The sequence below is a fragment of the Arachis hypogaea genome, chromosome 1 (assembly GCF_003086295.3).
Source record: "Arachis hypogaea cultivar Tifrunner chromosome 1, arahy.Tifrunner.gnm2.J5K5, whole genome shotgun sequence".
In the NCBI taxonomy this organism is placed as follows: Eukaryota; Viridiplantae; Streptophyta; class Magnoliopsida; order Fabales; family Fabaceae; genus Arachis; species Arachis hypogaea.
In genome coordinates, this window is record NC_092036.1 from 97,739,943 (window position 1) to 97,877,562 (window position 137,620).

At 34.0% G+C, this 137,620-nt stretch overlaps 22 protein-coding genes, 2 long non-coding RNA genes and 1 pseudogene across 34 annotated transcripts; 15 read left to right on the forward strand and 10 right to left on the reverse strand.

Annotated features, from left to right (window-relative positions):
- The first annotated feature begins 8,936 nt into the window (after positions 1-8,936).
- On the forward strand, positions 8,937-10,725 carry LOC112700580 (uncharacterized). Its single transcript, XM_025751788.3, has one exon. It carries the CDS (start codon positions 9,361-9,363, stop codon positions 10,495-10,497), a length of 1,137 nt encoding a protein of 378 aa, XP_025607573.1. The 5' UTR covers positions 8,937-9,360; the 3' UTR covers positions 10,498-10,725.
- Positions 10,726-11,279: 554 nt separating this feature from the next.
- Positions 11,280-14,156, reverse strand: LOC112700544 (uncharacterized). 4 transcript variants are annotated; one of them, XM_025751786.3, is made up of 3 exons: positions 14,014-14,156; positions 12,176-13,433; positions 11,280-12,070 (listed from the first exon to the last, which is right to left on the reverse strand). In XM_025751786.3, exons 2-3 carry the CDS (start codon positions 13,390-13,392, stop codon positions 11,611-11,613), a joined length of 1,677 nt encoding a protein of 558 aa, XP_025607571.1. In that variant the 5' UTR covers positions 13,393-13,433; positions 14,014-14,156; the 3' UTR covers positions 11,280-11,610. The 4 variants fall into 4 exon arrangements, with proteins under 4 accessions (XP_025607571.1, XP_025607570.1, XP_025607572.1 ...); XM_025751785.3 differs by having other exon boundaries at positions 12,176-13,554; positions 14,014-14,130; XM_025751787.3 differs by having other exon boundaries at positions 12,176-13,472; positions 14,014-14,105.
- A 145-nt stretch (positions 14,157-14,301) lies between these two features.
- Positions 14,302-18,771, forward strand: LOC112700596 (uncharacterized). Its single transcript, XR_003153505.3, has 3 exons — positions 14,302-16,149; positions 17,147-17,274; positions 18,206-18,771. It is a non-coding gene; the product is annotated as an uncharacterized lncRNA (long non-coding RNA).
- Positions 18,772-27,524: 8,753 nt separating this feature from the next.
- Positions 27,525-32,300, forward strand: LOC112700645 (uncharacterized). 2 transcript variants are annotated; one of them, XR_011862914.1, is made up of 5 exons: positions 27,525-27,656; positions 28,506-29,444; positions 29,569-30,047; positions 30,164-31,594; positions 31,708-32,300. It is a non-coding gene; the product is annotated as an uncharacterized lncRNA (long non-coding RNA). The 2 variants fall into 2 exon arrangements; XR_003153553.3 differs by having other exon boundaries at positions 29,569-30,028.
- LOC112700617 (glycerophosphodiester phosphodiesterase GDPDL7) lies at positions 27,825-32,580 on the reverse strand. Its single transcript, XM_025751789.3, has 10 exons — positions 32,423-32,580; positions 32,063-32,177; positions 31,678-31,959; positions 31,459-31,571; positions 30,864-31,359; positions 30,735-30,770; positions 30,361-30,642; positions 30,141-30,277; positions 29,551-30,040; positions 27,825-29,427 (listed from the first exon to the last, which is right to left on the reverse strand). Exons 1-10 carry the CDS (start codon positions 32,438-32,440, stop codon positions 29,129-29,131), a joined length of 2,268 nt encoding a protein of 755 aa, XP_025607574.1. The 5' UTR covers positions 32,441-32,580; the 3' UTR covers positions 27,825-29,128.
- A 1,219-nt stretch (positions 32,581-33,799) lies between these two features.
- LOC112700656 (VAMP-like protein YKT61) lies at positions 33,800-35,498 on the forward strand. The gene is made up of 6 exons (XM_025751790.3): positions 33,800-34,382; positions 34,466-34,563; positions 34,657-34,761; positions 34,869-34,934; positions 35,034-35,120; positions 35,232-35,498. The coding sequence occupies exons 1-6, from the start codon at positions 34,178-34,180 to the stop codon at positions 35,280-35,282; spliced, it is 612 nt and encodes a 203-aa protein (XP_025607575.1). The 5' UTR covers positions 33,800-34,177; the 3' UTR covers positions 35,283-35,498.
- LOC112700688 (temperature-induced lipocalin-1) lies at positions 35,432-37,385 on the reverse strand. Of its 2 annotated transcripts, XM_025751794.3 has the most exons (3): positions 36,416-37,264; positions 36,154-36,236; positions 35,432-35,918 (listed from the first exon to the last, which is right to left on the reverse strand). In XM_025751794.3, the coding sequence occupies exons 1-3, from the start codon at positions 36,770-36,772 to the stop codon at positions 35,894-35,896; spliced, it is 465 nt and encodes a 154-aa protein (XP_025607579.1). In that variant the 5' UTR covers positions 36,773-37,264; the 3' UTR covers positions 35,432-35,893. The 2 variants fall into 2 exon arrangements, with proteins under 2 accessions (XP_025607579.1, XP_025607578.1); XM_025751793.3 differs by lacking the exon at positions 36,154-36,236 and having other exon boundaries at positions 36,416-37,385.
- Positions 37,386-37,685: 300 nt separating this feature from the next.
- Positions 37,686-39,442, reverse strand: LOC112700672 (temperature-induced lipocalin-1). The gene is made up of 2 exons (XM_025751791.2): positions 38,341-39,442; positions 37,686-38,108 (listed from the first exon to the last, which is right to left on the reverse strand). Exons 1-2 carry the CDS (start codon positions 38,710-38,712, stop codon positions 37,923-37,925), a joined length of 558 nt encoding a protein of 185 aa, XP_025607576.1. The 5' UTR covers positions 38,713-39,442; the 3' UTR covers positions 37,686-37,922.
- Positions 39,443-39,998: 556 nt separating this feature from the next.
- Positions 39,999-41,608, reverse strand: LOC112700730 (temperature-induced lipocalin-1). Its single transcript, XM_025751796.2, has 2 exons — positions 40,951-41,608; positions 39,999-40,397 (listed from the first exon to the last, which is right to left on the reverse strand). Exons 1-2 carry the CDS (start codon positions 41,383-41,385, stop codon positions 40,254-40,256), a joined length of 579 nt encoding a protein of 192 aa, XP_025607581.1. The 5' UTR covers positions 41,386-41,608; the 3' UTR covers positions 39,999-40,253.
- Positions 41,609-44,083: 2,475 nt separating this feature from the next.
- LOC112700714 (temperature-induced lipocalin-1) lies at positions 44,084-45,542 on the reverse strand. Its single transcript, XM_025751795.3, has 2 exons — positions 44,544-45,542; positions 44,084-44,371 (listed from the first exon to the last, which is right to left on the reverse strand). The coding sequence occupies exons 1-2, from the start codon at positions 45,012-45,014 to the stop codon at positions 44,189-44,191; spliced, it is 654 nt and encodes a 217-aa protein (XP_025607580.1). The 5' UTR covers positions 45,015-45,542; the 3' UTR covers positions 44,084-44,188.
- A 1,835-nt stretch (positions 45,543-47,377) lies between these two features.
- Positions 47,378-49,258, forward strand: LOC112700746 (large ribosomal subunit protein uL10c). 2 transcript variants are annotated; one of them, XM_029287574.2, is made up of 2 exons: positions 47,378-48,524; positions 48,652-49,258. In XM_029287574.2, the coding sequence occupies exon 1, from the start codon at positions 47,789-47,791 to the stop codon at positions 48,509-48,511; it is 723 nt and encodes a 240-aa protein (XP_029143407.1). In that variant the 5' UTR covers positions 47,378-47,788; the 3' UTR covers positions 48,512-48,524; positions 48,652-49,258. The 2 variants fall into 2 exon arrangements, with proteins under 2 accessions (XP_029143407.1, XP_025607582.1); XM_025751797.3 differs by having other exon boundaries at positions 48,771-49,258.
- Positions 49,259-55,991: 6,733 nt separating this feature from the next.
- LOC112700762 (uncharacterized) lies at positions 55,992-59,477 on the reverse strand. Its single transcript, XM_072200281.1, has 5 exons — positions 58,414-59,477; positions 58,300-58,336; positions 57,972-58,208; positions 57,808-57,855; positions 55,992-56,576 (listed from the first exon to the last, which is right to left on the reverse strand). Exons 1-5 carry the CDS (start codon positions 58,710-58,712, stop codon positions 56,316-56,318), a joined length of 882 nt encoding a protein of 293 aa, XP_072056382.1. The 5' UTR covers positions 58,713-59,477; the 3' UTR covers positions 55,992-56,315.
- Positions 59,478-63,173: 3,696 nt separating this feature from the next.
- On the reverse strand, positions 63,174-66,593 carry LOC112700788 (uncharacterized). Of its 4 annotated transcripts, none has more exons than XM_025751805.3 (10): positions 66,509-66,593; positions 66,206-66,394; positions 66,036-66,086; positions 65,579-65,758; positions 65,210-65,324; positions 65,050-65,082; positions 64,459-64,584; positions 64,188-64,294; positions 64,014-64,088; positions 63,174-63,778 (listed from the first exon to the last, which is right to left on the reverse strand). In XM_025751805.3, the coding sequence occupies exons 4-10, from the start codon at positions 65,607-65,609 to the stop codon at positions 63,405-63,407; spliced, it is 861 nt and encodes a 286-aa protein (XP_025607590.1). In that variant the 5' UTR covers positions 65,610-65,758; positions 66,036-66,086; positions 66,206-66,394; positions 66,509-66,593; the 3' UTR covers positions 63,174-63,404. The 4 variants fall into 4 exon arrangements, with proteins under 4 accessions (XP_025607590.1, XP_072054637.1, XP_025607585.1 ...); XM_072198536.1 differs by lacking the exon at positions 65,579-65,758 and adding an exon at positions 65,778-65,799 and having other exon boundaries at positions 66,509-66,524; XM_025751800.3 differs by lacking the exons at positions 65,579-65,758; positions 66,509-66,593 and adding an exon at positions 65,778-65,799 and having other exon boundaries at positions 66,206-66,438.
- Positions 66,594-66,722: 129 nt separating this feature from the next.
- LOC112700888 (class V chitinase) lies at positions 66,723-68,239 on the forward strand. The gene is made up of 2 exons (XM_025751808.3): positions 66,723-67,839; positions 67,936-68,239. The coding sequence occupies exons 1-2, from the start codon at positions 66,771-66,773 to the stop codon at positions 67,956-67,958; spliced, it is 1,092 nt and encodes a 363-aa protein (XP_025607593.1). The 5' UTR covers positions 66,723-66,770; the 3' UTR covers positions 67,959-68,239.
- A 219-nt stretch (positions 68,240-68,458) lies between these two features.
- LOC112700872 (class V chitinase-like) lies at positions 68,459-69,895 on the forward strand (annotated as a pseudogene).
- Positions 69,896-69,964: 69 nt separating this feature from the next.
- Positions 69,965-71,916, forward strand: LOC112700856 (class V chitinase). Its single transcript, XM_025751807.3, has 2 exons — positions 69,965-71,464; positions 71,588-71,916. Exons 1-2 carry the CDS (start codon positions 70,309-70,311, stop codon positions 71,608-71,610), a joined length of 1,179 nt encoding a protein of 392 aa, XP_025607592.1. The 5' UTR covers positions 69,965-70,308; the 3' UTR covers positions 71,611-71,916.
- An 11,818-nt stretch (positions 71,917-83,734) lies between these two features.
- LOC112700904 (class V chitinase) lies at positions 83,735-85,391 on the forward strand. Of its 2 annotated transcripts, none has more exons than XM_025751809.2 (2): positions 83,735-85,039; positions 85,201-85,391. In XM_025751809.2, exons 1-2 carry the CDS (start codon positions 83,950-83,952, stop codon positions 85,272-85,274), a joined length of 1,164 nt encoding a protein of 387 aa, XP_025607594.1. In that variant the 5' UTR covers positions 83,735-83,949; the 3' UTR covers positions 85,275-85,391. The 2 variants fall into 2 exon arrangements, with proteins under 2 accessions (XP_025607594.1, XP_025607595.1); XM_025751810.3 differs by having other exon boundaries at positions 83,735-84,999.
- Positions 85,392-101,276: 15,885 nt separating this feature from the next.
- Positions 101,277-104,689, forward strand: LOC112700946 (uncharacterized). The gene is made up of 7 exons (XM_025751812.3): positions 101,277-102,559; positions 102,801-102,935; positions 103,028-103,176; positions 103,264-103,474; positions 103,641-103,878; positions 103,981-104,128; positions 104,236-104,689. The coding sequence occupies exons 1-7, from the start codon at positions 101,449-101,451 to the stop codon at positions 104,539-104,541; spliced, it is 2,298 nt and encodes a 765-aa protein (XP_025607597.1). The 5' UTR covers positions 101,277-101,448; the 3' UTR covers positions 104,542-104,689.
- On the reverse strand, positions 104,672-107,915 carry LOC112700979 (uncharacterized). The gene is made up of 8 exons (XM_025751815.3): positions 107,130-107,915; positions 106,933-106,998; positions 106,588-106,630; positions 106,024-106,078; positions 105,795-105,843; positions 105,493-105,560; positions 105,239-105,347; positions 104,672-105,048 (listed from the first exon to the last, which is right to left on the reverse strand). Exons 1-8 carry the CDS (start codon positions 107,334-107,336, stop codon positions 104,935-104,937), a joined length of 711 nt encoding a protein of 236 aa, XP_025607600.1. The 5' UTR covers positions 107,337-107,915; the 3' UTR covers positions 104,672-104,934.
- A 1,370-nt stretch (positions 107,916-109,285) lies between these two features.
- Positions 109,286-112,594, forward strand: LOC112700930 (uncharacterized). Its single transcript, XM_025751811.3, has 7 exons — positions 109,286-110,538; positions 110,701-110,811; positions 110,913-111,100; positions 111,250-111,460; positions 111,626-111,863; positions 111,942-112,092; positions 112,184-112,594. The coding sequence occupies exons 1-7, from the start codon at positions 109,425-109,427 to the stop codon at positions 112,484-112,486; spliced, it is 2,316 nt and encodes a 771-aa protein (XP_025607596.1). The 5' UTR covers positions 109,286-109,424; the 3' UTR covers positions 112,487-112,594.
- A 106-nt stretch (positions 112,595-112,700) lies between these two features.
- On the forward strand, positions 112,701-114,819 carry LOC112700963 (nod factor hydrolase protein 1-like). Its single transcript, XM_025751813.3, has 2 exons — positions 112,701-114,247; positions 114,453-114,819. Exons 1-2 carry the CDS (start codon positions 113,158-113,160, stop codon positions 114,476-114,478), a joined length of 1,116 nt encoding a protein of 371 aa, XP_025607598.1. The 5' UTR covers positions 112,701-113,157; the 3' UTR covers positions 114,479-114,819.
- On the reverse strand, positions 114,801-118,743 carry LOC112701013 (uncharacterized). The gene is made up of 9 exons (XM_025751820.3): positions 118,419-118,743; positions 117,557-117,641; positions 117,129-117,203; positions 117,008-117,044; positions 116,375-116,458; positions 116,191-116,251; positions 115,956-116,062; positions 115,502-115,567; positions 114,801-115,114 (listed from the first exon to the last, which is right to left on the reverse strand). The coding sequence occupies exons 1-9, from the start codon at positions 118,486-118,488 to the stop codon at positions 115,016-115,018; spliced, it is 684 nt and encodes a 227-aa protein (XP_025607605.1). The 5' UTR covers positions 118,489-118,743; the 3' UTR covers positions 114,801-115,015.
- A 1,023-nt stretch (positions 118,744-119,766) lies between these two features.
- LOC112701032 (large ribosomal subunit protein eL39) lies at positions 119,767-120,458 on the forward strand. The gene is made up of 3 exons (XM_025751836.3): positions 119,767-119,903; positions 120,006-120,109; positions 120,201-120,458. Exons 1-3 carry the CDS (start codon positions 119,901-119,903, stop codon positions 120,247-120,249), a joined length of 156 nt encoding a protein of 51 aa, XP_025607621.1. The 5' UTR covers positions 119,767-119,900; the 3' UTR covers positions 120,250-120,458.
- A 3,463-nt stretch (positions 120,459-123,921) lies between these two features.
- On the forward strand, positions 123,922-128,624 carry LOC112701021 (ATPase 8, plasma membrane-type). Its single transcript, XM_025751828.3, has 10 exons — positions 123,922-124,832; positions 124,935-125,153; positions 125,239-125,691; positions 125,779-126,105; positions 126,201-126,320; positions 126,416-126,538; positions 126,628-126,732; positions 126,821-127,645; positions 127,727-127,900; positions 127,999-128,624. Exons 1-10 carry the CDS (start codon positions 124,779-124,781, stop codon positions 128,443-128,445), a joined length of 2,847 nt encoding a protein of 948 aa, XP_025607613.1. The 5' UTR covers positions 123,922-124,778; the 3' UTR covers positions 128,446-128,624.
- A 1,092-nt stretch (positions 128,625-129,716) lies between these two features.
- On the forward strand, positions 129,717-132,372 carry LOC112701039 (uncharacterized). The gene is made up of 5 exons (XM_025751843.2): positions 129,717-130,069; positions 130,180-130,738; positions 131,016-131,422; positions 131,645-131,743; positions 131,926-132,372. Exons 1-5 carry the CDS (start codon positions 129,945-129,947, stop codon positions 132,137-132,139), a joined length of 1,404 nt encoding a protein of 467 aa, XP_025607628.1. The 5' UTR covers positions 129,717-129,944; the 3' UTR covers positions 132,140-132,372.
- The last annotated feature ends 5,248 nt before the right edge of the window (positions 132,373-137,620 follow it).

Below are 137,620 nucleotides of genomic sequence, written 5' to 3' on the forward strand. Positions count from 1 at the left end.
ATGAAACTAATTTTCCTGATGGTTCTTTTAATAATAGAACTGGGTTTTCAATAGCTTTATATTTTGGTATTTCTATTTTTACAATTTTCTGAAATAATTCATCAACATAAATTCTTTCTCTGTTTTTAAATATTATACTATGATGGCTATTTGTTAAAGCATAATTTATTGCATATGTAATTGAAAATGGTTCGTCATCTTGTTCCATTAGATTCTTTCTGTGAAATTTATAAGCCAAACTTATAGATCTTCCAAGATTTTCAGTTGATAAAGGTATAGCGTATCCAAGATGGGCATTGAATTTAACATTTACGTTTGCCAAGTTTCCATGAACAATTCCAATTATTTGATCTATTGGGTCATCAGTAATTCTTTTGTCACAGATTGCTAAGCTTATTGGTGAATTAATTCCTTTCATATATGTAGATTTGATTAAGACTTGTATAGTACTAATATGAATCCATCCAATTTTAGATATTTTTTGTTGATCCTTAATTTTCTCAATCTGTTTACTCAATTCTTCATCATTTATCAAAGCTATTTCAAGTTCTCCATTGGCGAATTTTATCTTTATAGGGGCTTCAAGTTGAATTTTTCCATAATATATTATATTTTTTCTATTAAAAACTTCTTTAAAAAGATTTTGTTTATTAAAATTTTCATTTGATTTGAGATTTAATTCTGTTTTTAGAACAGCCTGCTTTTCATTATCTAATAAGGCAGATAATCTATAATAATCAGATTCTTCCGTTAATTCTAAGCTTTCTAAATAATTCATAACTAAGAGATTAGGATAAAGGCATACCTTTCTGGAGAAAAACTTCCTTTATTTAGTATATTTTACATAAGATGTTTTTATCTCCAGAGAGGAGATTATAGATATTAACTCCAGAGGGGAGTTTAAAACTATTTTTTCCTAAGGGAATTCTTTTTTCAGACTACAAAATCGCCTCGGCAACTTCCTCCTTGCTCTCCTAGCATATGAGTACTCTTAGTCTTCTGCTTTCTGTTTTCTGATGATTTCTACAATTGCCTAAGCATCCTATTTATAATAGTTGGGTTTGATGGACAATTCTCATCCTTACCCTTCTTATGACGTCATTGCTTATGTCATTGTTTATTTTCTTGCACCAGCTACATTGTTGGTGCTCTATGACCTATGTGCTTACGTCACTATGCAATAATGTTAAGAGATGCTTCAGATGTACTGTCCTCCTCTTTTATCATGTGACCCTCAGATGCATTGTCTTCTTCCTTCATCATGTGAGTTGATTTCGTTTCATTATTGCTTTCTTCATATATCTCTGAGGCACATAGCTGGCACTTGTGGTCTTCTCTGTCTTTTATCAAATAGCAGAGATTCCTCTTTATCCCTTCAGAAAGCTTTTCTAAAAGTCCAGATAAGTTGTAGAATGCTGATTCAAATTCTACCAAGAGTCTCATCTCTCTTTCTTCAATTTCATTTCTTTCACTGGACACAAGCAGAGTATTTCTACTTTTATAATTAATCCTTGTGTGAGATTCCTTCGTTATTTTTTGAGTTCTTTCAAAGACCCTTGCTAATGTGCTGGCCAGCCTTCCTTCATGACTGTAAATTGTTAAATCTTGAATCTGATCAATTTGTTGAAAATTTTTTGGGAAGACGGACATGAATATTACTTGGTGTGCTAGAACCAAGCATTCTTCTTCTTTATTAAAAATAGGTTGACTGTAAATTTTAGGGATATATCCCTTGGATTTACATTGTCAATCATATTTTTAAATCTCTTTACTGCATCAACGAATCCTGCAGGAAACTCACTAATAATTTTTAGATCATTAAAAATTAAAATTGTATCAATTAATCCATACTGGAAAAACTGATAGGTGTCAGACGGGGAAGCATCTGGAAATATAACCAGCTTTGTTAGCTGTTCTTTGGCAATAGGATAATATCCCAAAATTGCCCTTTTTTCTTCAGTCCAATTCAGGACTATGTTAAGAGTTTCTCTGAGATTTGTTCTACAGACCCTTTTCTTTTCCTTGATTTCAGCCCTTGTAGGAATGTTTCTTATTATCCCTGTTCTCTGGATTTGAATTGGAGCTTTATCTGCTCTTTTTAGGGTTTGCTCTGGATGGAGAGCTTCATATTCCCTGAAGGATTCTTTTGTCTCTTTCTTTATGAATTATCCTTGATTGATGTGTGAATGGTGCTGCTTTTTCCCAGGCATCATATACTCCTTTCATGGGGCCATTATAAATTACATAATATTTTTTATCTTGGGTAGATTTTTTAATAATTTCAGCAATTGTTTTATTTTCTGAAATTTTTTCTTCACCTGATTTGTCCACCATGCTTAGCTGGCTGAACTCAGATGGTTTTGCTTGTTGTGTTGATTTCATTGTTTCAATGGCCTTCTTGAGAGATTGGATCTGTTCCTTATTTGCTGGCAATGCCTGCATTTTTCGAGTTCTTGTTCATATTTTTGAATTTCTTGATCTAATGCGTTGTAGACGAACTCCATTCTCTTGTTAATGTATCTGCAATAACATTTTTGTCACCCTTAATATATTCAATTTTTATTGGATATTGTAACAAAAATAATTGCCATCTTACCAATCGTCCATGATTATAATCAACTTTTAAATTATATCGTATGAAACCTGTTAGGTAACTTGAATCTGTTCTTAATGTAAATTCTCTGGGTAATAAATCAATTTTCCATTTCTTAAGAGATTTAATTGCTGCTAGAGTTTCCTTTTCATGAGTGGTATATCTCTGTTCTGTTGGAGTAAAAGTCCCTGAAATATACCTGCAAAGTAATTCCTTTGGGGAATATTTAGAATCTAGTGATTCTTTTTCTTGTTCCAAACTTTTTATAGCTTTCTTAGCTTTTAGACAACCTGACCAGGTTATGTCTGAAGCATCTATTTCTACTATTAAATAGTCATTTTCTTCTGGAATATAAAGTTATGGAAGTTTTTCGCATAATTCTTTAATTCTTTGAATTTGCATACTATCTTTTTCATCCCATTTCCATTCTTTTTTAGTACTTGTTTTTGGAAATAAGCTTTTAGTGTATTCTGTTATATTCTTTAAAAATCCTTGATCAGAAATATAATTTATACATCCTAAAAATCTTTGTAATTGTTTTCTATCTTCTATTTTATTAGGAAATAAATTTACCTTTTCTAGAACATTTGGTTGAAGTTTTAGCTTTCCTTGGGTGGATAGAATTAATCCAATAAACTCTATTTCTTGTTTTGCTATTCTTGCTTTCTTTTTGCTAAGAACTAATCCTTTTTCTTTACATCTTTCTAAAACTATTAATAATTTTTGAAGATGATCTTCTTTATCCTGTTTTGAAAAAATTAGTATATCATCAATGTACACTAAAACAAATTCATTTAACTCTTTTAGATTTTCTTCCATAAATCTTTGATAAATATCTGGGGCTTGTCTTAATCCGAATGGTGATACATTCCATTCATAAAATAACACACTTGTTGATTCTTTTGTTGGGCAAGTAAAAGCAGTTAATTTCTTTGTTTCTTCATCTAAACGAAGTTGCCAATATCCTGATTTTGCATCAAGAGATGAAAATCAAGTTGCTCCTTTGATTTTTTCTAAAATAGAATCTTTTCTTGGAAGTTTATGAGCATCACCAATAGTTGCTTCATTCATCTTCTTATAGTTAATAACCATTCTTCGTTTTCCCCTTTTAATTTCATTAGTGTTTTCGACATAAAAGACTGGAGTCGCATGAGGACTTTTACTTAATCTTATAATTCCTTTTTCCAAAAGATCTCTACATTCTAATGAGAACTCTTCTCTATCTCTTGCGGAATAAGGAATTTTATTTGGAACATTTATCTTTTTTGTAGGATCTTTTAATTTAATGCTTACTAATTCGTTTTTTGTATTTTTAATGTCTAAAGGATTTTTAGCACAAATTTCATCCGAAAGTTCTTCTATCTTTATTTCAAGATTATTTTTTGGAATATTTATCTGAAAGTATAAATTTAAATAACATGTCTCTAATATAGAAAATATTTTAAATTTTAGAATCTTATCTATAGTAGTAGTTGGTATTTTTATACGTTTTGATTTTTGATTTATTGAAGAATCGTGTGGAGCTTTTAAAACTATATATGTTAATTATTGAATGAATGGATGATATAGCTTTAAAAAGTTATTTCCTATGATAAAATCCATTCCAGAATCTAACATATATATAGATGGAACAATGAACCTATAATTTTGAATAAAAATTTCAGTCATCTCTGCTTTTTGGTCAATTTTATGTATTGATTTGTCAGCTATTCTAACTCTTAATAGTTTCTTTAATTTTTTTCCAATCAAGTTTTATATTTGAACTAGCAAAGCATTGTGTTGCTCCAGAATCTATGAAAGCATTTATAAACTTTTCTGTTATTTTTATAGTAATAAATGTGGCATTATTACTCAATCTCTGAGTCTGTTTCTGAGACATATTCAAAAATATAGTCTAAGTTATCATCAGATTCCTCTAATGGTTCCATGAAACAAGACTTAGCAATTTCTATTTGTTTAGTAAGATCCTTTTTATCCTTCTCTTTCGGACATTCATTTGCATAGTATCCTTCTTCTTGGCAATACCAACACTTGCAATTTTCTTTTTTATTCGGGTAAGAGTCATTTTTTTGTCTTTTGTTTTTATTGTTATTTCTTTTTCTAAAGTACCTCTTTTTTCTCCAGTTTGGATAGTATTTTCTTTTTCTAAATTGATATTTTCTTTTTCTTTGAAGGTTTTTATTAAGAACATATTTTTTAGGTATCTCTTCATTATCCTGACAGCAAATTCTAATTATATTTGCAAATCTTTTTTGAGTCGCTTCTTGCATACAACGTTCTTTTATTTCCTCTCTTATTGCAGAGGTTGCTCCACCAAAATTATTTTCAATTGTCCCTCTATTTATTTCTCTTATAAATCTTCCCATTATAAATTCATTAGCAGGATATGGAAGTTTTGTTATATACATACTAAGATAATGATTTTTATCTTCTTCTTTTAATTTGTAATAATGTATTCTATATTCACATATATAAGACTCCACATTACATAAATCATATATCTAAATATTAGCTAAATGGTTTTTTGCTTCTTGATATTCTTTATTATAGACTTCTTGTCTATGATCTATAATATTTTTCCCAAAAAATTCTTTATATAGAATCATCATTATATATAATATCTTATCATAAGCTTTTGTTTTTACTGCTAATTCTTCTATTATTTGGTTTTCTATTGATATCATATAATCTCTTATAGTTCCTTTAGTATGAAACCCTATGTAATTCCAAATGTCTCTTCCAGATAATTCACTAAGTTTAGGATTGGTAAAAGCTTCTAATAAGAAGGAATTTAACCAGTTTTCAAAAATTTCTTTTTCATTCTTTTTACAGTCTAGATCGAGCATTCTATCTCCTTCCATTTCCTGGATTTTAGTAACATATTTTGATGATATTTTTGTATATTTTGAATCTTTATTTATAAACCTTTTTTTAAAAACATAATTATCAAAACCTGTTTCCATTTAAATTGAGATTGATTATCCTTAGATGTTCCAACTTCATTTTTTACTTGTATTGAAATTGCTGGTTCTTCGTCACTAGAATAATCTAGGATGTGTTCTTCATTTTCTATATTTTCAGAATTTACTAATTCTTCTTCTATTTGAAATCCCTGTTCCATAATATTATTTTCTTGAGCCATTTTTAATTGTTTAAAAAGCATTGTAACTTCTTCTAATTTTTCTTCAATATTCATAATTTTAGTGGTGGTTTTACTTTTAAATCTGTTATGTTGATTATATTTTGAAATTTTTCTTCTTTGGAATTCTCTTTTTCCTTATTTCTTTGAAATTTTATGGATACTAATATTTCTTCAAGCATGTCTACTATAGAATTTAATTGTGGGTTAAAGGTATGATAAAGATGTGGTGAATCATCTCCATGGTAACATTTTTTAGAAATTCCGTGTGAAAAATAAGTTTTTTCGGGTTTTTGAAGTCCTTCAATAAAACTTATAGTAAAATAAAGATTTTGAGAAAAATCATTTTGTATTGATTTTAAGAATTCGGTGTCATTACAGTTAACACTAGTTAAAATCATTAATTTTGATAACTTAATTATTTCTTTTCTTAAATCTTCTAATTTACTTTTTTCTATTAGGTGACGTTTTTCTTTGTAAAGAGTTACAGTTTTAAGTAAAAAGTGTGGCTTTAAAATGTGTGGTTTGGGTTTTGTCATGTAAGCACATCTTTAAAATTTGTTCCGTACCCTATATTTCTCTAATAAATAAATACCATCCTCAAAATGAAAGGTCATTTTTCAAGTGTTATTTTAAACGTATAGATAGACTTGGCTCATATATCGTCGATTAGTGATTTTCTAATGGATTTAATTTATATGCATCACTAAAAGTATTTGACTTAATAAGAATCATATAAACACAAAAAGACCTAATTGAAGAATAATTTAAAACTCTTTCCCACTATTAAGAGTTAAGACATATATTAATGAAAGTATTATGTTTGGTATTGAAAAAAGAATAAGTAATCAACCCAACCTATGTCCATTTTAAAACAGAATAAAATAATTTTTGTCGAAAAAATAAATTCGTTTCGCTCTTTATTTGTTTCTATTATGAGTTATAGCGATTTTTTTATCATTTCTTTTTATTAGACTTAAACAGAAAAGATCTATGTGACACTTAATATTATTGATGTAGACGTTGTGTCTCTGTTAAATAATATGCTCGCAAATGAATAATGGTAAGAGGTTAATTTATCTCTCTATAAACGATGATTATGGGTTAATTTATCTCCCTATGACCAATAGTCAAGAGTCAATTTGTCATCGTTTATCCATTAAAAACGACATTGTTTCACATGATGAACTAAACCAAAACCTATTTTATTTAAGGTCAGGGTGATTCATCTCAGCTAAGATACCTCAGTCTTTTTTCAAATCACACAGTTGAGAGCTCATGACTCACCAAACCCACCAAATGGGCCAGTAATTATTACAACAAATTCAACGACTAGATGGTGTAATATCAACAGAGACAATAATTGTTGCAAGCTCAGGGATTAGTCATCAAAGCTTCTCAAATTTGTGCCCACTCCAGGTTTAAGGCCTCCAAGACTTAGATCACCTTAAAAGAATTCGTATTGGACGATTTTAACTTTACTAGTGTGGATATTAATTATAGGATTTAAAAACGTATATTTTGTTATTTTAACTATCTATTTCGCTTGTTTAAAATCTCTCCATGATATAATGTTTTTGGTTTAGGGACAAATGATCTTATTCTTTTTGTCTTAGGATTATGTTGCTGCCCATTAAAATCGATCTTTGACTATTTTTTATTCGCCAACATGTCACTTAATGGACACCTAGCGTCCACATCAGTAATGTTAAGTGTCACATATGTTTCATACGTTAAATTTGGTGAAGGGAGATGACGGAGGGACCGCCATGAATAAGGGTGGAAAATGGGTTAATCCAACCCCCCTACTTAGTGAGGTGGTTCCAAATTTCTACTATGCCCTGCCTAATAGTTTAAACCATTAAATATTAAAAAATATATAACTCTACAAACATTTTAATAAATTTAAAATTTTTAAAGACAAAAAAATTTATAATTTCTAAATTCACAAACATTAAAGTCTTTATAATTTTAAGAGTAAAGTATCATTTTTGTTTCCAATGTTTGGGGTAAGTTTCAAGTTGTTCCTAACGTTTCAATCATCATATTTAAGTCCCTAACGTTTTAAAACTGACTTAATGTTGTCTTGTCGTTAGGGATCTGTTAACAGAATTGACAGTGGGACAAAATTGAAATGTTTTTGAAACGTTAGGGACTTAAATAGGATGAAAACGTTGGGGAAAAAAATGATACATAGAAATAAATTTTAATTTTATCCTTAAATAATATCAATTTTTTACTATACGTAGTATTCAATTATTTTTTAATCACATCTAAGTAAATTATACTTAATCATATTACTTTTATTTTAAATAAATTAGTTTTTTTATAATTTTACTCTTAAAGAATTTTAGTTATCATGAAATGTTTGTAGAATGACTAGTATATAAACTTGAAGAAAAGAAAAAAATATATACAATAAAATATAAATTATACTTTTTGTCTCTAATGTATCAAAATTCTTTAAAATTATAAGAGAATAAATTTATTTAAAATGAAAGTAATGTGATTAAGTATAATTTATTTAGATGTAATTAAAAAATAATTGAGTACTCTGTACAGTAAAAAATTAATATTATTGAAAGATAAAATTAAATTAAAATTTATTTTTATGTATCTTTTTTGTCCCTAACGTTTTCGTCCTATTTAAGTCTCTAACGTTTCAAAATCGTCTCAATTTTGTCCCGCCGTCAATTCTGTTAACGGATCCTTAACGGCAGGACAACATTGAGTCAATTTTAAAACGTTAGGAACATAAATAGGACGATTGAAACGTTAAGGACAACTTTAGGACTTACCCAAACGTTGGGGACAAAAACGATACTTTATTCTAATTTTAAATATCTAATAAATATAATTATTACCCAAATTTTTGAAGCAAAATAATAGAATGGTGAGTCTGTCATGTCCCGCCGAAACTCGCCAAAACCCATAAGTTAGACAGTGCAAGTTAAGCTGATTTTTTTTATTATGGCGGTCTCCAATTTCTAACCCAACCTGCCTATTTCAGTGAGTTATGCAATCTGACCGAGTGAATTTTGGTCTGTTTGCCACTCTTAGTCATGACTCACGAAATCTAGATGAGTCTATTTTTTTCGGATTTGGATCCTCTAAAGTTTGAATTTTACTTTAGAGAATAAAGTATGATTTTATACTCTTGAATAGTTTCTCTTTTATATTTATTCTTGTTTCACCTATGAAATAAATAGTGAGAGATCACACTTTATTCTCTAAAAAAATTTAAACTTTACAGAATACAAATCTATTTTTTTTTTCACAGTGATCGCCTTCTCCTATTTTAAAATGGATCGGGTGGGGTGTTTCTTGTGAATAAAAACAAGGGTTGATCTTTGGGCCTCTCCCTCTTCATACTACGGGCTTGATAAATATTCTGGGCCTCAAACTAAATTTTTGTCCAAAACAAAAGACTACACCTATAATTACCAACTTACCCCGAGATCCAACGAAGTCATGGTGTTCGTGAGATCATAGCAAAGTCGGTTAACTCACCAGCGATCATATATCCGCGGAAGTTAGGGTTAGGGTTCCGATCATCTCCACAACAATACAATTCAAAGCAACAAAAACTACTTCAATCCCCAAATTTGTAAAAAGAAACCTCCCAAAAATGCATCCCAAATCGCACCAATTCTTCGTCCAATTGCCGGAGCTCCAAATCCCCTCCCAATCCGTAACGGTGTCCTCCGCCGCCACCCATAACGAAATCCACTCTCTTTCCCATCTCAAACGCTCTCTTCTCCCCAAATCACAATACTCATCCTTCTTCTACTTCACCCTCAATGGCAAAACTCTCCCCGACGAAACCCTTCTCTCCAGCTCCCAAATCCCCCCATTCTCAAACCTCCTCCTCCGATCTCGCCTCCTCGGCGGCGGAGGGGATGGCGGAGCCACTGGCGCAGAGTCCCGCGATTGCTACCTGAATATGTACGCCGTCAAGAAGCCCGACAAGGTTGACCCGAACGAGCAGAGGCTGTCCAAGTGGCTCAATTGCGCTCTCTCGAACGAGCCTCTGACAGAGCCCTGCGTCATCGACAAGCTTGGAAACATCTTCAACAAGGAATCACTGGTCGAGGCCTTGATCGGGAAGAAGCTCCCCAAAGAATTCGGCCACATAAAGGGCTTGAAGGACATGATCAAGGTTCATCTCTCTGTGATTCCTGGTGTTGGTAATATGGGTAGTGGTGCTAGGTTTCAGTGCCCGGTTGCTGGGCTTGAATTCAATGGAAAGTATAAATTTTTCGCCTTGAGGAATTGTGGGCATGTTCTGAGTGCCAAGGCGTTGAAGGAGGTAAAGTCGTCGACCTGTTTGGTTTGTCATTCAGAGTTTCGGGAAGGGGATAAGATTCCGATCAATGGGAGCGAAGAGGAGGTGGCGGTTTTGAGGGAGAAGATGGAGGAGGAGAAGGCAAAGACGACGAAGGAGAAGAAGACCAAGAAGGTAAAAAATGGTGGTGGTGTTAATGGCGATGATTTGGAAGGGTCGAGGTTGAGTGGTACCAAGCATGGCATTGATGTTAAGGCTGTCGAAAAGGCTTCTGCTAAAGTTGAAGCTAATAATAATGGTAAAGTTAGTTTGAAGGGAGTGAATGATGCTTCTGCCGCTGCTGCAAAGCGTTTCAAGGCTTCTGATTTGGCACCCGCCAATGCCACAAAGGAGGTGTATGCCTCCATTTTCACTTCGTCCAAGAAGTCTGATTTCAAAGAAACTTATACCTGTAGATCTCTCCCCCTTGGTAGAAACTAGAAACTGATTATCTGGTATTAGTGGTGTACAATTATCTCCACTGTTCTGATTTTGGTGTTCTTAATTCTGCTTTGAGGTTACAGAAAATGTTGGCTTTTGATATCTCACATCATATGAACAGAGGCAGCAGATATTCATTGATCATTGAAGTTACTTTTTTTTTTCTAAGTCTGACTGTAAAAAATAATGTTTATGGAATGGAAATGTTCTGCTGTGTATTATTAGTTATCTTCATTCTCTGTTGTTAAGTTGAGCAAAATTAAACAGGTTCCATCCCTCCATTTTTGCTGTCTACATGCTATAGTAAACCTTTAATATTGATCTGAGAGCATGACACATATCAAAGTTCTGTTTACTTTCTCTACTCCACAAAATATGTGCTGGTACTACCATTTTTATCCCTTGTTAATGATCAATATAATTCTTATCATTTGTGCTTGTCAGTACAATGAACGACAATGTTTAAGATCCTGTATTTGGATATTTCCATTGGTATTATCATTAGTTCATCACTGAGGGAGGTACTTTGACAGTTTGACTGCTAATAACCATGTTTGTTTATTTACTTTTTAGTAAACAACCAAACGTTTGTGTGCAAATATGAAGGAACATCTGTTTCTTTCAAGAAGTCGAAATCATATGTTGACTTCGTTTTACGATATTTAACTAGCATTCACTCCTTTTGTTGCTGAAATAAGAGTTGTTGACTTGTTGATATAGAATCTTAGAAGTTGTAAAATGCATCAACACGTCTGAGTAATACAAGCGGAATTAAAATTGAATTTTGAAGAAACAATAGTATGTATATATCATCTAGAGCTTCCTTCAAATAGATCAACTTTTTACAGAACTGTGCTAGCAATGACCATTGATCAATCAAATTTTGAATTTGGGACAAAAAAGGGGGTCATATTTAAACATCCCCTCCCAAAAAATAAAAAAGAAAAATATAAAACAACAGAATAAATGTAACAAACATACTTTTCATTTTAATGAACTAAGCAACAGTATTCTAAATGATAGCAAGCGAGGTGTGCTAGGCAAATAAATGTTCACTCCAAAGTAGTAAATCAATTTGAAAGTAGAGTTATATTAAAGGGCTGGTTATTCGGTTCACTCAGTCGCAACTTCTGTTTCAGCTTGCTTGTTATCAACTTCTATTTTAGTTCTCTTGTCATCATCTACTTCTATTTCAGCTCTCGTGTCAGCAACTTCTGATTCAATTTTATTAGCTCGCTCATCACCTATTTCGGTTTTCTCAGTTCTCTTGTCCTCAACCTTTATTTCTGTCTTCCCATTATCAGTGATCGCTTCCTCATCAACAAGACGCAGATCAGGATAATTTCTATGGTTCAATGAATGCAACCAGAGAGCCACAGTTCCATCCTTCTGTTCCGTAGAAGCAATATGAGAATATATGTACTTCATTTTGAAATCCTCAGCTTCTTTCTCGTATGCCTTCATTGACAATTCCTCATGGCTATCTTTCCATTTCTGGTTGTATGAAGCAAAGAAGCACTCATCCAAATATAGTCCTACCTCAGGGGCAGTAGGCACATTAATGTTAACATCCCTGCATTTTTTTGTTTGGAGGTCAAAAAAATAAAGTTAGATGAGCATCACCCTGTATATCAAATCAAATTTGAATATAACACAAACTACAAAGGTAATTACTCACTTCTGCAAAGCTTTATTGATAAGAGATTCTGGTGCACAATTTCTCATGATTGCCACTGCAAGCCCAACCATCTTCCGTATTTGATGAAGCATGAAGCTCTGTCCAACAATCTCACACTTTACAAATTCCATGCCCTCAACGACAACAGTAGTCTTTGCCTCAAATGAAATAATGAAACGTCGGGCAGCAGGGTCCTCAGCTTTTGTTCTAGTGGTGAAGTTGTGGAAGTTGTGAGTACCTACATAGTACTTCAAGATCCTATTAAATCTCTCTTTCTCCTCCTCACCGTAATTGAATCCGCTTCCTTTGGTAGGCCTATCCTCTCCATTAACTTTCTCTTCCTCCACTATGGCTGTGTTCACTGATCCACCATTCACAGGGGTATCCGCATCTTGAACAGGAACCATAGTTTCAAGATCGGTTTTGGAGTTCACATTGTCAACTAAAACCTTAACCTCATTACTGGATTCCTCAGTTTTAGAGTTCAAATTGTCAACTACAACCTTATCCTCATGACCAGATTCTTCATTTAAACATTTACCTTCACCTTTGCTCAAAGATACATCAATATCCTCTGTCAGTCCAGCATTAACCTTATCATCTTTTCTGAATGAATCCACATCCATAGCTTCTTGTGTTAGATTGTGCTTTGCATTACCAACAAGCCCTACCACCTTACGACCTCTCTCAGAACACTCCAAACATTTAACAAGCTCATTTCCGGATCCCAAACTAGCTAGGACGGTCTCTCTATCCCGATGACAAGATGGATCAAGAGCAAACACAGGAATGAGATAGACATACCTCCTGCGGTCACAGAACTTCTTGGCATTAAAAGATGCTGTTACACGCTTGTAACCAAAGATCCGTATCTGATCTGGAAGATTTGAATTAAGGCGATCAACAAGACCAGGGGGATCAATATAGAACCTGCCTGAAACAACCTGACCAACAGCACTGACTCCCTTATCTGTTCTAGCTGAGCGAGCCCAGTCATACCGTTTAGCAATTCCACGATCCTGTTCAGGGACAGCTCCAGACACATACAAGGCTTCTTCCATGTCACCTTCAATGGTCTTGGCCCCGGGGTTTTTCTGCATACCCTGATAGCCAACGCCACAATAAGCAAAGAATATAGCAATCTTTCGACGCTTGTACCTTTTCTTGGTGCCTGTGGCAGTTATGCATTCTTCATCATCAGAAGTACTGGTGGACATCTTCTGCTTCTTCGGCTCTGGCTCTTCCGTAACAACTAGTGCTGGAGGTGGTGGCAGGGATGAACTTGTTAGAGATGTATCTGAGTTTTCCATTTTTTTTTTAGAACTGATAAGAATTTGGGCAGCAGAAGGCAATGTTTAAAACCCAAAATGTTCAACAACCTGGAAAAGAGTTGGCAGGCCGGTGAACATCTATGGCCAAACCAATGACATCCTCATGATGCCACAAACCTATATACAGCAGTTATAGCCAATACATACAGAAATGAACAAAACCTAAGCTACATTAGCATTCTTTCACAACATTTCCAGTTTTTCGTGGTTCCTCATGAGCTCTTAAGTTCAAAGAAAAAACAAAAATTGAGTCACCAAGCAGAAGCACCTACTATTTGCCTTATTTTATCGATTTGTTTTAGCATGTTCATTTTAACGTCAGTTTGAATTGACGATTAACACCCAGAAAAACAGCACAGAGCAGCCATTTGAAGCTAATCTAAAAAGGCAAAATAGTTCACCATTCATGGGACACACACAGTCACAAACACAAATCAAATAATCAAATAACCTAAATGAAATTTCTGCTAATACTCCAAAAACAAAACTACCGAGAAGAAGCATTACCAGAAAAGAAGCAAGAGGGGAAACAGCGAAAACAGAGGCCACGATGCACGCTGAGAGAACGTTAAACCCTGATTTTGAGCATACAGACAGACAGTTACAGCCTCAGGAACCAGCGCGCTTCTACTTCTCTTTCAATTTGGGCTGGGCCCATTCTATTTTTCTGTGTACTAGTTTGGGTTTTTGTTTTGTTTGGAAGAATTTGTCATCTTGGGCTCAAAAGGCCCAAATAATAAAATGAAACTCGCATTAGGGGTATATTTGGAAAAGAAGTAAAAAAGCCTCCTATTTATGTTTTAGGGTTACAGCATGTGAGGCAGAGTTAGGGTTTTTCGATCCGCACTCCATTTCAGAAGGAGATTGCTTTAATCTCTTTGATGCTCTCCAAGAACTCTAATCTCTCTCAGTTTATCATACCCAAAATAAGAAAGAAATAAAAAGAAAAAAAGGAAAATGTTTCTTCGTCTCTCTCTATCTCTCTCTCTCACTCTCGGTCGGTCGCTGAGTTGATTAGTTTCCCTTTCAGTTCCAATTTCAATTCAATTCAATGATCCATTTCCATTCATTCATTCTTTCGCTTTCTGGCTCTCTCTTAACTCAAAGAGGCAGTGACGATGGTAGCGGAGTGCGGAACTAAAGGCTCCATCGTCGTGAAGCAATGCTCGCCGGTGGCGGGGCAACCCCACCGCGGTGGATCCTGTTGCAGCCATCCATGGCTGCGTTGGTTTGCGACGGCCTGGCCTCGTGTTGTATCAAATCTGAGCCTCCACAACCGAAACCCTAACCGGTTCTGTTTCTATTTGGCGGCGTGCTGTTAATGCTGTGTTTGGTAGATACATGTGGAGGAAGAGATGTGAAGTGTGTTTTCCACCGAATTCCTGCACTCTCACTCTCTTACTCCACATGTCATCTAACAAACACAACGTTAATCTGATCGATTCTTTTTGCTTCAATTTTCAGCCCTAAGATTATGCCTTTTCAAGTTTTCCCCATTTTTTTGTCCCCGAAAGATGGTATTTTTTATTTACATTCCAGTTTTGCCAAGTTGTGTTGTGTTAAATGATTGGGGTTTTGTTAATTTGTGTTATTTGCTTCTCTGTCTACTTATTTATTATTAAAGGCTTCAGCTTAGGTGGCTTTACTCAAAGGTTTGTATCAAAACATCACTTGATTTATATATAGTGTTATAGTTCTAGATGATGTTCATTCATTTTTGTATTATTGCACAAGACATGAAACGGGTGTTTTTATATTGTTGCCATAGATGTATCTTTTGATAAATAAGATTCTACTGTCTTGTGATACTGCTGCTATCGTTTATGAGTTTACGAGGATGATCACTTTTGTTGATATGCTTTGTCCCTTGTTTACAGGATATTGCTTCAATTTCTGTTTTACTTCACCTTTTTTTGTGAGAGATGTTATTACTTATACCTATATGCTATTATTAAAAGCTGTTAGCCTTGGCTGTTATAGTCGCTCATTCTTGATCAAGACTATCAGTTACAATAAGAGCTTCATATTGACTCTAGCTTCTATATGTTATGGTTCAGAATATTAAACACTGTTCAGTTTTCTCTCAATTTCTATTTTATTACTTTCACATGGTATCAAGAGCTTCAATGATCCATGGCTGACAACACAAAGTCTGCAAGTTTTGCTGATAGCACAGCAATGGTTCTGCAAACTTCGCCTACCATCATCAACGCTTCTGAAGGAATTTTTTCTTTTATAAAATATTAAAAAATGTAATTTCCAAAACAATTAAAAAGACATTATTTTCAGGATTAACTTTTTTTTTGTTTTGTTTTGGGAATTACATTTTTTTGTTTTTATAAAAGAAAAAGTTCCTTCACATTTTTTAACATGAAGACACCTTGCTACCTCCTCACAATTTTTTTTCTCTCTCCAGATTTACCAGGATAAGTTCGTTATTGAGTTGCTTATGTTCTGGCCAACGCCATTCCGATGAAGATGTGGAAATTATACACGGGATGGAATAAACGGAACATCAAAACATGGGAACGAACAAAAAGCATTGGGCTTTGGTTGGACAATTTTAATGAAGCTTACTAAGTTCAGAGTGAAAATTGCAATCCATTTGGGTAAAGCATCAAGAGAGTCATGTTTTCTTCTAGGGTATGAACTATGAATAGAGTTTGGCATCTGTTGAAACTTTGGATGAGCAGAGCCCCTCCTTGTATAAAACAAATGCAAGATGTCTGTTGATTTATTTAATATATAGATATGTCGAACTTTTCCCCCCTCATAATAGGAAAGAATGAACAATTATGTTGAGATTTATCTTTCCTTTATGAGTAAGAAAATGGATTTATATATACTTGTTTGTTATTCAGTTGGATTAATTGTGCAACTTCCCAAGTAATATGAAGGATAGTTCTTTACCCTACTTAACTGAATTCCATCTTTACCTGATAACTTATGCATGTGTCGGTCATTTATGCATGAAATTTTCATTCAACACTCCTATGATAGTTAGGTTCACGAAATCAGTTAAAACAAGGCTGGTTCTACTATGGGGAAAGAATAATGTGGTCCTCTAAGGACCTGCGAGGTTTTATAAAATAAAAAAATTGTAGGGGTTGATTTATTGATTTATAAATATTAATTTAGTTTAAAAGCTTTGTTTTAGGAAAGTGTTTAGAAATAAATTTGCTGATGATTTAGATGATCACTCTTTTCTTTCTTTCATTGGAGGAAACAGACGGGTCCGGTTTTAGTGGATTGTAAAGTGAATTTTGCGAGTAAGTTAATGATGAAAAGGGTAAGAAGAAAGGGATTGTGCTTTCTGTTATAAGTGAAAATTTCTCTAGGAGTATATGAAGAAATTTTGTCCTAACTTAATTTTGTATTTTTGTTTGCCAAAGTTTTGAAAATAATAATTCTAAAGATGTTTTAGGTTCATAATAATGATGAGGTAAGGGCATTGCTCATGCTGCTCTCCAACTAAAGCAATTGGTACACTCATATTTTATCAATATCCATCTTTTGTTTCTCTCTAATTTTTATAAATTCAGTTTGAATTCTTCTTTTTATGATGTTAGATACCCTCAGAGCTGGCACCTTTTTCCTTTTTGCATTTTGCTCACTGTTTGTAATTTTGTTTCTTTGTTAGTGTGTTCATATAGTGAAGGAGACATGGGGGGTTGAAGTGGGAGACATGCAATGCACTATACCCGTTACACTTGGGCTCTCGGGACAAAGTGTTGAGGCATCACATTTGGTTCATAAGAAGTCTTCATGGTACAAACTTCTTGCCTCCATTGATTTTCATGAAAAATTTTCAATTGAGGTAATCTCATACAGAAGTTATAAAAACTCTCAACTATATAAGTTTAGGTTCAAAATCGATCAAATTTATGATTCTACAAATAAAATTTTACAAGTTTGAGTTTTATTATTGAAGTTTAGGCATGAAACATGTATAATTTGGTCATAGAATCATTAGTAGAGTAATTAGCTATAAGTTGAAATAATTTAAATAGTAGTTAGAAGAGTTATGATGGATTATGATGAGAAATGAAATTTAAGTCTCACTTTCTTAAATTCTCTTTCAAATGCTTGTAATTTGCATTGGCTTTTTGTTTACCCTATTTTAGCTAAAGCTTTTGAGTATTTTTTTGGCATTCGACAAAATCATGAGTTTCTAAAGGTGCATACTTTATGAATGCAGATAACTCATATTCTATGCCTTGAATTTCTTCATGTTTTTGCTTACGTATTTCTGATTGCACTGCTAGCGACAGTTTAAGCATAGTCAGAATTTTGTAGTAGTCTTCTATTCTTATTCTTTTTTATATTTCCTTTTGAAATCAATTAAGATATATGTGACCCCTCTTGCATATGCCATTTTATTGAAAGATTTGCCTTTATAGGTTGTAAATTTTTAAGGAAGTATGCCAATTCTCCAATAACAAGAAATACATATATGCCTTTAAAGTAATTACTCCCTTCATATATTAAGCTTATATGTGTAATCTGCATTGATTTGCTTTTATTTCTTCCATATTGCTTATGGTAAGATTGTCACTTACTTATTTGATTAGAATACATAGTTCCTTAAGTTTTATTGAAAATGAAAAGAGTTCATTTTTGGTTATACACTCATTGTAGATGTTAACATTGCTTTTTATTGGCATTACCATCTTTATTCATGCAAGTTTTTGTCTGCCAGATAACGGATCAAAGAACTGACATGAACAATTCACTTGGGCTTGATTGAGGTTCAGCTGCACATCAAAGAAGCTGTTTCAGCTGCACTAAGTGAACCTGGTAAAGTAAATAGAAGGACACATTTAAGGTTTCTTGTATCCACATTAAATTGGGACACATGGCCTTATTGTGACATCATTGACATGAGTTACTACATCAGGATTATGTTTGTCAAGACTGGATGATGTTTATCTGAATGTATATGTAAAAATATTTTTATACTGATAATAAATTAAAATTATATTATTTTTATGCTGACAAAAAAAAAATTGATAATTGTTTGCTTTGCTTTATTTTATTAGCACAAGAAAATATATAATTATTACGATGTGTAACCGGAGATTAATGGATTGGGCTTGTAAGCCTGACCCAAACGTCAAGAGAAGATGGTCTCCGATTTGGTTTGTGATTGGGAGCTGCCATCTGACTTGTGTGTATAATGAAATTGGGGGTGGTACTTGCAAACATATTTTGATGCCTAAATCAGCAAGGGGTTAAGCAGGTTTTGAATGTATTGGAACTTAAAGATACATGAGGGGTGTCAGTGTATTTATAGTGGTGAATCAATAATCATCGTTAGAGTAGTTTCACTTTTTAAGGTGAATAATCGTCTCTTTATCTTAGTATAGTTGAGATATGGTTCTTGGAAGTAGGTTGAGAAATTTTAGGGGCACTTACATATTTAAATAAGTGTTATCTGCCAACTATCTTTCGAATCCGATTTCTTGGGAGTGAGGTCTGTGTTGAATCCGACCTCTTCTAAGGAGGTCGGTTGGTAGCGAAGGCCTATCTTGGGATTGGGATGTTTTGGTTTATTTGAACTTGGACCCTAGTGTTGAGTTAGGGTATGAACAATAATTAATTTAAATTTTTTGACAAAATTATTAACAAAAGGAAATATCAAATTTAAAACTATTATGTACGAACAATGTAGTTTATATATATTGATAAGTCACAAATAGTGCACAAATTTTAGTAACTACATATGCCATAATTAAAACAAATAATAAAAATATAGTATTATTATTTAATTGATTTAATTATTATTGGTACAATTCTATTAATTAAGTAAATATAGTCTAGCATTTAAATTTTTAATATATGTAAAAATGAAAAAATTAAACCTTTTGATTTTATAAGAAATGTTTGTAGAATGATTAGTACATAAATTTTATTGTATATATATAATTTTTTTTGCAAGTTTATGTATTAGTTATTATACAAAAATTTTGTAATAACTAAAAATTTTTAAGAGTAAAATTATAAAAAAATTAATTTACTTAGCATGAAAGTAATATGATTAAGTATAATTTACTTAGATATGATTAAAAAATAATTGAATACTATGTACAGTAAAAAATTGATATTATTGAAAGATAAAATTAAAATTTATTTTTATATATCGTTTTTGTATCTAACATTTCGTCCTATTTAAGTCTCTAACGTTTCAAAATTGTCTCAATTTTGTCCTGTGTCAATTTTGAAACGTTAGGGACAATTTTAAAATTTAGCTCAAACGTTGAGAAAAAAAGCGATGCTTTACTCTATTTTAAACATAATAAATTCTAAAACGTACCCCTTAAATAATTGTTATATGTTTTAGCTGAAATTAATGCTTTGCTGAAATAATGTGTATAATAAAAGATTATTATTATTATTATTATTATTATTATTATTATTATTATTATTATTATTATTATAATAGATGACACTTTGTTGATGATTTTTTTTTTCTTGTTTAAGCTTTGCTTTGTGACAAATAAAGTATTAACGTAACAAAATTTTTTTTACGGGTTCTAATATAGTTTTATATATAGAGCTGAAAATGTAGTTCTCTATATGGAGCTTCATTAAAAGTCCAAATTGCGAAAAGTCCATACACCTAATCCCTCACTAATTACATCCAAATAAAAAAGCTTTTATTAATGATTCAGGCCTCTTTTTGTAATTATTATAAATTTTGGATGAGAATATAAGTTCACATACTCACTTGTATCGATTGCACCACAGCCACACATTTAGAATCATCATAAAGTGTTTTTTAAAGACCATTTTATATTTTTATCATCATAGCCAAATCCTTAAAACAATTTAAAAGATTTTAAGTATTAGGTAGTTTTTGTATTTACAATATTTGACAAAGGAAAAGTATAAGTAACTAATAACATTCTTGAACAATGTGTGAACAATGTGAATTAATATGGTTAAAAGAGTAAATTTAATGAATAGCATTAAATTAAGGTGTAGTATACTTGTATTTGATTGGTGATTGTTCATGTTGTTCAAGATAATCATTATTCCTCTAGCACTCCCCTTTGACAAATTAGCAGGATTAAGATGATTTAGTCATTATTCGAAGTCAAGAATCAATTTGGAGCAGTCTATTTGATATCACTAGAAGATCATGCTTATTGAAAACATATTAACATGATTCATTTATTAATAGGGGCAGTGCTACGGTGATGAAATGAAGAATTTTCTTTTCATGCTGAAACAAGGTGGAATGGATGGATATTGGACGCGTGTAAACATGTTTTCCAGGACAAAACATATATGACGGAAGCAGAGAGACAACAAGCTTTAAGTTGTCAAAGTGATTAATAAGTTAGGTAGTAGATTATGTTAATTAGTGTGGTTAAATGTTTGGGCCAATTTGATTTGAAACCCAAAATTTTTTTTGAAGGTGTGTTATTCGTTAAAGAAAAATAGATTCGGATGCTATATTGCTCTCTGGGCTTAGTCCCAACAACAACAACAACAACAACAATAATAATAATAATAATAATATTCTTAAATAAAGAAATACTAAAAATATTAAAAAAATTATACAATATTTTTTTTGTTTGACATTCTAAAATTTATTATTATAATTCATGTTCATCGTTTATTATTATAATTTGTTATATTATGTATTATTGTTTCTATTGAAATTGATAAATCAATTAAGAAATTAATCCTAAACAAAAATAAAAACATAATTAGTAAAAAGCTAGAATCCAAAACAGTAAACAAGTTAGGATTATTGAGAGTATTCATAGAAACTGAAAAAATACATTATTTTATATGTTATTTTCAATTTAATAAATAAATATTAGCTTTTAATCAAAAAATTATAACAAACTAATATATAGTTTTATAAGAAATATTATATAAAAAATATACTAAAAAAAGTATAAAAAAAGATTAAATATACTTAAAAATAATATTATATTTTTTTAGTAATTAACTAATTATTTATCTAAAAGTGATATTAACCAATATTATCCAAACAATTTCATTTTATCAAAATCAATTTTAATATAGAATTGCCAAACATAATTATGTTGGCACAAACTCACTTCTATTCAAAATCAATTTTACAAAATCACTTTTTTTTCAAATTTCAGTTTAACCAACTCTAACCCAAACACACACTTTGTCGTTCAATTTATTCGCAATGTATGAGCATATTTTAATATCCCTTTTATACAAGGTTGCAAAAATCGAACCACTAAATGAACCGATAGAGTGAGCAGTTCTACGATTTATTAGTCTATCCATACTTTAATTGGGATTCAAACAGTTTATTTATATATTACATACAATTATAAAAAATGAAGAAGTCCTTTTTAAATTTGTACATTTAATAAATTTTCAACTAAATAAACTATCTAAAAATTACTTCTAAAAAATTATAACTTCGGTCATCAAAAATTCAAGTTTAAATCCTTTAAAAAATCTTATCTGGTACATATTGTCAAATAAATTAAATTTCGTGTCATACTTATTGGCGTTATTGTATAGTGTAATCTCTTAAAATCAACTTTATAATTCTAAGAAATTCAACACCGTACCAGCAACCATTAAGAAAAATACTCCAACATTAACCAAAAAATCAGGAAAAACAAATGTAGCAGCACCATATTTTCTATGGCGACGGAGTTTAACGGCGAAAATTCTACGGCGGCAGATAGTAACGCTCAAACTGTGCTTTGAGGGATACTAGGAAGCCAAGAACGTGACACTAATGTTGGAGAATAGTGGGCTCGACTCCTTTTTCATGGGCCAATCGTCTGAACGAGAAAGACTCTTAGTTTGGAGAATATTGAAACTTAGAGACACCTGAGTAAATATTGCAACTATTGTGAAATCAAAATATAATTATCTTAACACACATAATTGATCACTGCAAGTAAATACAAATTAGACAGAAGTAAACCGTATATTAGAATTGAAGGTTACATAAAGGTAATTCTTACACAACACGTCTAACCAAATTAACTGGCGTAACTTCTTTGCACCAAAAAATGTCTGCTCCGTCCAGAAGACCGGCATAAGGTGTTTTCGGACAGGCTCTCTTAGCCGGCCAACCTTCTCCACCATCATGTACTTTGTCCGTCGTTCTTGTACTGCGTACACGGAGGTCAGCTGCCCCTTCGACATGGCTTACGAGAACACACTTCTCTTAATCCATCAGCTACTTCCTATGATGGTAACCTCCGTAGGTCCGATTAAAGTGTGCCTGTCGGTCGTTCTGCCTCCCATCCTCTTCGGACTTTCCATCTGGAGCTTCTTCAGCCTCTATTTGTCACTCCAGTACAATCTCTAGCTGCACCAAGCATCCCTCCTGTTTGTGCTCAGTTTGACGGCGTCAAGCACAACGAAGAGTGTGAAGCACCACATGCAGTCTCATGCATAATTAGCCCGGAAAGGAGAACGGCGTACGTGCGGAGTTTATCAATACGCGTCTACTAGAAGATGCTGCTAGCTCAATTTATCGCCTGCTGAAATATAATGGCTACAGCACGGTAGAAACGGCCTTTGCGGAATATGATCACAAATCACTTTTGAGGTGTGTCTCGTGTTCATCATTACATTTTGCTTAATCAAATGCATATCCTAAGGGATTTTTTTTTAAATAAAAAAAGGGTATAATTTTTCCCAGCATGATTTATGAACTTTAGTTCTCTAAATACGATTTTCTTTTTTCTTGGCATTTAAGCAACTTCGCCGAACCGCCAACAAACTCTATAAAATTTGGCAACTTCGCCATATCTCCGGCAAACTCTATAAATTTTATATAGTTCGCCTAACTCCGCGGCAAACTCGGTTATAAGTTTTTTCAATTCCGCTTTTTAATACATTATCACCATCTCCAGATAATATATAAATATATAAACAGTATATAAGAATACACAAAAATACACCGACAACAACCATGACTTCTTCAAGAATTTTTTAATTATAAATTAGAAAAATATTAACTCATACTTAACAATGACAACTATTGTTATCGTCTCTAAAAATACGTAGCTACTTTTTTATCATTCCTAGTTGGTTTAATAAACATCTACTTATATTTTAATTGAAACAATTCTTTCTTCAAACAAAAGTTCTCATTTTCTAATTTTTTCAATCCTTAAATCTTATCAATTTTCAAATTATCATAATTACACTGACTCTGAACAATATTCTAAATTCTAATCATAATTTTTCTAACTAAGTTTTTTTTGTTACATATTTTCTTTTTTATTTTACTTTTTCGAGTTTGCTTATATATTTTTCTTTCTAAATTAACCAATTACTAACAACTACCATTGTATTTTTGTTTTCTACTTTTATAATTATTGGGCTTTTTTACCAAAACTTTTCTTTTCCATCGAACTCGCAAAAATTTTAACTCATAATTTTAACTACCGAAAAATCGAACCAAAAAACCCATCCCACATCATAACAAAATTCATATGCTGGACCTACAGCCTATGTTTCCATTGATTGCTGGGACGGGATAGCATGTAATATGCTAATATTGTTAGTCATGCGTATTTGATTATCAAAAAAAATTTTCCTTTATTAAATTGGTGAATATTAAGGTTATATTGAAAATATTGACTATAAATTAAATTATTTAAAATTTAATACTGTAAAAAAATTGATTTTGTGATTTAAAAATAAAATAAATTAGTTCCTATTTGATTAAATGATTGACAATGTTACTATTTGGTTAACTGAAATAAATCATTGTTAACAGATTAATATTTTGAAGAATAAATTATTTAATTTATTTCAATGTAATGCAACCACTGATTATTAAACCATAATTTATCAACTAAGTCGTTTTTTTCCTCTACAATTTATGAGCTAACTTTTTCTCTTTTTTTTTTTTTTTTTTTTTTTCCGAACAGCTAAGTTATTTATTATATATATGACTATGGGTTAATTTGGATCATTCCCATACAATATCAGTCCAATTTATGGATTTAGCAAAAAAAGCCTAACTGCATAAATAAATACCAACCTAACTCTTTCCAAAATTAAGAGAATGATTAAGCAGTTAATTTAAACATAGTTTTTCATCTAATTGCTTCATAACACTGGACAAATTTCTGCGTCCTATTAATGCCAGTCAGTCCGTGTCTCCTTCTATCATATCAACACGACTACGCGTCCTTCATAAGAGGTATCCACCTCATTTCAATACATGTTGAAATTTTTTCACTTCAGCATGGTAGCATTGGCCTTATTGATAGTGTATTACACCCGTGTTACAATTTTTAATTTTCTTGACAGACATGTTTTAAAATTAAACTCATTAAAATTAGTGAAAATATAAAATCTTTTCACTAAACAATTAAAAAAGTTGTTGAAGAGCTTTAGTTTAGGTGGCGTTTCACCCCCTCTTTATCGGCCACCACTAAAGTCTAGAGTTCAAACTCTAGAGGATGTATTTAAGGGAAAAAATATGATAAATATGTGAGGAATATGTCGGTATATTGTGTACTTAAAATTGGGAGTTGTCTAATCCACCGAAAAAAAAAACAATCAAAGAAGTTAACTTGGAGGATGCTATTGATGATTTGATTCCCTGACTAATCCGCCTGTGTTTAGCTACTACATAGTCGCGCATTACATAGTTACAAATGCGAATGATTCCCCTCTATTATTTTTGGACAAAGTCCAGGTTAGGAAGCCCAACCCGAACCAAACAAGCTCCAGGCCCCTTCTAGGAACACAACGGGACAGCAGCACTACGTTCCGCAATCTTCTTCTTCTTTATCAAGGTTCCAACATCTTATTCAAATAGACTCCCAACTAATGTCCAAAAACAAAGAAAAAAACATACTCCCAACTTCCAATGGATCTTATTCAAGGTGCAGCTCCAGCTCAATAGCTCATTTTATCTAGCTTTTTTTTTGGATTATGACTTCTTTGGATCACTCTTACCCAAACACAACCACCTCCTATATTAGTTGGACTTTTAGCCTGGTAGTCAATAATAAAAAAGCCGACATACACGAATAGGTTTGAGAAGTTTTTGTCAGAACTCAGAAGTAGTTTTGGTTAAGTGGAACACATTTACTTGACAACAAAAACAGAAGTACGATGAAGTGGTGTGACTCCCAAAAGTCCCAAGGCCCAAGGGCATAATTGGAATATAACTTGTTGAATCCCCTATATATTCTTTAGGTTTGGGATATGATGAGCAGGATTAGGGTTTTTTGCCTACCGCACTCCACCTCTGAATTGGCCCTGTCTAGTTGATGCTCTCAAAAAACCCTAACTTCTCAAACCTTCCAAAATGGAGTACATAAGGAATGAAATAAAATAAATAAATAAATTAATTACTGTCTTTCTTTCTCTCTCTCTCTCTCTCAATCCGGTTATCGATATCTATCTATATATCTATCTATGTACCTTTGATTATGAGCGCTACGCTTTTCTGTTTCCTTACTTTCACTCTCTCTAGTCTCCGATCTCAAAGAGGCCGTGACGATGGTTGCGGAGTGTGGAATCGAAGGATCGGTCGCCGTTAAGCAACGTTCGCCGGTGGCGTGGTAACCTAATCAGTTGCAGCCATCCATGGATGACGTTGCTTTTCTAAGGTCGATCCTTTTGTTGAGCCAAATCTGAGCCTCACCGAAACCCTAGATCCATGCTCTCTGTTGGCGCGCTGTTTGGTAGAGATGTATGGAACGAGAGATGGGAACGGTGGGTGGTGGTTTTTTCCACCGAGTTCCTTTACTTCCCTCCCTCGTTCCATACATCATCTAACAAACACGGTGTTAATTAATAAGTTATATGGGGTCCAGTTTTCTTTATTTTTCGCCTGATCTATACTCCATGAAATCCCTAATTTTGTGATTCCTTTTTTTCCACTTGGTAACTGTAAGCTTTAATTGTAACAACTGGGATTTTGCTACTGTCTCTTATTGATTATGATTATTAACTTGTTTTACTAGGTTGTTCAGGTTAGGTGGCTTCGCACGTGGTTTGAGCAAAGAGTAGATTGGCCCCTTAAAAGATTTCAACTTGCTTGTTTAGACTATGAAGGCCTGAAGTTTCTTGGATCCATATTCTGTCATGTATATTATAGGCATAGACGTTTATCCTACATTTTATGGGCCTAGTTTAGCCTGATAATTAGATGAAATAACTAGTCCGATAATTGTATTATTCAATTTTAAGTTACTGCTTACGGAGTATTTTGTAGAATTTTTTATTTTTAATATTGGAGTGGTAGTGGTGTTTTTTTAAATGTAGATTGTTGGGGGGTGTTATACTCAAATGTGAAATATTTAACAAGAAAAATCGGAGTCTTGATTTTTAGAGTTACAGAAATTCAGAGTCACCGTCCGAATTCTCCAATTTGTGGTATTTTTACATTTTTAAAAAACACAAAAAATTATAATATTAAAATATATCACCACTTTTACTTTCATAATAAAAAAAATTACAATATTAATAAGTGAAAATTTCACTTGCAGCTTTCTTTTACTTGAGAAGGATTAGATATTTTGTTATTATTCCAGAACTTCACATGGGTGTTCACCTGCTAATAATCTTTTGATACCTTTTCCAGTTTTCAGTGTATATGTTTGTTGAGGCTTATGTGATGCATTAATGCAGTACAAAGACAATTTCTTTCAAAACTTTCTTTTCGGTAAAATTGGTGCCGTTTTATTCAATTTAAAATTTAAAGAAATGCGGTGATTTTCTGCGTTCATAAACTAGAAATATAGGAAATTTCCCTATCAACGGAGGTATCCAACATATTTTTTCGCAGGAAAATAATGCGTGTTGTTATAAATGGATTCATTAATTAATTATTCTACAAATGAAGAGAAAAATGATTAAGTATAATTTATTAGTTATACAAAAAATAGCAGGACAGAAATTGTGTATGTTTTCATAAGGATTTCCAATGTTAATGACAAATTTGAAGGATAGTGCTAGATAATTTTGGATTTAAAATTTTGATCTCGTATACATTTGAATTATTGGGTTTGAGAGTCTGAGTTATACTTTGGACTTACCAAAGTGGGAGAAACTGAGATGGATCTAATTTATTCAGAGTAGGATTGAATGAAAATCTTAATCAAATTATTGCACACATTATATTTATCGTGATCTAAACATTTTTGACGGGCAAGTAGGTGAGAAGATTTGAGCCTTTCTAGAACTAGTTATCACACCAGGGGCATAATTGAGAAAACAATGGCCTTCCTTAGGCCTATATAACTGTTGGAGTTACACCCGTGCAAAAGCAGGGTTAGGGTTCTTGAGCCACACTCTGATACTGAAAGTGCTATCTATCTATGATGTTACAAAATCCCTAATCTCTCACTCTGATCCAAAAAAAAAAAAAAAAAACAAAGGGAAACATTCATGGAAGCTATGAACTGCTTCTGTCTCTCTCTCTCTCTCTCTCTCTCTCTCTCTCTCAGACGCAGTTTCAGTTTAGCATAAGCCTTGTGATTTCTTGGATCTTTCTTATCTTTTGCTCTCTTTCTCTCTGATCCCGATGAGGCTGTGACGATGGTTGCAGAGTGTGGAATCGAAGGACCGGGCGCCGTCAAGCAATGCTCGCCGGTGGCGAGGCAATTCCATTGCAGCCATCCATGGCGACCTTGCTTTTCGATGGCCGGTCCCTTGCTAGTACCAAATCTGAGCCTCCACTGGAACCCTAACCCTAACCCTATTCATTTGTATTTTGGCGGCATGTTGTGAGTACTATGTTTGGTAGAGGTGTATGGAATGAAAAATGGGAAGGGCGTTTTCGGTTGAGTTCATGAACTTCCTCTTTTTCATTCCATACATCATCTATCTAACATTGTCTTAATAGATTCAATCCTATTAAAGTAGTTATAGACTTTAGTTTAGCTTCATGAGCTTGGTTGAGCTACTTGTCTGAAACTAATTTAATTTTGGAATGGCTTCTTTTTATCATAACGTTCATTTTAGGTAGGTTTGTTGGTTCTCACTAAAATGTTATGCCATTGCAGAGAAGTTGGCAGCTACTGGAAATGCTCAATGACTTATAGTTCTTGAAGGCAGCAACTCAAGACCATGCCTGCAATGTCTTAAGGGATCTGGAAGAAGATTGTCCAATTGAAAGATTACAATGTACCAGAAGATTGCTTGCATTGAATCTTCCCCAAGTGGTTGCTGCTTGCTACGCGAAGTATATTGTTGCTGTATAGTGTAGACATGAATATGTAACTTTTGGTTTTGCACAAGTCCTAAGACTCTAGTGATAATTATTCTTTCAATTCAAAGATATTTGATCTTGTGGTTCAATGTAAGTTAGGCAGTTTAATATTAGTATGACAGCTGGATTCGTTGATTTACGATTGATGGTATATGTATATATAATATATGCGTGATTCTGTTTAAAATTTGCCACATAATATTTTTTGTGCTTACCAAATGTAATTGGGAGATTACCTTTTGAAACAGCTCTGTGCGGATATATATTGGTTAACGAAGTTAAGGAAATGGCGAGTATGTATAAGCTGATTAATCGAACTAATATCATAGGCATTCTATATATAGTACAGTTTGAGATGGCACACATGATGTTGGAATAAAAATGAAGGCCAAAATGTTCATCTCAATTAGAATTGCATTAATGGCCAGTGAAGAGAAGAGCAAACACCAGGTATACCACCAGGGAGAGACCAATGTTGACCTTATTTGCCCGGAAACTTGAAGAGGATGCAGGTTTGGTGGGTGGAGGATGAGCACTTGGTTCATCTTTAGAATTAGAGACTGCAGGAAGCGGTGGATCGACAACGTTGTCAACCTCGAGAGGTGGAAGTGGTGATTCTGCTGGTGGTAGAGTCTGAGGATCAACAGTGCTCATCAGGTCACCAGGTTGAGCTGGTAAAATGGTAGGCACATGGTTTGGATCGCTACATGGGCTTCCTGCAACCAAGAAAAAGGTAACATGTAAGAACTTATAGTTTCTAGGAAAATTTTGTTTCATGTTTATCTCATTAGAATGAATGAAACTAAGAAAGTTGAAAGAGCTAGATTGTGATTACTTACTCATATATCTACTTGCAGTGGCAGGAAAATCGGTCACAATGCCATCGACCTTAGCATTTTGGATAAAAGTAGCCATGGCTATATTAGGATCAGACCAGAAGTCAAATGCCAAGGTTATGAATTCGTTTTTGAGATTATGAACGAATACTGTGAGGTTTGCATCTTTCAATTCCCGGACAACGTTAGTCATTCCTTCTAACAATGAACCTCCTCCCTCAACACTAAAAACAGCGCTTTTCACAAGATTCACCGCATCAGCGTACTTCTTAATTTCATCGGCTGTTGGCCTTGGAATGTCACCTATTCTGTCATCAACTAACAACACTCTTTTGTAGGATGGGATATCCTTAAACTTGGTTAACACTTGGCTGTCATCTGATTGGATCAACACTTGCTTTGTGGATTCCTTATCAAAGCTAGCGTTACTCAAAGCACTGCTGACGGCTCCCACAATGTCAAGGCTTCTATTTGATGCAAGGTAGGCGGCGTTCTGTGAGGTAAACAGAGAGATTTAGTTGCAATTGTAGTAGCAGCAACAGATATTAACCATTGAGAAGCACTATATCATGTTTCTCTTGCTGCTAACTTACCTGTATGTTTATCAAAATGCCAGGAACTGCCTTTGTCTTGGCCAATTCCAAAAATTCAGCCAGGGTGACGAATTTACCGCTGTTCTTCTCTGCTGGGTTTCTTGGGAAATCTGGGCCTTCAGCGTTATAGATTTGAGCTGAAATGATAAATTTATACTTTAAGTTCTTCATTGTTCAGATCTTGTGGAAAGTTATTATCAAGTTTAGCAAAGGAATTTACGTTTTAAGGTCTGAATCTCGCTCCATGTAAGGTCAAAGGAGAAAATTCCACTTTTTGCTTGAACTTCTGGGACGGTGGAAGTTCGAGGCATAAACTTTGTCACTGCAGTTGTTTCTTGTATCAGGTCTGCAGCACCGGAGCAGAAGGCTGTTCCATCTTTTGACATTTGAACCGAGCAATCTATAATGTCAGAACCGTCATCTATTGCTTGTTGATATGCAAGATCAGTGCTACCCGGATAAACACTGCTTGCTCCGTTGTTGCTTATGATCAGAGTTGGTCCTGCAGAAGCAAATGTGTAAGTTTACAGATTTGTGATTGAGGGCATCTCATCTATGGATTCGAAAATTGCAGTTTCAAGCTTAGCAACATACCTTTTTTGGGCAAGCTTTGGTTGTTTGCAAAGCATGCTGCGAAAACAACAATTGTCAGTTAAGGTTAAAGGAGTGTTTGGTATTTGCAAAATGACTCTGAATTGAAGGTAGAAGGATTTGTCATCTCACCGATGGCATTCGATGCTGTTGTTGGGAAATCAGTGACAACACCGTCAACAGAATCCCCCTTGTCTGTGAATTGCATGTACTCAGCAGTAGGATCGTAACTGTAATTATAACTTAAGGTGAAGTCATTAGCAAAACCAGAAGCATATACTTCTAGTCCTAATTTATGTGCATCAGATACAAGTTTTGTGGGAAGCCCAAGATAATTGTCTGGCTTAACCGGCCATATGTACTCCTTTGGAACCATTATGGCTGAGGCATATGACTTAATTGCCAAAAGATCCTTCACAATGGTACCATATGGCTGCTTTGTTGTGGGTTCAACCTCATTTGCACCCAGAAGCTGAAATATGATCTTAGTTGTCTTGCTCACTTTTCCGTTGATGCTCTTTAAGAAACCAATCTCTGGAGAAGAAACATAGTTTATCTGATACTGGGTCACCAATTCAACAACCCTATCCACAAACTTCACACCTTTCTGAGTGTAAAACGCTTCATACTGCAGCAACAGAACATTCCATCAATTATAACATTCAAGAAAAGCAAAGCTCAAGGATTTTCAGCTTTTCACATTTGCTACTAAGAAATGGTTAAGAACCTGAGCATTCAACCAAAACTTGGGTGGGGACTGGTCGCCTAGGACAGCATCAACATTAAGAACTGGGAGGGATTGGTCATAAAAATCAGGTCTAGTATAAATGGACTGAACCACTGTGGCAACACATAGCAAAAAGGTAACATCAGTTCCAAACCTACAATCTTGTTACATTAATTAATGAGAAAAAGAAAGAAATTGTAGATTGACTGAAAGACTCACTAAACACATTCTCGTCAATATCTTTTGCAGTGTAATCGACAGCAAAGTATCCTTCCACATTCTTGCCATTGATATTGTAGGTTCTTGTCTTATTCGGATCGAAAACATTTATATTTGTTGATTTGTCAAGCGTGGTGCCGGTGACACAAAAGGCACCACCATCTTTCGTCAGTTGAAGATTGCACAAGATGGTGGTATCCTTTGCAAATGCCAATGCATTTGGTGTGCCTTCTGGGAACAGACCTGAGAACCCTCCGCGGGATACTACAAGAGGTTCATTCCCTGCATAATTCACCAATCACCATTATATACATTGCATCTCCTAGAACCATTATATGATCAAAAGCATCCTAGTATCAGAAACAAAAGTGCAGAGATTACAAACCGCTTAAGGTTGTCCACTTTCTCAAAGGTGGTCTTGGAAGTGGAACTTGTTGGGCAACCGTTGCATGCACCAACAAGGAATAAAGAAACAAGCTTGTGATCATTTTGTTCATTCCCTGTCAGAGTTTAACCTCAATTTCAATCAAACCTACCCATTGAATCACATTACAAAGAACAAACAATGATGGTAATAATAATAATAACAATCATTCGTATATCAATTCATTCATTCAATCTCATTTACGGTAAAGTCCTCTCTTCGCTAATCTAAAGAATATAGATCAGAAGGAATTAATTTAATTAAATTTGATGACACTATAAAGTAAACAAAAGTTAATTGTATGAAACAGTAGGTGCGTACCCCAAAATGTATACTCATATCTTGATTTATTTGACGAAGGAAACTGGCATTCCCCAGAGTTTTTGATGAGTAAAACCCTCAAGGGAATGTGATTAGGAAAGTATAAGAGGAACAAATAAATTGGTGTCTAAGATCAATGCAAAAATGAGATTCTATTTTTCACAATTTAAATCCACACATTTTTTCACGCATAAATAGCTGGTTAGTATTTGCTTTCTAGGGACAACCAATTCAATGTCATTTTTGGAATATGATTTTTCATTATTTGCTGATTTTGGTTACTCTTGTTCAATGTTAGTTTGGTCAAACTGAAACTTTGTTGCTAACTAACCAAAAACTGAAACTCGTTGCAAGTTGCAACTGACACTTTTGGATTTCAATACATTAAACTACCATGCTTCCTTTTCATCCAACTCATTATTATTATATTCCACATATAAGTATATAACTGACTGTTAATTCGTTTGTCATACTCATCTTGTTTGCAAATTTATGTGCTAAAACTACGGTCGAAATTTACATCCATCATATCTAGTGTCTAACTTTGTTTATTTTGTTCACTTCATTAACAGCATCAGAAAATTGCAAAGCATTATATTGTTTTGATTCATCGAGAAATATTCATCAGTATAATGTAAATTAAAATTGATATACTTTGATAGAGCGGACCATTGATTAACAAAGTTTTAAGAGTAATTTAGCTTGTTAAGATTGACATATATCTTTTACCGAATCCTTCTTAATCTTGAATTATATTATTATAATAATATTATGAGATATTATATATTATTTATGTGTTGTATCTTTAACAATATATTTTTTCTCATTAATGAGATTTTAAAATTTAAAAAGATCTCAGTTTCATACTTTCTCTTTTAATATAGATATCTCAGTCTATTTAAAGCCCTCAAAGTTCTCTTCCATAAAATTGAATATTGTCAAAAGAAAAATAGTGAAAAACACTACTCACACTTCAATGACTTCTCCTTTTCTCTCAGTTTTTTACATTCTTCTTCCAAGCATTCAACAAACACACCTCATTGATGATGATGATGATTCTATAAGCGTTGACCGAAGCATCTTCAGTTTACCAGAGAACAAGTGTTATGAATGAAAGAACATGTTAAAGGGTCATGTTGAAGCATGGTGTGTTGGTTCTTCCTATGGTTAGATTGTGCTTTTGGATCAGAATGGAATTTCATTCTTGCACCTTGTCACGTATTCTTACTTTGCTGAATACTTAAGAAAAATCTTCATAGTCAAAGCAGTTTTGATGTGTTAATTGTTCCTCTCTTTCAAATCACATTCCTGCCATCATATATGGTTCTAACTATAAGATTGCTCATTACAATTCTACAACTTGGGTTGAGCTCTATAATGATAAACAATTTTATTGTGACATTGTGTTCAGCAACAACTAATAATCAATTAATAATAATAATAATAATCAATCATGTTACATATACATAAAAAAATTAACAACTAAATCCATAATTTATAAAAAAGTATATTAAATACAAAATATGCACGTGACATTTTCTATAATGAATAAATAACATGAACCCACCCCATTGAACGTACTGCTTGATTTGATTTTATTTTATTGGGACAAAAATAAATAGTAATAATAAATCAAATAAAATAAAAGTAGTAGCGTTAGGCCGTTAGCTTGCTTTCTGTTATGGAGTGGTAGTTATTGGTTAACGAATAACGGTTAGTTTCCCATTCCCAAGACCAAGATCCAAAGGAAAGAGAATGAAGATCACAGCTCTGTTCGTTTTGAAATGCAACGCCACTACCACCACTGATGGATCGGATCCACTCATTCTCGCTAACGCCACCGACGTAAGCCAGTTCGGTTATTTTCAGCGTTCCTCCGTCCGAGAATTCATCGTCTTCATCGCTCGCACCGTCGCCAAACGCACTCCTCAAGGCCAACGCCAATCCGTCCAACACGAAGGTACGTCCATAAATTCTGATTTCTGAATTTCTTGATGCCATTATTTTCATGTCTGTCAATGTTTATTGGCTTGTTGATTGCAGAGTATAAGGTTCATGCTTACAACCGTAATGGCCTTTGTGCTTTGGGGGTTATGGATGATCACTATCCAGTTCGGAGTGCATTCTCTCTTCTCAACAAGGTTCGCACCTCTCTCTGATCTGTAATTTTTTTTTTCCTTTCGGTTGGTTCATGTCTTTTGATTTTTTAGGTCATAGTAAATTGAATGTTTCAGGTGATGGATGAGTATCAAAAAAGTTTTGGCGAGTCATGGAGAACTGTTGACAAAGATAGCACTCAATCATGGCCCTTTCTGGATGAAGCTTTGATCAAATTCCAGGCAAGCAATCTTCTCCAATCCAATCCGATCCGATCTGATACTCGTTATATATTATAATCAAGTATATATTGCTTTCAATTTGCTTGTTGCTATGGTCCGATTTTCAGGACCCTCATGAAGCTGACAAGTTATTGAAAATTCAGAAGGATTTAGATGAAACAAAAATCATTCTTGTAAGTATTACATAATCATGCAACAATTAATGCTCTCATACATATACTAGTATTGTAAAAGATGGTTATGTATGTATTCCTTTGTTACTTTGTAAACAGCACCAGACTATTGAGAGTGTTCTTGCAAGAGGGGAGAAGCTAGATAGCTTAGTTGAGAAGAGTTCTGATCTAAGTGCAGCATCACAGGTACATTAGGATTGCATTTAATGGGTGTGACTTTTGTAGGTAGACATTATATGCATCATTGAACATTGTTGCTGAAACAAGTAACCGATGCTGGTGTGAATTTTGAAACAGATGTTCTACAAGCAGGCAAAACAAACCAACCAGTGTTGTACGGTTTTGTAGACTCAAGTTTTAATATCATGATCCACTCATTCCACCTGATCTTGACGACGAGGTGGTTAATTGTTTAGGACAAAAGAGCTGCTTCTTTTTCTTTATCATTCTCAAGTGTTTGGTTTGCTTGGTCAAATTCTGGATTTCAGACACGGAACTGAATATTGAAAGAACTTGCAATATATTTTTAGTATGATATTAACATTGTCTTTTCAACTTTGTTCATCATCAGCGTATTCATAATGTGATGATTTTCCACATCTCTCTTACAAATCACTGTAAAGAAACTTCTATAACAACCAAAGCATTCAACCATCAACTGTAACGTTTGGGCTTATATAGTCTATTTTACAAAACACAAGCGATACTGAAACCATTCAAGTACTTAACACAGCCAAAACAACCAATACCTAAGATTCAGACATAATTGCAGCATGAGATATTTCTTCAATCTAATACCTATTTCCCAAAAAGGGATTTGATCCACCAAATGCCTTTGGTGTCTTTGGGGCCTTCTTCTCCCTCAGGTGGTGTCTCACTCTGTGGAGTCTTATGGAGTTTGCTCACATCATACCCCACATCCTTAGCTTCCTGAACAAGCGCATTGAAGACCTCCTCATCTATTCGGTTCTTCCTTGACAATATCTAAAGCAAAATACCAGATGAGAAGAATTGAGCACATCATAATCAATTCCCACTATTTCACAACCTTTGATTCACCTTATTCAACATTCCAACATATTTTCAAATGACAACCCCAATTGAGAAATCCAAATGTTTCACCTTTGATCTTCCCATTCCAAACCAACACACCCATTTGTGATTGTGAAAAGATAACTTTGACATGGAAAAGTGAAAAAAGAGAGAGAAATTCACTTACCCAAAGATATTTCCTACTGGGTTGGCCAATGAGAGCATACTGATAATCATCATATCTAGCTTATCAAGTTGTTTGGTTCTAGTCTGTTTTGATATTATAAAGAAATTGTACTAGTGACTTATTATTTACTTCCTACTCAAAATTCTAAAATCAAAACATGATGAAAATCATGGGAATACTTTTTCATTGATTAATTCATTTTTCTCCAAGTAACAAGGTGAGAGATAAACTGAAATAAATTCAAACAGAAAATTTTGTTTACCCAAAGATATTTGGTGGTTGGCCCTCCAATCACAGCATATTGATAATCATCATCGATGTACAAAACCCAGTAGTCTCCAACAACAGGGATGATAGGTAAGAATGGAGGGACATAGAACTTGACCTTGAGCTTTGCCTCGTCGCTTTTTGGATCGGCCTTGTATGCAGTTCCTTCAATGGAGACCTTCTTGCCATTAGCATAAGTCTCATTGAGCACATGCACAGTTCCATCATCATTGAGTGTGTATGTGGCTCTTGTGTTCTCACCATTCTTTGGCTGAAAGAATGAAGGGAAACTCGCTATCTCATACCATCTACCCATGTACCTCTCCACATCAAGGCCCTTCACCACCTTCATCTCTTACTCTTAGGCACAACAGAAAACAGTTTTGTACCTGCGGTAGGTTTAGTTTCTTTGTGCTGGTGATGGTTTTTGACAAGGGTTAGATAATGGATTCAGATTCTTTTGATGAGAGTACTTGGAAGTGTGTCAATGAAGCACGTTGCCTTGGAGAATTATAGGCCTTACTCGTGTACATACATGTGCTGATGTGCCCATGGTTCATATGTATGGTAGTGGAGTTTCTAGGACCCTCTCACAAACAGAACGAGACTCTGATGTTCATATTTTCTTTCCCTCCTTTATCTTTGATAGAAAAAGCTAATAGAACTGATTGGAATATGACAAAACTACGTCTATTCAAGTGTGAACACAACAACATGGGCCACTGTCATCTCAAAACTCTAACAGATGCGTGCACCTCAACCCACACTTTGCTTCAGAGACTACTCCTTACCTATTTTTCTTTTCTTTGTTTGGTTCCCACCTCATATTACTAATAACAACAGCAACAAACAGAATAATACTACATGAGTACTGGGTAGCGGGCTTTAGCACTTAACCCTCATGAGTTGGACTCATTTTCAACCATACAAAACGTGAAATTTCACAATGAAATGCAAAATAGAATTGCCAAAGCACACATGATGATGATTCTCTTTTCTTTGGGACATACTGTTACACTGGTATCACTACTGAATTACAAGGCCAAGCTCGTAAGGTTTATAATCACCCTTATGATATCTATCTGAATCTGCCATGAAATTTGTGTGCGCTTGCTATTAGATCTTATATTCTTATTACATCATTGATGCGTGGTTCTATCTCAAGTTTTCGTATAGTTTAGGTGGCAAGTAGTTTTGTTCATGGACGAATTCATAAGTCTCTATGCAACATATATTTCACAACCCTGATTCAGCATATACAAGCATTTTTAAGTTCCAATTACTTCATTGATACCCTAAAGCTTTCAACAAAAACAATAAGAACATACACAAGCAAAGCATCAAATTTCAACTTCAACCTATCAGCTTAGTCTATATACAGGACAAACCAATACATTCATAACCAAGATCCAAACATACTACTACAATTCAGACTTCTTGACCCCTTTATTTATAACATGGAATAACTCTCGAACCTCATCATCATATATAGCACATCATATCTATCTCCCCAGAATGGATTTGATCCACCAAATGCCTTTGGTGTCTTTGGGGCCTTCTTCTCCCTCTGGTGGTGTCTCACTATGTGGAGTCTTGTGGAGTTTGCTCACATCATACCCCACATCCTTAGCTTTCTGAACAAGCTCATTGAAGATCTCCTCATCTAATCGGTTCTGCCTTGACAATATCTAAAGCAAAATACCAGATGAGAAGAAATGAGCACATCATAATCAATTCCCACTATTTCACTACCTTTGATTCACCTTATTCAAAATTCCAACATATTTTCACATGACAACCCCAATTGAGAAATCCAAATGTTTCACCTTTGATCTTCCCATTCCAAACCAACACACCCATTTGTGAAAAGATAACAACTTTGACATGGAAAAGTTAAAAAAGAGAGAGAAATTAACTTACCCAAAGATATCTCCTACTGGGTTGGCCAATGAGAGCATACTGATAATCATCATCAATGAAGAGAACCCAATAGTCACCAGTAACAGGGATGATAGGCAAGAATGGAGGAACATAGAACTTGACCTTGAGCTTAGCTTCATCGCTATTGGGATCAGCCTTGTACGCAGTACCTTCAATGAAGCCTCTTTTGCCATCACTCCAAGTCTCATTGAGCACGTGCACGGTTCCATCCTCGTTGAGAGTGTAGGTGGCTCTCGTGTCAACACCATTTTTGGGTTGGAACCTTGATGGGAAGGACGCTATCTCGTACCACCGACCCATGTAGCGTTTCACGTCCAGGTTCCTTACCACAGACATCTCTTTCTCCGCCATTGAAAGAACAGAATAGAAGAGGGGTTTTGTCGTTGTAAGAGGGTTTACGGTTTATGATTATGAGTTCATGAGATTGATAAGGTTCTCTTTATTTAATAAAGTTGTTGAATTTGGATAATGAATTTCAGATTCTCTCACCGATATTTGGGTAAGGGGTGTTGTCGTGGCCAATTTCAGGCCTTCCACGTGTACCTTTTCATATGGTACTTTCTAGTATCTTCTACCAAAATACCTCTCATTTTAAAAGATTTAAGAAAAACAATTATATCATTTAAGTATTTTATATTTTATATTTGTATTATTTTAAAAATTAAGTATTTATCTATTATGAATTTATTATTTTATTAATTAATTATTTAATTAAAAGATATATAAATAATTATATGCATTAAAAATAATTTATTCGATAATTGATTTTTAATATATATAAAATATTTTTGTTTTTATATACCTTGTTAATCCAATCTCCTTTTTACTATTTGAAGCGAGTATTTGTTTAAAAATACAAAAAAAAATATTTTAAAATAATATATAAAATTAAATTATACTAAAATATGGTACAAGTATTATTTTCAAATCATTGATCAGAGAACATACATCGTGTAACCGATGGAGAATAAGAAATAAATCAAATAATCAATCTATGCAAGACACACATCTAGAGAATGAGACTGGGGGTGTGAAAATTGTCATTTTCTCCTCTGCATTAAAATTAATTGGCTTGATTGATGGTATGTTCCAAAATTATGTCTATTCATTCAAGTGTGAAGCCTTGAAGACCAAGTGTAAATGCGTACTGTCCAAGTAAGATAATAGACTATACTAGACTCGTCTCATTTTAATGCTTGCACCCCAAGTCATCACGGTTGGCTTCAAAGAAACTGTTACAACTTACAACCATAATATACGCTAGAAAGGAGGAGCAGCTATAGTGGAAACTTATGGTATGAATCATTCACATATTCACATACATACTTTTGTATACTTCCAGAAGATTTATTTGATTTGATGAAATTATAAAAAAAAAAATTTAAGAATTTGCATTCTCTAAATTTTAAATTTTTATTTTAAAGAATAAAATATGATTTCTCATTTTTAAATTATTTTTTTCTCAAATTTTTTTTTATCAAATTTATGAAATAAATAATAAAATATCACAGTTTATCCTTTAAAATAAAATTTAAAATTTAGAGAATCTAAATCTTATCCCAAAGCTTTCAACAAATTATTATTATTATTTAGAGTGGTATGAATAATTAATAAAGAAGGAATAAAGCTGGTAGGAATTGGTGTGAAATATCAAAGTATTGGATTCTCACTAAGACAATATTACAATAAGACTAGACAACCAAATTAAAGTACAATAAACTTCAACTTCAACACCTTTCAGCTAGAGTTCTTGCATTGGCCCCTTTTATTCATAACATAAATATATTTAACATGGAATAGTTACTTGTTCTTGAACATGATCATATATTTCCCATACAACATAATACTTGTTTCAGTTCCACAGAACTACAGAAGGGATTTGATCATCCAAATTAAACGCCTTCTTCCGCTGCTGGTGGTGGTTTCTCACTCTGTGGAGTCTTACGGAGTTTGCTCACGTCATAACCCTCATTCTTTGCTTTCTCAACGAGCTCCTTGTACGTTGCATCATCTATATGGCTCTTCCTTGATAATATCTAGACCCCAAAGCCACATTAATAAAAAGAAATTAGCATATTAACAGTGTGAATAATCATTTAAAACAATAAATATAATTAAATAAAAAATATTCAAAAATTATACATTAATACAACAAAATTAATCTATTTTTTATAGTGCATTCTATCTAAATCTTTCTAAAATAACATGTAAGTTAACGGAAATTCATCAACTTCGTTAAAGGATGGTGCATTGAAAAAAGACAAATTGCATGAGAGAGCATGGCGACAACCAAAGCAGAAAGAACGGAGGAGTGGAAAGATGCTTCAATTAACAGAAATGGAATTTGATATTGCAAGAAATTATATAATTACCCATCTCAAATAATAAATTACAAAATAATCTAACTATGGTTAAAATAATGACTAATTATAAAGAATAACTTCTATGTTATTTTAAAGGGAATTGGGTAGAATTTACCATTCTTTTTTCATGTTATTTTAAAGGAAATTGAGTAAAATTCACAGTTCTTTGTATGTTTGAAAGAAGATAAGAAATTGAGATGGAAAAATAATAAAAAGAAAGGCTTACCCAAAGAAATATCTTAGTTGGTCCACCAACGACAGCATTCTGATAATCCTGATCGATATAGAGAACCCAATAATCGCCAATAACAGGGAATATGGGAACAGAGGGAGGCACATAGAACTTGACCTTAAGCTTGGCTTCATCGCTTTTGGGATCAGCCTTGTATGCAATTCCTTCAACATAACTCCTCTTGCCATCAACAAAGTCTTCATTGAGAACATGAACGGTTCCATTATCATTGAGTGTGTACGTGGCCCTTGTGTCCACAGCATTACTCTTCTCAAAGAATGTAGGGAAACGCGCTATCTCATACCATCTACCCATGTACCTCTTTAGGTCTAGGTTCTTCACCACTGTTGTGGCGTTGCTAGTAGCCACCGTGGTGAGCAGTAGTGAAGCTAGAAGAAATAAACAGTGACGCATGGGTCTTTCAGCCATTGCAGTTGCAGGGTTTGTTAGTATAGTACTTCTTGCAGGAGATCTTAATACATATATAGATACTCGATTAGAACGTATGTACCTCAAATCGCTGTCATTAAGGAGATATCGGGAGTCTAACGTTTCATGATCTGTTTAAATGACATTCCTTATCAGAATCGTCGTTATCAAGGTGTATTAATATATTAATTATTAAGGATTGTTATCTTCATACATTTTTTTTACGTCTTTTGAATTTAAAAGATTGAAAAGTATAAAACATTTATTTTTTATATCATAAAAAAAAATATGCATAGGAGGTAATAACAAAATTATGTATGCTATGTGTTAAATTATTAGTATAAAATATATATTAAAATATAAAATATATATTAAATAATTTAAATAATTAATTTTAATATATAGATAATATTTTTATAAAAAATAGTATAAGTATTTTTTTTAACATATTTGGGTCAAGGTGTTGGTGTGAACAAATTTTTGTACTATTTGACTCCGTCTTGTTATTATATGTGAATAGTAAAAGATTTACACTCAAACTTATTTAGTAGAGTATTCACCTAGGGGTAAAAGTGGGTGGCTCAGCTCATTTTTAGGGTTGTTTAAATTTGGTTTATTTTATTAAATATGTCAGGTTTTAATTTTTTTTAAATTTATTAGGGTTAAAAAAGTCAGATTTATTGAATTGTTTGTCAAAATATTTTTTAAATAAATTATTATTAGTTTAAACTTTTAATTATTTATTTATATTAAACGCAAAACAAAATTAAAAAAAATTCATAATCAAAATTAGTTAAAACAGTAACTTTTTGTTCAAAATTTTTTTTATAAATTTTAAATATGGTTATGATGTACATATATAAATGAATTATGTTTTATAAATGATGAATTATATATTTAAAATAATTTTAAGTTTATTATTTTGGGTTATAATTCATAAAATATATTTTTCAAATAGGTTCATAGTTTGTCAAATTTTAAATAGGCTGGACTCAAGTCTGAAATAAAAATCTATAAAAAATAATAAATCTAGATTTGGACTATTTATTTATAATATGAATTAGACCCGTCAAAATTAAAATTCAACTCAACTTTGCCCATTTCCACCCTATAATAATTCACCACTCCAAAATTATAATAATTTCTTATGTTTAATTTTAGGGTAATTTAAAAAAAAATATTTTAACTATTTTTAATATTATTTTATATATTTTTTATATTATATGTTTAAATAAATTTGTAAAAATAATAATATTATCAAAATAAAAATGATAATATTTATTTTTATTTTTATATACATCTTAGTTTATATATATTCACAGATACAATTTTATCTTGATATTATAATCTTATATCCTTACCTAAGCTTAATAGAGGAGTTAAAGACCTGCAAATACATATTATAAATTTTTTTTAAAGGTTTTAAAAGTATTAATGTTTTAATAATGTTAACTATTAATTTTAATTTTATATATATTATAACAAAAATTAACAATTAAAATTACGAAAACAACTAATATTCCTAGTCCATATTATATATTGTCATCGCTTGTCGGCCAGGAGAATTTAAGGCCTTGCACGTGTATCAATTGATACAGTAATTTGCAACAACTTTGGAAAATTCTTATATTCTCAGTCAATGAATTCACACAAAAGAATATTGAATTATTGTCGACGTGAACAAAAATTGGAGCTCAAATGTGAAACAAGATACTTTTCTTTTTTATAGAAGAAAACTAGAAAAGAGAATAATCTTACCGTTACAATGTTTTTTTCAATAATGTGAAAATTAATCTGGACCACTTAAATAAGAAAAGGAAAATTTTTCTTTTGGGACTTTTTCCTTTATATTATTATTTCTCTTAACCTTATGGCAAGTGCCAACTCGCAAAGTGAAGTGAATGTTTTCGATCTTCCTCAAGAGGCATGCATATACACACTTAAATTAGTAAGTTACAAGGCAAAAGATCGGAGAAGTATATAATCTCATCTATCGGATCTGGTTTTGTCCAATTTCTTTTCTCACCTTTGCCAGGAACACATTCAATTTCCTCCTGAGTAGTAGAATTGGGAAAATAATGCATTATTTTTCACTAAAGCATGAGCGAATATTAATATGTTATATATAGGGCTAATTTTTTTATATTGATTAAATATATGTGTAATATATTGTTATTGAAAGATTAAGTGTTTTTTTAATATGGTGTTTTTTTTAATTGGTATTATTTAAATCGGATGGTCCGATTTGTTTAAAGAAAAAAATAAATTAAAAATTGGAGGGTCTGATTTGTATTTTTTATTTTTTTTATTTTTAAAAATAAAAATCGTACAATTTAATTTGTGTAAGTCATAGCAATGTAAAACACTTCTCTTCTTACATCATTCTGAGGTACACGCTGCTCTCTCACACACGAAAAAGAATAAGCGTATATATACGTACTAAAAATACACCCTAATGTTTTAACACTATTATTATCATCCACCATAGCCAAATAGTCAAATAAAGGTAAGAGAGGTGTATATTGGTGCCATATGCACTTGCAAGAATATAAGAAATTTCCATGACCTAACTCCTTATTTATGCCCATGATGGCTTATTAGACTTGTTCAAGTAAAGTAGGACTGTTCAAGAAGATAATAAGTATCAAAATCAGCCAGAGCTAGGTCTATATATCTAAAGAACAAACTAATACATTAATTACTAAGATCCAAACGTAAGAGACCTTTCATTATTGACCACTTTATTTATTCATAAGATAGTTCTGAACATGATCGTATATTTGCCAATACAACAACATAATGTTTATTTCAGTTCCCCAGAAAGGATTTGATCATCCAAACTAAAAACGCCTTCATCCACTGGTGGTGGTGGTGTCTCACTCTGTGGAGTCTTATGGAGTTTGCTCACATCATAACCTTCATCCTTTGCTTTCTCAACAAGCTCATTGTAGGTTGCATCATCTATATGGCTCTTCCTTGATAATATCTAACCCCCCAAAAACAGAGAACGGAAAATGAGCATGCATGTTCATAGCATAGCAAAATTTTTTACCCTTTTTTTTTGAGAAAATTAAAACTTTCTTTCACCCCATTTTTTATATCAGAAAAAAGATAACAACTTGACATGGAAATTAGAAAAGTAATTAAGAAAGGCTTACCCAAAGAAATATCTTAGTTGGTCCACCAATGACAGCATATTGATAATCCTGGTCGATATAGAGAACCCAGTAATCTCCAATAACAGGGAATATGGGAAAGGAGGGAGGCACATAGAACTTGACCTTAAGCTTGGCCTCATCGCTATTTGGATCAGCCTTGTATGCAATTCCTTCAATATAGTTCCTCTTGCCATCAATCCAATTCTCATTGAGCACATGAATTGTTCCATTATCATTGAGTGTGTATGTGGCCCTAGTGTCCACAGCATCGCTCTTCTCAAAGAATGAAGGGAAACTCGCTATTTCGTACCATCTACCCATGAACCTCTTTAGGTCTAGGTTCTTCACCACCGTTGTGGCGTTGCTAGTAGCCACCGCGGTAAACAGCAGTAGTGAAGCTAGAAGAAATAAACAGTGAAACATAGGTTTTTCTGCCATTGCAAGGTTTCTTAGTTCTTTCTGAGGTTTCATAAGCTAAGGTTGTTTTGGGCAATGAATTCATGAGATTTTCTTTAAGTATTTACTTTGCAGCGAGGGTGTTGGCGTGGAGAATTTGAGGCCTTGCACTTGTATCATTTGGTACCATAATTTGCAGCAACTTTGGATAATTACTATATTCTCTATTTTTCTTCAATTAATTTTCGATGAAATCGCACAATTCTTTTATGGCTAGTCCTAGGATGGCAACCATTATGATGCGATAGAGCTACAAGTTGACAGTTGGCACGTGAAAAGTTCGGTAAGATAACGGAATTTATTAATATATTGTGAATGTTGATTTAGTTCAGTCTTAACAATAATACGAGAGTAAAGTCGTCATATACAAGCTTGTGACAGAGGAGCTCAAGTTGCAAGAGAAGTGCGTATCAAAAAGAATGACATACGAGTGACATAGTGAAGCAGAGAAATGCGTTGCTGCAACTCAAACATGTCACATGTGACCATGAAAGACAGTTTGCTGAGGCCATAATGTCCTCACAATAAATAACCCCAGTCCCCATACCATAGATTATTCATATATCATATGTTAAGTCTAAATTTTTATGTTCCACTTCTATTTTTTTTTAATTATTTTCTGACACTGTGTTTAGATGAGTGGAATTTAGAAGGAAAGAAAATGTAAGAGGTGAAAATGGATGAAAAACTCAATTTTCTTTTGTTTGGATCACAAAAGAAATTGAAAGAAAAATAAAAAAGATATATGGGGCTCATATAAAAGTTTTTTCCTCAACTTTGTCAAGAAAATTGGTGAAAAAAGAGAAACATAATTAAAATTCGAGTAAACTACAATTTTTACCTATAAAAACTGAAAACGCCGACATATCTACTCATAAAAAAGGAAATTATCATTTGTACCCATAAAACATGAGTTTTATATAATAAAATTATCCAAACACTAAAAAATCACATAAAACTTCAAATTACCCTTATCATCATCTGCATCATCTTTTCCCCACCACCACTAACTCTAACCCCATCCTCTCTCTCTCTCTCTCCTTTCTCTCTCTTTCTCTCTCTTTCCTTCTATATTTTGCTCTTCTCTCTCTTCTACTTCTTCGAATGGTTGCGTGATGTAGGTTCAGTGGTCTCTGGATTTGTAAACTGGGAAAGAACGGGTGGAACCGCGGACTGGACAAGGGCTGGAGCTCTGTGTCAGTGAGAGATGGAGAGCTAGCTGGAATGGGTTGGGGCAGCAGTAGCGATCAGTCAGTGGCAGCGGCTCTAGGATTGTAAAAGGCGGCGAAAACAGAATGCGACGGTGGTCTTAGGCTCGCAGAGGTGAGGCAAGAAGAAGAAGAAGAAGAAAGAGAGAGGGAAAGGGTGGAGGAGGAAAGTTGCGACGGTGGTCCTGGGCTCGCGGAGGTGAGGCAAGAGGAAGAAGAAGAAAAAGAGAGGAAAAGGGTGGAGGAGGAAAGAAAGGGGGAAAGGACGCGGCGGCGGCGAGTAGAGGTTGGGTGGGACTTGACGGCGCCAGCGACTGTTGAATGCCGTAGCGGTGGTTACGCAGAGGAGCTAAGAAGGGGCGAGAGAGAGAGGAAGAAGAGTGGAAATCGAGTGAGGGGGGACAGCTTGGTGTTCGCCGGTGGTAGTGCCGTGGTCTCAGACAATTTGCTTTTTCTATTATTGTTGTTGTTGTTGTTGTTGTTGCTTTATGTGAAGAAGATGATAATGGAGATATAATGGTGATGGTGGTGATGGTAATAATGAAGGAAATGAGGTGGTGGTGCCTTTGAATTGAGTGATGGTGGTAATTAGGGTTTAGGATGGTGGTGAAGAAGAATTTCGGTGGTGGCTTTGGAATTGGAAAAGTGGTGGCCATGGTGTGGAGTAAGTGGTGGTGGTGGGGTAATTTGGAAATTTTAAATAAATAATTTGGATTTGAATAGTTTTGTTAACAAAAATTTATATTTCATAGGTATAAATGATAATTTTCTTTTTCTATGAATAAATATGTTAGCGTTTTCAACTTTTGTGAGTACAAATGGTAGTTTATTCTTAAAATTCTATATTTATCCTTTTGATTTTAATAATTTTAATATATTATTATAATAGAAATTTATATTTAAATATTATATATATTAAATAAATAATTTAAATTAAATATATAAAATTATAATATTTTATAATATTTAAAAAATATTAAAATATAAATATATAAAAATATTTATATTTTATTTTGTTATAAAAATATTAATATAATTTTATACCATTATAATTTTTTTCTCATTTTTTTATTCAAATAATATAAATTTTTTTTTTATTTTTTTTCATTCATTTTTTCTTAATCTAAACTATACACAAATAACTCTACTTTTTTATTTATTTTTTTCTTATTTTTTTTATTTTCTTTCTTTTTGTTTTCTTCTCTATATCGAAACAAAGCCTAACAGTAAATGTGACTGAAAATAAAAGTATTGATACATGAATGTCAAGGTATTAAAATGTGATTGAATAATGGTATTGGTATAAATAATTTATGAGAAAATTTTAGTGACTAGTAATTTTTAGTATTTTTTATTATTTATTTATTGTATCAAAATTTAATTTAAAATAAAATTACAAAAGGTTGCAATTTTGATTGGTGAAAATTACAAAATAAAAAGGACACCGTAGTATAGCCAAGCACCACAACTGAGAGTGAGACATTAGAAGTAACGATAAGATAAGAGAGCCTCCCAATTTTTCTTTTTCTTCCCCTTCTTCTTCTTCTTCTTCTTCCTAATCTCCGTTATCAACACCACCCGATGGAAGCCACAGCCACCGCCGTAATGAGCTTTGCCCTTCCCTCCACCAATTCCAAGACACAAACTTGCCACCTCCTCACACGACCCATTAATCCATTCAGCCTTCCCCCATCCTCCAAAACCCATCTCCGCCTCCCCCGCCCCCACAACCACCGCCTACCCACCATAACCGCCGCCATTTCCCGCACCAAGAAGGAAGCCACCGTCGAAACCGTAAAACAGCAGCTCGAGAATTGCTACCTCCTCGCTGGCATCAACTATAAGGGATTCACCGTGAAGCAGTTCCAGGAGCTCCGAAAATCCCTCCCCGAAACCACGAAGCTCCTCGTCGCGAAGAACACGCTCGTGTACAAGGCGGTGGAGGGCACGCGCTGGGAGACCCTGAAACCCTGCATGAAGGGCATGAACGTGTGGCTCTTCGTCCACACGGAGGAGATCCCTGCTGCCATTAAACCCTACAGAGACTTCCAGAAAGAGAAGAAGCTCGAAGAGAACGATTTCACCGGTGGAGTCTTCGAAGGCAAGTTCTACGGCCCCGATGAGTTCAAAAAGCTTGAGACTTTGCCCACGCGCGCTGAGATTTATGCCAATTTATTGGGATCATTGAAGAGCCCCGCCTCTGCTCTCGTCAGCACTCTTCAGGCTCCGGCCAGGGACGTTGTAATGGTTCTCAAGGCCTATGTCAAGAAGCTCGAAGAAGAGGCTGGTGCCGCCCAATCATAGCATAGGTTAAAGTGTATGTTGATCTTGTTTTGATATTTGATTGTTTAATTGCATTTGAGTTTGAACGTGCTCTATTTATATATATAATATATATATGTAAATTGATTGGTTAATGTATTTTTTTGGTGAACAACTAACAGAAAAAACAAAAGAGCAGAAAAAAAAAAGAAAAAAAATTAGCGTCTTAACAATAAGAGAGGATAAACCATCTCTGGTGGTTGGTGCCAAAGGTGAATCTCATCAGTTCTGCTATCTCCAGGTCCTATCTTTGCCAACTGATCTGCCACGACATTAGCTTCTCTCGGGATAAGCTCAAAACGAATATCCCAATCCCTTCTTAGCTTCAAGTCAAGATCAGTTGGAACTTACCAACCAGTCACTAGCTCAAAAGCTGCTGCGCAATCTGTCTCACAGACAACAAGCTTAAGACCCGCCTCCCAAGCCCAAGCCAAACTTTTCCATATACTCCACAACTCCATCTTGATGACACTAGATCCAAAGGAATTTCCTGAGCATCCCATTACCCATTGACTGGAGCTATCGCGAATTACCCACCCAAAACCAGCACAATCATCCCCCAAGTTCACACTCCCATCACAATTTAACTTCCAAGCACCAGGTTCTGGTGGAGACCAAGACAGAGGTTTTAATCCCTAGATGCAACACACTCGATTGTATTTTGATTAATGTATTTTGATTGTAATTGAATTAAGGATTCAGAAAGGGAAAATCTTTTGGAATGGATAAGATGTAGAATGATGCAAAGTTGGCCTTTTTAATTTTTAGGGCAGAGATAGTACAAAAAGATTTTCCTTTGAATGATGTAATTTCTCACTAGCTAATTGTTATTAGGTGCGAGAGAATGGTTCTTTTCCACCTATAAGAAGAGGAAGAACGAGAGTGTGGAGAAGGGGAGGCCGTTGCTATTCTTCTTGGCAAGCCGTATTTGTACCCAGATACTGATGAGTAGGTTGCTCCCTATTCCTTATCATCATAAATATCCTATGCTTCTTGATGAAGATGAGGAACAGTTAAAAGGATGGTCTTGAAAATGTGATTAAGAATTATGAGAAATGTGTGATATCATCAAATGGTAGTTTGGAACAAGGGATTGTGAAGAATGATGAGTCACGTTCAGCAGATGCTCGACTTAATGTCTCTAAGAAAGATGATCAAGAAATAGACGAGGAGAATTCGGCAGGCAGAATGCTTAATGATGATGAGGTTATAGGAGATGAAATTGACTATGGAATTGTGATGGAAGAAGAGTTGAGTGGGAAAAGTAATGGGGAGCAAGCAATGACAGTGGGAGACATGGATAGATAAGTAAATTTATAATTTACAAACGTTTTTTTAGACATTTAATGTTAATAGAGACAAAATTTAAAAAAAATATGATATAGGAATTTAATAATTGAAAATTGGGTAAAATTATAGGTAATTGCCCAGAACATTTGAACCTATACTTTTTTAGTTTTTACTTACAAAAGAGAATAAAGCAAATAGTTCAAACATTTCAAATCTGATTCAAACAATATCAAGGTATACTACTATTTTTGTTTTCTTTGTTTAACTTCTATCACATTTACCCATGGATTATTGTGAACCTTATTGATTGCTTCTTATGTTATCGTATTCTTGTTCTATTTTTTTGTTCATTGGTACTTTTTTTTTTTTTGGTTCCTTTGCCTCTCTCAAGATGTGCACTTTTTCCCTCATCTTCTAGATTCAAAGAAATTTTAAACAATGTTGTATCCTGTCCAGATGAAATTTTATTCATTGTTTTGAAATCCAATAATTTTTCTTATCTTTGACCTCATCATACACTTGATTGGGATTTTTGTTTTCTTTTGTTGTCTGGAGTTTTATCTAAAATTGGAATTTTTGGACACAATCATTCTTTCTCTTGTTTTCTTGAGTTTTATCTAAAATTTTGGAATTTTTATTTTAGTTTTCATATTTTTTGTTTAATAAATTTTTATTTTTTTTAGATTGTTTGTTACAAGCTCGACTCTAAAAGATGAGACAATTTATAAAAAAAACTAGTATCCGACACGAGTTTATTCTCTTTGGCATTGCCATCAAAGATAAATAAAACTACAATGACTAATTCACAAAACAACCAAAGTCTCACCTATCACTACCTGTTTCAAAGTATTTTAATATCAAAATGCCAACTAAATGGGCACAGGATTTGGTGGTCCAGGAACCTTTGGACCACTTAGTGGTCCAAGTAGAAAATATGTTTTCAGAATTTTTTTATTAATTGCTACGTAGTCCTTGAACTAATTTTAATTACAAATCAACCCCATATATTTTATTTAATTATAAAAATAGTTTTTATTTTATAAATTATTATTTTATCAATTATCTATTATATTTATTAACAATCAAATACAAAAATAACAACCAATTATATCCTCCATTCATCCTAATAATTCCAATTGATTAAAAAATTAACTTTCATCTCGTTACGTTCGTCTATGGCTTCCAAATCGTGTTTTCTTGAAATTCAATCGATTGGTTTTTCAAAACAATCGATTGAATGATAACTCAATCGATTGGTTCACACTATATCACAAAACAATCGATTGAAAGTTGTAAGGTAGAATGGTAAAAAGCTTACCAATCGATTGTTTAAACTTTCCAATCGAATGAATATCTCAAAACAATCGATTGAATTCACGAAAACAACATGGATTTGCCAAATACAATCGATTGGAAAGTGATGACATTGAAGTTTTAGCCAAATTCAATCGATTGGTAATGTAATCCAATCGATTGGAAGGTGATGAAGTTGAATGTCTTGCCAATTTCAATCGATTGGTAATGGTACATAAAATTAATTTATAGATTTGTAATTTATAAAATTAATTTTGCCGATCAATAGTATCTTTTGCTTTTATTCAAGTAAGGCAGAGTAAAAAATACAAAAAGTATATAATATTGATAAGGTAGCAGCATATCAAGTAGTAAATATGCTTAATTTATTTATTTGTGTTATGCACAAATTTAGTTTCATTAAAATATTAGTAACCAGTGCTCTAATTTTTGTAAATATGTTTTGGGATAAGTGTTTGCAATTAGTTAAATGTTAGAATATATTGAGTAAATTCTTTTAATATATTTAGAGTTAATATAAAACCGAGGGTAAAAAACGTATTTAAGCCAAGAAGAGAAATTTATTAGGCATATAAGCCAAACAAGAATCTGATACAAGAATTCACCAAAGCACACTTTAATGTAATTCGAAACAACTTTATTCGAATTACATTCCTTAATAATTCGAATCATTACAGCTCTAATTATTCCCAACCATTGCATACAAGTAATTGGAATCAACTTAGAACGAATTATAAAAGCATAATTCAAATTGTATCAATTCGAATTAGTAGGAACACGTGAGTAGGAGAAAGTTCGAATCAAATTGATTCGAATTACTCACATTTCGAATCAAATGGTAATTCGAATTACACATTGTACAATAAGATACTAAAAAAAATACTATATAATATAAAAAAAATATACTAAAAGAAGTATAAAACAAAATTATAGTAAATTAATTTTAGTATAAAATTATTAAATATAAATTAATTTTAACTCCTATTAGTATATTGAATTAAAAATAACATATAAAAATGTACTTGTATTTATTAAATTTTAATAACATATAAAAATTTAATGACTTTTTAAATATTTTTTTATAATAGGAGTACATTTTTATATACTTTAAATACTTTATATAAAAATGTACTTATATTTATCATACAAAAATAAAGTGTTGTGCCAATATAATAACATTATAATATTTTAAATCAATTTTTTTCTAGGATTTTAGATTAAAAGCAGCACATGAAAAAGTATTATTGGTATTTTAAAGCTAACTTAATTAAAAATGATAGAACTATATTTTTTAGGATTTTATGTACATAATTAGGCTAATTTTTTTTAATATTAATTAAAGATGTGTGTTACACTATGTTATTTGGTTTCAGCTAAGTTTTACTCTACTATAATTTTTTTTTTACTTTTCATAAGATACAAATCTAAAAAATTTTATAAATTAATTTAAAAGAAAATATCATTGACGTTTTATAAATTTTATGTACCATTACTAATCGATTGAAATTGGCAAAACATTCAACTTCATCACCTTCCAATCGATTGGATTACATTACCAATCGATTAAATTTGGCTAAAACTTCAATGTCATCACTTTCCAATCGATTGTATTTGGCAAATCCATATTGTTTTCGTGAATTCAATCGATTGTTTTGAGGCATTCATTCGATTGGAAAGTATAAACAATCGATTGGTATAAGCTTTTTACCATTCTACCTTACAACTTTCAATCGATTGTTTTGTGATATAGTGTAAACCAATCGATTGAGTTACCATTCAATCGATTGAATTTCAAGAAAACACGATTTGGAAGCTATAGACGAACGTAACGAGATGAAAGTTAATTTTTTAATCAATTGGAATTATTAGGATGAATGGAGGATATAATTGGTTGTTATTTTTGTATTTGATTGTTAATAAATATAATAGATAATTGATAAAATAATAATTTATAAAATAAAAACTATTTTTATAATTAAATAAAATATATGGGGTTGATTTGTAATTAAAATTAGTTCAAGAACTACGTAGCAATTAATAAAAAAATTCTAAAAACATGTTTTCTACTTGGACCACTAAGTGGTCCAAAGGTTCCTGGACCACCAAATCCTGTGCCAACTAAATGAACCTCACTTACTGCAAACCGAAACACATAACATTGAGATGCCCACACCTACAGTAGCATTCATGTTCTCACTTCCTCTACCATGATCATGTCAATCGTGATGCCCATCCACCTTATAACATTACTATTTATTGTCACATTTCTTTTAAGGAGCTTTCTTCAGTGGGAAAAGTATTTTTTAGACCAAGTAATAAATGCAATTAACAAAAAATATAGGGATGATTCACAAATAATAAAAATTTACAAATAAATTTTCATTAATATGTGGGCCAAATTTAAATGTAGGGTTTCAATGGCCTCCCCAAAAAATCGTCGACCAAGAAGATCTTCGGCATGAAGAACTTGCATCGGTAAGTTAAAAAGAAAAACTTCAATTCTATTAGGTTAACTTGCAATCCAGCAATTGTAGAATCTCTCATATTAGGTTACCTGCTAATCACCACAATAATATTTCTTCAAAATGCTGTTTTAGGAACTTGGGCTCGGTCTTTCTATCCCTGTTCATGTGGTTCTTCATGACTGGATACATTACATGGTGTGTCTAGTAGCAGTCTTGCAAAAGTTCAGGAAAAAAGATTGAAATCAAAGCCATTTGAATATATTGAATTTTCTATATGCTGATTTGTGGGACGGTTCAATCAAATCAAACAAATTATATTTGAGCTTGTATCAAAGTGTGCTGCAAAAAAATATACAAATTTGCAATTCCTGGAATGGCTCAATCAATCAAATCATATTTAAATCTGTGGCACATGCTCTTAAGAGAACAACCCCACTACAGTTAATGATTCTTTTGAAGGTGCTGAAATTGTAAAATAGTACAGTTTACCAGATCAATAAGTTAAGATATGCATTGTAGAGTTTAAATTAGCTTTGCTTCAGTGAGTGGTAATAATGACCATCTTATCAATTCAATGAAAATTATCTTGATGAAAGCTTTTGGTGCATGTCATCAGCAAGAGCTTGTCTCAAGCTCTCCCCAAAGAAGTACAATGACTTCTCACTGTCCATCACCCTCGGCTGCTGTGATCCCTCCATTCTCATCCGGCTCCTTCCACAGCTCTGGTTCTGGCTCCCTCGCAATCTGGCACAGGTTATACAGCATGCAGCAGGCCATGATAGTCTGCAGAGCGTGATAAATCCCGACATTCAAATCCTGCAAGATTCTCCACCTCTCTTTCGGCAACCCAATGACCTCCCGTTCATAAGCATTCCATCGAACAGGTTATAATGACCTCCCGTTCATAAGCATTCCATCGAACAGGTTATGTGCAGCCGTCCCCATTCCATTCGGCGAAAACGGCGTCAAAAGAAATAGCAACAAAGGGAAACACCAGTCCCCAACAAAGTGAGGCCTCACCTTCATTTTCATCTCCATCTTCATCTTCCCTACAAAGCCACCACTCTCTCTCTCACGGAACCAGTCATTATGCCATTGGTCTAACCAGACCACAATATACCGGTTCATAATTAGAGTAAGTATTGGGCACATGTAATATACCGGTTCATAATTAGAGTTAATCTGAACCACACGTTTGGAATATTTTTACTTGGTTCATCAAGGTCTAGAAGATACTTTCCCCACCTTAGACATTCCCTTCTTTTAAATTGGATAGCCACATTTTGAAACATGGTGAATACTATGGTGCCTAAAAGATGTTGCCTATTTACTAAAAAAGGTTAAAAAATAATATTTAATTTAAAATATATAACAATAAATAATTTTTAAAAAATTAAAACTTACTACAAAAAGTAAGTTAGGCAAAATTTAGACACCAATTCATAAGCACCATATAATTGGCCTTGAAACATATGCTTTGCGCTTCCAGCTTTATTCAAACCTCTACTCCCCTTTGTGTTCTCGCTTTCATTGATCCATTCCACTATTCTTACAACTTGTGGCGAATTCCAGCTCCTCCTATTAGTATTGTTGCACTGCTTGAAATCTCGTTGACTAGAACTCCCATAAAACCCACTACGTGTTCTTCCTTATCCGATAGATAACCACTCAAACTTGTTTTCATTCTGGTCTAATCCGTTGCTCTTCTTTTTGTGAACTAATCTTCTTCTCTTTGTTCATTCATTTGTTCTCTTTTTTCATTGAACCACCAAGGCTTGACTTGTTCCCAAGTGCACCGTTCTGTTAATGTGTTTTGATCGTAATTGAATCAATGATTCAGAAAGGGAAAATCTTTTGGAATGGATAAGATGGAGAATGATGCAAAGTTGGCCTTTTTAATTTAGGGCAGAGATGGTGCTAAAAGATTTCCCTTGAATGATGCAATTTTTCACCAACTAATTGTTATCAGGTGCTGAGAGTATGATACCGGTTCTTTTCCACATTGATCTATGTTCTGTCATGTAATCATAATCATTCATTTGTTAGTTCAGGACTTTTATTAGATAGGGCACTCATTCATTTGACCATGTTCAGGACTTTTAATAGGTTACCTTCTACAATAATTCTTCTATCTCATCTATGAATTGATGCATAAAAGCTGTCCAGATTACTCATTCCTTTGAATTTTTGGTTAAACCATACAATGCTAATAAATTTGAACTTAAATCACAGCTTTCAGTGTTTTTAGACTATGTCCCAAGTTGGTTAAGTAACCATGCATTTTAAGACATGCCTATCATATAAAATGTAATTACATAACAAACCAGTGAGATTAGCCTAAAGATGAGGGAGAAGACATGTTTTTCGGAGAATGATGATGACCTATACATAACTTTTTAACCAAAATCAAAAGTTTAAATTATATTAACCAAGCAAACAGTTCTCCACCTAAATATGGTAACAGGATTTGGATCTAAAGACATGACATCATTTTTTTGGATTTAAATCTAATCAATCAATTGATTATCTGCATAATAGTGAATCAAAGTAGCACAGCAAAGTACTACTGTCATTCTGTTCAACAACCAATTAAACCTTGGCTGTGATTCCCTGCATGCAAAAACCTCATAAAACATCAACCTATTTTTTACCAAATCTTAAGCATTTGTTATGTCTGGATTCGGTAATACTAGGATTTTGAGTGAGTTGTTTGTTTCCTATTTTTTACCAAATCTTAAGCATTTGTTATGTCTGGATTCGGTAATACTAGGATTTTGAGTGAGTTGTTTGTTTGTCTGCTTTGTGAGTGAGAGTTTCTCCATTGCATTTAGGAACTTGCGCAAATACTTTATGTACTCTGGGAATGTTTCAAGGTTGCAATGGCCTCCACCCTTAACCCATAAGGGGTCATATTTTTCTTTGGATAGTTCCCACAACCTTTTTCCATGAGACCAATCAACAATGTCGTCATTCGTTCCCTGCACGTAATCCATTACCACACAAAAAATTATTAGTGGTACAAGGTGTTGATTTATTTCGTTAAGAGACTACATATACCATGAAGAAAAATATCTATGTTACTATGTCAGCTTTATGGAGTATTGAATTAATGAACAATCACACAAGGAAACACAACAAAACATATCTAATCTCCCATAGTCACATGGGGAAGGCTTCTACAAGTGCATCTGCTCTACTCTCCTTATTGAGGCTTCTTCCTCACATGCTTGAACTATGTATGCTAAGGCAATATTCTACTTTCTTCCACAATAGGACAAAAGCACAAAGTGCTAGCAACTCCAATATGAGTAGGCCATACTAACTAAAGTAACAATACCCCTAAAAAGTATGATGGGAGAAGCATCTGGAAAAGGAATGTATCAAAAGCACGTGTCTAAATGTACAGAGTTTCAATTTGATGACAGATATTATCTATTTTACCACTCCCTTCTATATTATGATACAATAGAAGTATGACTATCAACCTTCAAATTAAACACGCATGATACTGGATAACATATACATGTTTTATATGTGGTACTGTATATTGCCATCGTAAATTCACCAATGAATGTAAACTTTGAGTAGTACTTATATAGTCAAACTCTTTGAAAACATGATAATTTCAAATAATATTAATTGATATCTCCAGTTTCTGATATTTCAATTTCACCCTAGAACCGACGGCACATTGTTTTTACTTGCAGCAGTAATTCATCTTGGGTCTTATAATTTATGAAAGTGACGATATTGAGTCAAAATTTTACCATCTTGGTAAAATAATCTAAAGGACATTTTGCAGAACAACCAAAAGCAAAAGAGAAGTACAACTTCGATACAAGCACCAAGAAAGCTTTGGAAAAGTAGAAAAGTTAAAGTCCAACCAAATCAGCTGAAACTTGAAAGGAAAAGTCTAATATGGTTAAGGATCATTGATTTGCTTTGTGGGACATTTGCAATCAAATCAAGCCTTCAGTTTAATTAATTAACATTCGCATCATCCGTTTTTACAAATCAATCTAAATAATTCCCAGAATCCACCCCTCCCCACCTTTTATTATTTAGGCCTAACAAAGCCTCTATACGAAGAAACCGTTGTCAGAGCTAGCAACAAATAAAAGCATCACGAAAGAAGGTGATTGTGAAGTTTAAGCAAAGAAAGAGACATAATTGCAGAAACGTAAATAGAAAGGGATACACTATACTCACATGTATAACAAACACTGGACAATTGACATGCCGTATTTTGTCTATATTCTGAAATGATGAAAAGAGATTATTTTGTGAATACAGAAATGAACACACAGGTGAATAGTATGAGAGCAATTAATTAACAATCATGAAAGAAGAAGAACATAAACAGAGAAACTTACTTTGAAAATGTCAAACCAAAATGTCATCTTGACAGGGTAGAGGACCCTTATCCCAGAAAGAATGGCACTGTGAAGGACAACACCTCTCAACTTGTGTAGCTTTGAAGCCAAGTGCAGTGTGGGTCCACTCCCCACAGATTGACCGTACAGAATCAACTCTTCTTGCTTAATCCCATACTCGTTCTTCAAACAACTATATACAGCTTCTATGTCGTAATATGTGTTGAACTCAGATGGCTGTCACAGTAATAGTTTCGAATAAAATCAAATATTTAAGAATACAAAAGGAAATGAATGAATGAATGAATGCAGTTTGACTTTGACTTACCTTACCTGTAGATGCTCCATAACCGGAATAGTCATAACTGCAAACACGTAGAAGGCAGTTAGAAAAAGGAACGGAAACAGGGAAGAAAGGAAAAGAAAAGAAATAGAAACGTGCCTCATGATATTGACACGGAGGTGAGCTCTGAGCTCAATGAAAAGGTCGTGCATCTGGCCCAAGTCAGCGGCATTGCCATGGGAGTAGAGGAAGGTGAACCTGGCGAATGGATGTTTCCAGAAGGTGGCGACTATCTTGTTGCCGGCCTTGGTGTCGAGCAAGTGGACGTCGACGTTCTTGTCAGCGGTGAGACCGGAGAACACCACGGTGCCGTCGTCGTCCCTGTAGACGTCGTAAGTGGGGGGCTCTGGCGGGAAGAAGGCAAATTTAGCCGCCACAGTGCCCGTCACATTCCCCATTAATCACTCACATGAAAGAAAGAGAGGTGTGTGTAGTAAGAAAGAAGAAAGGTCTTGGAACTTGTTAGTGTGTGTGAGAGATGGATATAGATCCGACCTAAGCGCCTGAGCTGGAACTACCAACAACTACTTCTGCTTCCTACACATAACATCATCTTTCTCTCTCTCTCTCTCCCCTTCATTCATTTACGTTAATTAATTCATTCATATTCAGATTATACTAATTAATAACCTAGTTTAAGGTTTCTTATTCTTTCATTCATGCTTGCTTTATGTTCATTCGGGATTTAATTTGGAAAAAATCAATGTATTTAATTTCGAATTCTAGATTTAACTACACGTGGTTTTGATAAAAGAGAAAAGCTGGGTGGGGTGTTGAGTTTCTGCGTGTCTACCCTTTGGTTTTGTGGGGTTACTGTAATGAAAAGTCAAACTTACCCTTCTTCATTGATTATGGCTTGATATGGATTTTCATGCCCCCAAGGTGCAGAGGGGCATATTTAATATTTATTGTCCCCTTGAGATAGCTACCAGCGGGAAAATCAATCCTTTCACCAAAATAGATAAGGATAAGACTCAAGTTAACGACATTTTATTCGTAAGCCAGAAGTACAATTCAATGTATAATGCATAAATTTAAATGAAAATATATAAGCATAAAATGATATTCCATGTTATTCATTTTCACATGCTCATTTTTGTAATTCTTTTGACTATATTTGGGAATTTATTGGGGTCAAAAAATGCACATTTCTAAATACTAAAGGCTTGTGGGGGCGATATGGACAATTGACTTAAATAAATTAGCTAATACTCCAGCGGATCATACAAAAACCAAGGGACTGTGGATAAGAGGAACGACAACAAAAGAAAGAACGAGAAAAGAGGATTTGAGACGATGGACGGCTAAGATTTGGTCAAATGGAGTAGCGGATCTTCTAAGAGAGGTCAAAGGTGGCAGGGGCAGTCAAGATTGTCAGAGTCAGACATTCCTTGTTCACCTTTTCTTTTCTTTTCTTTCATCAAATCTGATGAAATTATTTGAACACTCGATTTTTTTATATGGTACATCAAAGTATGGTATATTAGCGAAGGAATCAAAACTACGTAAATTATTTTTGATACTGTGGTGGAAATGGTGTGTTTTAGAATTATAAATAATAAGGGTGTTATTTTTAAATGTAAAATTTTTTATTTAAAATGTGAAAATTAGATTCTCTGATTTGTTTAAAAATAAAATTCGGACCATCCGATTTATAAAAAACAAAAAGTCGAATCTTTCGATTTATAAATTTAAAAAAAAATTATAACAAATAAATCGGATTCTCTAATTTAATATTTAAAAAATTTTAAAAATTAAATTACAAAGTAATCGATAGGTCTAATTACTGATTCACATATCAAAATAAAATACATGCACACATCAACAGAATTGAATTACATACATTTATTTTCCATAATAAAAATTTTTAACCTCAAAATTATATGAATATTTAACTACCCAAAAGGAAAAAAAAAAGAAGAAGAAAACTATTATTTTTTAAATATATTGAGGGGAGTTGATTCTATTTTAATAGGAAACATATTAAAATTTTGAGTTTAAATTGAATGTTTTATTTGTCAAATCAAAGTATTTATAAGTGAATGAAAAATACATTTTACTAAACTTATGCTCGTAAGAATATATTTTAAAAGCATTACAAAAAAATATTTTATTAAAAAATATTAAAAGATATATTGTTAATTCTTATATATTTTAAAAATATGTCTTTAGATAAATTCAGGAAAATTTTGTCATCTTGCATAATAGTACAAAAAAAATACTCCTCTACCACTTTTTATATAAAATTTATACTTTAATATTATTAACGGTGATTTAAGGGTAAAGTTAATAAAATTATTATTTTTTAAATATAAAAAATTTTTACCTTTTATTATTGATAACTACCTGTTTGGGTGATGACTTCTTAAAAACTGGTACTAAGTTTTACACTTATATATTTGGTATACTTCACTTAATTATGCTATTTATGCATTAACGAATGGAGGACTGAAAATAATTTAGTCAACATAAAGTAACTTTTTTTTTAATAAAGAACGATACAATTTAATCATCTCTTATTTTTGCGTTAACACTGTGAAAGAGATAATAATAATAATAATAATAATAATAATAATAATAATAATAATAATAATAATAATAATAATAATAATAATAATAATAATAATAATAATAATAATACATCATTAAATCAATAATTCAATATATCATTATTTAATGATATACCAAATTTCACATTAAGAGGTAAAAAAAAAAAGATCAGAGGAGTAATTATTTCAAATGCTGCTAATATATACTATAAGTTTTAACAACGTTTCAATGGTAAAAACATTCAAAGCGTGGAAAAGTGCCCTGTCAACCTCAACATTTGAAAGCTCAATGGTTTACCAAACAATGGTACTTGATTAGTTGATTTTTCTGCTTTGTGAATAGATAATTGATCATATTATTGTTTATGATGGCCCTATTATCCTCAACATGATTACCAAGCTTATCCCTTTTATGGCAACTTGCTATAATGTTCATAATAAACTTGCTTTGACATAATTAGCAAGTTACTCCTTCGGTTGATCATGACTCATGACTAATTGTTGGATAATATAACACTGTCATTTTTTTATATGGCATAACACTAAAAATAATTGAGATAAAATGATTGATTTTCTGTCAATGATTATCTAACTATATTTGTTAGTCTTAAATGGTCACAAATATATGCATGACCAACATTTCTCTTCCTTTTATCTCCACTCATTATTCATTTAATGATTTCTTATATAAACTCATAGTTTTATAGGCCATTCCCTACATTCGATGGCACTCGATAGTGACAATGAGATAAGGGATAATCTTCCTACAATGATAAGGGAAAACGAAGCAATCAACTAATTTTGACGAAGCAAATCGAAGTATCTAGTTTAGTCGGCAATTTGTCTCGGTATATATACATAATGGAGATAAAAAAAAATAATATGTACAACTTTTAAAAAAATATATTATAAATAATTCATAAAAAAACATTATCTTTGTTATTTTTAAATCTTAAGATATCTTAACTGAATTATAAATATTTTATTTTTATTATTTTTATACATCTTCAATAAAAGAATAAATAAAGAGACACGTTAATATCTATTAATGTACTGGTATATATAATTGTAGATAGGCCAAAATGTTGGCTTTATGGTAGGAAAGCTAGATAGGAAGGTGACTGAGAAATTTAATTGACTAATCTTTAATAGGAGGGGCCTAGAGCATAGAAAAGTAGGAATCCTAATAAATGAAGGTATAATGTTAATGTTCTATCAAATATTTTGAATGAATGAGAGTCCTTCACTTGGAGTATGCTAATTGCTCAACACCCTCTTCTCTACCAAAGATGTAAGGACACTTGGACAGTAAAGTAAGGCCAGCAGAGTGGGGGCAATTGCTGTCACATTCACTATACAATTATAAAATGATGCTCCAAATTTATATAATAAAGTCATTAACAAATTTTTGGCAATGTCAATGGTTGCACCAAGGAAAGTGATTAGTGTTTAAGTTTTCTTTTCACACTTTTTCCCCCTCTCCCTGTTATACAATGCTGTAAAGGGAACTAGACGAGTCAAAAAAAGTTCCATAGACTGCTTGGAATTCGGTGCACCAAACCAGACCTTAGAAAGCAAGATAGAAACGACACTGCAAAAATAATACTAGTAGACACTTTTACAGAATGACAATGCTTTAGAATGGAATATAATGGAGATGCTATGCTATTGCTGTGTATGACAGGCTAGTGTTGACAAAAAGAAAGGAATGATTAAAATAAGGCAGTAAATGGTATTAGTTTAAATGTGTCAATCACTAATTTGCATGGTTAATTCAAGAAGTCTAGAGAATGGGACATTACTTTCAAGCTTCAAGTGAGTAACACATTTTTCTATAGAAAAATAAAAGAGAAAGATGAAATTTTCCCAGTATCAAATCAATAAAAAGGTTGGTCAACCTTCAGCTCACAGCACTCTTTACCCCTTTACCTTGGGGACCTAATAAATAAAGTCATGGGAAGCATTTTATTTCATGACCAAATGGGATCCCAAACCCCTTAGCCAAAGCCACTGAAAATGTCATTGGGTCCAGAGAAAAAAGCAAACTGGAAAATGATCTATTCCAGTACCAGGCCTATCATCAACCCCAGAATCCATGTACAGTAGTACTTTGTTGCAAAAGAAAGTGAAATTTGGCCAACAAAATGGCATCACATGACATGAGACAGGACCAGGTTAAAAAATAATGTGCACCATGGCGGCATATGGAACAACCTGGATAATCCAATAGACCCACATACATCATTCAACATGTAATTTAACCAAATTTGTATCACTAACCAAAACATATGGGTATCCTCTATCTGCAAGTAACACATTAAAGACAGAGAGCCTGCATATTTGGATTACCACATAAATGAAAAGGTACCAATACAAGTATAATAATTATAAAGCACCATATAGATGAGAATTATTATCAAGACATGTCAATTCTACACCGTGGTGTCAACATTAAATACCATGTGTTTGTGTATGAATCAAGTATGATATGATGTGACTTAAGCAAAGGACCTAAAATGTGGAGGATGAGGAATGATGTTCCTAACTCCCTTCGAATAATATATGCTCTTCTTCTAAAGTGGTCCTGTCTTTGACAACCGAGACCCAACTCTCTATTATCTTCACAACTCTTCCTTCTGAAATCACAACCAAAGTAAAGACTCTTGTTGTACCACCAGCCTCTGGTGGTGAGTTAAGGGAACTTTGATCATCCGAGTTCCCCTTGACTTCGTCTAGCGACGTTTTGACTCTAGGAACTATGGCCCCATTCAAATATATGGTGTTGTCAGTGCCGGCTACAACCATTTTCCTAAAGCCTTTGCCATATGCCAGCTCTTTGTGCATGTGGCCAAACACAACCAATGGAATAGAGACTTGATTGTTCTCCTTTATCATGGATATTGCTTGTGCTAGATCTGTTATACAATAAACTAAGTCAAAACAATATCTCATTTCTCGTGGCATGCATTGTGTCTCTTACATCATATTCACAGTTTGCATTTTAATAATCAAGGCATAGCCACCAAAATTTAAAAGGGCCTTGATAGAAACGAAAGACAATCTAGACTTGATAGCTAACTTGATTCTGACTGCCCAAACACACAATAGGGGATGCCTTTAATTACAACCTAGCTCGAACTTATGTTTTACCTGGGTCACCATGATCACCATTACCCTTAAATTCCCAATCTTTGCCGCATATATCATTCACAGCAGAACCAAGGCCTACAAAAAAAATAAAAAAAAATCAATCTTTATATACCCCAAACTAGCAAGCACCTTTGGAGTTGATATTATTATATTAAAGTTGGCAAGCTATTGCACCTGTAGGTCCATTATGTGCTAGTAATATAAGAAAATGATCCTCTGGTGTGCCATGAGCAGCTTTATGGATTCTCCTAGCACTTCCATCCATGTCTTTAATTCCATATCTAAGAGAAAGCTTAAATTTGATGAGTTGATTTTGAGCAATAATGGGGACTCCAGTAATTATAGAACTTTTCACATAACATAGATCCACTACTTGACAAGGCACAATAGACCATATGACTTTTGAGGCTTTTGAAAATCAAATTGCTTTTGGTACAATACACACCTTGCAGCCAGGAGCTTTTTGGGGAACAAAGCTTTACCCCCACAAGAAAATGGCCGTCCACCAACAACACTCACTTTTATCATGGGAAAGTCTAAACGTTGATAGGCCACATGCTCCTCGCCAAGGCTGAGTTTTACAATAATAGATTCAGCAATCAACAAATTGATTAAGGAACACTATGGAAAATGCAAATTATTATTGTGATCTATGAAGGAAACTAGCCATGAAAGGTTTTTTTTTTTTTTCGTTTTTAATAAAAAATGGAAAAGGTGCTAAGTATTCTTGTTCCACCACAGTAATTGTAACTTCTAATGGGAAGTTTCATGCCCAGGGAGAAACTAGACATCAGTGTCTTAAAATATCTTTTGAACCTTCTAATGGACCAGGAAAAATGGTCCATCATGTCACTACTATTTTATCTTTTGATAACAGGATAATTCTTTAGCCACCCATGGCATTGTAAAATGCATTTCAGCAACAGATTGCATCAACAAGAATATACTTATAAGGTAAATATGCACAGCATAACACTAACAGCTGGAAGGGGGAAAAGAATATCCCAGAATAAACATATTCCTTGTAGACTCTTACCATTCTAGCTGAAGCTGCACATTATCCTTCTCACTGGCATGTAAATTGAAGTGTTAGTTCAAAATAGAACTAGATTCACCACATGAACCTCTCCAGAAAGTAAATTTATCTGGACAGAAATAGATTCACAACAACTTTATGACAAACATGTCAATTTTACCTTCCAGAAAATTGCTTAGTAAACCAGGAATCATGGTTTCCCAGTATAACTGCTTTAGGAAATTCAAGATTGGCTACACTCTGAACAACTTCAACATTTTCATCACCAAAATCACCTAATAAAAATCAATACAGGAGGACAATCAAAAGAAGAAAGAAACAATAAGAATGCGGTAGCTCACATAATAAAAAAATCATAGTTAACCTTAACAGTTACATAATGAAGATAAATTAACTGGACATAAACACAACATGAAGTGACATGATGATTTATTCAAGGGTCTGACTATTAGTGTAAGTCATAGTACTGGAATACTCCTCAGTTATCTAAATGCAGAATTTTCACAGGTTACACCATCTTTATATGTACCAATTAGTCCATGATGAAGTAGTGGCTGCATGAGACTAACACCTAGTGGGGTAAGGGGAAGGTGGATTATGTATATAGCCTTATCCTTGCAGCTTGTGCCTTTCTAGGTCTCAGTCTCTTGAACAATGGCACCAAAATGCATTTAGGAAACTCATCACAGTGCTTTAGGTTGTTGATCAGCTGAAACAAAAAAACTTGCCTGTAAACAGCACCAAATCTGGCTGCACTTCGATATAAGTCTAAATTAGATTGATAGATAAATAGATGGGATTTACATCTAATGCTTGTTAAATAAATTGATATGAAAATTTAAAAGTATTTATTTATTTTTTTGTTTTACATGAAAAAAGATAGGAATTTGAGAATCCCTGTATTAGTACTTTATATATATATGCAAAAGGCAAAAGTTTTTCTGATCAACATGAACAAAATTAGAAAGAGGAAACAACAATAGTACCTGCAAAAACTCAAGAGCCTTAGAATCTTCTTCTAAGTTCCAGCAATCATGCTTAAGAAAAACACGAAGAGCATTACTTGTAGAATTGTTGTAAAAATAGCAAGTTTTTTCGAGTAATGGAGAAAAATAGAAGCTGAGTTCGTAAAAATAGGAAGAGAAAGAGAGTTTACCACATCGCCGACGACGGCAATACGAACAGTGGATGCGGCCATTGAAGAGCGTGAAGAGTTGTTCCTGCAGCTCAAACTGAAGCTGGAAGATGAAATGGTTAGCGCGTGAAAAGACGCGCCAAACATAGGTGCGGCGGAAAACCTTTGCTCTATCTTCACGCGCTCACCTTACTCTTTGGACTTTGGAACCTGACACGTTATCACAACATGGAAGTTGACTTTCTTTTATTTCTTTCCTTTTTCTTTAAAAAAAAAAGTACCTTTTAAATTAAAAGATCCAAAAAAAAAACTAGTGTTTCTTACTTGAACGGCAACATTTTTGAGAAAAATGTGAAAGTGCTAAGTGTTTGGATGTCTAGATTGTTTGAAATTTCCAATTCATTCACTTGGTATACATAACTTGAAGAGATCAATTAGCTTATGACGAATGAAAATCAAGTCAAACTCATGGAAACTAAAGATACATTGAAATATTTGATATATATATATATATATATATATATATATATATATATATATATACAAATTAACTCGATATCTTTCATTCATCAAAGGGAAGAAAACAATGGCATTGTTTTCCATTTTCACAATCCTTTTGTTACTATTCTTATCAAATGCAGAAGCTGCAGTAAAAGGAGGATATTGGTATTATGACAGTGGCCTTGATCCTTCAGACATTGATTCCTCTTACTTCACACATCTCTTCTGCGCTTTTGCACAATTAGATTCCACCACCAACCACCTCACTTTACCTTCAACCGCATTCTCAACCTTCACACAAACCGTTTTGCAGAACAACCCTTCACTCAAGACCCTTCTCTCCATAGGAGGAGGTGGTAATGGCTCTGCTCCTTTTTCTACAATGGCTAACAATAGCACTTCCCGAAAAGCCTTCATAGATTCTTCAATTCAAGTAGCAAGATCAAACAAATTCCATGGCCTTGATCTTGATTGGGAGTATCCCAGTTCAGACACAGACAAGACCAACCTCGGCCTCCTCCTCAACGAGTGGCGCGCCGCCATTGCTCAAGAAGCTAGCTCCTCTGGCAATACACCATTGCTCTTATCTGCTGCGGTTGCCGGTTCTAACCAGATTACAAATTTACAATACTACCCTGCTGAAGAAATTGCAAGCAACATGGACTGGGTCAACGTGATGGTGTATGATCTTTTTGTTCCAGATGGGGCTGGTTCTACACAGCCACCAGCACCATTGTACAATCCAACAGGACTATTCAGTGGAGATCAAGGAATCAATGGTTCATGGATCAATCAGCTTGGTGTTCCACCCAACAAACTAGCAATTGGGTTACCCTTTTATGGTTATGCATGGACTTTGGTGGATGCTAATGCTCATGGATTGTTTGCTGGTGCTAATGGTGCCGGTTCAATTCCTTCTGGAGGTTCAATTCCTGTGTATAGGGATATCAGGAGTTTCATAAATAATGGGGCACAAACTGTGTATAACTCAACTTATGTGACAAATTATTGTTATTCTGGAACTACTTGGGTTGGTTATGATGATACTCAGAGTGTATCTGCTAAGGTTAGTTATGCCAAGGAAAGAGGATTGATTGGATATTTTGCATGGCAAATTGGTGGAGACGATAATAACTGGACACTTTCCAAAACTGGTGAGTCCTATATGAATTTGTTTTATGTCATGCTTTACAATATATGTTCAACGATTTTATGTTATTTAATATTTTGAAATTCTGACAATAATGCAGCTTCAGATGCTTGGGGATCTTAAGGAGGAAGGTCCGGACACAGTTCACAGAGTGATATATGATGTACAATGTATGAAATAACTAATAAGCACCTTGATTTCATTGCCATGTCTTATGTATGTTAAGTATTTTCTTTTACAACAGCACTAGGTATTGAAATTAAAGTAGAAGCCAGGTATATTTGTTCTACAATTGTAAACTGATAGTTTATCAGTTCTGTGTACTAGTCCTATCCTACAAATCGTTTTCCCATTGAAGCAATGAAATTGGACCAACGCTGCAACGCATAGTTATATAATTTAAACCACACTAAGATGTTTACTAAGTTGTATTATTATTATTATAGTGGTTGGTGTGGTAAGCAAGAATGACATTGGTAGCGGTCCATTTACTTCACGAGAAAATAATAAGATAATATGAAGCGAACGTGATTCAAGGTTATTAGGCTGCGTATTTCTGTAACACAAGAAACGAGTCAAATAATTATGGCGGTAGGTACAAGTAATTTGCTTATTTATTATGTTAATGCTAAAATATAATGACAAACATTACACAGATATGCAATTCAGATTTCTAAATTCATTCATTCATTCCATCATTTTAGCATAAACAATGATGGGTCAAACAACGTCTTAACTCCAACATTCACACACAAAACACAACAATGGCCATCAATTTCAAAACGCTTTCACTTGCAATATTCACAATCCTTGTTCTCAATGCAGAAGCTGCAGTCAAAGGAGGGTACTGGTACTACGACAGTGGCCTTGTTCCTTCAGCCATTGATTCCTCTTACTTCACACATCTCTTCTGCGCTTTTGCCAAACTAAATCCCAACACCAACAAGATCACGTTACCTTCATCCACCTTCTCAACCTTCACACAAACTGTACAGAAAAAGAACCCTTCCGTGAAGACCCTTCTCTCCATAGGAGGAGGTGGTGAAGGTTCTGCTCCTTTTCCTACAATGGCTAACAGTAGCGCTTCCCGCAAGATATTCATAGATTCTTCAATTCAAGTAGCAAGATCAAACAACTTCCATGGCCTTGATCTTGATTGGGAGTACCCCAGTTCAGAAAAAGAAAAGACCAACTTCGGCTTACTCCTCAGTGAATGGAGAACCGCCATTACCCAAGAATCCAGAACCTCAGGGAAGATACCATTGCTGTATCAGCTGCAGTTGCTGGCTCTGATCAGATATCACCGCTGAAATATTACAACGGTGAAGCTATCTCGAAGAACTTGGACTGGGTCAACGTTATGGTCTATGATCTCTTCATTCCAAGTGGGTTCAAAACAACGATGAGGCCACCGGCGCCGTTGTACAATCCGGGAGGACAGTTCAGCGGAGATCAAGGAATAACGGCGTGGATGAATCAAGTTGGAGTTGGCGCTAAGAAACTTGCAATAGGGTTGCCGTTTTATGGGTATGCATGGAAGTTGGTGAATGCTAATAACCATGGGTTGTTTGCGGCGGCTAATGGCGGCGGTTCTACTCCTTCTGGAGATGGGACTCCTCTATATAGTGATATAAGGAGTTTCATAAAGAATCAGGGGGCAAAGAGTGTGTATAATTCAACTTATGTCACAAATTATTGTTACTCTGGAACTACTTGGGTTGGTTATGATGATACTCAAAGTGTGTTTGCTAAGGTTAATTATGCCAAGGGAAGAGGATTGCTTGGCTATTTTGCTTGGCAGATTGGTGGAGATGACAGTTGGACACTTTCTAAAGCGGGTTAGTGCTCTGCATTTCTTTTAATCAGGGTGTTTAGTTATAGTCTTGTGTTGATTAAAATGTAGTTAAACTAGTTGGTTGTTATTTTTATATTTTAACACTCTTATTAAAAGATAACCTTTTTGGTACGGTGCAGCTTCTAATGCTTGGGGATCTTAAGGATGAAGGGCAAGGCTCAGTTCTGAGAGTGATACAATAAACATGAAATAATAATGTTCTCTATCTACTTGTGTTCCACATTAAATATAGCATGTATTTTCTCTTTGAGTTGCACTAGAGATTGGAAGTTAAAGTTGTCCCTATATCAAACTTTATCAATAATACAAATCAGGGATATCTGCAGTGTTAAAGGATTATTGAACATATGGTAATAGTATAGTCAAATTGGGTGAAGTACTAAATTTTCAAACACGTCTAGTAGAGTATTTAATAAGAAAAATACAAAAATGCATACAATTAAATTAATACAGCTGCAGCATTAATGTGAAGCTGTATCTAGATTGTTAAAAGTTTCAAATCCATTGACTTGGTGTGGACACCTTGCATAAGTAAATAAATTAGCTTTGACAAATGATCACACATTTGCTTCACTGGTCAAAAACTTACATCCAATTCTTCTTTATAACTAAACAAATATGAAATATCAGAACCTATACACCCCATACACAAAAAAGAAAACTATGGCCAACTCCAATACTCTCTCACTTTCCACCTTCACAATCATTGTGTTGGTGCTGCAACTCAATTTCTTCTCATCAAATGCAGAAGCTGCAGGAGTGAAAGGAGGGTACTGGTATTATGACAGTGGTCTTGATGCTTCAGCCATTGATTCCTCTTACTTCACACATCTCTTCTGTGCTTTTGCAGATTTAGATTCAAACACCAACAAGATCACATTACCTTCATCCACCTTCTCAACCTTCACACAAACCGTTCAGAAAAAGAACCCTGCAGTGAAAACCCTTCTCTCCATAGGAGGAGGTGGAGGTCCTACTTTAGCATCAAAGTTTTCTACAATGGCTAAACAGAACAGTTCCCGCAAGACCTTCATAGACTCTTCGATTCAAGTAGCAAGAGCAAATAACTTCCATGGCCTTGATCTTGATTGGGAGTACCCTAACTCAAACACAGACAAGACCAACCTTGGTTTTCTCCTCAATGAGTGGAGAGCAGCCATTAAACAAGAAGCTAGAATCTCAGGAAAAACACAACTTTTGTTGTCTGGTGCAGTTTCTGGCTCCAACCAGATATCACCATTGCAATATTACCCTGCTCAAGCTATCACCAACAACATGGATTGGATCAACGTTATGGTCTATGATCTTTTCATTCCAGATGGGTATAGAAACTCAACACAGCCACCAGCACCGTTGTACAATCCAACTGGAATATTCAGTGGATCTGAAGGAATCAATGTTTCATGGATTAACCAGCTTAAAGTTCCACCCAACAAACTAGCAATTGGGTTACCCTTTTATGGTTATGCATGGACTTTGGTGAATGCTAATGTTCATGGATTGTTTGCTGGTGCTAATGGTGCTGGTTCAATTCCTTCTGGAGGTTCAACTCCTGTGTATAGGGATATCAGGAGTTTCATAAATAATGGGGCACAAACTGTGTATAATTCAACTTATGTGACAAATTATTGTTATTCTGGAACTACTTGGGTTGGTTATGATGATACTCAGAGTGTCTCTTCTAAGGTTAGTTATGCTAAGAGCATTGGATTGATTGGATATTTTGCATGGCAAGTTGGTGGGGACGATAATAATTGGACACTTTCCAAAACTGGTGAGTTCTGTGCTCTGTGTGTGTATAAATATTCGAATTAATTAATTCTTTGTTACAATATCAAATTTCTTTGGTTCTGTTTTCACATTCTAATTAGATGATAACTTTTCATTGTATTTGCAGCTTCTAGTATATGGGGACCTTAAGAACGAAGGCCACGGCTCATCAGATCAGGGGACAGGGCCTAACTGATGTAAGCTATATGTATAATAACAATGGCCAGGCGAGGGAAAATAAATAAGTAAATAAATGTTTCTATTTCTTAATGTTAAAGGTGGACAATGTTATATCAAACATATAAATAATCTAACCACTTTTACTTTTTAGCTTTGTATACACTATACAGACATTTCGATATGCGACCTTCAAACTTTCGTCAATAATACTACTATATATGTAAAAGCCATTTGTATATTATCCATGTAATAACATGTAGTATAAGATTCACATCAAACTATAAATGCTAAATTAAATATGAGAAAGTACAGGAAACAATACTTTTTTTTTAACAATCTAAACAATAAGTTAAAAAATTAATTTTAGTTTTAAAAATCAAATTTTGAATTAATTAAGTTTAATCATAATAAAAAAATTAATTTTAATTTTAAAAATTAAATTTTGAATTAATTAAATTTAATCATAATTTTGATTTTTTTTTTTAATTTTGCCACAGGCTCTCTCGCAATCCTGTGCCATTGGCACTGGTGTTGTATTGTGATTCCGGTGTCGTTTGCCGCTGCTGTCTTGTTACTTGTTTTATATCAACTAAATTGGATATTTATTTTATTATGTATGCAAATGGTTCTTTTCATTTTAAAATGGATGTTTATTTGAGTATACTGTTGGTATGTTATTTAATTTGCTTGATTCTACATGTACATATTCCGCAGGATATTCATTTTACTATGTATGCGGATGGTTCTTTTCACTAAGATGTGGATGTTCATTATTAAACACCGCTCATCAAAGAAAATTCTCAATTTCTTCTCCCTCCAATATAGTCTAAAAAAAATGGTACGAACGCAATAAAAGCACATGGGACTCATGGTGGGGAGGGTGGTGATGTAATGACGGACTGGATCAGACTTGGCCATGAAGATGCGCGGCAGGGAGGACAACCTGGTTCGAGGCTGCGACAGCGACGACGTTGAGCAGGGACACAACGTTTGGGAGGACGCTGGGCAAAGGTGCGCTGGGGCAGCGGCAGAACAAAAAAGAAGAAGGTGGTTTAGTTGCGGTGACAGCGGGCGAATGCGGTGAGAAGCTTCATGCCGGCGACAATGAGCGGCGTCACAGGGGAGGCAGCGATGAGCGTCGTCACAAAGACCGCGGCGATAAAATGGTTGTGGTGAAAATAGGATTTAGGAGAGATAAAAGTGAAAATAAGTGAAGGTGTTATCGGGTTTGCAAGTACAATTCCTTGTTCAAGTTGTTCAAAACTTTTATTAGTATGGTATTAAGTATTAAAAAAATATTACTTTTATGCTAAAAACAGTTATTAAAATTAAAGACATATGTATCTTATGTTCTAAGGACACATATTAAGTTTACAAATTAAAAAAAATTAAAAATACAAAAAAATTAATTTTTAGTACATTTATTTTATATTTATTGAATAAAAAATTTTAAAATATTCCATCAATAATAAATTTATTATGTATTTTTAAGATACATATATTTTAATATATGTGTTATTAAATTTATTATATTTTTAATATGTATTTATATTTTAATATATGTTTATAATAATAATAAGGATTAATTAGTTTCGTGTGCAGAGAGTTGTGTCGCTATTTTTTAAATAATAACTTATTTTTGAAAAGTTTTGACAATACCATACAATCTTAAAATTTTCCAATTGAAGGAACGAGATTTTGGACCACCGGGGCCGACAATATTTTTATTTCTTTCAATATGTATCATTTTTTATGATGATTTTAAAGCATGGCAACTTGTTATTACTAGAACTAGAATGAAAGGAATGGAGCAAAGTGTGTGTAAAATCTCGCTGGAAATAGATCATTATACAAGTTCCTATATACTACATGATTAATGTAAATACAATGGCCATGATAAAGATCACAATGAAGTTTGCTTATATCTTAGTCCATTCTTTAACTAGATTTAAAATAGGTAAAACTCAATCAAACAGATATTGGCTAGATCGACATCTACTCAATTTTATAGAAGTGGAATGCGATAATATTATGTTAGTCCTATTTATTTGAATAAATAATTTATTCTTATATATTATTTTTTTCATTTAAAAAAGAGATCTCGACAATTTTTCTATTAAACGGAAGTTTGGTTATCCACCATTAAAGGTGGAATTACTCTAAAAAGTAGTTATCAACTCTATATTTACTGTGATAAATATCCTGACAACTTCAGGTATACTTCGAACCTAGTAGTCTACTGAAAACCTGCTTAAAATCTTTGCTAATTTAAGTATTGGAATCTTTTTGTAGGTAGAGGTGAGTACGGGTCGGTTTGGTTCGGGTTCAAGGTAAAATTAGAACCGAACCGATCAAAATATAATTGGTTCGAATTTACTTTTTTTTGTCATGTACCCGAACCAAACCAAACTGATTAAGAACAGATTGGTTCGGTTCGGGTAATTGGATACCCAATGAGTTTGAAATTCATAAAAAAAATAAATAAATTTTTATCTTAAAAATTCAACAAGTACAATAAATGTGTGACATCAATAGAAATAATCCAAACATGTTAAACACCAAATACATTAAAAACTAAACTCATTAAAATTTAAATATATTAATAGTGAATAATCTTTGTCTAATGGAAATACAAAAGTGCAATAAAAATATTAGAAGCTAAATACAAAAGTCTAGTGAATAATCATTCAAAGAAGCTAAATCAAAACACATTAAAATCCAAACGTTAAAAGCTAAATACATATTGACAATAGAAATATTTGTCTAATTTTTAAAGTGTTAGGATTACGAGTTGCAAAACTCACTAAAAGCCATATTTTTTTTATTTAATTAAGATATGATCGAGTTCATGGGTTGGTTCGGGTTTCGCACCCCTAGAACCAATACCTGAACCGATCACTAACAAAGGTCATCGGTTGCCGAAACGGGATTGCCAAAAAGATCATTGGGCTTCAAAGAAGGTTCTTGTGGAGTAAAAAAGATGGGAAAAACGGGATACTTCTGGTGAAATGGGAGGTAGTTCAAGTTCCGAAAAAGCTAGGTGGTTTGGGGTGGGAGATGCTCTAATTAGGAATGCGTCGCTTCTGTTTAAGTGGTGGTAGCGCTTTTCAAAGGAGGACTACCCGCTGTGGAAGAAGGTTGTTTGCTCTTGTAATCAGTTGGACCCGACGGTAATGTTATCAAACCAACCTTTGCCATCAAGAGGGGGGCCATGGAAAGATATCTGCCAGCTTAATATTAAGGAGCAACATGCAAGAGATGTGATGATCAGGGGTCTATCCATGGAGGTGAGAAATGGCAGAAACATTCGTTTTTTGGAGGATGATTGGTTACAAGGTGGTTCTTTAAAAGATTATTTTCCGAGACTCTTCTCTATTTCAAATCAACAAGGATCCGTAATAGGGGACTGTGGGTTTTGGGACGGGTTAGAGTGGGTATGGGACTTCCAATGGAGGAGAGACCTCTTCCAGTGGGAGTTAGAGTTGCTCAATCAACTTCACGACCGGTTACAGGTTGTAAGGTTATCGGTTGATAGAGAGGATTCAGTTGTGTGGAAATATGATAAACTGGTATTTTTTTTACTAATTCTTTTGTGCAGGTGCTTCAGAAAGAGATTCTCGCAGCCGACATCACAAGTTACAACTTCACAAGCTCCATTTAGAAAGGCTTGGTTCCTCCAAGAGTTGAACTATTTGCTTGGTTTGTGCTAGTAGGTAGGGTCAACATGAAGGAGAGGCGCAGTAGACTTGGCATTATTAATCACCATGATAATATTTGTGTATTGTGTAAAAAGGACATAGAATTTGTACATCATTTATTTTTTGCTTGTGAGTTTACGTGATAGGTGTGGTGTGCTTGGTTGACGTTTACTGATAGAGCATGAGCCATCCCAGGAACTGTTAAAGAGTTCTTTGAGAGTTGGACTGGAGTAACAGGTGGAAAGTCTGAGCAAAAGAAATGGCTGATAGGATTCTGTGCAATTGTTTGGAACATCTGATTAGAGCGGAATAGCAGAGCTTTCCAGAGAGTAGAGACAAGTGTTGAAGGAGTAAATATTCTGTCCTTCTTGAGTTACAAAGAATGGTGTGGAGTTGATCCGTTTGGTTGTTGATGGCAATGTCGAAGATGGCAACGGATTACAATTTTATTGATGTTTATATTTTGTTTTATTTGTCCTTCGTTCCTGCCGCTCCACTTTATTGTGTTGAGCTACCTATGTTCAAAAAAAAAAACAAAGGTCATCGGTTTGGTTCAGTTTGAGTTCGGATGGGTAATCGGGTACCCGCTACCCGTGCTCACCCCCTATTTACAGGTACCACCCCCTCTTCTCCTTATGAGGAACTCGGACGGCAGCACCTAGATACCAGTAGACATCGGACGCTATCCCAAAAGGAGTCTGGGCCTCACGTTCAGGCAGAAAACAACCCAATTTTAGATAACACTCAGAACAAAGTTATATCATCATCAAGTAAATTTCTTTTTTAAAAGAGTTTGAGAGTAATTTTAAACGAGATTATACCTTTGTCTAAGAAATTCCTATACTTTTAATTTTTCTTTTTTATTAATTGTTCAATTTTTTTTAAGTCACTAAAAAAAATTATACAAGTTCCTATATACTTTTGATAACTAAGTGATCGACTTATCAACTTGTCATATAACTAACGAACTGTCACAGCCCAAAATGAGTCATGACTGGTGCTCACCCTCGCGGGATCGCGATCCTTTGTCCCGGCCATTGTAGCACGTGTGTCGCCCAGGGCATAAGGGGCATGATGACTTGACGTCATCTTCACCTTCCTCCGGCTTATCACCGGCAGTCTGCTCAGGGTTCCAAACTTCATGTTGGCAACTAAGCACGAGGGTTGCGCTCGTTGCGGGACTTAACCCAACACCTTACGGCACGAGCTGACGACAGCCGTGCTCAGGAAAATAGTCCCCTAACAAACCTAACAAATTCGAATGTAAGATAAATAAGAAGGTTACAAATATTTTTGATAAATTTACAATTTCTATAATGAATAATTACATATTTTTAACAAAAATAAAATAAATAAATATGGATGGATCGTGCCTGTGACATATAGAGCAGATGACGTCTAAGAACTCAACAAAAAATAGATACACATTGCATATATTACTCTTGAATAAAAAGGCTCACATAATCAAATATTTATTCCTGAAAAATATTTTTAGAAAAACGGAGTGAGTCTTGCAATCCAGTGACTAGACAATACATCTATAATTCACATAAGACCATATAAACATTATTATAAAAATAATTTTAATTAGAAAATAATAATTTATATGAATAAGTGAATCAATAAGGGAATTCTCATACAGAAATCAAATAAAAAAAATCACACTTGGGCCGTTGGGCGGCTCTACCTCTATGGGTAGCCCTTTCCTCTCGTGTGTCCGTAAGGGATAACAGATCCAACATGTGGCCTACACGTTAGGCTAGCAACGCCCCTGCTAACTGAGTTCTGAGCCAGATGCATCTAGGTTAACGTCATAACCGCCGTTAACTACGGTTTTCTAATACGAGCCTCTCAAACCAATTCAAAACATATAATTTTCAAATACAACCAATCTTTGATCTTTCAAATATATACAATATCAAATCAAATCAAATAATACTTTCTCATAAAAAAAATCCTTTTCAATCATATGAAATTTTGAATATATTTTACAAATTCAGAGTATATAAGTGAGTATCAACAATGCTTCAATGTTCCAGAAAGTCAGAAACACATACAAATAAAATCGAATATTCTAAAGTAATACAAAACTTCATCAAACATGTATACAGTCTCATGTGCATATTGAAAATTTGAATTTTACAAAAATAAATATTTAATTCTAATAAATCCATTATTAAAATCAAATTCAAATCCTTTGCTGGTAACTTGTAAGTATAGTCATAAATTCAAGCAGTATATATCAAAATAATGATAAATGTAAAGCCTACTTATAGCGTGGTTCTAAGGACCGAAAATACCAAACCCATTAAAGGTACGAAAAAGCACAAAATTTAGACTGGGATAGTAGCAATAACTTCAATTCTCACTGTAACATCAACAAGGGGATGGAGCATCGGCAGCTCTAGTGACCCTTACCGACAAGGACAGAACCGGCAGAAGCAAAACGAAACTAGGGCAAACTTGTAGAGTTTTCGGCAGTGGCTTCTGGTGACGTCAGTGCAGTTTCCAGTGACCAGAGCCGCGGTGGCGTAGCCTGCAGCAACGGTAAAAGCACACCAGCTCCCCCTCCTCGTAGGAATCTCTTCTCTTTGGCCATTGCCTCTCTCTCTCTCTCTCTCTCTCTCTCTCTCTCTCTCTCTCTCTCTCTCTCTCTCTCTCTCTCTCTCTCTCTCTCTCTCTCTCTCTCTCTCTCTCTCTCTCTCTCTCTCTCTCTCTCTCCGAAGCCCCATACCCATAGCCGCAACAGCGACGACGAAGAAAGCCTTCCAACGGTGGCAATAAGGCGCGCAGCAACGAGATGTCGTCCCCTTGCTCTATTCTGTATGTTGCGTCTTTCTCTTTCACATGCGGTGGCTTCTTGTGGTGGCGATGGAGTCCTCAACGACGGCAGTGGAAGCTCCAGCTGCGGCAAGGACAGTCTCCAGGGGCTACGACAGGGACGGTTGGACAGCGCCTCCTATCTCGCGCTTCTTCCTTTCTCCTTCCCCCATTTCCTGTTTCGATCTCCTTTTTCCTCTCTCTTCCTGATCCGTGACAACGATGGTAACAGCGGCTTCCATTTCCGCCGGTTCAGCGTGCAGCGTGTGAGGTGAGATGAAAGTGTTTGAGTTAATTTTGAAATTAGAATTAGATTTGTAAAAAGAGAAGTAAAGGTAGTTTGGTAATTTTAGTAAAAAATAAAGGATAAAGTAATAATTGAAAATTAAATTAATTATTTTTTAGAATATTATTTATTTATAAGCTCAGCCATTAGTTTCAAATAGCTATTCTAATTTAAAAATTAGAGATAATTTAATTATTTTTCTTAATTTATAAAAATAACTTTAAATATCTTAAATAAAATAATTTCTATAATAAAAAGTTCAATTCTAATAAAAAAAAACTCATTTACAATTTAAATTTTCTAAAAATAAGAGGTGTTACACAAATCAACTTAATTAATCATTGTAACACTTTCTCTATGACCTACCCTTTTAATTTTTTTTCCTAGTCATAATCACTTACTACAAATAACCATTATTTTGTTAAATACTAATGTAACATTAAATATTATTGTGATTTATTTCGTTCTAATTTTTTTTATTATATTGAGATCTTTAAACTTTATAAAAATAAAATATATAAATTTCTATTTTAGTTTCTACCTTTATAAATTTTAAAGAGTTTAACGTAATAATTTAAAAACAAAAAAAAAACAAAAAAATCTGACGTAAAATTTTTTAAGAATTTATTTGGATAAATACTTAATTAAAAAGATATTATTTATATACTAAAATCAATTATCATATATTTATATATAAATATAAATATATAGTTTAATTTATTTTTAATATATATTTTATTTTAATAATTAATTTTTATGGATAATTTTAATAAATACTTAATATGATAAATTAAATTATTAATTATTTGGAACTTGACAAAGCTGAGGCTGCTATAGGCAGATTAAGGCCGCCATTATTAATTAATTATCTCCTGCAGTAGATCAGATCATCCAGTTCACTCTCGAGATCGTTGTTGTTTGATTGGATGAGGGAGCTGAGGTTTTAACATAGGACATCACGGGGGAAAAAAATAGGTGTCATATATATTTATTTTAATTTACAATATTTTTTTTAAGATGAGTATAAGATATACACAATAACACTTATTTTTTATATTAGGAAAAAAATGGCATTTTACAATGTTATTGGAATATGATGCATTTAACCAAGATGTAGAGAATACAAATTCAATTATGAGATTTATCAAAACACAAATTTAAAGTAATTTTTAAAAATTTTTAATGCACAAATTTGAGAATTCGATTTGTGTAATTCTCTTAAATCAGACTCTCAAATTTATATACTTCACTTAAATTGGATTTTTATAATTCTTTCCTCCCTTTAATAAATCCAACTTTTAGATTTATGTAAAAATATAAAAAATCTAAAATAGAGCTTTTGAATTATCTTTTCTAATTTAAAAAAAAAATTCATAATGATAGAAACATCCATCCTTTCATAACGCATATCATTTTTTTTTTGTGGACAACAGGGGTCAAAAGACCCCAAAGGAAAAATAGAAAAGAAAAAACAACTAAGACCCTCTAAACCTAACAGTTCCAAAACAATCTAAACTCAAAGTATAATAAATATCTAAGGGAGGGATATTATAGATATGCAAGTCAAAGGGAAGCTCTTGTCCCTTTTTTGCTAGGAGATCAGCCGAAGAGTTTGCTTCACGCATAACATATTAAAAACTTCATTATTAAAAAAAATAGTCAAAAAAAAAAAACTCCAAGATGAGATTCATGTATAGAGAGTAAAAAGTTAAAAAAAAATTATAAATAATTTTTTTGACAATTACTTTAAAAGATAACGAAAATTTTAATAAAAAAATATATTTTTCGGTCCTTAATTTTTACTTTTGTGAAACTAATTAGTCCCCTATCAATATTTTTTCTTTGTATTAACGGAATAAACTTACATAACATGTTAAACTTTTAATTTATTCATTAAGAGTTAATTAGGATTGATAAATTCTTTTTTGTTAGAAGACTCCTTATTTTTTAGGAATAACTGTCAAGGCTGTTTAGTTTCTTTGTTACCTTTTCAACTATATTGACTAAATTTACTGTGTAAAACTAAAAATTTTTAGTAATTTTTAAATTATTTTTACTTATAAAAATTAAATAGGGGATATACTAGTGATTAAAACATAAATATATTTTAGAGAGAGATCATTGACAAAAAGGCTAACCAATCTCACGAAATTAAATATTAAGAACTAAAATGAGTATTTTTTTTTTTGTATGTTGGGAATCTCGTAGTCTTTTGAAAAAATTATGAGAGATCGAGATAAGTATTCACCCAAAATTAAAACGAGAATAAAATTAAACATAAAATCGAGAGAGATAAAAAGAAAAAAATTATAAAAAAATTATATATTATACTATGAAAGATTTTTAAAAAGGGACATTATTTTCAAATAATAATTAAGGAAGAAGCCAAATAAAGGTGCAGCGGCTGACAAGAGAGATTCCTGGTACATATTATTTCTTTTGGTTCGTTCATGTGAATTGGTATAGTTTTATGTAAGTTTATTAAGTTCGATGAATCAAACTATTACTAAATAATTTAGTTTTCAGGGTAAAATATTGTTTAGCAAATAATTTGTTGAAGTTGCTGTAGGGGTTGTTTAATAACAGATTGTCCACATGCCTCTATAACACACACACAAAAATTTAAAATGCTAATATAAATCATGTAATTACACAATCAATAATAATGTTTCGTACAAGAAGCTGAGCTCTTTTTATAGAAACTATATGAACGATGTTAGGAACTAAAAGGGTATTAGTAAAAAATTAGCCAAATACTTTCGAGTGAATTTAAAATCTTTACGAGTTAATATATATAGATGTTTCTTCTGCTAAATATCAGAAGGTTTCTTTTACATATTAAATAGATGTTCTTTTATATATTTTTCGAATTTTTTTGTATTACAAATGTGAATGTCTCTAACTTTTTAAAATTTTCATAATTTTTTTTTAAATTTTATAGATATTTAATTATTTTTACTAAAATATAACTAAATATTTCTTTTGTTAAGTATTAGGATGTTTTTTTTCATATTAAATGAATATTTTTTTTATATTTTTGTAATTGTTCAAGAATTCCTTTTAACTAAAATCAAGTGTGTAGTTTGAAATCTCTTTAATCATCAACTACAAACGTAAAACGTGGTTGTTATCCCTTTAATGAATGTGGTAAAGGCAATGTTTAATATTGTTACTGATGTAGTGGTGTACACCTAGTATAGCTTTTGTGTGCCAGCTGGCACTTGGAGAACCTAGGGTCGCTCACCTTCTTGAGCTTCTCCTCCTCCATTCCAATCTTAATGAGACCGCCTGGTGGACCTTGGTGTCATAGGCCACGTGGTATGACTCCAAACTGGGAATCCTCTGCTGGACTTGGTCGATCCAGGCCTTGTCCTCCTCCAGGAACACGGTGCGCTCGTCGTAGTTGAGAGACGTCCACATGAGGCTGTCGTGGCCCAGGTCGAACAAGTTCAATTTCATCTGCAACGGCGGCTTCGGTAACACATCTGATTCATGAAAGGGAAGCGATTCTTGTCAACGGTGGCAAATCTGGCGAGTCAGATGTCGGTGATAAAAGAAGAGTGGGTCGCGGTGGGAAGGCGGAGAGGGCTTGACGATGAGAGAGAGGGGTTTGTGTGTGTGATTGTTGGAGGTGGGTAGGTTAATGTGAGAGAGAAGAGGAAGGCTTTTATAGGTTTTAATTAGGTTTTCTTAATTATTTTAAATTTTTTAAATTTTGAATTTAAAAAATTTAAAATTAATTAATTATTAATATAAATTAATGTAATTTTGTTTAGATTTTGACTGATAACCTCTTGATTTCGTATACTTTTCTAATATTTTAAGTGAAAAGTTTAGCTACGTCAACATTATTAATTAAAAAATACTTTTATAAAATATACAAAATTTTAATTTATCTGATAAAATTTTTTATAAAATATTAAAATTTTAATTTTAACTAAGTCATAAAAATTGTGTTTTTATTTATTTTTTAATTATAACACATCTAACAATATGAAGTTATATACAAAATATTTTTAAAACACATCCAAAATTATAAAATTATAGAATTTAAATATAAACGTTAATAATACAATTAGTCTTTTGATTTTTGATTTGATAAAATGCAACTAATATTTATTATTTAATTATTAGTTGGATTTTTTCTTACTTATTTAAACATCAACGTTTTCAAATAAAGTAATTCATACTTAGTTAGTTTGATTAAAGAAGCACAAAAAATTACAAATTTAAGTAAAAAGATGTAAATGATATGTTTATATTTTTTTAATTGTAATACATCTAAAAATATGATGTTATACATAAATTATTTTTAAAATACATTCAAAATTTAAAAATTTAAGTAAGAATATATAGATAGTATGTTCATAAATTTTTTTCTTCAATTATAACACATTTAAAAATATAATGTTATATATAAATTATTTTTTAAACACATCCAAAATTATAAATTCTAGCATTTAAATATAAACACTAAAAATATAATTAATATTTTGATATTTGATTTAATAAAATGTATCTAATATTTATTATTTTATCACTAGTTAGATTTATTTGTTACTTATTTGAATATTAACAGTTTCAAAATTATTAAAATCAATAATTAATTTAAATTTTTAATAACTTATGAATATATATATATATATATATATATATATATATATATATATATATATATATATATATATATATATAACATGTATTATCGTAGTATTAGTTGAATTTTTTATTATTTATTTGAGCATTAGTATTTATTCATTTTAATTTTTTTATTGATATTATTGTTTGGTATTTTAGCTAATGTTTAAAATTAGTTTATTTTGTAAGTTTATTATACATACAAAATAATACAGTTGTACTCAAAATATTTTTAAAATACATCTAAAAATTTATCAAATAAATATAATTAGATAGTTTAAAATCAAAATTTTGAATTTTGAATAATTTAATTTTTAGATGTGTATTTAAATTATAATATATTAATAATTAAATGTATAAATTTAAAATTTAAAATTTAAATTTAAATTTTATTTATTTTGTAATTTAAATGTGTATTTAATTTTAAAAAGATACTAAATTTATTTATAATTTTTAGTTGTATTTATTTTACTTTTTAAAAATTATTATAATAAAAAACTGAATATTGTACCATTTTTAAAACATACTTAGTTAAGCCGGTTAACTATCATGGTTAGCGTAATAAACATTTACCATGACTCAATTAGTGACTTCATCGTGTATCACCACAGTCAACGAATATGGTCTTCTACCCCTTCAGGTGTCGTCCATAGATTGGCTATTTCGCCTTAGCCACCGATTCTCTATATTCACCACAGATGTCACCATCTTAACATTATCCATAGATCTACAATTTTCAAATCCATCCACTTGCTTTGCTTACTTAATTAATTGATTTCATTTTCTTCTTACTAAGTGAACTTACTAGAGAGTCTATGTATATATAGTAATGACTAGCGAACAAAATATGCATAATAAACAAGAAAAATGGGCATAAAAAAGATAGCAATAGCGAGTTTCACAACCATTGTTGTGTTGTTATTCCAGCAAAGTTGGTTAGCATGGGGACAAGTTAAGGGAGGTTACTGGTACTACGACAGTGGGGTGGATGCTTCATCTATTGACTCATCCCTCTACACTCACCTCTACTGTGCTTTCGCCGCCCTTGATGCCAACACCTTCCAAGCCACCTTACCCTCCAATGTCTTCTCTACCTTCACTCAGACCGTCAAGCGCCGGAACCCTAACGTCAACACCTTTCTCTCCGTTGGCGGAGGCTTCGGCGGCAACTTGTCCCTTCACTTCTCCGCCATGGCCAGCCAAAGCAGCACCCGCAAGGCCTTTATAGACTCCACCATCCAGCTAGCCAGATCCAACGGCTTCGGAGGTGTGGATCTCGACTGGGAGTACCCTTCCTCCGACGCCGACAGGAACAACTTAGCTCTCCTCCTCCAAGAATGGCAAGCAGCTAATCAAGAAGATTCTAGAAACACCGGGAGAGCGCCGTTGCTTTTGACAGCTGCCGTTGCTGGATCTAACCAGATATCTTCGTTGCAGTATTACCCTATAGCCGCCATTAACGACTACACGGACTGGTTGAACCTTATGGTGTACGATCTGTTCATTCCGGAACAGTATCGTTCTTCGACACAGCCACCTGCACCGTTGTACAACCCTGGAGGAGTGTTCAGTGCAGATGAAGGGGTTTCGTCGTGGATTGGACTCGGAATTGCCGCTAATAGGTTGACTTTTGGGTTGCCGTTTTATGGATATGCATGGAATTTGGTGAACCCTAATAATAATGGATTGTTTGCTCCTGCTGCTGGTCCTGCTCAAAGTTCCACCGGGAGCATGACGTATAGGCAGATTAGAGATTTCATAAACAATCAAAGGCCACAACAAGTGTATCACTCAGCTTATGTGACAAATTATTGTTATTCTGGGAATACCTGGATTGGTTATGATGATACTCAGAGTGTCTCTGCTAAGATCATATACGCCAAGGGCAGAGGAATGGTTGGATATTTTTCATGGCAGGTTAGTGGGGATGACACCTCTTCCACCCTTGCTAGAACCGGTTAGTGTTTTCTCTTTTCTCAATCAATACATACTAATATAAATATCCAAACATTCGTTAATTTAAGATAAATTTTGATTGTTTTTGGTTTTTTTTTTATTATCAAATATTAAATATATACGGTTTAATTAATATATGTTTTAATTTGAATATATATGCAGCTTATAATACTTGGGATAGCAGCTTACGCGGAGAGCAACAGGGTTCAGCTCAGAGGTTGACAGAAGCTAAATAATTAGTTTGATGAAGCCAATGAAAGAATAATAACGAGTTTGGAAAAGTTTAGTAATAAGTAACTTTATTAAATTTTAGTCGATATATAATTAATAAAAAAATAAATAATTTTATATTATTGGATGAAATCTCACACTATTATAAATATTATTAATAATTATTTAATAATTATAAATTATAAAAATTATTGGCCGAATAAGTATTTGTGTTTCATGTCTTGTGGTCTTGTAGGTATTTTTCTTTTACATAATCGTAAGCAAGCCTTTTATTATTATTGGAGGCACATTTTATTCCTTTACTTAATATTTATTAGAAAAATATTTATGTGATGATATTTTTTATAAAAATAATATTATAAATTTTTAGATAATTAGTTAAATATATTTAATTAAATATATTAAATTATTTAATAATATTTTTATGTAAAAATATCATTATAAAAATATCTACTCATTTATTATTTCGTTTCCTTAATATAATAATTAAATGAAGTCTCAAGTTTTTTTTTTTTGGTGACAAGTCTCAAGTGTTACCACTCAACCGTAAAAGTAATTTTGCAAAGAAATTAAATCTCCTATCAAAAAGCAAATTAATAAATAATAATAGTTACGATACATATACAAATAATAAGTTTAATTATTTTTCTAATAATGTATGAGGTAGTACATATTCTATTAATAAAAACAATGATGCTCAATATTAATTTATCCAAACCTCTCTATCAATCCTTTAATAATGCATCAATTAATTACTTAATTAGTAAGAAAACAACAGAATGAACATATAATATCTTGGTAGAGCCGTTTGAAACGCTAAATCCTGATCTACTCTTATCTAAAGGTCAACGAAAGACGGCCGAATGTGATAAAACTGGTCTAACACTCTTCATTTTCGTAAGGCATATCTCTCGCTACCGAACGCGGTATGTTCAACATCGTTTTTGTCAACCTCCATCTAAAAATCCTAATCCACCGAGCTAAGTGGAGAGATGTCGACGATACTGAGAGACTGAGATCTCTGTTGTGGGCACACGCTCACGAAGAGCATTAGCCCGGCGGCTTACTTTAAGGCAATTGAGGAATTGCATCCCACTTTCTCGGCAACGGCAGTTGCAGCTACAAAGGTCCAATCATCATTTTTTCAGGAATCTTCGTTGTCGATTGGTAATGTGACGCCGGTAAGGATGTTCAAAACCGATCCGGACCGATTTAAACCGACCAACCGAACTAAAAAAATAAAAAATCGAATAAACCAAAAACCGAAAAAATCGAAAAAAAAAATACATTTTGTTGTTTTTATTGCGGTTCGATTCGATTTTCGGTTCTGACAATGAAAACTCTAACCGAATCGAACCGAACCGGTATATTAAAAAAAGAGTAATTCTTCGCATACAAGGGATTAAGGCTTGTAAGCCTTACAAGTTCAATTAAAACTAATGCTCAAAACACGCTTCCAACCATTCTTCTTCCTCTTCGTCTTCTTCTTTTCTTTCGTTTCTTGCCTTCTTTTTCTCCTTCTTCTTCTTCTTCTTGCTGCACGTTCTTCTTCCTCTTACTCTTCTTCTTCTCCTTTTCTTTCGTTTCTGCACGTTCTTCTTCATTGTCTTCCTCTTCTTCTTCATTTACGTTCTTTTCTCTCTGTTTTATCTTTTTTTTTCGATTTTTCATGGTGAAATCGTTTTTGAAGAAGAAGAAGCAGTAGAAGATGAGGAGGAGAAAGAGAAAGAGTTCTGAATTATGCATAAGATGTATTTTAACGAATTTTGGGTGTATTTCTTTAAATCCTTTGGGTGTATTTTCTGTAATCCTTTGGATGTATTTTCTATAATCGTTTGGGTGAATTCCTGTAACCATTTGGGTGTATTTCTGTAATCCTTTGGGTGTATTTCTGTAATCATTTTAGGTGTACTTCTATAATCGTTTGGGTGTATTTCTGAAATTCCATTATCTTCAAAAGGATTACAGAAATACACCCAAAGGATTACAAAAAATACACCCAAAGTATTTAAGAAATACACCCAAAATTCGTTGCATAATTCAGAACTCTTTCTCTTTCTCCTCATCTTCTGCTGCTTCTTCTTCTTCAAAACGATTTCAAAGCTTGATTTCAGAAACCATGAAAATCGAAAAAAAAATGAAGAAGAGAGGAAGAGGAAGAGGAAGAGGAAGAAGAAGAATCGTTCTGAGTGTAGCGCTTTGAAAACAGGAAACGTTGAATAATGCATTAAAAGGCCCACCCCCGGACGTGACTCTTGAATTGTGACCTAACCCCCCCACCCCCAAATGCAAACCTAGCTCTAGCTGCTATCTTTTCTCAGTCTCACACTCTCGCTTTTTGCACTGAAGTCTCGAGTAGGAAGCCCTTCCTCCCATCACTTGGCAGCGCCGCCGAAGACTTCTTCCCAGCGAGCACTGACCCAGCAGCTTTCTTCCCAGCAGCGCCGAAGCCGAAGCCTTCTTCCCAGCGAGCATCGACCCAGCAGCGCCGAAGCCTTCTCCCCACCGAGCCACCTAGCACAGCACCACCCAGCAGTATTTTCGGCCACCCACAACACAGCACAGCACCGACTACCAAGCCACCCAACCACCGATTCAAGTGAGACATGGAGCCCGAGCCTCTGAGTCAGGTATGTAATTAAGTAATTTGACTAATTTCTGTTCAATAATCATTATTCAGTGATTCATTGTTGCTGGCTGTTGTTAACTTGTTATTGTTTTATTTGTTTCTCATTGTTTAGGAAAATTTATTATTTTATTTGTTTTATTGTTTTACTTGTTATTGATTCACTGATTATTTGATTTCATTGTTGCTAGTTGTTGTTTTTTTGCTGGTTCAGTGTTCATTGTTTTATTTGTTGTTCATTGTTTAGGGAAATTGCTTCTGATTGTTAGTTCACTGATAATTGTTTAATTTATTTGTTGTTCTGTTTTTAATCTATTTGTTGTTATGTTTTTGCTCTTGAATTATTAGACCAAAGAAATTAGATTGATAGATAAAAATGATAGTAAAAAATGATAGTTTGTCCTGTTTGTTATAACCCTTGTAGCTTTGGTTATGATGTATTAGGAAAAAATCTGCAGGCACGCTTCCCCTTCCCTTGTATTGGAAGATATCACTGGATCACAACATGCGCAAAAATGATATCACTATATTGTTGCTACGTGATGTTTACTGGTGGGTGCATTGTTGATTTGATGAATTATTTTATTGTTGGTTTTGTTGCTGGCTTGCTGCCTTGCTCGTTGCTGTTTATTGTTGGTAATTTGCTGGTTGATGTTTATTGCTGGTTGCTGAATTATTTTATTGTTGTTCTGTTTATTGTTGGTAATTTGGTATTACTGGTTATTGAATTATTGTTCAGTGTATTGAGATCAGTGTATTGTTCAGTTTATTGTTGATAATTTGGTATTGCTGGATTGCTGGTTATTGATTTATTTTTCAGTTTATTGCTTAATGCTAGTTATTGATTTATTGTTGAATGTTGATAACTTGGTAATTGGTATTGTTGGATTGCTGCTGGTTTATGGTATTGCTTGATTTATTGTATTTACCCTGTTGTGCTATATATATATATATATATATATTGGTCTTTTCTGATTGCTGGTTTACTGATCATTGTTTAATTTATTTGTTGTTCTGTTTAAGAAAATTTATTTGCTGGTTCACTAATCATTGTCACCTCTTAATTTGAGCAGATTTAAAGGTTTTTTATGATAGTTCCATTGATGGAGTTATCAAGGAGAGCTTTACGGAATAGTTTGTCTTGTTTGTTACACTTGTAGCTTTAGTTATGATGAACTAGGAAAGAATATGCATGAATATGAATATCTTGATAAGAATGGAATAGTTTGTCTTATTTGTTATATAACACTTGTAGCTTTGGTTATGATGTACTAGGAAAGAATATGCATGAATATGAATATCTTGATAAGAATGGGATGGATTGTCAATTCTTTGAATCAGTGATTGATTCCTTATTTTAAACTCAGTGACTTTGAGATCATGGGGAAAAAACTCTAAAGGTGGCTTCAAGACTTTCCTTTTGTTAAAAATTATAGTTGCATTAGTAAAATGATCACAATTCACAAATAGGTAGAAAAGGATGAAGAGGCAACATTTTTAAAAATCGAACAAACCGAATCGAATCAAACCGTTTTAATTGGTTTGGTTTGGTTCGGATGGCCTCAATAAAAAACCGAACCAAATTGAACTGCAGTTTAATTAAACGATTGGATCGGATGACTTTTCTCTCAAAAACCAAACCAAACTGCACCGCGAACACCCTTAGACGCCGGGACGTCGCTTGGGTCACCAATCTTGGCGAGGTTAATAACTCCGCTATGGTAACATAGTTTAGATTCACCAATCTTGGTGAGGTTAGCAACCCGGCCACTATGGTAAAAATAGTCATAAACCCACCTTGGTTAGCCAAGTCAAGGATGCACCTCTTACTCTCAAAGAGTCTAGAGAAAAATAAGCACAAAACTTATTTCATATTCAAAAATAAACGTCAACTCTATTTCATAAATAAAAGGTACATAAGTTATTTATACTAGTTGGGGAAGGAAAAACCTTCATGACTCGGACAATGTGGGACTAAAATATAACACAAAGTTCACTATCCTAAACAATATGGGACTTGTATTCCCTTATTACAATTAACTAATATAATTAACCTACTAACCCTACTTGCTCATGCGTCATTCTCTCTGGGTTATTGAAAGAACTCTTACGTGAAAAGACTTGTGACAGCAGATGATCAATCTCATTGATGAATCCACACCAAAAAATCCTATTGGTGACTCCACACTAAAGACCCGCACTCACAAATCAGATGAAATTTTACAAAATCCGTAGCAGACGATCTTATTGACGAATCCAAACCAAAAGATCCCATTAGCGAATTTCACGCTAAAAACCTGCAGCCACAAATCAAATAAAATTCTACTAAAACAAGGTGAAGGCCATAAGAACCGATCTTGCTCTGATACCAAACTAAAGCCGGGACGTCGCTTGGGTCATCAATCTTGGCGAGGTTAATGATGAATGGATTTTTGGTTGGTAAAGAATTCACAAATAAATTCTCGTTGCAAGTATAGTTTCTAAACCAACTAAAATCCTTTCACGCAAAAATTTGTTTGTCACAAGTACAAACCCCTAAAATTAATAACCGAAGTATTCAAACCTCAGGTCGTTCTCCTTAAGAATTGCAATAAAGTGTTCTTGTTATTGGTTATGAGGTATGTTTTGGGGTTTTGAGATAATAGACGAGAAATATAAATGGCAAAGGAAATCAAATGACAAAAGAAGTCTAGGCATGGTTTGGTGGTCAATGATCTCTATCCTTATCACTAACCACAACATGATAATTTTAAGGATCAATCCCATTAAGTCATCCTCTAACAAGTAAAAGAAAGTCAAATGAGCTATATCAATCCAGGTCTATAAGTCCTAGCCACTCACTAATTGAATTGATGAAAGCTAGAGTCAATGGCTACTGGACATTAGTGACTCAAGAATTTCTAAGTTACCTTCCCAAGTCAAGAGCACTAAAATCTACTCTAACATTCTTCCAAGCATTTCATCAAACACTTGGAAGGCATAAAAGAAAAGCATAATAACATTTCAATAAAAGTAAATCTACACTACTCAATTACAAGGAAATTAATAACAATAATTCAATTAAGCAATAAAGGAAATCAAAACATGAATTGCATTAGAAGGAAAATAGGAGAGACAAAAGTGCATCAACATAAAAGTAAAGAATTACAAGAATTAAATGCTAAACTAGATAGAGAAGATGTAGAAGAACAAGAATTACAAAAAGAAAAGTAAATCAAAGCATGAAATTAACCTAGATCTAAGAATTCCTAATCTACCTCTAACCTAAGAAGAGAGAGCTTCTCTCTCTAAAAACTAACTTTCCCTCCAAAACTAAACTAAACAAAAACTAATGTGTTGGAAGGTATTGACTCCCTCTTGAATTCTGCCTTAAATAGCCTCATAAATAAGTTGGATCTGGACCTGGGAAGCCCAAAATTCGCCCCAGCATTTTGCCTTTAAGTGAGTCACGTGCGAGCATTGACGCGTATGCGTGGGTCACGCGTACGCGTCGTCATGCCTGCGCGTGCGTGTCGATCTCAGCATCCCAAATCCTTGTTTCTTCATGAGTTCTCCACTTGCATGCTTTTTGACGAGAGGACTTTTGCCGGTAAAGAATTTTATCAGAATAATCACGTTGTAAGTATAGTTTCTAAACCAACAGAGAATCCTTTCGTACAAAAGTTTTAGTTGTCACAAGTAACAAAACCCAATAAAATTTATAACCGAAGTATTGAAACATCGGGTTATCTCTCAAGAAATTGCAGGAAGGTGTGTTTATTATTGGTTATGGAAAAAGTATATTCTTGGGTTTTGAAATAGGGAACAGAAAAATAAACTGGCAATAAAGTAAATTAATTATCATGAAAACCATTGCAAGGTATAAGAACTGGAAATCCCATTCTAGTTATCCTTATCAGGTGTGACGAAAATTGTTTATTGCTCCTACTTAGTTAACCCTTACTAAATAAAGGAAAGTCAAGTAGACTAATCAATTTGATTCCTCAAGTCCTAGTCAACTCCTATGGAAAGACTAGCTTTATAGGGATCCAAATCAATCAGCAAATTCCAATTTTTAATCAACAGCTGAGTTTGATAACTCAAGTATCACCAATTACTCAACCAAAGCAAAGGGAGAAAAATCCAAATTATTTATATCCTAAAGAGAAGAAAGCAATCATAAATCTGAAATACCTCAATGTGTATTAAATAAGAAAATCAAATCTAACATGAGAATTCATAAATAAAAGTAATAAAATAAATAAAAATAGAAGAGAAACCAAAGTAAAGGAACATTGAATCTGGAATGAAGAAGAAGTAAACCTAACCTAAGAGAAATCCTAAATCCTAAAAACTAAGAAAGAGGAGAGAGCATCTCTCTCTAGAAAAACTACATCTAAAACTAAAATTGTGAATAATGAATGTTGTGTCTCTGTTGTTCCATGAGTGGATGCATTCCCCCACTTTATAGTCTCTAATCTGTGTTTTCTGGGCTTGAATTTGGGCCGAAAAGGAGTCCAGAAATCGCTGGGGACGTTTTATGCAATTTTCTACACGTGGCGTCCGTCACGCGTGCGCGTCATTTGAAAGTTATCCTTCTCATGCGTTCGCGTTGTCCACGCGTGCGCGTCACTTGGGTTATGCGCGAGTCATGCGTTCGCGTCGTCCATGCATGCGCGTCGCTGCCATTTTCGTCAAAACTTCATTTTTACGCGTTCCTTCCAGTTTTGCATGTTTTCTTTCTGTTCTCTAAGTCATTCCTGCCTTATAAAGCCTGAAAATACTCAACACACAGATCACGGCATCGAATGGTAATAAAGGACAATTAAAAATAATAATTTTATGGTCTAGGAAACATATTTTCACATATATTAAGGAATAAGGGAGGAATTGTAAAACCATGCAATTTATATGAATAAGTGTGAGAATAGTGGATAAAATTCACTCAATTAAGCACAAGATGTATGATAAACCATTATTTTATGGTTTATATTGTGTTTGATTGAGTGGTTTTATCAAGCTTTTAACCCACTTATTCATATGATTAGCATGTATTTATAATTTCTTCCCAAATTGTTCTATGATTGAAAACTTGCTTCCTAAAGACTTTTTAGTTGTATATTTTTATTTTCCTTTGTACCATTCGATGCCGTGATCTGTGTGTTAAGTGTTTCAGGCTTCATGGGGCAAGGATGTCGTAAGGAATGAAGAAGAAGCGTGCAAAAATAGAAGGAACACAAGGAATTGAGGAGATGACCAGCGAGAAGTCACGCGGTCGCATGGCTCACGTGACTGCGCGAAATGGAAGAAATCAGAGTGACGCGTTCGTGTGCCTGACGCAACCGCGCGGACTGGAATCTGCACGAACGATGCAAATGCGTGGACGACGCGCACGCATGGTACGAAAAACACTGAGTGACGCGATCGCGTGGACGATGCGGCCGCGTGACGTGCGCGATCTGCAGAATTACAGAAGTTGCTGGCAGAGATTCTGGGCCGCATTTCAACCCAGTTTTCGGCCCAGAAACACAGATTAAAGTCAGGAAACATGCAGAGACTCAAGACATCACTTCAGATTCAATCATTACTCACAATTTTTAGGTTTTAGATGTAGTTTTTAGAGAGAGAGGTTCTCTCCTCTCTCTTAGGATTTAGGATTAGGATTCCTCTTAAAAGATTTATGATTTCAATTCTTCATCAGGTTCAATATTCCTTTTACTGTATATTTTCTCTTTTACTTTCAGATGATTTAATGCTTGTATTACTTATGTTGCCTATTTGGCTTAGGGACCATTCATGTTATGATTTTCTTAATTAATACAATTTGAGGTATTCCAGTCTCATGATTGCTTTTTCCCTATTTATAATTTAGATTATTTACTATTGGCTTTAGTTGATTAATCGGTGACTCTTAAGTTATCAAACTCATCGTGATTGATAATTATTATTCTTGCTGATTAATTTAGATCCCTATAACTCTAGTCTTTCCTCAAGGAGTTGACTAGGACTTTAGGTATTAAATTAATTTGTCCACTTAACTGACCTTCATAGTTAGAGATTGACTTAGTGATAGCAAAAATATAATTTTCATCACCATTGATAAGGATAACTAGGATAGGACTTCCAGTTTTCATACCTTGCCAAGAGTTTTATTAGTTATTAATTTATTTATTCCTGCAATCTATTTTTCTCATTCAAAACCTTTTCAAAACCCAAAAACACTGTTTTGCATAACCAAAAATAATTCATACTTCCCTGCAATTTCTTGAGAAGACGACCCAATGTTTAAATACTTCGGTTAATTATTTTTATTGAGTTTGTTACTTGTGACAACCAAACGTTTGTAAGAAAGGTTGATTGCTTGGTTTAGAAACTATACTTGCAATGAGAATTTATTATAACTTCTAAACCATCAATCTTCTGCTCTTCAATGTACCACGAAATAGTGGTGTATCACTTTTCCTCTCCATCCCTTTGATCATTTCCTATCCTTTCCAACCTGAATTCACTAACAAACACATCAAGACATCTAGTGGAATCAAAGGTGAGTTAAAATCAACCAATTAAGGGTCTAAAAAGCATGTTTTCACACTTAAGCACACTATAGGAGACAATCATGAGACCATGCTATTTCATTGAATAAATGTGGGTAAAAGGTGATAAAATTCCCTAAATTAAGCACAAGATGTACCACGAAATAGTGGTGCATCAGTTAACAACTCCACTATGGTGACATAGTTTAGATTCACCAATTTTGACGAGGTTAGCAACCCCACTATGGTGAAAATAGCCATAGACCCATCTTGGTTGGCCAAGTCAAGGATGCACCTCTTACTCTCAAAAAGTCTAGAGAAAAATAAACACAAACCTTATTTCGTATTCAAAAATAAACTTCAACTCTATTTCATAAATAAAAGGTACATAAGTTATTTATACTAGTAGGAGAAGAAAAAACTTTCATGACTCGGACGATATAGGACTAAAATATAACACAAAGTTCACTATCCTAAACAATATGTGACTTGTATTCTCTTATTACAATTAACTAATATAATTAACTTACTAACCCTACTTGCTCTGTGTCATAATGCCTCCCTATCCCTCGAATTCAAACCGTGCCTTCTCTCTATCCCTGCAAGAAATATTTTCTCCCAATTTATAGGGTCCAATTTCAGTTGTTTCATTCATTTAAGTTGTATTTTGAAAAGTTACGTGTCTTGTTATTATTATTTATTTTGTTCTTTGTTTGTTCGTCTCATGTTTAAGTTCTTATCTGCTTGGTTATTTATTTTAGAAAAACTCCTAATTTTTTTAGTTTTTATCTTCTCTACTACATATTTATTTTATCTTCACTGTTGATACTAAATCATTTTTAATCTTTTTATTATGAATGTCATATTTTTTAATTTTAAAATTTATTTTTCTCAATCTTAAATGATATAATTTTATGCAATTAAATAATAAACTTTTGGTGAAAAATTTGGAAAACCCATAAAATTCTATACGTTGAGATTCTATACATTGCAATTTCTCTTTTATATCAAAAAAAGATAAGCACTTGCTAATTTTTTTTCTTGGTTTTGTTTGACATTCTTTTGAAATAAGATGAGTAAGTATTTATTTATTTTTTTTAATTATCCTACATAGCTTGAATTGTACTTCAATTTTTTATATGTCTATTTTTTTGAATTATTCCACACAATAGAATTGAAGTCAAATTTATCTATCTACCTTTTTTTTTTTTAGTTTTTTTTGTTGTGTGTTTTTTGTAACTAGATTTTGTTTTAGATTTAGTTATTTTTTTTTGTAATTTCGGTTACAATTGATTGAATTATTTTTTCATTTCTTGAGTATTGGTAATGTATTTAAAAGATAGTGGTATGTGTGTCTTTTTATTTTGGTTAGTGTTGATTTTTGTTAAAAAATATTTTATACTTTATAGATGATGATGTTGACTTTATTAGAAAATCATATTTTTTGGTTTGTGATTTGATGTAATTCTTTATTTTTTTTCTTTCTCTATTTTACTGATGTGCTGGTTTTTATCTTCTTGGCTATTTACTTTAGAAATACATATTTTATTTTTTTCTTTTTTAAAATAAAATTAGTAACAAGATTAGGTTGATTTGTATTATTATACACCAATTGAATCGTACATCAATGTTATTTGGATTTAGTTATTTGTTTTTATGAAATTTGAGGTACAATTTTATTAATTTTATTTAAAAAATGTGATTTATAACAAAAAAAAGAAAAGCACTTACTAATTTTATTTTTCGGTTTTGTTCGCCGTTCTTTTGAAATAAGATGAGTAAGTGTTTATCTTTTTTGTTTGTTATCCTACAGTGTTTGAATTGTACTTGAGTTTACATATCCATTTTTTTAATTGTTCCACACAAAAAAATTGAGAGCCAAATATATTTTTGTACCTTTTTTGTTTTTAGTTTTTTTTTTGTGTGTTATTGGTAACTAGATTTTGTTTGTATAATAATTAGATTGTGAAAAATAATTAGAATACTGTTCTATAAAGTGCTGTTGAAAAATTTTAGAAAATATTGATTAGTGATACATTTTTTTGGTCCAATTTCAGATGCTAGTTTCCTTTAAGTTGTTTTATGTAAAGTCATTGTATATTTTATTACTATTCTACATTTTGTTCTTTGTTTGATCTGCTCATTTTTAAATTTTTATTTGCTTGATTTTTAATTTTAGAAATACTCCTTATTTATTTAATTTTTAATCCATAAATACTTTTTGGCTAGAGATTTTGTTATGGTTGTCAGAAGATTAATTCAAACTTTTTTTTAATTCTTTTTTGTTGTCTTTGTTTCTTTTGTTTCTTTGGTAATTAATATTGTGTTATGAGAATCAAATACTACAACTTCTTATATTAGTCACATGATTTTTTTGAAGTTTTTGAGGTTGGGATTATTGGATTGATCTGTCCGTTGGGTTAGTCAGACCACTCTTCAAGTAGCTTTAAGCTTATGAATTAATGGAGCTAATGAGATTCGTAATCTTGGAGCTGTCTGGAGAGTGGCCTGAGCAGTTGGCCTATTTAGCTATCAAGCTTATATTGATTCTTTTTCTGAAAAGTTTGAGTATTTGATTCTATTGTCATATTTTCGTAAATAAAATTAGTAAGAAATTTATCCCTATTTGTTATTCTTTTTTATTTATATCTTCATTTTTTGATTGTATTTTTTTCTTTTGAGCACAATTTTTGAGCTTTGTTGATGGGCATTTTGTTTTTTGGTATTTAACTACATAGATAATTACCTTGTGTATATCTTCATTGGGAATATATTATTTTGATTGGAAATCTAATAATATAGAAAGAAAGCCTAATAAAATAATGATGTCTATACTAAAAGATGTCCTCATCTAAGTCTACCACTCTTGGATCTATGCATAAATTTTTTTTTTATTTTGGTTCTTCCTTTTCTCTAAGTGTTGCTTCATATTCTTTTTGTTATCTTTCTCTTCTCTCTCATCCTCTCTCTTGCTGTTAGCTCATAATTTATACAAAGGATAACTTAGGGTTAATATAATATAACTTACTATTTATTATATACCTTATTTGTGTATCAATTGTTGTTAGCTTAGGGCCTATATATAGGATTATTTAGTGGGGCCCGCAAATATCTTTTGATTGATATCTAAGGTTAATTAATATCTTTCAAATCTCTATCTTATTTTTTTTTTCATCCAAAAATAAGGATTTTATGTATTTCAAAATTCAAATTACTCAATTGATGTGTGTTTATAAATAAAGACAAAATCTCTTGATCATGTCACATTTTTCTCACATTCATGTTGCTATTGTATGTGTTTTAGTTGCTATTTTATTGACTGAAATCTGTTTTTTCTTTCATCCCTTTAATTGCATTTTAAGATGAGAACTGCCATGAATATGGTTAATAAGATTAATCCTGAAAAGGAAGCATGGAACCTCAAAATTAGGGTGATTAGGCTTTGGACTGTTCCTATTTTTACTGGTCAGCTTCTCCCAAATTTTATGAAGATGATTTTGGTTGATGAATCTATGAGTTATAGTGGTCTAAATCTATTAATTTTTTTAGATTTTTTTTTGTATTTAAATGTGTTTCTCTTTACTTTTTTTATATCGAGGTCTCAAATTTTATTTCATTTAAATTTATTTTTCTCTTTATTTCATTTGTCATTTATCAAATATTTGTTGTAATTTGTGTTGATTGTTAGGGGTGCAAGATACAAGCTACTGTTCGGAAGACTATGATTTATAAATTCAAAGAACTTCTCTCTAAAAGTATATAAGTAGAACTGGATTGCAAGTTACAGTTGAAAAAAATATACCCATTTGCAATTTAAAAGACACTATATAATAGGTACTGGATTGTAAGTTATAGTTGAGAAAAATATACTCATTTACTTAAAAGGCACACAATATACTTAACTGATTGTCCTGATCTTACATATTGTGACTTGAAATGTATATCTTGACTTCTAATATTTTTTCTACTTTTCATTCTGTATATAAAAATGGGATAGTGATCACATTACCATGGCTTCTGAATTGAAAATTTTAAAAGTTATACCCAAGTTCACAGTGATGTTTAATGGCACTATATTTATTGGCAATCTTAAAAAGATCTTGGAAAGTCTGAGAAAAATGACAAGGATCAAAAATTTAAAAATAAGAAAAATAAGGAGAAAAAATATGGAGACATCAAATCAGTTGCCAGATAATGACAGAAAGACAAGTAAGCATGAATTGATCTCTAAAGCAAAGGAGGAGGTAATTTTTATATGTAAATGATAAATTATATATTATGATTGTTCTGGTTATTTTTGAGATAACATTAAATTGATGCTTTCTATAGGTTGAAGCTGGGTATAAGGCTGCATCGTTTGCCCCAAATATTACGGAGAGGAGACAAATGCAATCTGAAATACTCTCTTCTTTGTTTGAGACGTATTTTCGCATTCTGAAGTACACAATATATTCTATAACAATTAGGTTTGTATTTATATAATATGTTTGTATATTTGTATTACAGTAAAGTACCATTAATTGTTGGATTGATAGGGGGTGATAATTTTTTTATTATTTAATATTTAAAATCAGAGAAAAGAAAACTTTTTTTTTGAAAAAATATTAATTATTAAAAAATTTTAATTTTGAGACATCTAGATGTGTTTGATAAATGCAATATATAAAATAACTTTTTTTATTAAATAACTTTTTTAATCTTTGGATTACTCATGCCATGTTTCTTAATTTTGACCTTTCTATTTTTTTTATTTTTAAAAGATATAATTTAATGTCTTTGGAATAATAAAATATTTTTGTTGTAAAAAGTAAAAAAATCTATAAAATTTAATGTTTCAATTCTAACTCATGTCGTCCTTATTTTGTATTTTACTATTTTTTATTTTCGTAATTTTTGTTTATCTTTTTTTTACAATCAAATTGAGTTTCAAATTCACCTGTGTGCCTTTTTAAATAACAATTCATTAAAAATTTTTAATCTATTTTCATAAAAATTTATGCACTGAATTTATATCTGAAATTTATTTTTGTTGTCACACACAATAGTTAAAGTTGAAAAAGAATATAAGAAATAGTAGTTGAGCTTTTGTGATTGTGACTTCCGTAGTCCCAATTCAATGCAACAATATTTTAGAATAAAATTTTAAGAGTGAATTTTTTCTTTTATCATTTTAATTCTAAATAATCTTTAAGTTGATACGGGATTGAGTGAGTCATAATCTTATAACTTTTATTATTGTTTTTTGTTATTCCTTTTTCCATCTTTACTATTCTACATGTTCTATAGTACTTGAATTTGCTATTTTGGGTTGAAAATTTTGTTGTTGAAAATTTGATCCTGTAGCTACTGTTGTTTTGATTAATAAATAACAAACATTTATTAGTTCTTGATCATGATATGTATTGATAGTTGGATATTAGAGTGTAGTAATTATAGTAAAATATTATTTGTTGTATCAAGAAAAGGTATAAATTAGGACTAGAGGTAAGCCGAGCATACAGTTGGGTACATATGTTTTCTATCCGTGCATTGCACATATTTCAATGAAGAATAGAAGAGAAAGCAAGAAAAAAAAAGACTATTCTCTTTCATTTAAGTTAGGATTTTGATTAAAAGGTAGTGGTTGAGAAATTTGTAGAAATGAGTTGAAGTTGGGCAAAAGAAGTTTTACACTTATCGGTCTTCTTTTTTCTTTGATCTTAGAAAATAACAAGTTTGATGAGATATTTTAAATATCCATTCTTTTTTTTCTCTTTCTTCAATTAGTATTTAAATAGAATAAAAGGTCAAAGTAGTATTTTTTTCAAATCCTTACATTTTTTGTCTTTTTATGCATTTGGCCCTCTCTTTTTGATAGACCTCTATTAGCATTTAAAAATGACAACTTATATTTTTGTAAAATAAATTTTTTATCTAAGATATAAATTATTTTAACACGATAAATCAAAGAATTTTTTTAATATACATAAATTATATTGGTTATGGTTCTTATTCATGTTTATCTTTTGAATTGTATTGTTTATATTTTTAAGTTGTATTCGTATAATTTATGAAGTTGAATAAGATATAATGTACTGTGAGACATGACATGTATAGCCAATTTTAAAAAGTGCTCGTCAAAATGAATGTTTCAAAAAACATAAATACTTATGCAAATTGTGAGAAATTAAAAAAAGATACTTATATATTTTGAGTTGTAATATACTAAAAAAATCTATTACATTTAATTAATAATTCAACTCATTAGACTACTTATGTATTTTGGGCCAATTTTTCAACCCGTGCATTGGACGAGTCTTCCAGTATAATCCATGGGTGCAATTAAGTTTTGGAGCCTCCTAGGTCCTACGTTGATGCGACTTCCTTGCCTATTGTTGAATATATTACTTTTCCTACTAAATAACCAAAGAAAATTATGCATTTCGTATCATAATACGACACCAACAAAAAAATACTAAATAATAATAGAGAGAAAAGATCTTGAAATCTAAATTTGTTTATGTTAACTTAACTTGTTTATGGCTGTTAAGCACGTACCACGGATGTCAACTACTACTGTATGTAGCTTCTCTCTTGTTAAGAGAACCTCGGAGATAGAGTGATCGAATACTAGAGTGGCAAGCTGAATATTTATATTTTCTTTATATACAAATTACTTCAACCAATTTTATTTGAATAATTATAAATAAAATAAATACATACATAATACGAGATACTATACAGTATATGAAAAAGTATATACATTATTGAACTTTTTAACTAACCACTTCAAATACGAAAGAATAAGGAGATAGACCCGGTCATCATATTATGTATTGTTGTCACATTTGAATCCTTTTTGGTTTATTCCAAAGAAATAATTAACAATAAAATCAGATCAAATAAATTCAACATTCCCACACGGCCAATTATCCTTGAATAACAAAAAATTAAAAGGTAATAATAATAATAAAAATGAAGCAATAACTAATAACCATGCATATACCTTTATTTCTCATCTCTATTCTCTGTTCTCTTAGTACCAACGATAATTAAGTCAAAATGCTGCGGTGTTCTTGTACCACAAAAACTCCCATCTTCCTCTTCCTCTTTCTCATCTTCCACTTTCAGATTCTCTTCTACCAAGCACACTCTTGGATAAAAGCTGGTTACTGGTTTTATGGTTCTGAATTTCCCGTTTCTAACATAGAAACTTCTCTCTACACTCACCTCCTATGCGCTTTTGCTGATGTCAACGCTTCAACCTATGAACTTTCCATCCCTTCCGATGCTGCAGCATCATTTCCTTCTTTCACAGCCACTCTCAAGCACACCAATCCATCTCTCTCTACACTTCTTTCCATCGGTGGTGGTACTGCTGACCCAACTGTCTTATCTTCCATGGTAAGCAATGCTTCTTCAAGAAAATCATTCATTCACTCTTCAATAACACTCGCTAGAACCTATGGCTTCCAAGGCCTTGATCTTTCATGGGTTTCTGCTAACACTACCAATGACTTGAAAAACATGGGACTGCTCTTTCAAGAGTGGAGAGAAGCTGCAAAATCTGAGGCAATAAACTCCACCAACAATAATAATCAAGAACTGATTTTAACTGCGGCTGTTCCATATCAACCAGGTTCTGATTTTGGTTCTTACCCTGTGGAGTCTATTAGTGATAACTTGAATTGGGTAAATGTTTTGGATTATGATTACTACACACCTCAATCAACAAATTTCACTGGAGCTCATTCAGCCTTGTATGATCCTTCTAGTGATGTCAACACAGACACCGGAATCAAGCGATGGATAGATAGTGGGGTATCTGCTAGTAAGTTGGTTTTGTCGTTACCATTCTATGGATATGCATGGAAGCTTAGGAACCAAAGGGAGAATGGAATAGGTGCAGCAGCAACAGGTCCAGCAATCACAAAAGAAGGAGACATGACCTACAAGGATATCAAGGATTATGTTCAAAGATATGAAGCAACTGTGTTGTATAATGCTACTTACGTGGTCAATTATTTTTCAGTTGGGTCAAATTGGATAGGATTTGATGATGTGAATGCTGTTAAAACCAAGGTGTCTTATGCTAAAGAAAAGAAACTAGGTGGTTATGTTGTATGGCAAGTTCCCTATGATGATGACAAATGGCAGCTTTCTACTGCTGCAGGTAAAGAAACTAACACTGAAAATTAATAACTAATTTGATTCCTTTCTTTTTTCTGCATAATTACTTGTGAGAAATGATCAAAGTTTACTGTTTTTCACCGTCATTTTTAGCCATCAACCTAATTCCTTTAATCTAGTAATCTAACAATATATTTGACTAACTTAATGGCCTAAAACAATAAATTCTGATGGCCTTCTAGTATTTCTCGTTACTTATTATTATGGATATTATTTTTTCTCAGCTCAACAGGTGGTTGGCGGCGGAGAACACCATAATTGGCGGTTACCGGTGGTGATCACTTTGACAAGTGCTGTATGTATTATTGTGTTGGGTTTCATAATTTACTACATAAGAAGGAGACTAGTAAAACCAAAGGGTAAGTTCTTGTTGACCTGAGATTACTCAACATTGGTGGTGCTCTTGGTTGAAACTAAGACACTGAATTTTGTATATTCATTTGTTACTTAGGAATCATGATTGCGGCTAGAGATGCAGGACATTTTCCTGATTGTGTTCCTGATGTGCAAGTCTTTAGCTTATGTGATATTGAGTTAGCCACTGATAGATTTTTGATTGAAAACAAGCTTGGTCAGGGTGGCTATGGTCCTGTTTACAAGGTACAGAATCTAACTACAGCACATTAATCCTAAGATAATGATATCTAATTACTGATATTAAGTACAGTGCCTATTTGATTTCTGCAGGGAATATTACCAGATGGCAGGGAAATAGCAGTGAAGAAGTTATCAAAGACTTCATCACAAGGGTTTGAAGAATTCAAGAATGAGGTAACACTCACTGCAAGGCTACAGCATGTGAATCTTGTTCGGTTGTTGGGTTTTTACATTGATAGAGAAGAACAGATGCTGGTGTATGAGTACATGCCAAACAAAAGCCTTGACTACTATCTATTTGGTCAGTAATCTTCACTTGTCTAAACACTAAATGAGTGAATATGTAACATATTGTTTCAAGTTTTGATGTTTTAGTAGCTGCTCATATAAATGATATACGATCAAAGGATAAATTATGGACAAGACAATTAACCAGCATTTTGATCCATGAATTGCTTCTATATCAGACCCTATCAGGCGGCTTCTTCTGGATTGGAGCAAGCGTGTAGCTATTATTGAGGGTGTTACTCAGGGACTACTTTATCTACAAGAATATTCTAGATTAACAATAATTCATAGAGATATAAAAGCTAGCAACATTCTGTTAGATGGTGAGATGAAACCAAAGATTTCAGATTTTGGTATGGCAAGAATATTCTCAAAAGATGAGCAAGAAGCAAACACGGCCAAGATTGTTGGAACATAGTAAGCTTTTTATTGGACCTAATTAAAATATTTCCTCTAGAAGATTTTTTCTTTTCATCTAGCTTTCTAATGCATCATATTGCTTGTATTTGTCTAATGCAGTGGTTACGTATCTCCTGAATACCTTAAAAAAGGCTTGTATTCGGTAAAATCCGATGTGTATAGCTTTGGAGTTCTACTTCTGCAGATTATAGGTGGTAAGGTAACAAGATATTATGGCGAGCACGAAAACTTAACCTTGATGGAATATGTAAGTAAAGATACTATCTATCGCATGTGATTAATGTTCTATATAGTTTTGTTTGATTTTAACTAAGAAGTCCATGGTTGTGACTAATGAGGAATTGGTTTCTTCAGGCTCATGATTTGTGGAAAGAAGGAAGAGGCATGGAGTTTGCGGATCCTTTTCTTGATGACACAGCTTCAGGCTGCAAAATATTGAGGTGCATACAAATAGGTCTATTATGTGTGCAAGAAGATGCCAATGACAGGCCTTCTGTGTTGGAAATTTCTTCAATGTTAAGAAGTGAAACTGTTCTTGCTACACCAAAGAAGCCAGCGTTTTCAAGAGAAAAAGACATGCAGGAGCACGGTGAATTTGTTATGAAGCAAGAACATTATTCGGTTAACGAAGCAACAATGTCTGAGACTGTAGCAAGATAGTGCTGGAAAAATCTTTTGGGCGTGTAATTTTTAACTTTTTTATTTTTTATTTTCATTCTTGTACAATGTCAGTAATGTTCATGCAAAGCTTTGCTTACAATTCTCAGTTTGTTGATTGATTGGACTAATATTAGAACTTTCACAAAAATTCTGAATTAAGACTTAACCAAATATCCAAGAACAAACTTGCACAAGAAATTGTCCACTTGTGTACATGATTTCAATTTGAAAAATACATTAAATACAACAAAAAGAAAATACAAATGTTAGGGGACTAACATTTTTTCCTTGCGCTTAACTTGCATTTGAACCAATACTAGTTAATTTTTCCATTTTTCATTCACAAGGAAAAATGAGAAGATGAATCAAAATTTCCTGTGGCCAATCGGGACTTCATGTTTGTTTGACATGCTGCGATCTAGCACAAGCAAGAACAAAGACACATGATGCTACCAATCCCACCAAGTACCCACCTATTGCTCCATAGCTCACACAAATAGGCCATTCCTAACAAATAATGGAACATTATTAAGAACATGATGGCCAAACAGATTAAAAATAGTTTTAGTTAGTATAAGAGTAATGTTACATCTAAAGTGAACTCTCTTCATAGGAATAGAAGAAATTATAGACACATGACCAGTGGTAAGTAACTTGTGAGTTGAGATGAGAAAAGAGTTTATAAAAAGGAGATTACCTGCCATGGCCTCTCCCAGTCAAGTGGCATTGGCCAAGCCCCAAACCAGCCCCCAATAACTGCTCCATGAGCTGGCAAACAAATCAAATACTCTACAGATCCATTTGGCCTACATGTGAATACAAGAAGAGGGGGAAAATGTAAGGAAAATACAAGAATGTCTGTGTTTGTGCAGCATGGTAAGAAAGTTTTTTCTCTTTTTTTTTTTTTAATGAAGAAACATGGTAAGGAAACAAAAAATACAAGAATCATACTGTGTTTGTGCAAAGATCCGCTTCCAATGAGCCCATGATGAACCAAGAACACATGATGCTGGAACTGTCTGTTATAGTACAAAATGTGAGTTTATACACTTAATTTATACACAATCACGAGCCACAGGCCTAAAAGAAATCTGGTAATAATACATCTGAAAACTGTTTTCAAGAATGCAAAGTATCCCCGAAAAATCAATGTACAAAAATACATTACACCACACAAGTGAAATATAAAACAACAATAGTGTAGTCTTCAAGAAGATGTAAAATAAGAAAATGGTAATAAAATAGACACTCACTGTGAACAATGACATCATAAGAGACCAATTTACAGTCTTTGGGAGAAACCTGAGTTCAGAGACTTGCGGAAGTTAGAATTATATAAAATACCACACATTTTGCTTCCATTAGAATATACATACATACTTTTAACCCCTTATTTCCTCCTCAACAACGATAGCATTGCAGTCTTATGCAGATTGAAATAACATAAAACAAAAAACTGTATATACCACTTATTTCACATACTGAAAGGTGACAGGTGCCCCCAAAGCAATAGCTCCTAAACAATTTAGTAGCGCCCCTGTAATAAAAACAGTGAATCAGTTAGCTTAAAAAATTTAAAATGAGTCAGCCAAGAAAGAGCACAACACAAATAGGGATGAGGAAAACACAAAGGAAAAATAAAAATGAGAAAATGATTGTTAATAACTTAGTTTAATTTTAACTACTCTAAAAAAAAGTAGTCCGGTTCACAAGTATCCCGCATTAATGCAGAATCCGGAGAATGGCCGCATCCAAAGATTGTAATATATGCAGCCTAACCTGATAATCACATCAGTGGCCTTTACACGGCTTGAACCTATGACCTTGATTTAACTACTCTAATGCCAGAAAACACTTTTATGGCTCAATCTATAATACATTGACTTCCCAAAAGAAAACTATTTCAAGTTATTGAAGGAAATAACAGGCCAGCAGTACAGTGGCTGTGAAGAAAAACTCAAAAAAGGATAGTACAAACACAAAAAGCTATGACATCCAAATTGATCAAGAACAAAGACAAAAGAGGAAGCATAAGTTTCAACTAACCTATTGGAACTGCTAGCAAGCCACGTCCAACGGCTCGCAGGTACTGCACATGACACACGAAAACCAAACACTAAGAAATTAGATCCTCCAGATGAGGAACCCGCAGTGTTCGAAATTGCTGTATTAGTGATAAATTAAACAACAAACATATATATAAAATATAGGGAAATAAATTTTAAATTTTGAATTCCAATGAACATGAATTTCCTACTAGATTATTATCACTATCAGATGAAGATAAAGGCTTTTTCCATTTTTTTTTTCTTTTTCTTTTTTCCTCATGTGCTTCCGACTAAGTTCAGAACATCATATAAGGGGGAAATTTTTGAAGAAAATGTAAGCTACCATGCATTGCCGGGGATTCTGTCGATAGCGACTGTAGAGAAGGATCACAATTGGAAGCTCCACAAGCTGGGATTTAAAAAAGAAAAACGATGCAGAATAAGGCAATAAGAAAGATTTGTTTTTCTTCCAAAAAAAGGAATAAACGGAGCATTACAAAAACATTGAGAACAGAATAACTAGGGAGGAATAGAAGGTACCCAGATGAAGAAGATGGTGCGAGAAGGATCAGTGACGAGGTCTATAGAGAAGCCACTATTAGCTACATAGAACGCTAAACCCAACCCCAAAACGGAAGAAAGCGTGACGATGAATGCCTCTGAAGGTGAGATTTTCGGTGGCGAGGAGGCATCTACCGTTGAGGGTTTAGTTACCGTCGTTTTCTCTCTCTTTTTCCGGCGATCCATGGAGGAGAACACTGCGACTCCGAGATCCAATGGATCCAAGCTGTAGTGTTAAGGAATGTTGACTTGTCTTGGGCCTAGCCCATACAATTAAGTTGGGCTTTTAATGTTCACTTTAACTCTCGCAAACCATGTTATTCCACTCACTCAAGTATTTGTGTCACTGGTATTAAAATTAAGAAATTTTTTATGTCACATACTGTTTTGAATAAATTCTGTACAATTGAGAACTTTCCATCTTCTTCTTTATTTTATTTTTTTTCTTCTTATTTTACCTACTTATAAATTTTCTTATTTTGTATTTTTAACAAAAAAAATCAAATAAAAAATAATGCAATATATATAAAAGAGGAGAGGAGGTGAAAATAAAAAAACTGCAGCAACAATGAGAAGATGATAATAAAGACGAAACACCTGGGAAAAAAAAAACAAAGAACGCAAATAAAAAAAAAGTTTATAATTTACGCACACGTAACATGAGAAATTTTTATTGACATCAGATCAACTTAATCGAATTTATGTGATAAAAATCTTTGAGAGAGAGAGAGAGAGAGAGAGAGAGAGCTTAAACCTAACACAACTGGAATGAAGAATAGCTTGCTTAGTATTGAATATTGATTAAAAATATGTTGACCAAAAAGCCCTATAATACGTTAAAGGTCAAATGTAACAAAGACTGGAAACAGTAAATTGCACTTTTAAATTGACTTCATAACTATGACATTTGTACGTTAAAAATTAAAAATACATATTAAAATATCAATATATATTAAAATCATGTAAATAATATATTTATATTTATAAATAAATACGTAATAATTAATTTGTGGTGTGTATACAGTTATACACTGTACCAGCATGGTTGATATTTTTGTTGGCAGCGTCTTAGAAAGTTCCACTTTCCACGGAGATAAACTCAAAGCGGTCCCTTCAAATCTATCAAATGAAGACTTAGGCGGTGAAGGAATACGAATGCAAATTTTCTTTTATTAAAGTACTTTTCTACTTTATTCCATAACAAAAAATTTTGCTGATGAATAAGTTTTGATAAAATTATTGAAAAAATGCGTCTGACGTGGTGACGCATAAGAAGATATGTGTGACAAAATTTGAGCTGCTAAAGACAAAAATATAAAAGGAGATGCTGTATTTAAACAGCAATCTTTAAAAAAATGCGTTCAATGAAGTTTGAGTTGAGAGCGACAAAAATATAAAGGGAAATGTTGTGTTTGAGCAGCGATTTTCAAAAAATACGTGCGGTGGAGTTTGAGCTGTCGGCAGCAAAAATACAAAGGGAGATGCTGTGGTTGTGGTTGAGCAGCGATCTTAAAAAAAAATAAAAAAAATAAGCGCGTAGAGCGCAATAAAATTGATCTTTAGAGAGCGCGTATAGCGTAATAAGAGTGGTTTAAGGGCGCGTATAGCGCAATAAAAAATGTGCGTGGAGCGCAATAAGAGTGCAGATAGAACTGGTGAAACAGAATGCAGACTTGACTGCTGAAAACAAAATACAGATGAAATTTTTGAAACAGATAAAACAGTTGGAAGAAGGCGCAGACAGGTCATAGTAACTATTCCATGAATGATAGTTGTTTTCTGTTAGAAAAGGTATAACCAAGACTGATTTTGGATTTTTACTTGGATGGACGTAATAGAGATCGGTTGAATTCTGAACTAAATTAAAAGATTGATTATTTATCATGGAAGAAGGTTAAAAAAAAAGGTAGGATGATTTTTTTATCGAAAAAATGATAGCTTATGTACCACCATAATAAAATTGTGAAAGAATACGAAAAATAAAATATTTATTAATTATTGATTAATTGAATTGAATTGAAGTGTGAAGGACTTTTTTTATTTTTATTTTAAAAAAATAAATTTTATTAATTATTAATTAATTAAATTAAATTTATGTATTCTATTTGTTGAATTTGTGGAGGACAAAATTTTTTCTATTCTTGTCATGAGTTGAGTTAAGGTAGAATTTAATATCTTCAACGTGGAACTGCAAGCTCTGCTTCCTTCTGGATTCTAGAAATACTTGATGTGGACTTGAATCATAACTTTTCACATACAACTTTGCCACTAGTGATGGCTTCAACATCAATGCTTAGTTGCTTCTTCTTACTCATCTTCCTTCCTCTCACTCTCAGATATCACACTGTTGCACACACTGCATCATCATCGACATGGGTCAAAGCTGGTTATTACTATTCTGCCAGTGAAATCTCCGCTTCAGACATCAAATCCACACTCTTCACTCACCTCTTATGCGCTTTTTCCTTCATTAACTCGACCAACTATAACATCTTCATCAACGCTTCTGAACTTCACAAGTTCTCAGCCTTCACCCAAACAGTTAAGTTCCAAAACCCAACTGTTTCAACGCTTCTATCCATCTGGGCTGGTGGCAGAGACAACACTTTCCTTTTCTCAATGCTAAACCAATCTTCTCATAGAAAATCCTTCATTCATTCTTCTATTACAACAGCAAGGTCACATGGTTTTCAAGGCATAGAACTTAATGGAGCATCTCCAGTACCGGCTTCGGAGCTTGCCGATTTCGGGAAACTTCTGGAGGAGTGGCGAGCTGCCATAACTTCTGAGGCAAGAAACTCCAGTAAACCTGAGTTACTGTTAGTGATGGCGGGTTACTACCTTAGAGCTTCAGATTCAACGAGTTACCCTTTTGATTCAATGCAGAGGAACTTGGATTGGGTGCATTTTCTGGCATATGATTACTATGTTCCTACAAAGAACAATATCACGGGTTTTCATGCAGCTTTGTATGGTCCAACTAATTGGGACAACACTGATTCTGGTATCAAAGAATGGAGAAGAAGGGGATTCTCATCTAACAAGCTTGTAATTGGGTTGCCTTATCATGGATATGCATGGACACTTGTGAATCAAGGGGAGAATTGCATCGCGGCACCAGCATCGGGACCTGCCATTACAAGCGACGGTTCCATGGGTTATAAGTTGATAAAGAGTTTTCTTAGAAGCTTCGGGAATAATGGTGTTGCTTCAAGATTTAATAACAATTTTGTGGTGGATGAGTTCACAGTTGCAGCCACCATTTGGGTTGATTTTGATGATGTGGATTCAATCAGAGCCAACGTTTCTTATGCCAAGGAAAAGGGACTTCTTGGCTACAGTGTGTTCCAACTTGCCAACGATGACAATTGGGTCCTTTCAAAGGCAGGCGAGTTTAATTACCAAAAAACATTGTCCAAAATTGGATTATGATCATGTTTTTCAGCATAGCAAATAATTGGTTGTATATTTGTGGTGCTGTGTGTACAATGTTCTTCCTAGTTTCTACAATAACATTTTCATCCCTTCATTTTGCAACAATATCCTGCAGCTCAAGAAGTAGATGAAGATCATCATAAGAGGAGGTTGTTGATAATTGTTCTGCTATCAACAGTAACTGTCATAATTCTGTTGGGAATAGTGTTTTGCTACTGCCACAGTGGTAAGGACGAAGCAAAGTAACATCCTATTAATCATATCACAAGATTGACATATTTTGCAATTTCCCATAAGATTTATTTCTCATTCTTTTGTATTTTGCAGGAACCGCAGCCACCATTACAAAAGCATTATACAAAATAAGGAAATGTTTATCAGGAGCTGAACAAGATCATGTAGAAGGGAATGGTTCTGACTTGACTGCATTCAGTTATCTCACAATCAAAATGGCAACAAATAACTTCTCAAGAGATAATAAACTTGGAGAGGGTGGATTTGGCACGGTTTATAAGGTAAAATTTGAATACTTCAGGCTTTTCATTTCCCTTCAAATAATGCAGTTCTGCTTCTGTTTCCTGGAAAATAAACTGTCTTTTTTACCCCCTTTTCTTCTGCTCTTGGATAACTAGCTATTCATATACTTATATGTTAATATTTTCAGGGAAAATTACGAAAGGGGCAGGAGATAGCTGTGAAAAGGCTCTCAGAAAGCTCGAATCAAGGCCTAGAAGAGTTCAAAAATGAAATCACGCTTACAGCAAGATTACAACATGTGAATTTGGTTAGACTTCTGGGTTACTGCACAAAAAGGGATGAGAAGATTTTGATCTATGAATACCTACCAAACAAAAGCTTAGATCATTTTCTCTTTGGTCTGTTACATTACTTGCCCCCCTATTAAGTTATTACATGTATACCTTATTCTTTTAGTCTTGCTGGAAAACTCGATCAGAGTTGAAATCAGAGTTTATTCTTAGACCGAGTGTTTTTGCTTCTATATTCTGTAGAGTAATAATTCAGAATTAAACTCAATGCAGATCCAAGGAAATCAATTCTTTTAGACTGGAGCAAGCGTGCCAACATCATTGAAGGGGTTACTCAAGGCCTTCTTTATCTCCAAGAGTACTCAAATTTCACCATAATCCACCGAGATCTCAAAGCCAGTAATATTTTATTAGACCATAATATGAATCCCAAGATATCAGATTTTGGGATGGCAAGAATTTTCAGGAAATATGACCTTGAAGCAAACACAAGCAGGATTGTTGGGACATAGTATGTAAATTAGAAATGATGATGACTTATCATGCTTAATCCTTCATGTCTCTAATGAGTTCATACTTGTTTTTGCAGCGGTTATGTACCTCCTGAGTATGTGAGAAAAGGCATATACTCGACGAAGTACGATGTTTATAGCTTTGGAGTTCTTCTGTTGCAAATCATAAGTGGGAAGAGGACTTCATGTTACTATGGACCACATGAAAATATGAACCTGTTGGAATATGTAAGTTATTGGATTATATATTTTATTTTCTGTGACTAATATATGTTTCTTGTCTTATGATCCATAAAATGGTTTTGATTCATCATTTCAGGCATATGAGCTGTGGATGGAGGGAAGAGGTGTGGAATTTTTAGACCCTTCATTAGATGATACAACATCAGCGTGTAAACTCATGAGATGCATGCAAGTAGCTCTTTTGTGTGTTCAAGAGAACTCTGCAGATAGACCTTCCATGTTGGAAGTTGATTCAATTCTCAAGAATGAAACTGCAGCTATTGGTAGTCCCAAAATGCCTGGTTTTTCAGTGAAGAAACATGAAGATGATGAGAAAGAAAGATCCATAAAATATGTTTCAATTAATGATGTTACAATTTCTCAAATGATACCAAGATGATGATTGCATGGAGCAGAACATGCAATGTAATGCACAGAGAAATTATATTTACACCACTCTGTATATTTTCCTTTTATAATATAAAAGTGTATATATCATTCCGGTTAATTTAAACCTTTCATAATAATATAATATAATAACTAGAGTGGCCGGTCAATGTCATCTCATCATCACACGTTTTAAACCAAACATATTGCAACCATGTTTCTTCCACTAATTGATTCATCTTCTGTTATTCTATTTTTTTATGGCTTTTACCAATCTGGAAAGGCCTCCCATGGCCGACAATAACATTGAGTCACCCACTCGAGTGTTGCAAAGGGACACCTTAAGTCCTTAACTACACCTACCCCCTCCTACCTCCTTCGTTGGTTCTTCATTTGATTTGATGAATGAGGCAAGCTAAGGTACGTATATATAACTAATTAAGTTCTCCAACATGTTAATTTTATAATTATGATGATTCACCCATAAAGATTCCGATCCCTTTGTGGGTCAAATGAATATAGTCGTCACGGACGGCAGTTGCCAGATCAAAACCTTAATTACTAACTAGCTTGCATGCATGGTAACTGTTTCTGACATCTCTTAACTAACAACATGATGCATGGCAGTATATAAATGTGAGCTCCATAAATGGTTATTAAACACACCAAAACGTTAGCGTAATCATGATTAACCATATCCTCCTCACAACAGCAGTTATCATTTTCGCTACTTGTCACACGACAACACTTTCATCACCAGTAAAAGCAATATATTGGTCCGAGAATCAAATATTCCCACCATCATCCATTAACACTTCACTCTTCACCCACGTCTACTACGCTTTCCTCTTCCCAAACAACCTCACCTATGCCCTCCACGTGTCAGACGCAACCGCCTCAACCCTCACAAACTTCACCACCACACTCCGAGCCAAAACTCCTCCGGTCAAGACCATCCTTTCCATCGGCGGTTCCAATAGCAACGCCTCCCTCTTCGCCCTCATCGCTTCCACCGCCGCCACCCGCGCATCCTTCATCAACTCCACCATCCAAGTTTCCAGAACCTTCGGCTTCGACGGCATCGACCTCGACTGGGAGTTCCCTAGGGACTCCAACCAAATGAACGACCTCGGCCAGCTTTTTCATGAATGGCGCCTCGCAATCTCCGCCGACGCCGTCGCCACCCGCCGCCCGCCGCTGCTCCTCACCGCTGCCGTGTACTTCGCGGTGGACTTCTTCCTGTCCTCCACTCCGCCGCACAAGTACCCCGTGGACTCCATCAATCAGAACGTTGACTGGGTCAACGTCATGAGCTACAGCCTTCGCGGCCCCTGGGGCAACGTGACCGGAGCTCCGAGCGGCCTTTTCGACCCGATTCAAAACATAAGCGTTAGTTTCGGGTTGCAGTCGTGGATCCAGGGCGGAGTTGTTCCCGAGAAAGTAGTTATGGGCTTGCCGCTTTATGGGATGACGTGGCAGCTTCAGGATCCGAACGTGCACGGAATTGGTTCTGATGCTACTGGTCCGGGTCCCGGGTTGAACGGTGCAATGGCGTACTTTCAGGTGGTGGAATTTAATAACCAAAGTGGTGCGAAGGTTGCGTATGACGTTGAAACGAGGTCGGTTTATTCATATTCTGGGAGTTCTTGGGTTGGCTACGATGATCCCTTGACGGTTACAGTTAAGGTTGCTTATGCTCAAGCCCTTTGCCTTCGTGGCTATTTTTTTTGGGCTGCTGGCTTTGATACCAGTGACTGGAAAATCTCAACGCAAGGTAAACAAATTCACATATCATCGCAAATATAAACAATTAAGGTTAATGATAACCAATCATCGAAAGATCGTAACCATGATATATACATCATTTTGAAATACGACATTATTTAACCGATAAGAAAATTAATTTCATTTATTTTGATGTTTTAAGTACTATTTTGATCATTAGTACTAAATAACGTTTTTTGTTCGAAAAAATGCAGCTTCCAGGGCTTGGAAACTTGCATGAGATTGGAGATTGTGTGAAGTTAGTTATTTGTGCATTCTTTATAAAAAAAACGTGTTATTTGGACTGTTGGAGAGAATAAAAAAGCTGAGCCGAAGCCAAGGAATTGAAAGCTTGAATAAGTGACAGATAAGAAAGGTCTCCAATTGCACAACAGTGATATTATCTCCTCGTTTAGCTTTTTATTATCTATATTTAATTTGCACACAAGATTAAGTTTACTATATCATGACCTCTATAGTTATACTGACAAGATGAATGAATGAATGAAGTCCGGTAATTGAAAAGGTTATTCCACATGAATATAAAAGAAAACGGTGCTGTATGAAGCATTTTAATACCGATATTATATTATAAAAATACTTGGAAAGAAGATTCAAAATTGCTTTGACGTTGATACTATATGAAAAGGTTACAAAGGGAGCAATCGTGACAACTTACTGCAGAAAAACTGCAGATGGATAACTCACAAGAGCCATATACAGTTGCATTCCGCTTCAAAGTATTCTGGTCTCGAGTTGGCAGATTAAAGGAGTGAAACTAATTTTTCTCTTTTTCTTTCAACCATTCAACAAAATTGTCGATGATAACTGTCCAAGCTTGACTTGAGTCATAATTTTCAAGGTCATGGAAGTCTACCTACAACCACCAAAATATCAAATTTTGTTATGCATATGAGTTATGACCTCTTGAAATGAAATTACCCTACTTCGAACATTCAATTATACAATTGAAGTGCATGATTCATGAATAATATAACACATCATTATATTAAACACGATTCATTGTAGCATAGGCCACATATGCGGATAGCAAAATGAACTCCATGAGTGTGTTTGTTGATAGCTAGTGATTTATTTGACAATGGGGAGCGGGGAAAAAAGTAAACTCAGTTCAAGAAAGTTTAATTTTCCAAATTATATAGTTAGGACCTCATAATATGTCAAAACTTGAGAATTTATAATTTGAAGCTGCAATTAATCGCGATATTAATCCAAACAGAAGGGAGAAGAAGTAAAGCGTCACCTCTTTAAAAAACCGGTAAAAGCTTCTCCATTGATCCATGTTGAGAGCTCTGTAGTCATTCTGGACCTGTCAAAAAGTTATTCCAAGCATCAGCAAATAGTTTGAAGTATATGGATATTAAAGATAGTTTGATACAAAGCCATCAACTAAACTATACAACTCTGCATAAACACCAGGGGTCATCCGGAGAAATCTAATCCATCACTTGGTTTTGTAATAGAGACCTTCCAAGTTAAAGTAGGTAAGGGAAGTACATGAAAAATTTGAAATTTCAGATCATTAACCAAGCATGAAAATTTAACATTTCTATAATTAAGAGTGAAATTATAAACTAATAAAAAATAACATGTTGAAATTCTTCAGAGCCTAATATATTTGTCAGATAGAATATTTACATGTAACTTCACATATTAAGCAAGAAAACATAAATAAGCTTAAATAACTGCTTACCCACCTTTAGATACTCAACTAGTAAATTGACCTGATTGGGGAATTCGGATTTCAGAACAATGTTCAATAGCTCACAGATGGTCTCAATATCTACACTCCTTTGCTTCTCTTCTGAAAGTATTATTCGATGTTAACACCTTTTGGACAGATGAAAAAGAATAGGAGGAAATATTGCAACAAGGGAAAATATATAAATTATATTTCAAATAGAGGCCCAATAAATATAATACTAAGCTTACCTGTTAAACAGTATTGAAATGCGTAGGAATAGAAGTCCTCGAAGCACTCTGGCACCTTCAACTAAACAAGACACATAGAGGGAATAAATAGCACCACAAATCTTCAATCGAGGTCATCCACAGTCAATGGTTAATCTCAGCAAATTAGCAAGAAATTCCTTTACTGAATAAATTATAACAATACCTCTTTATCCAGTCCTTCAATTGCTTTTTTTAATTTTGGGCGTGTGTCGGCTCCTAAACACTTGAGGCCTCTTCGCCACTCATCCTATATGGAGAAAGAAAAAACTGGCGATCAAGATATATCCAGAAACTAAGTGACATTATGGCAGGGAATTCAAGCTGTCTCAACCGATGATGACAAGAATGATGTATTAAGTATGAAAATATTGGTTTGGCCTTGCCATGGCATTAAGCTGCATAGTGTTGTGCTTTCACACAGAAAATTTAAACTTTGACAACCAAATATAACAGGATTGTCAAAATATATGTTTTTTTCCTTTTCTTTAAAAAAAAAAGAAAAGAAAGAAACTCTGACTGTTAGATTCACAAACATTTTAGAATAAAACTCATGATGGCTCCAATATTGAAGGGCATCTCAAGGATTATGCATATAAATATTTCACAAAGTTAATGGTTTAAAATAAATCATTTAGCTGAGGGAATTTATTTCAGTATAAACGTAGGATAGAAGTTTGACATCAGTGAGCATTTAGCTTAATTGACAGTTAGGAATTAATAATGCATGTTGCAAATCTCAATGTTTTCTGCAGTATAATTAAACTATCATTGTAAATCCATACTTCCCTGTACTTACCTTGGAAAAATAACCTTGTTTTTCAGCTTTCATTTTCCTGAGAGAATCATATATTTATTAATGTTAAAAAGGTCAGTTAGATAGACTTAAAGAAGAAACTTATTCATCATCAGTCACGTACCAAGCAAATATCAGCATCCTAACATCTGTATGGTTCACATTCACATCATTACAAAGTGCTTCAATTCCTTCTGGACTGACAAACCAAAGTACACAGCATTGTATTAAGAGTTGCATCAACTTCAACCAGGATGGAGGCACAAATTGTCAAACATGAACAAGCATTCATGCAAAACCATTTCCTCTAATGCTAAATGCTAAATCCCACCAATCAGTTATTTGCCGAGTACAGGACAAAATTTTGCAAACTATAATCACTAAAGGAGCACATGGCTAGTAAAACAAGAAAAGTTTTAAGTAAATAAAAATTGAAAATAATTCATACATAGTCATGCCAAATTCTCGGCTACGAACCAAATAACAGCAAATGCAGGTGCAGGGAAGATGGGAGCAGGGCAGCAGGCATGATTTCAACATCTAAATACTTACTCAATCAATCCCAGCGTCTTATTCACGTATGATTCAAACAGTTGATCAATCCGATTAAATTGGTTTCCCCTTGGCTTCTTTGGTTCTGAATAATAACATGAAATGAAATAATTACACCACCAGAACTCAGCAAGAAGATAGCAGATATTACAAGGGGGAGAAAAAAGAAGATGAAAAGAAAGTTTTCATATTTTAGGAAAGCTATAAACAGTCATTTACAAGTTATAACCAAAGCCTAATTGTTCAGGACAATACATATTGTTACATATTGAGGCATACTTTCTGAACACCTTTTATTTTATTTTATTATTATTCTTTTTTATAATGATACTCAAAATCAGCAGCGAAGTAGAACCAGTATGATTTACCTGGGATGCAGTAATGCAGTTCTTCTTCTACTCTTTGCTTTTGTTATTTTGTTTTTTTTTTCCTCCTTAAATTACATCTAACTCGATGTACTATTAGCCACAACTATATCTACTTATTTCCCACTTAACACTATCAGCAACTTATGCATTTAACATTCATAACATGTGTCTCAATTATTACAGGATCACAACACCAAGAAAAAGCCTTTTCAATTATTTATGGAAGAAAAAAGCTTATTTCTCATTAACTCTTTAAATATTGAAGGGTTTAATGCGCATAAACACAAACAGTTCGTGTTCAACAAAAACAAGATATACAGATTTGAAATCAATCAAGAAGCAAGGAAAACCGAAATTCCTTAACAACAGCACTTGTCACAGACCCAGCAATTAAAAAATTGTTAATGTGAACTTCTTGTTTTCAACTAGTGAAGTTTATGATGTTCTTTTTTTCGCGGGAAGCAATGAGGATAAACGGAAGCACAAATACGAACCAGGACGAACAGAAGAATCAGCATCAGAAGATCTGGTTGGTGGGGCCGATTTTCTCTTGGGGCGAGGCATCTTCGCAAAATGTGCAATCACAAACAGTTAAAATCGGCGATTGAAATCTAATTGATTCGATTCGAAATCCTTCGAAACTGTTGCGAGTGTCTCATAAACCTCTTATTTGCAGAGAAATGGCGAGCGTGAAGACGATGGAAGAAGCATCGCAGATCAAGGTTTAACCAAGGTTTTATTGCTTCGGAAAAATGCAATCACTTTTTCTTTTAAAATTTAATTTTAAATCCGCATGATCAACACAGGTTCTGTTACATCACTTAGATGAGAGTTAAGATTAAATCTCATATCCACAAATTATTATTATCATTTATATCCATAAATAATTAAAATATTAAATATTAAGAATATTTACACATTTAAATACCAAAAAATAAAACTAATTTGACATTAAAAAAAAATTTTATTGATAAAATTATCCCAACCCTAAAATTTTATAAAATTTTTTAAATTAATCCTTATAACCTATAACCTACTCCGCGTGAATTTCCAACTATTCATCGTCACGCCTTCAATATCTAACTCTTGTCATACCTTTCAAATTCTTTCTCATATATTTAATTAGGATATCATTTATTTTTCTTTCTTTCTTCTTTCTTGTGTTATTTTATTTTTTCATATTGACTCTTTTAAGACTGTTTTTTTAAAATAATTTTTGTTTAGTTTTTTCTAAACACTCTCCTTGTTATTTATTAAAAAAAAACTATAAGTTTAATTAATTAAAATGATCATTATTTCATGATAGAAAATAATTTACCTTACCTCCTTAATGAATTTTATCTCTGAAATGCAACTTTCAATTTAATAGAATTAAAATAGGTAAATCATTAATTTAGTACAAAAATATGCATAACATTTGACAAAAATATCTCAAAATAATCTTTCTATTGTTTAGACTTTGAAGTGTCATACAATAAGAGGTTATGAATATTTGTTTATTTTTTGGTTAAGTTGAGAATGTCTGTTATTCATGAAGAAATCGTGGTAAAATAGTAAATAAATTTTAGTGTGAACGTTTTTTTTTCTATATTTTTTATTATAATAATACTTAATTACTAGAAAAAAAATCAGATGCAAAAATAAGATAAATAATAATTTGTTTACATAAAATGGTAGTTTCTTATTGACCTTTTTTTATCCACCTTGAAAACTTCATAAATTAATCTCAATTAGTTTTTTATTTTGCTAGAACATTTATTTATTTTGGACTGGGCTAGTACGCTACTAAGAAAAGCCTCTTACATTTAGCTGAGCCCAACAATGGACTCCATGGCCCAAATAGTTAGCCAATTCAAGATGGGCCTATAACATTCTCCATACTATAAATATCTCTGCAGCTGCCACCAAATTCATTTAGGGTTTCGTCGCCAGGAAGGTTTAGAGCAGCACATCGGTTCCATAATCGGCGCTGAAAAATGGTAAAAGACAATAGTTCTTCTTTCCTGTGTTGTAGTTCTAGCAAGCTTCTGGCTCTTCTGTTTGATTCAATGTTTGATGATGGTTCTTAATTTACTGTGCAGCCTTCACACAAGACTTTTAGGATCAAGAAGAAGTTGGCCAAGAAGATGAGGCAGAACAGGCCCATTCCTTACTGGATCCGCATGAGGACGGATAATACAATCAGGTTCCTGCTTTTCGTTTCGTTCAAATTTATCTGTTAATTTCTTCATCGGAATCTCGGAAATACTGATTGTTGTATCTGTGTGTTTTTTCAGGTATAATGCGAAGCGCAGGCACTGGCGCCGCACCAAACTAGGGTTCTAAGGTGGAACTATCTTCCTTTTCCATTCTAGTTTTGTAGTGGGTTTTAGATTTGTAGTACAATCTATGACATTCGAAGATTGTAACTCAATTATCAGTTTTCAACTCGTTTAATTTTCATTTCACAATGGATCTGTTATCTTTTTGGTTTGCAATTTATGTGAAACGAACAATTGTTATGATGTTTTCAATGTGATACTTTGGTGATGATACTCAGTTGTCTTGCTTCATGATTATTTATAATTTATATTTATGATACTATGAATGTTAATTGGCGCTGAATCCCTTATTTATATTTGTCATGATGTTTCCTGAAATTGAAGATGTAGTACTTGTTTTCTAGCTGGCGGTTTGTAATTGAGGATTTCTATGTGTGCTTATTTAAAAGATGTTTGGTTTACAACAAGTTTGCGGGTTGTTTGCTGGTTAAGCACGCAAACACTGATTTGTTTTGTTTCAACTGGTTAAGCTGCCTCGTCACATAAAAATTTTTATCTTTTATTGACACATAAAGGGTCTGCATGCCTATGGGCAATTCGGTTTGTCGATGGTATACGAACCCTACTAAAGTTCTTGTACACATTAATTTTAATCTGGTAATATTTTTGGGGTACTATTTTTAGTTTTCTATCTAGGTTAGAATTGAATTCGGTATATTGATTTAAATGAGAATAGTTAAATATATTTGTAGGGAATACGGGAAAATACAATTACTCCATAGTGTAAATTTCTTGTAAGGTTGGTCAATTATGTGTATTTCAAGTAGGGATGGCAACGGGTCCCCATGGGGGCGGGGACATGCCCCCCGCCCCCCGCCCCCGCCTCCATTATTCGTCCCCGTCCCCGCCCCATCCCCGTGACGGGTAACGGGGGCCCCATATCCGCCGGGGACCCGGGTCTCCGCGGATATCCGCGGATTTTTATAAAAAAATAATAAAAATTGAAAAAAATTAGAAAAAAATTTAAAAAATAGTGTATTGTATATAATTTAGTATTTTACTTACATCAATATCTACTTCAATATTATGAATTACATGTATAGCACTCAAATGCTTAACCAAAAATTCAAAATCAGTAAAATAATAAAAATTTTAGAATAATTATAACAAATGTTTATCCAAATCACAGTAATTATAATAGAAAAAGCAAACAAAGATAATGAAAATGATAACAAATGCTTAATTATAATCATATAAATTATATTTAACTTAATTCAATAATTATAACAAATGCTTAACAAAATCATAGTACACACAAATGGGGTATTCTAGTCTTTTTACATAAACGGAGTTTAAACGGGTCTCCACGGGGCGGGGACCTCTATCCCCGCCCCCGCCCCGTTTAATATACGGGGCCCCGTCCCCCGTCCCCGCGGGTACAAAATCGTCCCCATATCCGCCCCGTGACGGGTAAATCCCCGCGGATATCCGCCCCGCTGGGGATTTTTGCCATCCCTAATTTCAAGGAGAAAAATGTTTGATTCAACAGTTATTGCAGTAAATAGAACTTCAGACAATTTGTAGGTCATAATAAGCTGATATTTACCATTTCTTCAAATGTTAAACAACCAAAGCCTTTTTTATTTAGAACTATGTATAATGAAAGTTTCAAATGTTGATTTTGAATGACACTATCGATATGGTTAGCTTAATAGAAGTCAAATTCAAAATAATTACTTTACAAAGATGGGATGAATTGATATATCTAACTGGAAAAACAAGTTAAAAAGGATCCAAATTTGGGGTAGAGCACCTAACAAGATAAAAAGGAGAAGAAAAACAAGTGAAAGGGAAAATATGAGAAAGATCATAGAATTCACTTTTGATGCAAGTTGGGCAGTGGGTACAACCGAAAAAATGACCATTGTTGTATAAATTATACCATCTATATCGAAAATACCTTGCTGATCATTATATAAAATTTGTATAAAATTACCACCACTTCCATTTCTAACCTCTTAAAAGTCTGTTAATTTGCAATAATAATGTTAGAAAAATTTGAACATTGATTTTAGGTATTCTCCTTGTACGTTGTATAGATATATCTATACACAATTACACATTCGAATTCGATAAAGACGATTAGAACCAATGGTTCTGTTTCTTGTTTGTATTGAACTATTTGTTCAAATCATTAAACCCATTACCTATTTTGAATTTAATTTTGATACTCTGTCAATGTAAATTCGTTTTACATGTACATCTAATCACATAACGCCACATTAACAAAAATAACTACTTTTTATATTAATCGCGTGAATGGCCATCCAAGAAAATGGTTCCAAGAGAATGGTTGTGATTGCACGATTGTGTAAAACATTTTACGCCATTAGCGCATTAAAATTAAACTCTTCATTGTATTAATAAAAGAAAAAGAAAAGTTGAGAATCAATTTTGTTTAGTCAATTTTTTTTTTACTCATTTACTACTTAATCAATTATGTTACGTGTATACTAAAATTAGCCATTAAAATCAGTTAAAATCAGTTATAAGTATAAAATACATATTACAATATACAAGGTTATTACACATCTAAGTATTTTTTCATCCAAGTTCATTCAAATAGGTCTAACACCAACAAAAACCACTCTCATTAAAATCACGCTCCCTCCTCCTCTTCCTTCTTCTTCTTCTTCCAAATTTGCACACGCATGTTTTTCTTCTTTCCTTCTTCTTCTCCTCCTCTTTCTTCTCTTCCTCCTCCTCCTTCTTCTTTATAGTCATCACTAATAACACTAACATTTTCAAACTTCTTTATTAGTTCTGATTTTTTTTACTGTCTCCATTAAATAATTTTAGTTCATTTCTTAATTTATTTCGGTTTATTTGTGTGTTAATTGTCGGTTTATTTGTGTGTTAATTTCAGTTCACTTGATGTTGCTGATAAGTATTGAGCAAATTTTTTATTCACAAGTGAATCGAAATTAACACACAAATGAACTGAAATTAATTCACAAATGAACCAAAATAAACTAAAAAATGAACTGAAATTATTTAATGATGGCACCAAAGAAAATCAGGACCAATAAAGATGTTAGAAAAATGTTGATGTTGTTCGTGATGACGATAAAGAAAGAAGAGAAGAAGAAGAAGAAGAATCTGCGTGTGCGAAGAAGAAAAACAAAATTGAATCATGAACAAGACAAGAATTATGTGTTTCTTCTTCTTTATTTGATTAGATGAATAAGACAAGAAAAGAAGAACATGATGAGAGGTTTGAGGAATTTTTTCTTTTTGTTTTTTCGTTTTTGTTTGATTTTTCTTCAATTTTTTCTTAGTTTTATTTCTTTCAAGATAGTGAAACAAAAAGAATCATAACAAAATAATTCAGTCAAGAATAAACTTAAATTATATTCATAAATGAACTAAAATTATATTTAGAATGAACTGAAATTACATAATGATTTCAATTCATTTTAATTATAATTTCAGTTCATTTCTGAATATAATTTCAGTTCATTTCTGTTCTGCATAATTCAAAAAAATTTCTCCTCACCTTCTACGGCTTTTTTACCAGGGAGAGAAGGAAGAAAAGAAAAAAATACAGCAGCAACAACAACAAAAGAATGACAATAAAGAGAAAATACGCGAAGAAAAAAGAACGCGAAAAAGAAGAAAAATGAGGAGGAGGAGGAAGAACGCGAAAAAGAATTAGGAGAATGAGGAGGGGAGGAACGCGAAGAAGAAGACATAGCATCAAGGTAAAGAAGAAGAAGAAAACGCTTGAGAGAAGAAGAAAATAGGAAAAGCTCGTGATCTAAAATCACTTGGATGAACTTGAATGCTAAAATTGTTTAGATATAAAAAATATCTCTAAAATATAAATACATATTAAAAATAAATTAAATTACATATATTTATATATAAATATATTTATGATTGATTTTAGTAATTTATTTTAGTGTATAAATAAGATCGATGAGCTCCATCTTGAAAAAAAATATAAGTATCCCGACTTTTCAAACAAAACAATACTATTCCTCTGTTGTAACCTATAAATAAACAACGAATATTTGTATTATCATGTTATATTTTCCACATATAAAATTATCTAAGAAGAATGCAGCCAATGTAGGTGGTATCGGTCATAATTATTTGCAAAGTCACCACAAATTCATCACGTGTCAGAGCAAAGGAATGTATGTGGTAAGTGGTAACTAAGCAGCTTGTAATAAAAAAAAATTATTTGGGGAGAGTCAAATGCATTGTCTTGCAAGGAATACGTAGAATGGTTCTCGCGATATATATGGAGGACCACAAAACCATGCAAAAAAAGTGAAAGTCAAAGGTTGACGATAATAGAACTGTAAATCACAACCATGCATTCATTCCCTATCACAACTCCAAACTCCCACTATAAAAGCATCAAATCACACCTGAATAACTCGTCACCTTCTTTATCAAAAGTTATTGGCATTGGCTTCGTTTTCTCCTCTGTTTTTCTACCCTTCCAAGGCCTTCCGGGCCAGAGGTTGGGTAGAAACAAGATCATAAACAAAACTTGCAGGTGACACAGTTTCCTTTTTCTCCATCATGGCTTCCGGTGACATCTCTTTCGAGGATCTTAAGAATGAGAATGTGGATCTCGTAAGTTACTATTACAATATTAGTTATATTTATATGTACTTATTGAATTTTTCTTTGAACTTGGCAATGACATGTTATGTGTACATGTATATTAATTTGCAGGAAAACATTCCCATTGAGGAAGTGTTCGTGCAACTGAAATGTAGCCGAGAGGGTTTGACATCAGCTGAAGGAGAGAAGAGGCTACAAATCTTCGGTTACAACAAACTAGAAGAGAAAAAGGATAGCAAGCTGCTTAAATTCTTGGGTTTCATGTGGAATCCATTGTCATGGGTCATGGAGGCTGCTGCTGTCATGGCCATTGCATTGGCCAATGGCGGGGTAATTACAGAATTCTTGTGTTGTTCATAAAACTATAAGGCTTTGTTATTGTTGTTGTTTGGTCCTAACATTGTATATAAATCAGGGCAAGCCACCGGATTGGCAAGATTTCGTTGGTATTGTGGTGTTGCTTTTGATCAACTCAACGATTAGTTTCATTGAGGAAAACAGTGCCGGCAATGCCGCAGCTGCTTTGATGGCCGGTCTTGCACCCAAAACCAAGGTGTTGAGAGATGGAAAATGGAGTGAGGAAGAAGCAGCAATCTTGGTGCCTGGAGATTTGATCAGCATCAAGTTGGGAGATATCGTTCCTGCAGATGCTCGTCTTTTGGAAGGTGATCCTCTCAAGATTGACCAAGCTGCCCTCACCGGCGAGTCATTGCCGGTCACCAAGAACCCCGGTGATGAGGTCTTCTCTGGCTCCACATGCAAACAAGGTGAGATCGAGGCTGTTGTCATTGCCACCGGTGTCCACACCTTCTTTGGCAAGGCTGCTCATCTTGTAGACAGCACCAACAATGTTGGTCACTTCCAACAGGTACATAACAAAACAAAACAAACTTCCATTACTTTTCTCTAACGGCATCACAACTTTGTATTAATCCTTGTTGTTGCCTTGTGTTAGGTGTTGACTGCCATTGGTAACTTCTGCATCTGCTCAATTGCTGTGGGAATGCTGATTGAGATCATTGTGGTGTATCCCATCCAACAGAGGGCATACAGAGATGGTATTGATAACTTGTTGGTTCTTCTTATTGGTGGTATTCCAATTGCCATGCCAACTGTCTTGTCTGTCACCATGGCTATTGGCTCTCACCGCCTTTCCGAGCAAGGAGCCATCACCAAGAGGATGACTGCCATTGAAGAAATGGCAGGTATGGATGTTCTCTGCAGTGACAAGACCGGAACTCTCACCCTTAACAAGCTTACCGTTGACAAGGACTTGATTGAGGTACTTCCTCTCTTCATGCTCATACAATTCAGTCTTATATATAATATAAGCTTCTTTGTTTTTAATCAAAGGGTGATTGTGATTTGTGAATGCAGGTCTTCCCCCCTAAGGTCGACAAGCAAACCCTTGTCTTGTTTGCTGCCAGGGCTTCCAGGGTTGAAAACCAGGATGCCATTGATGCTTCAATTGTTGGAATGTTGAGTGATCCCAAGGAGGTACTTAGATTTTTCAGAATTGACGACTAAGTTTTGTGGTAACTAATTAACCTTAATACCTTATTATGATTATTGTCTTGGTTGTGAAATCTCAGGCAAGAGCAGGAATCACCGAGGTGCATTTCTTGCCCTTCAATCCTGTGGAGAAGCGCACAGCCATTACCTACATTGATAGCAATGGAGACTGGCACAGAAGCAGCAAGGGTGCTCCTGAGCAAGTAACATCAAAATATATACTATTCTTTAGAAATTTATAATATGACATGAGCATGAGTTTTAATATTTGAGTACTAATTTGATGGATCAGATTATTGAACTGTGCAAACTCAAGGGAGAGACTTTGAAGAAGGCCCATAAGATCATTGATGACTTTGCCAACCGTGGTCTGCGTGCATTGGGCGTTGCACGCCAGGTGAATAAAGAGTCTAACTAAACTAATCCATGAACATGAAAAAGAAGAGGATGAAGAATTTAATTTCTGTTTACATTGATTTTAACAGACTGTTTCAGCAAAGAGCAAGGAAAGCGAAGGAGAACCATGGGAGTTCTTGGGCTTGTTGCCACTTTTCGACCCTCCAAGGCATGATAGTGCAGAGACTATCCGTCGTGCTCTTGAACTCGGTGTGAATGTTAAGATGATCACCGGTGACCAACTTGCCATCGGAAAAGAAACCGGTCGTAGGCTCGGAATGGGAACCAACATGTACCCTTCATCCTCACTCCTTGGTGCTAGCAAAGACCCTGCCATTGCAGCCATTCCAATTGATGAACTGATTGAGAAGGCTGATGGATTCGCCGGAGTGTTCCCAGAGCACAAATACGAGATCGTGAAGAGACTGCAGGATAAGAAACACATAGTGGGAATGACCGGAGATGGTGTGAACGATGCACCGGCATTGAAGAAGGCAGATATCGGTATCGCAGTGGCAGATGCAACTGATGCCGCAAGAAGTGCCTCAGATATTGTGTTGACTGAGCCTGGATTGAGCGTGATTGTGAGTGCTGTGCTTACAAGCAGGGCTATCTTCCAGAGGATGAAGAACTACACCATCTATGCTGTCTCCATTACCATCCGTATTGTTTTTGGATTCATGCTTGTGGCACTCATCTGGAAGTTCGACTTCTCACCTTTCATGGTGCTCGTCATTGCCATCTTGAACGACGGAACCATCATGACCATCTCCAAGGACAGGGTCAAGCCATCTCCTCTCCCTGACTCATGGAAGCTCAAGGAAATCTTCGCCACCGGCATTGTCCTTGGTTTATACATGGCTGTCACCACTGCCTTGTTCTTCTACTTGATCCATGACACCGACTTCTTCACCGTAAGATTCCAACTCAACTTTTTTTTTAATTCGTAGCTTAAACTGATAGGAAGAGACACGTAATAATTATATCTTTTTCAGAATACCTTCCACGTGGAGGCAATTTATGATAGTGAGGAGCAACTCACCTCAGCTCTATACCTTCAAGTGAGTATCATCAGTCAAGCACTCATCTTCGTGACAAGGTCAAGGGGCTGGTCCTACATTGAACGCCCTGGATTGTTGCTTGTTGTCGCCTTCCTCGCAGCACAACTGGTTAGATATTCTTTTGAGCTTCCAATTCTAATCCAATCCAATCCAATCCGATCCGAAGAAATAGTCTAACTAACTAACTAAACTAACTAACTGTACAGGTGGCAACTGTGGTTGCTGTGTACGCACACTGGGACTTCGCTAGAATCAACGGAATCGGGTGGAGATGGGCAGGAGCAATCTGGATCTTCAGCATTGTGACATACATCCCTCTTGATATCCTAAAGTTCTTGATCAGGTTGGGGCTGTCAGGAAGGGCATGGGACAACATGATTGACAAGAAGACCGCATTCACAACAAAGAAGGATTACGGCAAAAGCGAGAGGGAAGCTCAATGGGCTGTGGCTCAGCGCACATTGCACGGACTCCAGGTTCCTGAGACCCAACCCGCATTATCCACTGAGATCTCTGAAATCGCTGAGCAGGCCAGAAGACGTGCTGAGGCTGCAAGGCTAAGAGAACTCCACACTCTCAAGGGCCATGTTGAATCCGTCGTCAAGTTGAAGGGTCTTGACATTGATACCATCCAACAACACTACACGCTTTAAATGTATTCTGAGTAGCTTACTTGAGAAATTCTACAGTAACTCTTGATAGGGATGGGGATCACAGCCTCTATGAACTCCATGTATTAACCTTTTTTTTGGATACCTCTTATGTTAATCAATAAATTAACGAGATTTGTTCATTCTTATATATAAAGCTTCGTTCAAAGGTTTTGCTTTAATTTAGAATTTCAATCACGGACTCGTAATTTTCTTGCAATCTTAACTTAGCTCTCCAGTAAATCTTTGAATGTGGTTTTTTACATTTGAAGTCTCTAACTACGTAAACTGTCAGACAAAATAACAAAACCAGCGATTATAAAGAAATCTAATGAAGTACCTTAAACCGGCTTAACTTGTGGTTTATCCGTACCAAATTAGAACTAAGCTAAATCCACTAAATTTTAATAAGAAGTTAATTTGATCAGAGAGAATATTTGACCATATAAGTACACTATAATTGAATATTAAATTTTTTGTACGCTATAATTGAATATTAAAGTATTTTCTACTGAGATAGGTCATTTACATGGATTTAGTTTTTGATTTTTTAATTGTTATAATTTAATCTCATATGTTTTTTGTCATTGGTCCTTCTAATTCAAAAGATTGCACCAATATAATTCCTCATACATTTTCTCTCTTTCAAATTCAAAAAATAACTCAAACTTTGTCATACTAGACATATTAAAATGATATTATTTGAGGATTTAAATAATACTAAAATATTACACCTCTCTTTTTCGAACAATACTAAAGGTCCTTGAAGAAGCTACTTTTTTTAACTTTTAATTTATAAAAAGTTACATTAATAATATTTGGTACATTTTTTTAGATAAATTTTTAACTTTTTAAAAAGTTATTTAAAAGTTTTTGAAGAAGTTAAAAAATATTATTTCTCCTATTTTTAAAAGTTATTTTATTATTCCTATTTAATGCACAACTTTAAAACAAAGACTTCTATAATAACTTTTTAAATATAAAATAACTTATTTAAAAATTATTATTAATAAAAAATTTTATATTTTAAGCTTCTTTTTTAAAATAATTTATTTAAAAAATTTAGCCAAACTGATTCTAATTGTTCAAATACTTAAATGATATCGTTTTAATATGTTTAGCGTGATAAAAATTGAACCATTTACCGATGACATTAAATTATGAAAAATACACAAAAAAATTATATTAATACACTTTTTTTAATCTAGAAAACTAAATTATAACCATTAAAAAATTACTGACTAAAAACTCACAAATCTCATAAACTAAAGTAGGGATTAACTCCACCAAAATATTATTTGGGAAGAGTGCAAGACAAATAATAAAAACCGCAAAGAAAAAGCCTGGAGTTTCCCGCGAGTTTGAGTTGCCGCCAAAAAAAAAACACCACCGTTTTGTTTTCCCTAAAAATTGAATGCACCTCTCACTATATCGCTCGGATTCATTCATTCAATCAATCAGTCCAAAGCAAAATCCCTAACTTTCCCTCTCTTCACCCTTCTATGGCGTCTCGGAAAATGAACGAGTACGAACGCCAGCGACTGGAGAACATTCGCCGCAACGATGAGATGATGGCCGCCCTCAAGCTCCATTCCAAGGCCGCCTCCCTCCTCTCCAAGCGCCCGAGGTCTGCGCTTCTTTTTTTCTCCTTCTCACACTTCAATGCTTCATTCTTGTTTATTTTTTAATTTTCTGTTACTTATTTCTCACTGGTTCATTCATGGAACTGCGGCTTAGGGTTACGACCAAGTCGTACAGTGTCAAATCTGAGAAGAAGCCCAAAGCCGAAACCGCAGTCGTCATCCGCCGCTCCCTCCGCACCAGGGGTATCCCGCCCGATTCCAAAGGGCTCGATGCAGAAACTCTAGATTCACTTCCCGTGCTTCACAGTTCGGCCGCCAAAATCGAACCTTCCTGCAAAACATTGGGCCCTCTTCCTATGAGTGATGCATATGAAGGGGAAGACGATTCTGATCGGTCATTCATCGAATCGATTGTCGCCATGGCAAAGAAGGAAGCCCGGGAAGGAGAGTTTGATGGTAAGGATGAACTTCGGGGTTCCTTAGAGCTGGAGTCTATGGATTTGAATTCCGAGAACATAGCAAGAATTGTTCCTGGAAGGATAACTGCAGTGCGGTTTTTCCCTTCCACTAGTGTGAAGATGGTTGTGGCTGGTAACAAGTTTGGGAACCTTGGGTTCTGGGATGTTGGAGATGATAAAGGGCGGATTCATTTATACCATCCTCATCCTGCTCCTATTTCTGAGATATTGGTTCAGCCATATTGCTTGTCCAAGGTATTAATTATGCCGTACATGTGAATTCTCAACACCTCAGAACTTAATTTAAAAACTAGTATGAGTTTTACGGAATTGGATCGAACTATGAAGTGTCTGTTTCTTAAGCTTGTTGAGTAATTTAATTTGGTTGATTGCCTAAATATAATATATGGTTACCCTGATAGCTTGACTTAATTCTGGTTTGAACATTCTGTGCCTTCAACCTACTGTAGGTATGTTTTTATATTGTCAATTTTGAAATTGTCTGAGCTAAGGCCAAAAATTGTAAATGCAGATCTATACAAGTTGTTATGATGGATTTCTTCGGCTTATGGATGCCGAGAAGGAAATCTTTGATTTGGTATATAGTAGTGATGAGGCTATATATAGTCTCCACCAACCAAAAAATGAGGCTAACGGCCTATATTTTGGTGAGGGTCGTGGTGGTTTGGCTGTTTGGGATAATAGGATGGGGAAATGTTCGTCTCGCTGGATTTTGCATGAAGGTAGGATTAATACAATAGATTTCAAATGTGAAAGCCCTTACGTTCTAGCTACTGGTTCTTCTGATGGGACTGCTTGCACTTGGGATTTGAGATATGCCAATGGTGACAAAATGACTGCCTTAAAGACTTTCACTCACAAAAGGGCTGTGCAGTCTGCTTACTTCTCTCCTTCTGGATGTAGCCTGGCAACAACAAGGTCTGGATGTTATTTAATTCTTCATATTATTGTTCTGTAAGAATGAAGCTAGGTAGTGTAAATATGCTTACTTGCCTTGTTTAATTTGTTATCCACTAACCTTTGTTGTGCAAGTTAACTTGTTTGCTAGGTTTTCTTTTCATTATGAATCCTTTTAAATCTGCTTTAACTTGCATGTGATTTTGATTTGGTGGAATCACTATTATCTCTTATATTGCGTAGCACGGATAACACAATCGGAATATATAGTGGCGCTGACTTGGAGGATGCAGCTTCTGTATATCATGACAACCAGACTGGCAGATGGCTTTCTTCTTTCAGGTATTGTCTTTGTGGAAACATCAAAAGCTAATTTATCTTACTGTGAAATAACTTATCACATCAAAGCATTGGGACTTACTGTTGCAATTGAGTTATAACGACTGTGATACTTAATATTTTTGCTTTGGAAATAATGGAAAAAAACGGGTTTTAGTTTCACGAGCTTGATTTTGTTGTAACAGAGCAATATGGGGTTGGGATGACTCATATTTATTCGTCGGAAATATGAAAAGAGGAGTTGATGTTCTCTCAACAAGCCAAAGGAAAATAGTTACTACTTTCCAGAGTGCACATATGTCTGCCATTCCATGTAGATTTGATGCACACCCATATGAGGTTGGAATGCTTGCAGGAGCTACAAGTGGAGGGCAGGTCTATATTTGGACATCACGCTAGGTTGTTTATTCGCTGATAACTGTGTTGTACACAACAAAATAGATCACTTTAGTGCGTTGTTTTCCATCTTTTGGTAGTGTTAATGTAAATGTTAAATGTGCTAAGTTTATGCTAGACTTAACTGTAACAGTTTCTTTATTTGTTCGTTCACCTTTTTAGTTTCTGTTACCAAGCAAACCAGGTTTTGAATCTCTTTGATTCTTGAATGATAGTTCTTTAGCCTTTTTAGTCTCTATTACCAATCAATTAGTGGTCTTGGTTCTCTTGATTCTTGAATGATGTCACCTATCATATTAGTGGATTTAAAAATGAATCGGGACATTAATTGCCAATGTATATGACGATTTGTCTTCTTTTTAGTTGTTTTCTTTTGTTCCCTTAATCACCTCAGTTTTATTTCTTTTCTAAGATCCTTATGATAGGTAGAACTTTCTATACAGCAAAGAGCCAAAGAACATCCCCCCCCCCCCCTTCCCTCCCCCGGATTCTGTAAAAAAAATGAGGGTCAGTTAAATATAGCTAATTAACTCAATAGAATACCAAAATATTTAAATTTCTTGTTATTCATAACAAAAGGGATTAACTTATTAATTAGAAGAAATAAAAAGCCATTTAGATAAGCTTTTTAATATTCACATTATTCTAACTATCGTTTTAGCATAAGAATTTTGACAATAAATTATAAGTAAATAGTAAATAGTAAATGTTAAGAATTCTAACCATTTCATTATAATAATAACACTACTAGATGCAATAATGCAAATGCATATATAATTTTCAACTGAAAATATCAAAATAACATTCAATTTTCTAATTTTATTTTTTATGAATTATGACACTATGTATTCTTAACATTATTATCATAACTAAATAATATTGAAGAAGATAAAATATTGAAATGGTAAAAGTGATATATATGTTATAAAGATAATTGTTACGGTGGGTAACCGGAGATTAAGTAGATAGATGGCGTTGGATGGCCCAAACGTATGAAGGAGGAGGACTCCGGATGGATCTGCAACTCGGGAGGCTCCGTCCGACTTGTGCTCGCGAGTGAATGGGGGGTGGTACCTGCAAAGACACTCCGATGCCTAAGTTAGCAAGAGTGTGAGCAGGTCTAGAGAGTATTGGGCTTAGAGATACCTGAGGGGTGTCAGTGTATTTATAGTGGTGAGCCAATAACCACCGTTGGAGTAGTGCCATATTTTTAGGGTGTTAACCGTCCCCATTATCTTGGGGAGGTTAAGATATGGCTTTATGAAGCGGTTAGAGAGATTTTAGGGGCGGTTACTCATTTGAATGAGTGTTTATCTGCCAGCTGATCTCACATCCGACTTCTTCAGACCAAGTCGTGGTTGATACCGACTACTTACGTGGAGGTCGGTACTTAGCTAGGCTTAACCCTTCAGATTAGGCCTTTTAGTTGGACCTGGGCCTTTGCATTGGGCCAGGGTATGAACAGTGCCCCTACTTGAGCCCAAAGTCTTTTTAGAGTTTGGGTTCAAGTATTTAACTCGGGTTCGTAGCCGACTTATCTGGAGAGAACATGGGTCTTATAAACCGACGTGATTTTCGCGACCCTTTGTTTCTGACAGTTACGTCAATTCAAGCGTCGTGTCCGTTAGGGAAGCATTGAGGGCTTTGGTAACGGTGCAACCTCATTAATGACTGCTCCGCTTTTACCATTATGCCCCTTAGCATGTTTATAAATTTTTTCCCTCTCTTTCGTTTTTCCGTTTCTGCAATCTTTCAAACTTCCTCCTTCTTGGTTCGTGCTGTGCTTATACGTGCCATACTTCCGGAGACTTCTACTTCCTTATTTTCAGAAAGAGGTTAGTTTCTTTCTTCTTCTTTTGCATGACTTGGTTTTGTAGGGGGATAGTTTTGTAGACTTTGCTTGGCTCTTTTCTCTTTCTAGAGACCTTTTTGAATTTTTCTTTTTCCTTTTGTAGGTTTTCTTCATTTACCTTTAGGAAAAGAAAAAATGGCCTCCGTAGATTGGGTTGATGTTACTGTTCTGGGGGAAGAGCCGTTGGTGGATGCGGAGTTTATTACTCACCTTCGTACTCATCATCGGCTCTGTACCTCGGAGGAAGATGAGCCTAAATATGAGTTGCTTGTTCCCAGTTTAGAGGACCGGGTTTGTCATGGGAGAGCCAACGACACGGCCCCCCACTTCTTCTTTATGTATGAGTGTATGATCACCCGTCTGGGCGTCTTTCTGCCCTTTTCGGATTTTGAGATATCTATCCTGCAGCATTGTCGTGTTGCCCCTACCCAGCTTCATCCCAACTCCTGGGATTTCTTGAAAATTTACCAATTTATTAGCCATGCTCTGGATTTTCCGACTACTCTGAAAATCTTTTTCCATCTTTTTCATATGACCAAGCCCTTTAGCAGGCTGAATAATAAACAACAATGAGTTTCTTTCCGAGCCATACAAGGTCGGAGGATTTTTACCCTTTTTGATGAATCTTTCCATGACTTCAAAAATTTCTTTTTTAAAGTGCAAGCTGTAGAGGGTCATCATCCCTTTTTCTTGGATGATAACTCTTTTCCTCGCTTTCCTTTATACTGGCTGGAGGCCACCCCTTGCGAGAAATATAGTTTGGATGATCTGGATGAGGTAGAGGCTGCTGTCGTGGGGTTCCTCCGAGAAGTTTGGGGGAGGGCCCCCTATTTGGACACCAAAAAGTTTTTCCAAGGGTCTCCGACCTTTGTTCAATCACAGCTAGGTAGTTTTTCATAGTATGTTGAATTCCCGACTTGTTAAACTAATATTCCGACTTGTTTGATTCTTTAGCTATTTGTTTCCCTTTTCAGAAATGGCAAAGAAAAACGCTCAAGAATCTTTTCAAAGGGTCCAGGAGGCTAAAGCTAAGTCTCGCGCTCGATCTGGGGATGCCAGGGTTATCTCTCCTCCTCCTCCTCCTCGTAATGTTGGAACTCTTTCCAACCCTATGGTGATTTCTTCTTCAACTCTCTCTCAGCCGTCGTCCCCCGTCGTCCGACCTGCCCCCGATCCCAAGAAGCGCAAGCTCCTGGAGTCTGGCTCTTCTGGGGAGGTTAAGGCGGATGCTCTCGCCTTCGTCCGAAAGAATATCTATCCCTATGCCCGTATAGGTATGGATGATATATCTGTTCGGAGCCACCTTACCACCATGGTCGAGGAGAGCCTTAAGGCGGCAGGGGTCTGCGGCAAGCTTTTAGATATTTTTGATAGGGCTCCTCTCAGCTCCTTAGGGGCGTCCTCGAAGGTCGAGGAGCTGGAGGGGAGGCTCCGTATATATGAAGAGCATGAGGGGAAGTTGAAGAAAGAAATTGCCAAGTTAAAGGAGGAGAGGGATACCCTTCGGGAGAAAGGAAAAACTTTGCAGGCCCAATGTAATATGGAGGCAGAATTGAGGAAGACGGCACAGGCCAGCTATCAAAGCTTATTCAAGGATCATGTATCTGTGAAAACTGACCTGCTTAATTCTCGGAAGGCATATGAGGAGTTAGAAGACTCTATTGCCGATGGCGCCGAGGAATCTTGGAGAATTTTTCTGGAGCAGGTCAGAGTTATTGCTCCTGACTTGGATCTGTCTCCTTTGCATCCTGACAAAGTTGTTATTGACGGCGCCATCGTTGATCCTCCTGTCCCCGAGGTCGTTTCTGAGTCAGACCTGAAGACTCGGAGGCAGAGGATTATTGAGTCTCCTCCCCGTTCCAAAGACGCCCCGAGTTCTTCTGTCGTTCCTCCGTCTTCCTCTTTGGCTTCTCTTCCGGGTCCTGGTGGCGCTCCTCCTGAGTCGGGTGGTGGTGATTCCTCTGCTCCTCTAAAAAGATGATTTTTATTTTATCACGGCTATATGGGGACTCGGCCTGTAAGTCTCCCCTTTTTAAACTTTTATTTATTTTGTGCAGCTCTAACACTCCTTTTTGGCCTTTTAAGGCCGTAAACAAAATATTTTGATAAGTGCCCTTTTTTGGATAAGGGTTTTTAAGAAAGTGAACGCCCTTTTTTGGATAAGGGTTCTAAGTTACCTTGTGCGTGTATGCTTTTCCAGTTTCGATATTTCAAAACCCTCTTTGATCTTTTTTCTGAAAACCTTTTTGTTGGCTTGCATTATTTTCTCGAGCCATTTTTCGTTCAAGGGCTTTTGTGCAGCCTTTGAGCTTTTTCTCAGGTTTTCCCATCTCTTTTTGTTATCCTCTATGCTCAATTTTGCTTTAGTGAGCTTTTATGACTTAGGTTATTTTTGCGATGCGTTTTTCTTCTACTCGGGGGACTTCCGAGTTCGTTTTACTCGGATTCTTGTTTCGACTTAAAAGTCGGATTGTTCCCGAGTTTTTACGATCAACTCGTATAACCTCTTTACGCCGACTTGTACCTCGTCGTTTTATCCTGACGACCATCTAGGTCGGTTCATGGGATTTTCACGTTTTGTCGAGCTTAAGTCGGCGCGTTTCGTAGAATGACTTAGAAAAATAAAGAAGGATATTATAAGAGATATTGTAAAATAAAAAGATCTTTATTAATTGTGGAGGTACCTTCTTGCTACTAAGGGTCTTGACAACTTATTTCCCTTAGCCTCTACTATGATGCCTCGTTAAAAACCCTTCTCCAGAAAAAATCCTTTTTTTGGGAAAAAAATCATGAAGTTGGGAAAAGAGTACATCAGGGAGTAGAGTTCGCTTTTAACTGTAGTACCTTTTCATATTACAAGCATGCCACGACCTTGGTAGCTCAGTGTCATTCAGGTCGGTTACTTTATAATAACCTTTCCCTAACACTTCCTTGACTTTGTATGGCCCCTTCCAATTTGCGGCGAGCTTTCCTTCTCCTGATTTGTTGACTCCAATGTCGTTTCTGATTAGGACCAAGTCATTTAGGGCAAATGTTCTTCGGATGACTTTCTTGTTGTACCTGGCAGTCATCCTTTGTTTCAATGCCGCTTCTTTTATTTGGGCACCTTCTCGGACTTCGGGGAGCAGGTCGAGCTCCTCTTTGTGTCCCTGTATATTTCCGACCTCGTCATGGAGAATTACCCTTGGGCTTTGCTCATTGATTTCTATTGGAATCATGGCTTCTACGCCATAGACTAGTCGGAAGGGTGTTTCTCCTGTGGCAGATTGGGGGGTTGTTCTGTAAGCCCATAGCACCTGAGGGAGCTCTTCAGCCCAAGCTCCCTTTGCTTCCTGTAATCTCTTCTTTAATCCTGCCAGTATGACCTTGTTAGCTGCCTCGGCTTGCCCATTGGCTTGTGGGTGTTCTACCGAGGTGAATTGATGCTTGATTTTCATACTGGCTACCAGACTTCTGAAGGTGGCGTCGGTAAATTGGGTTCCGTTATCCGTAGTAATGGAATAAGGTATCCCATATCTGGTGATGATGTTTTTGTAGAGGAATCTGCGACTTCTTTGAGCGGTGATAGTAGCTAGTGGTTCTGCTTCTATCCATTTTGTGAAGTAATCTATTCCCACGATCAAGTACTTGAC

Coding starts and splice junctions, on each gene's coding strand:
- LOC112700580 (XM_025751788.3), top strand. CDS start 9,361: ATGCATCCCAAATCGCACCAATTCTTCGTCCAATTGCCGGAGCTCCAA.
- LOC112700544 (XM_025751785.3), bottom strand. CDS start 13,485: ATGGAAAACTCAGATACATCTCTAACAAGTTCATCCCTGCCACCACCT. Junction 12,071..12,175: donor ATCAATAAAGCTTTGCAGAA/GTGAGTAATTAC, acceptor AAAAAAATGCAG/GGATGTTAACATTAATGTGC.
- LOC112700617 (XM_025751789.3), bottom strand. Junction 30,643..30,734: donor CCAAAGCTTGCCCAAAAAAG/GTATGTTGCTAA, acceptor TTGCTTCTGCAG/GACCAACTCTGATCATAAGC. Junction 30,041..30,140: donor GCATTTTGATAAACATACAG/GTAAGTTAGCAG, acceptor TTTACCTCACAG/AACGCCGCCTACCTTGCATC.
- LOC112700656 (XM_025751790.3), top strand. CDS start 34,178: ATGAAGATCACAGCTCTGTTCGTTTTGAAATGCAACGCCACTACCACC. Junction 34,383..34,465: donor CCAATCCGTCCAACACGAAG/GTACGTCCATAA, acceptor TGTTGATTGCAG/AGTATAAGGTTCATGCTTAC. Junction 35,121..35,231: donor ATCTAAGTGCAGCATCACAG/GTACATTAGGAT, acceptor ATTTTGAAACAG/ATGTTCTACAAGCAGGCAAA.
- LOC112700688 (XM_025751793.3), bottom strand. CDS start 36,772: ATGAAGGTGGTGAAGGGCCTTGATGTGGAGAGGTACATGGGTAGATGG. Junction 35,919..36,415: donor CAACCACCAAATATCTTTGG/GTAAACAAAATT, acceptor ATTTTGCTTTAG/ATATTGTCAAGGAAGAACCG.
- LOC112700672 (XM_025751791.2), bottom strand. CDS start 38,712: ATGGCGGAGAAAGAGATGTCTGTGGTAAGGAACCTGGACGTGAAACGC. Junction 38,109..38,340: donor CCAGTAGGAGATATCTTTGG/GTAAGTTAATTT, acceptor ATTTTGCTTTAG/ATATTGTCAAGGCAGAACCG.
- LOC112700730 (XM_025751796.2), bottom strand. CDS start 41,385: ATGGCTGAAAGACCCATGCGTCACTGTTTATTTCTTCTAGCTTCACTA. Junction 40,398..40,950: donor CAACTAAGATATTTCTTTGG/GTAAGCCTTTCT, acceptor TTTGGGGTCTAG/ATATTATCAAGGAAGAGCCA.
- LOC112700714 (XM_025751795.3), bottom strand. CDS start 45,014: ATGAAACCTCAGAAAGAACTAAGAAACCTTGCAATGGCAGAAAAACCT. Junction 44,372..44,543: donor CAACTAAGATATTTCTTTGG/GTAAGCCTTTCT, acceptor TTGGGGGGTTAG/ATATTATCAAGGAAGAGCCA.
- LOC112700746 (XM_029287574.2), top strand. CDS start 47,789: ATGGAAGCCACAGCCACCGCCGTAATGAGCTTTGCCCTTCCCTCCACC.
- LOC112700762 (XM_072200281.1), bottom strand. CDS start 58,712: ATGGGGAATGTGACGGGCACTGTGGCGGCTAAATTTGCCTTCTTCCCG. Junction 58,337..58,413: donor CTCCGTGTCAATATCATGAG/GCACGTTTCTAT, acceptor ACGTGTTTGCAG/TTATGACTATTCCGGTTATG. Junction 57,856..57,971: donor TTTGGTTTGACATTTTCAAA/GTAAGTTTCTCT, acceptor TCATCATTTCAG/AATATAGACAAAATACGGCA.
- LOC112700788 (XM_072198536.1), bottom strand. CDS start 66,331: ATGTTTGGCGCGTCTTTTCACGCGCTAACCATTTCATCTTCCAGCTTC. Junction 64,585..65,049: donor GTGCAGCTTCAGCTAGAATG/GTAAGAGTCTAC, acceptor TGTAAAACTCAG/CCTTGGCGAGGAGCATGTGG. Junction 64,295..64,458: donor AAAAAGCTCCTGGCTGCAAG/GTGTGTATTGTA, acceptor GCTTTCTCTTAG/ATATGGAATTAAAGACATGG.
- LOC112700888 (XM_025751808.3), top strand. CDS start 66,771: ATGGCATTGTTTTCCATTTTCACAATCCTTTTGTTACTATTCTTATCA. Junction 67,840..67,935: donor CTGGACACTTTCCAAAACTG/GTGAGTCCTATA, acceptor ACAATAATGCAG/CTTCAGATGCTTGGGGATCT.
- LOC112700856 (XM_025751807.3), top strand. CDS start 70,309: ATGAAATATCAGAACCTATACACCCCATACACAAAAAAGAAAACTATG. Junction 71,465..71,587: donor TTGGACACTTTCCAAAACTG/GTGAGTTCTGTG, acceptor TTGTATTTGCAG/CTTCTAGTATATGGGGACCT.
- LOC112700904 (XM_025751809.2), top strand. CDS start 83,950: ATGGGCATAAAAAAGATAGCAATAGCGAGTTTCACAACCATTGTTGTG. Junction 85,040..85,200: donor TTCCACCCTTGCTAGAACCG/GTTAGTGTTTTC, acceptor ATATATATGCAG/CTTATAATACTTGGGATAGC.
- LOC112700946 (XM_025751812.3), top strand. CDS start 101,449: ATGCTGCGGTGTTCTTGTACCACAAAAACTCCCATCTTCCTCTTCCTC. Junction 102,560..102,800: donor GCAGCTTTCTACTGCTGCAG/GTAAAGAAACTA, acceptor ATTTTTTCTCAG/CTCAACAGGTGGTTGGCGGC. Junction 103,475..103,640: donor CCTTGACTACTATCTATTTG/GTCAGTAATCTT, acceptor CTTCTATATCAG/ACCCTATCAGGCGGCTTCTT.
- LOC112700979 (XM_025751815.3), bottom strand. CDS start 107,336: ATGGATCGCCGGAAAAAGAGAGAGAAAACGACGGTAACTAAACCCTCA. Junction 106,079..106,587: donor CTTGCTAGCAGTTCCAATAG/GTTAGTTGAAAC, acceptor TTTTTATTACAG/GGGCGCTACTAAATTGTTTA. Junction 105,348..105,492: donor CGGATCTTTGCACAAACACA/GTATGATTCTTG, acceptor ATTCACATGTAG/GCCAAATGGATCTGTAGAGT.
- LOC112700930 (XM_025751811.3), top strand. CDS start 109,425: ATGGCTTCAACATCAATGCTTAGTTGCTTCTTCTTACTCATCTTCCTT. Junction 110,812..110,912: donor GTTTTGCTACTGCCACAGTG/GTAAGGACGAAG, acceptor TGTATTTTGCAG/GAACCGCAGCCACCATTACA. Junction 111,864..111,941: donor AGCAGGATTGTTGGGACATA/GTATGTAAATTA, acceptor TTGTTTTTGCAG/CGGTTATGTACCTCCTGAGT.
- LOC112700963 (XM_025751813.3), top strand. CDS start 113,158: ATGATTAACCATATCCTCCTCACAACAGCAGTTATCATTTTCGCTACT. Junction 114,248..114,452: donor CTGGAAAATCTCAACGCAAG/GTAAACAAATTC, acceptor GAAAAAATGCAG/CTTCCAGGGCTTGGAAACTT.
- LOC112701013 (XM_025751820.3), bottom strand. CDS start 118,488: ATGCCTCGCCCCAAGAGAAAATCGGCCCCACCAACCAGATCTTCTGAT. Junction 116,252..116,374: donor TTGAAGGACTGGATAAAGAG/GTATTGTTATAA, acceptor TGTCTTGTTTAG/TTGAAGGTGCCAGAGTGCTT. Junction 115,115..115,501: donor TTTACCGGTTTTTTAAAGAG/GTGACGCTTTAC, acceptor TGGTGGTTGTAG/GTAGACTTCCATGACCTTGA.
- LOC112701032 (XM_025751836.3), top strand. Junction 120,110..120,200: donor AGGACGGATAATACAATCAG/GTTCCTGCTTTT, acceptor GTGTTTTTTCAG/GTATAATGCGAAGCGCAGGC.
- LOC112701021 (XM_025751828.3), top strand. CDS start 124,779: ATGGCTTCCGGTGACATCTCTTTCGAGGATCTTAAGAATGAGAATGTG. Junction 124,833..124,934: donor AGAATGAGAATGTGGATCTC/GTAAGTTACTAT, acceptor ATTAATTTGCAG/GAAAACATTCCCATTGAGGA. Junction 125,154..125,238: donor TTGCATTGGCCAATGGCGGG/GTAATTACAGAA, acceptor TATATAAATCAG/GGCAAGCCACCGGATTGGCA.
- LOC112701039 (XM_025751843.2), top strand. CDS start 129,945: ATGGCGTCTCGGAAAATGAACGAGTACGAACGCCAGCGACTGGAGAAC. Junction 130,739..131,015: donor AGCCATATTGCTTGTCCAAG/GTATTAATTATG, acceptor TTGTAAATGCAG/ATCTATACAAGTTGTTATGA. Junction 131,744..131,925: donor AGATGGCTTTCTTCTTTCAG/GTATTGTCTTTG, acceptor TTGTTGTAACAG/AGCAATATGGGGTTGGGATG.